Below are 144179 nucleotides of genomic sequence, written 5' to 3' on the forward strand. Positions count from 1 at the left end.
AATGAGATAAAAACAGCATCTGTGACACAAAAGATAACCTGGCATGAGTGGACTTACAGACTCACAAAGCACTGTAGGATAATCTGAGCTACATCAACCTGACTCTATCCACAGATTAAGATTAAAAGGGATTAAGATTTGGATACGTCATACAGTTATCACAATGTGGAAATTTAATCACATACAGTGATGCAGCACCCAGTGGTTTTGCGTTGGTTTTGTGTGTGTGTGTGTGTGTGTGCGCATTATATGATCTGTCCCTGGGGTCACTGAGGTCTGCTATACATGAAGCACTTCATACACCTTTGACAGATCAGCCTAATGCTAAATGTTTCTAACCTAGATTCAAGCATGGCTGGCCACACTCTAGTCTTAACATCAGTTGTGAACTAGATTAGCAATGAAAGAAAAGAAACCAGAGTGCTGCTATATATACACTGCTTATGTGCAAACCATGTGCCTGTAAGCCAAGTTATTCCTGACCCTGGAAACAACTGCTATTAAAGATTTTATTGTCCACTTACTTGATTGATTTCTTGCTTTTGACTCCATTGCTTTATCCTCCAATAACAGAGTAACGTTTCCTCCTAGAAATCAAATGCTCACTGCTACAAGCTTAGTGAAGTATGGCTGATAGCCCGTAATAGCTACTGCTGTGAGTGGGTTTATAGATTTTATTCTTCATTAAAAACTGATTCCAGTGTTTTGGGGCTGCCAGTCCTGTCACAGAGAGACGTTTGAGTGCTAGCTGGAGCTTAAGGAAGCACTCAAAGTATTTTAGGTGGAATAAAGTCATGCAAGCAAATTCTTAGAACAACAACAATCAGCATGATCACCACAAACTGTATGTAAGAGACCAGCACAAAGTCACACATTGGTTTTTGAAAGCCAGCAGTTAGTGTTTAGGCCATGTTGGGGGCGGGGGGTTTGAGTCAGAAGTGAACATATTTGTACAAGAGGGTCGAGTGCTAAGTTATCATGCTTAGAAATCAACAAGCAACAGTAAAGTTTGCAAAGCACACTAGTCACGAATACCTGCTCACTGGTGCTAAATAGCCGAGCATACATATATCAGAATTGAACTCACCAAGAGCACAGACCTCTAGGATAGGCTGTTTGTATTAGCAACAAAGCATTATTTGTTAGATAATTCCGACAAAAACACACCTAAAAAGGACCAGCACCACAAAAACAGTGACTCCACTTAGTGGAGGAGAGGTTCTGCACACAGCAAGGCCACAAGTCACCACTTTTAGGATCCATCTGTCAGTCTAAGAAGCCACACCCCTAACTTTAAGCCTTAATAGAGTATAAAGGCTGCATTATAAAATAATCCCAGGCTGCCAGACACACAGTAGTTACAAAAGGGCAAAAAGCGGTGGTGGGGGGGTTTTCTTTTTGCCAAACTCTAAAAAGGCAGCTGACACAGAGTCAGCTGTTGGACATTTAACTTGGGAGTGTTTGGGGGTTGATTAAATCCTGTTGGATTCGTTTTTTCAAACTGGGAGGTCGTCTCTTAGCAACCACAAGTAGGAGGAGGAGTGGCCCTAGTATAGAGCCTTGCTGAACTCCTGCAATTATTTTCAACTTCAGTAATCAAAAAATATATTTCACAGTTAATGACAAAGTGCCCAAAATATTTGTAAGTTTGAATTTCTGTGACAGTCAAGCAAATTACAAATTTATTAGTAAATGCCTCCCACCCGACACCCACAGAATCAGATATTTTTTTAGTATAGCAACTTTGGCGTAACCGTTGAAAGCATACAAAAATTTACCATTACATTTTTGTTTCTTAGATGCAGAACGGTCCTCAGGTCTGAGCTGGCTGTTTTTCATTTATTTACATATTTATTTTTAATTAAATTTTCATTTATTTATTTATCTGCAATCTTAAACGTTCATAACTTCTTAAATATACGGGGATTAGCATTAGCATTAGAAGAAAAAACTGAAACAGTGCTTTCTGGGTAAATGTTAAAGGATAACAGCATGTGGGACAGGTATAAGCGGCTGGTCAAACCAAGTTATAGTATATGAAAGTTCTTCTTTTAATCTACACTTTGACACCAGACTTGTCTTCTGGCTGTGACTCCTTCCATGTGTTGAATACAGTACACTCATTTTTTTCATTTTTAACACTCAATTTGGAGCCTTCAGTGCTTTCAGTGTTATCCTTTCAAATTCTACCCTGGTAGTATTATGTTCTTGATGCCCACCTCGTTTACTTCAGTGTTTCCTGTAGCCCAGACAGGTATTAAAAGAAAAATAAAAAGCTGATTCTGAGGGGTTAACAACTGGCAGACTGGATTCATTTTATATGGAATGATCCTGTTACAGTGCATCCAATTTTGCAGTCATATACAGTAATAAAATCTAAAACCAGAACCTGGACAGCAGCTGCCATCTAACCTGCAGAAAAACAAAGAAACAATACAATCGAACTTTTACACTTTCTTCATCTATGTGTTGTTCAAAAGTTTTGCCAAACAGATTTTTCTGTGTGCTGAACATGTGCAAAGTAACACATCAATTGCGTGACTGACTGCATTACGGCTACATCGCATTATAACTGGCGCTAATATAACTTCTATTTTACTTTAAATAGAAGCCAACATTGTTACAATAGAAATGTCATAATGTTGGCTTCCATTTAAAAAAATGACAAACGAGATTTCTGTTGGCATATTGCCATTATTTGTACTGAACCAATTATTTATTTGTGTACGTCTGTGATGCTGATGTTCACGTGGTCATGTGCCTTTTAAAAAAAAATACGCTTATGCTGTTGTTGCAGTCAGTCACAAACAGCATTGTGGAACTTTGCAGTAGTTAAAAGGACGGGTGGGGAAGGGGAGGTGGGGAGTTGGATGGTGGGGAGGGGGAGTGGAGAGTGGGACGAGGTAGAGGCGTAGCACCAGGGAGGGGGGGTGGGGCGGGAACTATGGAACCCGGATGCTGATGCTGACCCATGAAAAGGAGGAGGAGGAGTGTAATAGGTGGAGGAAACAAGAGGGGTAAAAAACGGGTAGCGGCAGAGTAGAGGAGGACATCCCGTCAATGATAAACACTCCCACGGATGCGGCCAACTTCGGACTACCTGAAAGACTCGAAACTAAAATGTTTTTACTTATTTAGCGTTTGTTTTTCTGCTCCTTGTGCACGAAGCAGCCGGCTAAGGGAGGAGATGCGGTGATATCATGAGCAAAACCGGCCAGCGAGAAAGAAAGGAAAGACAGAGAAGAAGAGAGAGGGAGGGGGAGAGGGAGCAGGGGAAGAGGAGAGGCGGGGAGTCGGCTACCACCAGGCCAGCTGAGGATGCTTGTTGTTTCTAGGAGCGGGATTAATCACCGGGTTGAGCGCTGATCCTTCCCCCGGCGCACCGAGCGCACCTCTCCACGCTGCAGCTGTCCCGAGCCAGCACGCCTTTCGGCCGTCTGGCCCGGTCTGCCCCCGAGGCTGTTTGCCTTTTTGATGCTCTTCCCCCTCTTCCTCTATTTCCTGATGCAGGGCCGGGGAGGGGGCGAGCCAAAGTGTGCACCGGATATTGGAAAACCCATTCTTCTTGCTGATGCTGTTTGTGATAATAGATTGTTATCTGGGCAACGCCGCATCTACACAGAAAGGCAGATTGTGACCAAATGAGGCCCGACTTGACAGGAAGAGGGGAATGTATGGGCTCAGGAGGATTATGAAAACATTTTTTTTGGACGGCAACAGAAGAACGGGGGTCCCTGATATCGATCAGGGCATTCTGGCTTCGGATATTTGAGACTGCTCTTACAGAAATCAATCTGTGGCAAATGTAGCCTTCCTGTCCAGGTCTGAATGAGATTTTTCGTTACTGCTGTACTCTTGGCCAGCTGCATAAGCTATATAGGATCAATCAGCTTTAAACTACAGTTATTTATAGCAGGGGGGTGGGTTTAATGTGACTGTTCGCACCTCTGTGGACATCTCCCATCTCTGGTACCGGCTAAACCTCACACGTCCTCATCTCTGATCTTTTCCTACCTTTCCCTTGAATGATGCCGCTTCCTGTGCTTTGGTAACACTGACTTGAAAGACTCTGGATTTACAGAGTGGAAACAGGACCGGTTCTCACTCCTGACCGCATGACAAACAATTGCATGGGAGTAGCCTGCGAGGCCCGGCTTTAGATCACGACCAGTCCGCACCTCCTCTCTTCTCCTTTCCTCCTCTCTGCACCGCCGTATAGCCGCCTGTAATGTGCGTTACGGCATTACGCACGGAGCAGGAGCGAGCGCTATCTTGATTTGCCTTATATCTGGAATAGAATTTCATCTCGGGAAGGATGAGCAGCAAAGAGCTGACGGTGGGCCAGTCCAGTCAGTTTGTGGGGCCTTACCGGCTGGAGAAGACCCTCGGGAAGGGACAGACAGGTAGGCACCCTGCAGAGTAACGCAAAAAACAGGGCGTCTGCAAGGTGCGCCGGGGTGTAACACCCCACTGCAAAGCCACTTTAACATTTCTGTAATATCGAAGCTCATGGTTTAATCCGTATTTATTCTGTACACTAAGTATTCTCATCTCCTGTAGTTTTATCCCTCCACGGCCTTCTTAAAGGGTCTCCCAAAGGCTAAACATTTTTGAGGAGGTTTCCGAGAATGGAGATAACTCTAAATCATTTTTTGAAGCTGAGTTGGAAGAATAAAGCTTTTTGAATTAATCATGACATCCCTTCCTTCCTGTTATTCACACCGCATCATGATCTGCGATATTCAGATGCTCTCTTCTCCTCCCTCTGTCTTGCTTCTCAGGACTTGTGAAGTTGGGTGTCCACTGTATAACAGGGCAGAAGGTGGCCATAAAGATCGTCAACAGAGAGAAGCTCTCTGAATCGGTTCTAATGAAGGTACAGCACTCCAAATTCACCTCATCTACTTATCCGGCTGTCTTTCTAGCTGTGCCGTGCATATAGTCACTGTGGCTGTCATTATGGTGGCTGCCAAGCTCAAATCATGTTAAGCTTGCACTCTGCAGAAATAGCAGCAGAAAATGAGTCTTTATTTTTGTCAAGAAAAGCCCGGCAGTGTGTTGGAACTTGGAGCTGCCGAGTGTGTGTGGGCACTGCTTCTGTATACCGAACAATAGGGATGATTTCATTCTGCTAATTAAGCCCTCTGATGAAAGCAACTGCAGCTGAAATACACTGGACTGAACTGAAATCTAAATAGCTTGTTCATGTTGGCGTTTTTAATGTGGTTGATTGCATGGAGCTTTACAGGGTATGTCTTTTTTAGAACTGGCAGGTTGCACAAGGCACACTTTAGGCACTAGACGTGCAGCATGGTGCTAGCATATGTTTTAAGATGTGCAAAAATGCCAGCATCCTAAAAACACCGGATAGCTCAAGATTTCACAGTGAGGCAGATATATATCACACATCTGGTATGTTTGGCTTAAACATCACGAACCTGCTCCTGTCCCATTTCCATGTGTGTGTTTATTTTATCAGAACAATACAAAATAATGTTTTCTTCCTATAGTCTGATAACTGTGTTGGGAAAAAAGCAGCATTCACCAATAGCACGTGACAAATGCCCTGAATCACTCAAGCTTAAAAAGGCACAAAATCCAAGGGATGAACCAGTGCTGTGTCCACACATAACGGACAACTTAGCAAAGAGTTAGTGCTAGTGCTGCAAAAACACATAATTTGTACCAATTTCTTTAGCTGAATATGCAAAATAAAATGTCAAAGAACAGTTTGACAGACAAAAAAAATATATTTTTTGCACCAACAAAGTGATTCCAAAACATGGCAAATCTTGTCATGTGTGGTGTGTCTTTAAAAACAAGTGGTGGACAAAAGAAATGACAGGCCTAAAAGCTATCTGCAGTCGATGACCTGAAGAAGGAGAACCATCTCAGAAACGCAAAAGAAGTCCAGGTGGCTCTCTTTGAAACTTGAACAGTATCTGAAAGTTGACCTCAGTTGTATTGAAGCAGAGTGGAATCATGCTGACAGACAACAAAAGGCAGCCAGTTTCCAAAGAAAAGTTTTTGATGTCCTTCAAGAAGCCTTGAGGACTATTCCTGAAGACTAGTTTAAGAAATGACAAGAAAATGGCCTCAGAGAGTTCAGACTATGGTGAAGAATAAATGTGGTCATACTAAATACTGACTTATATTTAATATGACCAATATTTTTTTTACGTCATATACTGTATTGCTGTACATTTTTGAATGTTTCAATAAATTGCTGCTCATATTTCCCAATTTCCTACCAAAATATAAAGATATCACTGTGTGGCTCTAGACTTTTTCCTATATGTTCAGTTTTATGCTGTCTTAAAATATATTTCTTGCGTCACAGTCCTGTTGTATTCAATTAAACCAAGCAGTTTTTCATAGATGTGTTTTACAGAGACAACAAGTAGTCCTTAAATGGCCTCACAAAGGTCTTTGTTTAAACTTTTAGGGCATTTCAGAATATATTTTTCAGCTGTAAACTTTATTTAAAAGACAGTAGACATGACATGAATTTACTGTCCAGCAATCAATCTGGCAGTGTGGAAGGAAAATCAATGCTGCGCCTAGTTCTCTGCCACGTGTTCTGCTCTATAATAGGTCATGCTGTGGACAGCTACTAGAGCTGAATGAATGAATAAATATTTAAAAGGAACACTTAAAATTACATTTCTTTTAAAAAATAGGCATCCATATTTTCATGTATTGTAATAAAACATAAGCAACAAGCATAAAAAGTTTAGCAATAGTTAATATGAGGGCTGTCTGCCCTTGTCTAAGGAAGTACAAGTACTGAATTTAGTCATATAAATCTTGAGAATGGCCTTTAGACAGAAAAACTAGCTTTTGCTTTGGTTTCATCATATTTGACTGATCAAAGATTAATAAAAAAAAATGTAACTATATAAGTTTTACAGAAAACTGCTCCTGGAATCAACTGACACGGCCTGGTCTCAAGGCAAAATGTGAAACAGTCACCGAAAAGAAATATTTTGGTTCATTTAAACACAGGTAATGTGCTACAATAGGAAGTAGATTTTATGCCTTAAGCTGTGCTCTTCGGACTCTTCAAAAGGGATACGTCAGCTTGACAGAGCTTTGAAAAAGTGGCAGCCATATTTGAATCCAAACCGTGTTTTAGTTCATAAACCTAGAAAATTATTTTGGTTTTCAGATGCTAACCAAACATCATTAACATCAATTATTAATTCTGTGTGGAATTTGAACTATGGTCTCTGAGAGACAAAATGACTCAACCATAGTAGCCCTGCTAGCTAAGAAGCTGCTTGCTAAAAGAGGCTAAAATGTTAGCAGCAAAATTACGTAATTATGTATTTCTTTGGAGGTTTGTTAGCTATGAGTTGTAAATTTTATTCATCCATAAAGCAGGAGTAACAAAAAACAAAACAAAACACAGGCTCTAAAAAGGGATGCACTAATAATTTGTCAGAATAGCTCTATAAGCTAATACGGGCCTTCTTGAACAATATCTGCGTATTGTCAAAGTAAGATGATATTTACTGCAGCGGTAGACGTTTATGTACGGTGACACATCAATTTTGCACTAGTTAAAATGTTCAGAGATGGTGTGGTGAAGAGCTAAAATACTTTTAAAAGGCTTGGTTATTTTTCTATAATTAAAAGTTAAAAGACAAACAAACAAAACAAAAGAGAAACGGCTGTGCCAAACTGTTATTTTTAACTTGGATAGTGGCCCAGAAATTCACAGTCACACTCTGTACATGCCAAGTATTTATCTTCATGAAAGTTTAGATAAGACACAGGCTTTAAACTAGCATTTTGATTAGTAACTAGCATAATGGAGCTAGCTTACTACGGCTTTGACCTGCTTACTAGCTTGCGCAAAGTAAATAATGGTATTATAACAGGGCACATTTGATTCATGATTTCTTAACAATTTCAATTTAAGAACTTTTTGTTCTAAATTATAATTTGTGTATTGCATCTCTACTATTACTACTACTGTTACTATTTCTGATTATTCTGCACTAAATGTAGCAAACTATTGAAAAGAAGTTGAAAAACAAGTCTGCCTATTCTGAATTTTTACCCAACAGTTTTTTTATATGCTTGTGTCCTCCCTCTTGCTGTCTTACATCATATTTCCCTTCCTCTTCTGTCTGACATTTCCATTTCTATCATTTCTAACTTGCTCTTTTCTCTCTCCCTCTCTCTTAACCTTTCTCTACACCTCTCCCTCCCTCCGTCTGTGCAGGTGGAGAGAGAAATAGCTATTCTTAAACTAATAGAGCACCCTCATGTTCTGAAGCTGCATGATGTCTATGAAAATAACAAATACCTGTGAGTACATCTCTGTGTCTTTCTCCTTTCTGCTGACATAAAATAATCTGCTTCTGGATCTCTGCTAGAGCAGAAACAACACTGAATTAAAAAGGGAAGAATGTTCTGTAAGACAAAAGCGAGATAAATAAGCACATGGCATAGAAGATATACTGCAGAGATAAACCTTTTGTTTTTTATGTTACTTATTTCTTGTCTGTGACCCAGGTACCTTGTGTTGGAGCATGTATCTGGCGGAGAGTTATTTGATTACCTGGTGAAGAAGGGTAGGCTCACCCCCAAAGAGGCCAGGAAGTTCTTCAGACAAATCATCTCTGCCCTGGACTTCTGCCATAGTCACTCCATATGGTCAGTGAGAAGCTACAGGAAACCTTTCTCATTTGTCGTTTGCCTGTTGATGACTTTTCTTTAATGGCTTTAAGAACTAAATCATTCTCAGTTTTTCTGATCCTTTACTTAGTTAAAGTAGCAGTATGACAATTTAAAGATCTACAAGTAAAAGCAGTGCTTACAAACTCCTACTCAAGGAACAGTATGAATATTATCAGATAAACTGCAAGCAAAAATACTGATTCTGCAGATATTTGCCGCCTGGGCCTTACAGGTTGTTATGAATAATAATTAGACCTGGGTTTGTTTTATCTATTTCATATTCAAGCAGCTGGTTTAGCCCACTGGCTCCCAAGATGGAATAAATGAGAGATAATTCATTATTCATTTAGCCACATTCTAGCTTCTCATCGTCTTATTATAATAGAATTTGGAGAATTAAAATAAATATTATTGAATATTCGTATTTAAATTTATTTCACTTATTTATTTTTATTTAACAAGGAAAAAAGGTAGAGGATTAAAACTCTTTTAGATGAGTGTCCTAGCCAAGAAAGCACAAATGAGACTATGTTAGAAGTTTAAAGGGACCCTTTAAACAGTGGTAGGTGCTCATATTAGCCATTAAACCTTCAAATACTCAGGTCAGCTAATGTATCTGTGGTGCCTATGACTCAAAACACTAATAGTTTCAGATCATTTTTTCTACTCCTGTGTCTTCATGATTTCAATAAGAGGGTGAGATGCCTAATATGGTCATATCGGGCACCGCCCACTTCCTATTTTATTGTTTGAGGGTCAGAAAAATTGTCTTAAAGAGAGGCTAGCTTTAAGGAAAGGATTATTTTAAATCATCAGTTGTGGAAAGCTACTCTAGTAGAGTTCTTCAATAAAAATTAGGATTTGGAAAAGAGCATAATCAGTCCACTTGAATGAGGAATTGTCTCTGGTGGAATTATTACCAAATGCAGATTGAGCCCCAAGGTTTTCCATCTAGGGGCCAAACCTATACGCTAGCTGTATGTGATTTTTTCAAGCTCATCATATACTTCTAATGAAGAATTATTATTTGTTAATAAATTGCTGATTGTGGCTGTTAGATAACAGCGATTTTTCAAATTCCTCATTTCGTATTTAGTGGTGACTCAAACATAATTACCGTATTTCCCGGACTACAAAGCGCACCTGAATATTAGCCGCACAAGCTAAAATCAGGGGGAAAATCCTGTTTTGTACATACATTAGCCGCACCTGACTAAAAGCCGCAGGTGTTTCAATGCTGACTTATCATATGTAAGAGAATATGCACAAAGGGAATTGTCAGGAAAGAGATGGCTTTTTGGAGACACACCCCTGTTATTCATATTTTGAAAAACATGTTATGGGTACATATTTGCATAACTTTTTAGGTATATGTACAAGTAGCGGTAATTACAAGTACGAAACATGTACTGTGCTTCATAAATGAGTAACAAATGTAGTACATAACAATAACCTACAGCACACCAGAAAAATAGATTCGGCCTACCTTTTAGGCTCAGGTGCAGTGACACGGCTTTAACAAGAAGAAAAGTCAGTCATTCACCACCATCTTTCTCTTCTTCCTGCGCACTAAAACCACCAAAGTCCTCTTCTCCAGTGTCGGATACGAACAGGCTCAGGATGGCTTCGTCATCCACTCTCAGCTTCTTTCCTTCGTTGTCACTTTCAAAACCAAACAAATCCTCGTTGTCAGTGTCAGAGTCGAACACCCTCTGAAGGGCCGTGGCGGTGTCCTCCTCTCCATCATGCAGCAGTCCAGCCCTTCGAAATCCGTTGGTGATCGTGGATTTTTTCACACTTTTCCACGCTGTCAGAATCCACTGGTGGAGTTGGGCATAACTTGCTTTTCGCAAGTTTATCGCCGCTCATCATCCACGCCTCCCGCTGAACGCGTAGCGCTACTTTGAAGTTTGTTTTTCGCGCTACTTCGTACGGCACTACGTTGCCTGGCGGACGGACATGTGACCAACATACCACTCTTGAACCCCGATCCTTCTGCCAGGCAACGTAGTGCCGTACAACAGCGGAACAAACAAAACAAATCCTCTTACGATATGACAAAAATCATGGACAATCCTTAGAAAAGCCGCACCTGACTAAAAGCCGCAGGGTTCAAAGCTTGTGCAAAAAGTAGCGGCTTATAGCCCGACAATTACGGTACACTGTGGATACAAATTTTGGTGACTGTTAGTAATGTGTGGGTAACATACACTGAACGTGACACATATGCAACTTGATTGGCTTACATGTTTCACTGCTGATTGGCTCTTTGGAGGCATAGTCATGACAATCACCATCTGTGTTTGAATTCTAAGACAGGTTGATTTTTTTAGCATTATCTGAGTGTCATGTCACCTGCTTATATAATTGGTCTGATTGAAACCAGTTCCCTATTAGAACCACATGGAGGCTTTCTCTTCCAGATGCCTAACCTTTAATAAACACTGTGCTATGAATGTTCACGTCAAACAAGTCAACCAAATATACAAATAAGTACCTTTCTTCTTCTTTCTACTTACGGCTTGGAAAAAATACTTCAGTGCTTTCATTGAGTGTTTGTATGTTCAGTCACAGAGACCTTAAGCCAGAGAATCTTCTCCTGGATGAGAAGAACAACATCAGGATAGCAGACTTTGGCATGGCCTCGCTACAAGTTGGGGATAGTCTGCTGGAAACCAGCTGTGGGTGAGTATGGGCAAAGACCACAAAGAAGATTCTGTGGTTCAGTTGTCTTATCAGTTTTATTGTAATGGATAAAACAGATAGCATGTGTGCAGTATCTTAGTATTTTAATGAATTTAAGCAACCCATAAAACATCCATTGTGCTTTTTACGTAATCAATGGCAGCATTCACCAAAGCTCAAACGCTCAGCCCATTGGGAGGAGTATGGATTTAAATGATAAAATTAGCAACAGATTGTAGGTTTTACCTGGATTCACCTTTTCAGTCCGTGGATTAAAAAGCAGGTGTTCTCAGTTTTTGTACTCTCAGATCACAACACAATCAACATCCATGAAAACATTTTTGATATCTTGGTGAATAAAATAATTCTTTCCTTTCAGATCGCCCCACTATGCTTGCCCAGAGGTCATAAGGGTGAGTTACCTACTTTAAATGATGTCTTTTGTGTGTGTTTGCATGTGTAACATTAACCCACTGCGGTGTTTCAGGGTGAGAAGTACGATGGTCGTAGGGCGGATGTTTGGAGTTGTGGAGTCATTCTGTTTGCTCTCCTCGTGGTAAGAAGATTCTCTCAGCTTCTGGGGTTTTTATATCTCTTTCTTATATTGTGTACTCTTTTCTTTTTTGTATGATTGTACGACTTATGTCTATTTAGAACATTTACTCTTTGAGCTCTCAGTTATTAGCTGTAACCACGTAACCCAAAACTGAACCTTGTGGTTGAGAGATGAACAAAAAGTACTTCTTTGACGAAAAGAAAAAAAGAAAGCCGGGGACCATATGCTGTAAGGTTATTAAAGAGGTCCAGGTGGGAATCTGCCCTGAGGCCATATACTGCAGGTCTTCCCCCTGCTCTCCCTCCCAGCTTTCCTGTCTTTTTCCACAGTCCTTTCACAATAAATGCTAAACAATGGATAATATTTGATGTGGGTTAATAACAGTGATCTGATTTCCAAGATCTTGGCTGAGGTCTGCCATGTGCTTTTACCCCTCTGAGGTCACCCTGGGTGGTTTGTCCTAACTTTATATCTTGGAGAAAGGCCAAATGGATCATTCTGGAAAAAATCTGAATAGTTTTTGAAATGTGTTAGAGTTATTTTTTTTTCTTTGTTTCCTGATTACCAAGACAAGAAAGAACTACTTAACACGAAGAAGAAGTAAAAATTCTGATTGCCCTGGGATGGATTTAGAGTTAGGGTTAGGACTGGGTTCGTTACAGATGATGACTTAGAGCTTATCAGTTCGACACGGCATTCGAGGGTCCACTTGGGTCTGAGTGATGTCAATTGTCACATCATAAATGCAAGGTGCCATGCACATGTCTAAGTGCTTTCCAGTTTTTTGGGACTTGTCTGCAAGACACTATACCACATTGCACAAACTAATCCTGCTTAAGGTGGAAGCAGCCTTGGTTAAGTGGTGTCCACAGCTTTACATGTTCATGTCCTTAGTCCTCAGGATATCATAAAGGTGTAACGTGTGGAGCTGGTACTTACTCTGAATGTCACCAGCTATTATTAGATGAGATACATCTCAATTTGGATAGAAGAGTTGGACCAAAAAAGCAATTCTGATATCTGTACATAAAGACTTTAAATGGTTAGGGTTGACTGGGAAAACAATTTTGACACAAAGTTGCCAGCTGCAGACTGGTGAACAGTTCTTCTTTTTGATTAAACCACCAGTACTTCTTAATCTCATCCTTTCTCTCTCCATCGTCTGCCGTCACTTTCCAGGGTGCCTTGCCTTTTGATCATGACAACCTGCGGCAGCTTCTAGAGAAAGTGAAAAGTGGAGTATTCCACATGCCACACTTTATACCTCCTGACTGCCAAGCTTTGCTCAAAGGGATGATAGAAGTCAACTCTGACAAGAGACTAACGGTAAGAAGGGAACATGTCACTTAAAGAGATCACTATTACCAACATTAGCTGATGGTGATTTACCTAGATTTTCTGAGCCCATGTTTTAGTTTTCGTTGATTATATAATAATAATGCAGCAACGCACAATATATGTAACTACAGTGACATTGAAGAGGTTATCCAACATCATGTTGGAAGCAAAGATGAAGAGCTCTCTCTGAATTCTTTTCGTTTTCCTGTTAAAATCTATCGGAAGGAGAATAAAGGAGCTTCAACCCACAAGATTAGGCATGACTATACAAATCAAAAAGTGCACTCTAATTTGATTAATTTTGTCTACAACGAACACAACTAAACATTTTGTAATTATGGCTGACTTTAAGCTAACTTGTCAGGTTATGGATTGTTCCAGATAAAGACATTGTTGGACTTGCTCATCTGACCGACATTCATTAGCATATCTGGCTAGCTAGCTTCCTACTAACAGTATTAACTGGGCATTACTTCCTTAAGAATACCGCCTGCACAGATAGCAGGTTGGTCCTGCTTGTCGCAGTCAGAGGTCCTAGCCATTGTTACCAGCTAAGAGTCAAAGCCATAAATTATTACCCATTCTATGAGTTGTTTGCCTCATGACATTGAAATAAATTATATTTATTGAAATATGAACACATAGGCAGCATGGTGGTGTGGTGATTAGCATTGTTGCCTCACAGCAAAAGGTTCATGATTCGATTCCACCATCTGGCCGGGGTATTTCTGTGTGGAGTTTGCATGTTCTTGCTGTGTTTGTGTGGGTTCTCTACGGGTAATTTGGCTTCCACCCACAGTCCAAAGACATGCAGTTAGTTAATCGGTAATGCTAAATTGCCCATCAGTGCGATTTGTTGTCTGTCTCTATTTGTTAGCCCTCTGACAGACTAACACCATGTCCAAGGTGTACCTTGCCTCTTGCCCCATGGTAGCTAGCATAGGCTCCAGCGCAACTTAGCAAGGATAAGTGGAATGGATGGTTGGAAATATGTCTGTGAAGGTTCTCAGTCATCCAAGTCATCGTAGTCTAAGGAGCTTGGAAAGAAAAGCTTCTGGAGTTCTTGGAGTTGCTTGAAGCCGTTTCACCTCTTCACCCTTTTGGGGCGGGGGATGCTCCCACAGGGCTTAAATCTGGGACTCTCCACCACTTGACCCTAGAACTGAAGAAGCTTCTCAGATGAGAGGTGAAACATCTTCAAGCAACTTAAAGAAGTCCAGACGCTTTTCTTTCCAAGCTCCTTCATTGGTTGGAAATATGAACATGTGCAGTAGCCTAATAATTGGTAAAAATCAGTGTAATCTCAAAATGTACTTATCTATCAAAATGTACTTGGTATCTATCTTAACACTAAACTACAATTCTTTTTCTCCTACACGAGTTATGGAACAGTATTGTGTGTGTTATCAGTCCGTTCACGTTTCCCATTTTTAAAATTTCGAAAAATAAAGGTGGAGATGCTGTTTCACTGAACTGTGGAATGTAATGTTAACTGAACTAGCTAAGTACCTGCAATTTGTATGATTTGTCAGCGACATTTCAGCCAGATAAACTGTAGCACCATTAAAATGAAAGGTCTGTTTTTGTCTTCCTCTATTTAAAATCAACATCATGCTGTTTCAGAAACTAATTTTAATGTTAGATCTGCCTCCATAATCCTTGTAAATTGCATCAAATGTAAAAGCCTTTCAGGTGTCGTAAAAGTAGCAAAGGAGGGTGGGGATTATCGGGTTTTTTACAGCACGTGGCCTGGACATTTAAAAGGGTGGATGAGGGGAAAAGAAAAGACCGGCCTCTGGGTTTGCTTCAAGATGTGACAGACATTAAACCTGACATGAGACCTTACAGAGGGAGGATGAAGGAGAGAAACGAGGAGGGTAGAAGGAGTGAGCAGAGGCATGGCCGTAAGGTTTTGCTGAAAGACAGAAGTAGAGTCAGCAATGACAGAACTACCACTATTTGTTGTTTCTATTCTTAGACGCAAGTTTGTAGTTTTTAAATGAATCCAGGAACTCAAAACCTTTTCTAACGAAAGGTCAGATTCTTGAAAAAGAAAAGACTGGTAGGGTAAGTAAGTGAATGAATAAAGAAATGAGTGAATGATCTGGGCAGCTAGATGAAGTTCCATTGCACTCAGGTTATAAAATGAAGCTGAGATAAAGCAATCGTGTGGAAATTAATTCATGCTTAACAGGCAGGTAGATGGGGACAACTGTGACAATGTGTGTCACAGAGGGCTGTAAAATAAGGACAGAGAGGAGGAAAAGTCTGGTTAGTTAGTCTACAACAGCAGATTTAATCAAAGCTGTGAGTTTGTCTGATGAGCTGTTGATTAATGGAGCCTGAAACCAGGTCAGACTGTCTCTCCCTCACTCTCTCTGTCTCTATCCGCTTCCTCGTTGCCTCCATGGAAACCACCCACTGCACAAGGAGACAGATTTCACACCAGTTTAGTAGTAGTTAAGATCAAATAAAGCAACACATCTTTAGTGTTTCATCACATTTAATTTATAACAGGAGGCAGTTGGAAAGGCTCCTGTCTGCAGTCCTTTGTAAGCAAGTTCACCAATGCAAATCCCTAGCTGTGTGCAGATGCTTGCAAGTTTCCTCTCTGCAGATGTATAAATGCAGTGCTTACACAGTAGGCCCACTTTCTCCTTTTATACACTTGCAGAACTGCAGCTGCTTCATTATTCTAGCCCCAAGAGATGCTGCACAGGACTGATGCGATGGCTTCTACTTATATGCAGTCCTAATGCAGAGAATCTAATGTACGAGGGCATGTAGGACTGCTGCAGGGAAACTTTTTACCATGTTGTGAAAACTAGAATCTGTGGGCCTTTACTGGCTAAATGCTCCACCAGTTAGCTCATATAACTATATTGACCTTGCTGACATGTTGATATAATGAAGATAAAAATACTTAGCATGTTTACCATCATGTTAGCCTGTCAAATCTTAGCTAGCTAGAAAGAGTAGCTAACGCCTAATAAATAGAGCTGTGAAAAACAGAGTACATTAGCAGCGTGTGGAACCACCTTTGGTAGCAATAACCTCAAGTCAACTTCATCAATCACTCATCATCATCACTGTGGAGGAATTTTCTGTCCGCTCTCCCTTATAGTGTCGCTTCAGTGCAGTGAGGTTTGTGAGCAGTCATTTATGCATCTCAGTGAGGTTGTGGTCTGGACTATGGCTTTGTGGTTTATTCAGATATAACTTTGCAAACCAATGCTGTAGTGGCATGTTCTTTTTAAACAGTCTGAGATGTAGCTCGTGGGCCCTTCTGAGCATTGCATGGTTTGACCTGGGTTTTATGTCCACTCCTGTAGAGATTGAAATATTTCCACTAATAAGATGGGCTTCACATTGTTTCATTACCTTCCCTGTAAGAAAAATGGCTTCTTTTAGATCACCGTTGTAACATGTCTTTAAAAAGTTAGGATGGGGCAACAAAAGGCTATAAAAGTAAGTGGTACTAAAAGAAACAGCTGGAGGAACATTTTGCAACTAATAAGGTTAACCGGCAACAGGTCAGTAATACAACTGCGTGTAAAAAGAACATCTTAGAAAGACTCTCAGAAGAAAACATGGGTAGGGGTTCACGAATCAAAAAACTGCACCTGGCAAGATTTCAGAATAATGTTCCCCAAAGAAAAGACTTTGGATATGTCATTATCTACAGTACGTAATAGTATAAATGCAAAAACCTTTACAAGGTACAAGGAGCGAGGCCAAAGATCAGTATTGGATGCCGATGATCTTCAGGCCTTCAGGCAGCACTGAATTAAAAACAGACACGATTCTGTCCTGTAAATCGGTGCATGGGCTCAGGAACAATTCCAGAAATCACTGTCTGTGAACACACGACGCCACACCCAAATGCAGGTTAATGCTACTGTCTTCTCTGGGCAAAGCTCATTTAAAATGGACTGAGGCAAAGTGGAAAACTTTTCTGTGGTCGGATTAACTGAAATTTGAAAGTCCTTTTGAAAAACATGGACCTGCATCTCCTGGACTAAAAAGGTGAGGGACCAAAGATGAGAGTTTCTGAACTGACGGGGCATCAGTACATGTTTTAGAGCAACATATGCTTCCACCCAGACAATGTCTTTTTTTTCACCAATGGAAAACATCATGTAATTAAAAAATTAGGCTGCTGAGTGTTAAACAGCTCGAATGCAATAGCAAACAAGAAGCAGTGGTTTCTATTTTGTGAAAAAACTGTGAGTTTGTGAGATTTGCAAATCATTCTGTTCTGTTTTTATGTACATTTTATACAACTTCACAACTATTTTTGGACTTGGAGTTGTAAAATATGGGTTTGAGTCAGAAGTCTGGGTTCATTTTGAGATGTTTTTTGTTTTTTTAATGAAGCAAGTGGTCTGATATAACACGAAACTGGTCAAATGAGACAAATGACATAATCAAAACCATAAAAGCTACAGACGCTAAACATACTGCTTCTTAAAATAGCGCACGTATTTCAGCTGTACCAACATAATTAGAATAATGGTATTTCTATTAACAACATTTTAGCATGATAAGCTCACATCAGGTAACACAATATGACATTAGAACATGAGTGGAGTTACTGAAAATGTACATCTACTAAAATTTTTATTCAAAATTATAGGTAATTTACGATTAATCACTCAATCATTATCATAAACTTGATCATTTTATGTTATATCAAACATAAACAGATGTGCTTTCCTTAAAAACGCTGACATTTTTCCCAGAAACCAGAGTTGAGATGTGATTGTACATGTAAATAAGTCACAATAAGTCTCTTTTGATCAGTGCTTTAATATTGGCTTGTGTTTTTTCAATACAGCTTGAAGCAATACAGAAACACCCCTGGTACCTGTAAGTATATTTAACTTTTTTTTTTTCTTTTGTCCATCTGGCTTTTTTTTTGCATTTTACATTTTCCCCTCTCTATTCAATGCACCTCCACCCCTGCTGACTTTTTATACATACCAGCTTACTATGATCCTTCAAAGGAACTGTTTCAAAGGCAGCGTAAGAAATCTCTGCAGAATTTCCCCTTGTTAAATTTAACAAAGTCAAATAGCATTTTATGGAATCATAAGATGTCTTTCCTAATTCCAATTCTTAAATATAAAGCTTTTAAGTCGTGCTGGTACTGAAATACCGTGTCTCATACATAAAGTACACCACTAGTGAGCGTTAACTACAAGTAGGTGAGTGAATCCTGTGATCTATTTTGGGATTTCTCTCTCCAGTCCTGCAGTCTTGGAGACCAAGAGTAGCTCCCGGCCTGGATTTTGGAAAGCAAAATTAAGCTTTTCAGTTATTCTCACATTTTTATTTTCTGTCAGGGTGTAAGTGAAACGATACTGCCTCTACTATCTCTTTCAATAGTCATGCTTAAACCAGATCTATTTATACTTATATATGAAAGCCTGTGGCTGATGTGGCGGTGTTCACTGCACCACATGCTAAACTTTCTTCAGAGCCTAAATAGACTGACTTTTTGTTTTTGTGCCAGGGGCGGTCGGAACGAGCCCTGTCCAGAGCAGCCTCCCCCTCGCCGAGTGTGTATGAAGAGGATACTGTCCTTAACTGAGCTTGACCCTGATGTCCTGGAAAGCATGTACTCCCTAGGGTGCTTCAGAGATCGGGTTAAACTCACACAGGACCTTACAAGTGAGGAGTGAGTAAATACAACACAGAAATGTCCACTTTTACATCCGAGATATTGCCGAATCTGTGCCAATCACAAATCAGATTTACGTCCACATGCCTGTTTCTCCGTTATTCCTCCTGATTCCTGAGTTTACACCATCACAGCCGCTGGCATCTCAGCTCTTACACAGGCGCTAAGTGCAGTTTTTAAATGTAAGTGTGCTTGTATACATACTGAGAAAGTAAAAACAGAAAACACGACTCTGTGTTGCTGATTTAATTTCTCTTTTTCTCATTATCTCTTTGTCTCATTGTGGCCAGCCAGTTACTTACATCATGAACTGCCTGACATGGCAGGAACAAGAGCAACAATGCAAACAATGCCTCTCGCATTTTCCTCTCTGTCCGTCCTCTCCGTCTGCAGAATTAACGTGGATGTTCACCCACCACACGAGGCTCCAAAATAAAATTGTATTTAGTCTCTTCATGGCAGTAATAAAAACAATACATATATAAAAGAGTCATTAAAAAAGTTATTAAAAAACTTTGTTCTTCGTGAAGTGAACTCAGCCTGAGGAAAGGAGCTGGATACTACTGTCTGTACAAAACCAATCACCCTCTGAATCAGCTGAGATGTTTTTGGATGATAACTTATATATAATGTATATTTAATAAATGTAACACATGCCAGATTTGACCTTATGACTTAAACGAGTTAGCTACATGAAATTTTCAGGGATAAAAAGCTCCTTTAAGCTCTCTTAAAACCTGCAACAATTGCAACATCATGGGATATATGACAGTTTAATGTCTGTGATATAGAGTAACAGAAACAAGAATTGGTAGCCTGGACAGTTAATCTATTTCCTGAATATTCACTTAAGAAAATTCCAAAAGTACATTTTCAAATGTCCTTCAAAGGTCGCCGCTATGAGTGGAGTGGCTCTGCTCATAGTGTGAATCATTTGTTCTTTATTTTAGCCATTTAAGCTCCCTTTCTGTTGCCTTTGAGCCAACTTTCTTCTGATTGGCTGCCCCTTGGAAGGGTTTGAATAGCAGGTGGGCAGGACAGCTTTGGTTACAGTTGGAGGAGAATTAAAGGTGACGTGATTTGAAAGAGTCCTTAATCTGATCTCTAAACTTTTTTTCTGATTTAGTATATTTCAGTTGCAAGTATTAATGATTTTAGGGGAATAGCCACAAAATAACAATAAGAGTAAAAGTGAAAAGGAGCAAAGTGCAATTATTTATATAGAGAAACCATCAGAAAATCCTCTTAGACGCATATATAATTATCCAGCTGTGCAGTCCTTAGCTTTGTGAAACATGTCTGCAGTGCAAAATAATTTGTATTCTTATCCTTATTATATCCTGGCTCTTTTACTTGCCACAGCAGGAGGAGCAGTTTTTCATACTACAAGCATGCAGACAGGGTTAGCAACCACTGTAGCAGAGGCGCTAGCAGCTAGCTGATCCGTGTGGCAGCAACATAACTTCGAAAACTGCTAATGTTTGTAATAACTTGTTAATTTGTTGCCTTACCTTCAAATAATTAAAAAAGGCAGGTTTAGAGTTGACACTGAACTTTGTTAACATGAACAATGAATACTTACCTTCCCCAATCAGGAAGTGACCCAAAGCAAGCAAAAAAAGTTAGCTAGTAGTGTGTCTACTTTATTTAGACATTATGCATTTTTTTTCCACATATAGATATTAGATTAAGCAAAAGATGACCACTTTCTCTCAGTTATATAGTGTGCTACCTAGCCAGCTAGCTAGACATAGATACAGGTAGGTTAGAAAAGTCATTTCTTTTTAATGACCACTAGCACACAATCCTGCAAAAACACTTCAGGTCCTGTAGAAGTTTAACTAGCAATCCATGAAAGCAAACAAACACATCATCGTCTTGCACGTCTTGTTTAACATCTTTGTAAAGTCTTTATGATGACCAAAGACTGACCTTTCGGCTGTTACATTTTTTCCCCCAGCATTTAATTTCTTTCTTACTACGCTTGTTTCTGCAGGGAGAACCAGGAAAAGATGATCTACTACCTCCTGTTGGACAGGAAAGAGCGATACCCCAGCTGTGAGGACGAGGATCTGCCACCAAGAAATGACATAGGTGAGATCGTCCTGACCGTAAAAAAATAAGATGTAAAGCTCTAAATGCATATGTTAACCTTCGTTCATGCTACTATTTATTCTTGAAAATGTCCAGAGATGTTTTTAATTATTTCTTGCATTTCCATTTCAATTAATTCACAAATATTTTTGTCTCGCAGACCCACCCAGGAAGCGTGTTGACTCCCCCATGCTGAATCGTTATGGCCGCAGTCGTCCGGAGAGGAAGAGTTTAGAGGTCCTCAGTGTCACAGAACAGGTTTCTCCCACCCCGCCTCGCAGGGCCCTGGACACTAATGCATACAGCCAGAGGTACTAACTGTTTAAAACTACAAGTGAGAACAAAGTGTTCAGCTTTGGAAGAGATTAGAGCTACAAACTGCCAGAATATTTTTTTTTGATGATTCAGCGTATGTGTTACTTTCTGCTGTCTTTGAAAGGTCTCGTTCAGTCAGTGGGGCCTCCACAGGTCTGTCCTCCAGTCCTCTTAGCAGTCCCAGGGTAAGAACTTCACCCTATATTGTTTCTGTGTGGATCTCGGTGGCTAGGTTTAGGCAGTTTTTCTGTTTAGTTGTTTTAAATGTTTTAAACATAGTCCATATAACCAACCTATATCTATTCAGAATACATATGCTGTATTTTATATTATTTGACAACATGATTGTGTAAAAGTATAGGAGTGGCACAGACTGTTACAGTTCATTTGTAATTTGCACCCATGTGACAGAGTCTTTATACAGTTATTGTTTTTGTAAGGACACTAAGCTACAGCTCATCTTCATTACTCTCTCAGATTTGATACAGTGTAACTTTCTAACAGATGCACAGTTTCTCAGTTTTATTGTATTAGCTACATATGCTAATGTAGAGCTCCGCAGATTTGCTGTTATTGTTTATGAGCACTACAAAGAAGAGTTAACTTTTTAAATGATAAACCATTAGCATAAAGCTGGTAGAGCCAGAAAGTTAGCTTAGCTGGACACAAAGACTGTACATAATGAGCTGCTGGAAATATCAACTAGCAGATCAAGTGTGTATTCTTCCACAGCAGGAATGTTTCCATTTCCATATCTTTTGCTAAAAACTGAATTTCTAAAGTAACAGTAGTGTGAGGCTGTGTTTGGATTCAGATGGTTATTTAAAGACACACAAACACATACAAAAACATTATTCTTCGCCCAAAATACATTTAATAAAATGTAACTGCAATATACAAAATCACAGGTCCAATAATTAATCGTTTAGGAATTTATCAACGGAATGTTTATTTAATGTATAATTTCATGGAAAACTTACATGTAATGAAATTACTCAGGGATTTGGACCTTTTTTATTAGAGCACTGATTTTGGTTGTTATTAGTATTATTAATACATCATTAAATATCATTCTCACGTGCTTTTCTGCAAGGTAGTGTGTTGTAGCGTGATACCAGTAAAACACAAATAGTGTGTGTGTGTGTGTGTGTGTGTTGTCAGTTGCTTTAGTACATGCATCATCAGTTCAGGTCTTGACAAAAACAAATTTCCTGTATTGTGACTTTTTAATATATATCACAAGCTCTGGCTGTCATCGCTTCTCATGCCTCGCCATCATATCATTACATCCTGAGTCATATGCATTGTCATGTCATGCTGCCTCATGCAAAGATCTCTGTTCTCATGCTGACATGGGTAAAAAGTGTCTGAAAGACACACATTTATGATAGAAGTAGAAGTAATTAACTCCATCGTTCGTTGTTGCATCTCGATGAGGTTCGCTGATAAATCATATCCATGAATCATATTTCATGACCATTTCTTCCTCTCACATCTGTCTGTACCTGTTTCCATCTCTCTCTGTCTACCAATCAGAGTCCGGTCTTCACTTTCAGCCAATCAGAAGTCACCTCCACCTCCAAAGACCCCAAACCAGGAAGTGCCACCACCCCTCGACCTACCCGCCCGGCGCCTGACCCAAAAACCCAGACCTTGCCCTCAAAAGGCCCCGCAGAACGGCCCCAGCTTTACACCATGAAGTCCCTCCCACTCCAGACACCACGCTCCCCTTCCCCTTCGCCCTCCCCTATACTCTCCCCCATTCCACGCTTCTTCAACTTCCCGTCACCATCTGTCTTCAAGTCCAAGAACGTCCACTCGACCTCTAACTCCTCTGCCACCCCTCCCCCTGTGTCGCAGGTCACACCGCAAGGCTCGCCGCTGCCCACCCCGCTGGGCACGCCTGTGCACCAACTCCAACACCCTTCCTCCACCACCCCTCCCTCCTCTTCCTCCTCGTCTTCTTCTTCCAGAGCGGATGGAGCCGGAGGGGCCTCGCTGTCGCTGACCCCGCCCTCCAGCCCGGGGGGCAGTGGTGGGATGGCCGCCTCGGGCTCTGCTCACTGGAGATCCAGGCTCAACTCATTCAAGAACAACCTTCTGGGCTCTCCGCGCTTCCACAGGCGCAAACTACAAGGTGAATAAGGAGTTTAAAACACACAATTAAAGAAAATAGTCTTTTAGCCAAGAGCAAATGAATCTTATCGATGTTATGAAGAGATGAATCCAAGATAGAATCTATTGTTACTAAGAAAGTAGCACGTGTTCCAGCCTGATGCCTGGGGCTGTGTTAAGTAACATCTTATTTTCTAATATGTAATTACAGCAATTACATTTGAGCCTGTCATCAAGAATTACTGCCCTTTTCTTTCCCTCTCTCTGACTCCAGTTCCTACATCAGAGGATATGTCCAGCTTAACGCCAGAATCCAGCCCAGAGTAAGTACACACATTAAATCAGTTTTCTTTCCTACAACTCAAAGGGGCGCACTGTGTTTTTCACTTACATGTCTAAAGACCCACAAAGTAAGAGAAAAGCCCATCCCCCATCACCGATCAGATCATCCTCTCACTTTGTTCCTTTCCTTCTATAGATCAGTGAGCTTGTCTCTGAATCAACAATTCAAGTTTGCAGTCATTTCTGATGTCGTAACCGAATGAGCAGCAATTTTTACATGTTGATCTCTTACATTCAGAATGAATGGAGCCATTCCTGCTAACTCTAAACTGTCACAGCCAAAAAAACAAATATCAAACATTTGTTGGCTGCCAGGGTGAATACAACAATGTTTATTTATTTCTAAAGAACCGATTTGTGTTAGCACGTAGCATCTAATGCTGCTACAGTCAACATCAGCACTGACTGTCCCCCACAGCACACAGATGTGTTGAAAGTGTAATGCTGAGGCACAGCCAACAGTTTTAAGACCAATTTGAAATCAATATGCAGGAACTGTGTATTGGTTGTTGGTTGCTCTGCTTTTTTCATCTTTTCTTTTGCCTTTTGTGCTTCAGTGCAAACTACACTTAGCTGGCTTTCACCTCTTTAGCACTGTTTGCTTTTGTGCTACTATCTCTCTTCACATTTACTGTGTTTTAATACAGCCAACTTTCCATTAAAGCTCTTCTCATGTATATAATTTTTCTGTTTCTGCTGTCAGACAACAGAACAGGTATGGCACGTTAACTCCTTGTTAATTAGCCGTCACTTGCAAGCCATTTTCCGAGATAAAAGTCACGATTTTACCAAAATCACCATAGACATTGGTTTAAGACAAGTTAAAGCTGCTGTTTGCAGATAAACATTCAGAAACTGAGAGAGAGTTTGAAGCATCATGTTCACACCATGCTTCACACTGAAATAAGTCATTTAGAACAGGGCTAAAGGGCTAGTTTATTATAACACAGCAGAGAGTAAGTTTGCTCCAGTATCTTAAGTTTAAGATTCAAACACACACTCTGGGGAGGAGGTGGGCAGATCGAAAATATTAATAGCCTGAATATCAGCACTGGTATCAGTATTGGATCAATACTGGCGCGACAAGATCGATACTTTGTTTCTATCCTCTGTGTTCAGTATGTAGCCAACTGAATTCTGTTTAATAAATACTTTTTTTGAAAATGAAAAACATTGTAACCTTTGTTTGTTGATTTTATTCGTAGCCTACAGCTGACCCAAAGTCGTTTAGAGAAAGACACACTGACATTCCAGGTCTCCAACAAAGCTTGTTTCAAACTTCATGAAAGGCTGAACAGGGTTTTTTTGTTGTCTGAACTTTTTTAATGTTCAAAGTAAAAATCACAGAGATTTAGTGGTGAAGAAGATTTATCTCGTAAGTCATGACACACTGCCCTCCACTACACAAGCTGCACTTATTGGTTGAACGTATCGCTGTTGGTATCGGCATCGGTTTAGGCCATGTAAGTACTTGGTATTGGATCAATACCAGAATTTACAATATGGCACACCTCTACTGGGGGGATGTACGATGGCCCTCAAAGGTCAAACGCACTTCAAATTAAAAAACAAAACAAAACACCAACACATAGAAAAATGCTACAAAAGCACTCAAAACACAACAAACACTCGAGCGAGTGTTTTTTGGGGAGACGGTAACGTCATGGACCAGCTGCAGAAGTGACAAGCTAATGGCAAACAGCTAATAGCAAACATTTATCTACAGTATTAAATGAATCACATCTTTTTGTCCCTCACTGCACTGTCTCAGAGGACTCCTTTACATGCTCTGGTTTCAGTCACGTTATTTCCTGTCCAAAAACACCAACATTTGCTGGTGTTTTCTTAAGCTGCAGTGCATTTGACCTCTCAGGCCACTGTAGAGATGCCTGACTTACATTATCATATTAGAAAGAGAGAACATGTGGAGCTTGTTATATGGTTTTAGACACTGTTAGACTTTGATTTGCAGTTCAGCCTAAAACACTCAGCAGCAGCATATCTGAAAAAGAGTAAATGACAGTAAATCGTCATCTTTCACTAAATAACCAGGTAACTTTTTACCAGTTTTACTGTGCTTCACCCAAAAGCCAAAAAAAAACTCTGTTACTGTGGGCTGACACATCAAGAATGAAAATACATGTTGATTAGCTCTCCACTGCGATGTGTGATATTACTGTGTTATCGACTGACTTGGCTGTAGTTGTGCTTTCTTGTCCATTTTTAGTGAATTTAACCTTTAATCTCTGTGCTGTGTCAGTGCTTATGGATGAGTGAGCCATTATTTTTCTATTTGTACTGTATAAAACGTGTGACTGAAACTAATCTGATTAATTTGCAGGCTGGTGAAGCGGTCCTGGTTTGGTAACTTCATCACGCTGGAGAAAGAGGAGCAGATCTTTGTCTTGATCAGAGACAAGCCGCTCAGCTCTATCAAGGCTGACATCGTCCAAGCTTTTCTCTCCGTGAGTGCAGACAAACTTAGATAAGCTTCGACATACTTGTACGATTCCCACGGTGGTGTTAAACGCACAAATTTGAGATTCGATCGTCATAACTTGGCATCACTTTTTTCTTTGTCTTCTGCAGATCCCATCCCTCTGCCACAGTGTGGTGTCTCAGAATAGTTTCCGGGCAGAATACAAGTCCTCTGGTGGTCCTTCTGTCTTCCAGAAACCTGTCAAATTCCAAGTATTACTCCGTTCTTATTACCTCCTCAGCTCTAACAGAAGTGTTTTGCATGTTGTCAGTCAGTCTTGTAAGGAATAAGCACTTTTGATGAACGCTTTGAAATTCTAAAACCTTTTGGTGGAAGTACTCCTTCCTTAAAAGAATTGAGGGTTATAAAAGTTCTTAAAACCCCATTTGTGGATCTTTGTTTAACACTTTTTTCAAAAGAAGCTTTGAGGGATGTAAATGTACAGTGAGTGGTCTAGATGGTAGATGTAGGGGGTGTCCAAATTCATAGGCTGCATCCGTCTGAGGACCCGGCCTTTATGGTCTACGTGGACCAGGTCCTCCGAAGGCCGGGTAGGCCGTAAGTGAGCGGCTGTGAAATGGGATGGTCTAGTCTTCAGTTTTGCGTCACCGCTGTCTCGGTGGAGTTTAATAAACTCGGCTGTGTGCTCTTTGCTATCTAAAATATAAGAAACAGGACACTGGCGTAAATCCTCGACCATCTCACACTTCTGTTTAATCAGTTTTCCGTCTGACGTTTATTCAGCTGTGTGAAAACTATAACTTTAATCACAGCCAAACAGATTTACTCAGGAACAAATAAAACACTGAAAAAAGCCAAACAATGACATTTTTAAGTTATCTAAGTGACTCATATATCCTGTTTACCCAGAGTTTACCCCCGTGGGGGGTTTGAAAACGATGTGCCGGGAGTTCGCTGTACTCGCCCTGGCTAGCTATCAAGCTGGTGGGTAACAGACGTCTCCGAAACTGTCGGAGCATTATATGCAAATATGGGATGTCTTGATAAACCGAGCAGATATTTGAAGTTTACACAGCTACATTCTTGCCTGAAAATATCTTAAAAGTTTATTTTGTGACCCAGAAAGAGGAATAAGAGTAATATTAAAACTAAGTAGCTGCCGCCATTGTTGGAAACTGGAATTGGCTGCGCTATGAATTCTGGGATAGGTTGGGCCACAAAGGATACACCGACCTATCCTTCAAATCTGGGGAAATGAAGGACGCATTTGGAGGAGTCTTCGAATTTGGACAGCCTTTGTCGCGTCACTGTGATGTAATCGGCCTACAAAAGCGGCCTGATGCTATGAATTTGGACACCCCTGTAAACTAAGTAGCGCAAAAAATAAGATGTAAAACTAAAATGTAAATGTGAGCAAAGGACAAATATTTGGCTCTATGAATGAACCAAAACAGAGCAAAATTAATGTATTTTGAAGTCAAGTGGAGGCCTTATGTGACGGACGAAGTAAGATGCGATGCTGACTTGTTAAAACGAGTGAAACTAGCTAGCTAGCCAATTTATAGAACGAAGGACCCAAATGCTGGAGTCAAGGCAGAGAAAATAACAAAAAGCAAGAAACAGATATCCAAAAAATTTAAAAAAAAAAATTAAAAAATTGTCATTTACAGAGAATACACTAGGAGAGGTACACAGATGCTTCATCAAAGGAAATAGGGGAGACGGGACTATGAGTGGAGACAACTGGGGAACAAGCCACAGATGAAAACAAGTAAAGACAATCAGACCAACAAGAAGTCTAAACCAAGCACTAGAGCAGGGTTGTGGAACTCCAGGCCTCGAGAGCCGGTGTCCTGCAGGTTTTAGATATCACCCTGGGTCAACACACCTGGTAATGGTGTTCATTATTCAGGCTTTTATCAAAGAACTGGGAGCTGCAGTGTACTCGAAGAGGTCTTATAATATACTGAAGATCATATAAAGAAAAGCATCAAATGTACTACAGTACAGTAATGTCACCTTCATGTTCTAAGTAAAGGTATGTATTTGTCATGGAGTGCTAGCAGGTGATTACCCTCAGGGACCTGTGTGGCCCACAAACAGCTGATAGTGCTGAATGAAGCAGGCACTAAATTTGGTTTTATTTAACACAAACCCAGCTATGAGTTGGACCTATTATTTTGATAACACACAAATACTGCTTAAACAGTGTACAGATCAGAAATGTTATTCATATGTAAAGTGGTAAACCACTGAAAGTCTTTGTCTGCCTGTATTGTAATTGAAAATAATAATTAAAATTAATTTAAAAAAATGTTATAGTCTAATCTTCCATGGAGTACGGCTGAAGGTTGCTCGGTTTATTTTACAAACTCTTTAGCAAAGGTAATCTGGTGTCACTATGTGTAGAATTTGAAAATTTCCAATGACAAAGAAAGTGAGCGTTTTCAAAAATGCAGCAATTACGTGGGCGCTTTGATTTACAGAGTCCTTTTCCTCCCGTAGGTGGACATCGCTTTCTCTGAGGGAGAGAGGGAGCGAGAGAGGGAACGAGCAGAGAGAGAAGGGAGACGCGAGCTGGGCATTTACAGCGTGACCTTCACTTTAATATCAGGTAGGAGACCAGAGTCCTAACGCTTCCACATGTGAGGGGTTACCAGACAGATGCAAATGAATGCTGCACTGTGTCAGGGGCATACTTGTGTTTCTGCAACCTCACCCATTCAGCAGATTAAAGGTTTGGTTAAACAAGGGGAAAAGGGGGGAAATTAGCCATGTGATACGTCTAAAACAAATTTAATATTCAACCAATGGAGGAAAAATGTCTCGTTTTATAGTTTAAGATTTATAGTATTAGATGAGAAGTCACTGTCAGTGATGAACACATTGGAAAATACACTATTTTTGTTGCAGCTGCTTCACAATAAAAGCCCAGCTTGTTTTCCTAGAAGATCTACAGCGTTAGGAGCAAGAAACAGCAAGGCTGACACTAATGAAACTGTATTACTCTCTGTTATATGCATGTGTTATTTCATTCCTTCACAATCTGTTTGAATCCACTGTGAGGATGGTTGACTGCATTCCTAAAGGTGACAAATACAAGATAGAGAAAATTACTGAAACGATCACAAACACTTAAACTGGGTCTGACATCATCATGTTTGAGCCAATAACAGCACCCGATTTATCAGCTAACAGAGGAAAATACAGTGCTAACTAAAGTCTTTAGATTTTGTTGTGGAAATCAGAAAATGTGTGCAGTGATGTGCAGTTGAGCTTGACAGACGGTATTTGGTAGGACCACCTTTATTCTTCAACATACTTTGAACTCTCAGGCAAGTTTTCTCCTTATTTCTTTAAGTAGTCCTCAGGAATAGTTCTCCAAGGTTCTTGAAGGACATTCAAAGCTCTTCTTTGGATGTTGGCTGCCTTTTGTTCTGTCCTCTGTCAAGATGATCCCACACGGCTCTGGGGAGGTCAATCCATGACCGATTGTGTTCCATTGTGCGTTTTTCTAACCAGGTTATGTTTTTACTGGATTGGAAGTGTGTTTAGTATTATTGTCATGCTGAAAAATGAAGCCATTGCTAATCAGACACTTTCCAGATAGTACTGTCACTGTTGTACCTTTCTGCTAACCTTCTCAGCACATGTTGACAAAGACGTGTTAGTACTGACTTTAAGTCCAGTTCCTGTGTATCTCCAAAAGTTGATTCTGTTCATCTGGACGTAGCGTTTTGTGGGAGAAACGTTTCGTCACTCATCCAAGTGACTTCTTCAGTCTCAGCTGACTGCAGGTTTCCAATCTTATAAACAGTAGTAGTAGTCCGTAAGAGATTACAGGATGACACCAACCTCAGCAGCAGGACCACTCTCAGCATCGACCAAGTGTGTTTGAACTGTGTCTTCATTCCACCTACTTCACATACAAGGGTCAGTTCTACAGGCAGAAACATGGGTGTGCCGTGGGCTCCCCAGTTTCACCCATTGTGGCCAATTTGTACATGGAAGAAGTGGAAAAGAGGGCTTTGCTATCCTACCCTGGAACACCACCAAGCCATTGGTTCAGACATGTGGATGACACCTGGGTGAAAATCAAATCTCAGGACGTTCCACAATTCACGGATCACATTAACTCAGTGGACCGACACATCAAATTCACCAGGGAGGATATGAAAAGTGGCAGGTTAGCCTTCTTAGACTGTGAGATTTCCATCAGTAATGGGGGACATCTAAAAGCTGACGTGTACCATAAACCTACACATACGGATCAGTATTTAAGGTTTGACTCTCATCATCCACTGGAGCACAAACTGGGTGTCATCAGGACGCTACAACACAGAGCGAACACCATCCCCACTGACACAGCAGCCAGGGAGGCAGAAGAACATCAAGAAGGCCCTGAGTAAATGTGGTTATCCCAGCTGGACTTTTGTCAAAGCTGGGAAGGCGCCTAAAGAAAGCTCCAGCCGATCCAGGAGAGAAGGACAACCGCTGCCCAAGCGAAAACCTGTAGTGATCCCATATGTGTCAGGAGTATCGGAGCAGTTGAGATGCATTTTTTCTAAACACCAGGTCTCTGTGGCTTTTAAACCCCAAAACACGCTGCGCCAAAAATTGGTCCACCCCAAGGATCGGGTCCCCCGACACAAACAGAGTAACATAGTGTACGCTGTTAAGTGTCAGGAGGATTGCCAGGATTTATACATCGGGGAAACCAAACAACCTCTGGTGAAGCGGATGGCACAACACAGAAGAGCTACCTCGTCAGGCCAGGACTCTGCAGTCTATCTACACCTACAGGCCAGTGGACACTCTTTCAAGGATGAGGATGTAACATCCTGGACAGGGAGGAACGCTGGTTTGAGGGCGGAGTCAAGGAGGCCATTTACGTGGAAAGGGAAAGACCACCTCTGAATTGAGGAGGGGGCCTAAGGGTACATCTGTCACCATCTTACAATGCTGTGATTGTAGCCACTCATGGTCTTTGATCAGTGGGCTTTGATCAGTGGGTTTTGGTCAGTAGTTGTTGATCAATGGTCATGAGAATTTGCATAATTAAGATTAAGGAACTGACCTCCCAGCCCATTGTTCCTTCAGTGGGCTGGTTTCAGTCATTATGCAAATGTTCTGTTTATAAGATTGGAAACCTGCAGTCAGCTGAGACTGAAGAAGTCACTTGGATGAGTGACGAAACGTTTCTCCCACAAAACGCTACGTCCAGATGAACAGAATCAACTTTTGGAGTTTTACTTACCTGGATGACTGAGCATGCATCAAGACACTTCCTGTGTAATTTGGCCAACCTCAGCCCTGTTTCCCTTCCACTGAGATCATTTCTGATGATCAACTGAAGGGCAGTTCAGCTCTCAGGTCCTGTGCCAGGTCTTTGCTGGATTTCTTCCTGTTTCTTAAGGACATGACTTTCACATACTGTTCATCTGCTATAGATAGCTTTTAGGCCTGCTGCCTCTTCTTTTGTCCTCCACTTGTCACACACATCATGCTGAGATATGCCAAGAATTTACTTAATAGCTGAGCCCCTCTACTGGGCAATGAAGGTATTCCATGTGGGTCTGCATATTAAGAACTTATTGATACTTGGAGGATTTTTCTTTTCTTTTTTTGATTATTGTTTTGGATAAATAAAAAGGGATAAAGGTATTCTCATCTAGGTTTTGGTATTTAGCTTAGATATACTAGGAAAGCCTTACAGGAGAAACTCATCTAATAAAACAAATTCATCCATTTGGTTCTTGCTACCAACACTCCTGTTTTTGACCTGTTTTTCATCTTGGATATCTCCTCATAGGAAAGAACTGTCAAGCATGTAATGGAGCAGTTCAACGAGTAAATGATCAGAAGATAAAACTGTATTACTGAAAATACAAAGAAATACTTCATATTCTCCATGTGTGATGATCAGAGTTTTGATTAAAGGTTTGGGTGGGCCAAACATGACCCAAAATGAGTTACTGAACCCATAAACTCAGCAGGTAAGTGTTCACAAAGGTCGAGTTTTTCAATTCCTTCCAAAGGATAGGAAGTCGTTTTCCAACCAGAGATATTGCCATCTGGTGCAGGTTTAAGGTGCTTTCACATCGGCTTTATTGTTCTGACTCAGAAGCTGTTTCCACTTTTTATGCTGTCTGTGGATAAACCCAGTAGAAATTGGACTTTTAGACTGCTGTCCTTTTACCTAAAATACTAACTAGGGCTGGGTATCGTCACTGATTTCTAGAATCGATTCGATTCCAATTCACAAGGTCCTGAATCGATTCGATCCACGATTAGATTCAATTCGATTTAAATCTGGGAAATTTTGCCTCAGACAGTCAGAAATATTATAATTGAGATCAGTACATTTACATATTTTTGTATCTATAAAAAGGAAGCTGACACTTTCCAGACTTTATCAAAGGTGTGAGCATCACAGCAGAGGCCTTTGTGTCAAAGTAGCTGAAGATAAAACACAGAAAAACATGAAGGTGGTTTTCCTGTTCTGGGATTTTATAAAAATATTCTGCAGTAGATCAAAAACGAAAGAAAAACATTAATCAACTTATGAACATTACCTCTGAAGTTACAGAGGTTTTATTACAGACACAGCTGAGCGTTTTGCATTTTGTATAATTTTAAAAAGTTTAAATTTGTTCAGAAGCCTGTTGAACGAAAGAAATTAGGTTTTCTTTTCGGAAGTAAGTAAAAGGAAAAAAAAACAGCGGCCGACAGCCTGTAAACAACGGTAAACTTGTGCGTAACAAGCAAGCGAATAATGTAGAAAACAGATTTTGGGGATAGACGGGAAACTGTTCTTGAAGTACAGAGAGAGAGAGAGAGAGCTGTGCATGAAGTGTGATTTTATCCTGGTGGAAGCAAACAGCAAAAGTCAGAGTGAGTCCATGACGATGTTTATGTGAAGCTTAGTTTGGATCTTCTTTTGCTGCTGGTTGGTCAATATTGTTTGGAGAGAGATCAAACTAACAGCTTTAGAATCAGCGCAAAAAGGGCGTAAACACAAAGCGCGGACCTGCCGAAACATCAGAATCAGCGAGCTGTCGGCTTTCAGCCCCGACCCTGTCCGTGCCATCGGGTGAGAAAGGCGACATCTCACTGATTCTGATCCGTCGGCGGGTCCGCGCTTTGTGTTTACGTCTTTGTGCAGAATCCGTGTTCCTGCTCTCATTTACTGTTTTAAATGTTTGGTAGTTGTTGAAATTTTGTGACGTTTCACCTGAGATTCTGGCATTTTGGGCAAAAATACATTTATATAAAAAAATCGATTCAGGATTTTAATGAATCGATATCACGTTATCCAGGCCAGAATCGAATTTAATCGATGAATCGATTATTAAAACCCACCCTAATACTAACTCATAAGTGACATATTGATTTTTTTCCTCTATTCAGGTCCAAGCCGCAGATTCAAAAGGGTAGTGGAAACCATTCAAGCTCAGTTACTGAGTACTCATGATCAGCCTTCTGTGCAGGCATTGGTTGGTGAGTAGCACCAACACACCACCAACAGCACACGGAGTAGTAGCTTGTTAGCTTTACTTCATCTCTCCCTAACTTTACCTCTTGCCGTTTAGATGAGAAGAACGGTCAGCTTTCCCGCCAGCCCAGCACTCCTACACGTCAGAACTCCAGGAGATCTGAAAGCGGATCGGAGCGGGGAGAGGGGGAGCATGCGGCAGACGGGGGGAGCAGTAGCGGAAGCAGCAGCGGAGCCGTCTTACAAAGACGAGGGTCGGGGAAAGACAAGGCCAGACTCTCGCCGTCCAACGGGACACAGGCTCACCCTTGAAAAGAATGTTGTGGAAGAGAAGTGAGGGCCCTATGCCGGGCCCTTTTCTCTTCCTCTCTTTAGTCCTTTCCACATTCTTTCCTTTCCTATTTCCTTACTTCCTGCCTTGCTTCATACTTTTAGTCCTAAGCAATGGGATGGAAAAAGGGAGAAGATTTTCCTTGAAGCTGATCTAGGGATTTAATGAAGATTTCCCCCTGAAATGGCTCGTTTTCTCAGAAATGTATATTTTTGGAGACTACTGGAGCTGATCTCTAATTAGCCCTAAAGGATAGCTTCACCCTGGTGGGACAAGCCTAAAAACAAATGATGTCCAAAAAGCTCCACTTTACTATGAAAATAGAAGAAATTTAGTTCACCTGTTCCTATGGATCGAAAAAAAAGCACATGAAGTTCCCACTGACCAATCACATGCAACACATGGTTCAAACTCAACAATCAAGTTCCCACCCGTCAGTCAGAGTGGCTCGTGAAGATGTTGGTCAGTGACGGAGCGCGTCAAGGCATTCTCATTCCTCATTTCCTGGCTGTCTCATGAATCAGCAAGTCTTTTCAGCATCACCTGACATGACAGGAAACCATCTCTGCTCTCGTCTCATCAGTTTCTAATTGAAGGTTGCGTTAAGGAAGGAAAGTAACAAGAGCTATAGGGAGAGTCCTGTTTTAGACTCGGTTGTGAAAATGGATTTAATTCTTAAATTATTAGCCAACTTAATGCTGTGCTGACAATGGATCTGATGTAGCTATGTAACATAACCCTACAGCAAAGTGAATATCTTAATCAACAAACACAACTTGCTTGAGTGTATGAGAAGTCCCACAGTCATTTCTGAATTACACTTATTTAAAGCTATGATACCATATTGCCTTTAATGAAGGAGAAGAAAAAGTGGATATCCAGTTAGATTTAGCCCCATTTTAAGGACACTAGGACACACCACAGGCAAAATCTCACAAGTAAAAGTGGATGCTAGGGGAGAAAAAGGTGGATACATAAACACAGGATGTCGAGCAGTATCCATTCAGTAGTAGAAAAGAAGAACAAGTTGTGAAAAGCCTCCAAAGCAATCTTGGAGAAATATTTTGTTAAAAGAGGTTTGTCTCATATAACATTCACATGCCATATACACATGGTTTTATTGTTCACCGTAGTTCTGTTCTACATACTGGCTGTGACATCTTAAACTTGCGCCCTAATCGGAACCCCATTTTAACCCTACGCTGCAACCTTCTGGTTGTTTCTGGTTACTGCGTAAGTTAGGATGTAGATTTCCTGCAGAAGTCTAAATCAAGCTTTACCTTCCATAAGTGGATCTCCAACAAAGAAGTGACAAAATCTTTGTTCCCTGGCAAAGTGCACGCCAGTGTTCAGACAAAGCTAGTATGAAGCTTTAGCGTTAAAAATAACCAGTCTCCTTTTCCACAAACAGCAGTTGCACATGAAGGCCTTGCACATATGTAGACCTGTCAAATGCTGATTGTCTTATCTAAACTTCTCAGCATTTCTCTGTTTTTCCTTTTTTGTCCTTGCTCTAACACAAGTCTGTGTTAGTCCAACCAGCAACCAGCGTCAGGATACGGTCACATTGGAAACCCACAAATATTCACCTGATAGCTTGACTTAAGTTACAGTAACATTTTTTCAGAACTTACTAGGTCCTAAGAGCTTGTTTACGTTTCTACATATCCTCTCCATTTTTGTTTTTCGTGTCTTTATAAAGGCCAACTTGAATCAAACAGCTCCAGCTACCCAAAAATGTTGTGAGTAAATTTGTCTTCAATTTCTGATTGTTGGTAGCATGTCTTAATGATGACTTGGTGATGAGTGAGAACCTACACAGATCGTCATTAAAATTTTGGTGAAACTGCCAGCCTTTAAACTTTGAAACACACTATCAGCAAATCGTTTAACTTAACTTTCCTTTGGATGATTTCCTTGGATGATTGAGCATCCATCAAGACTTTACTGAAGCGCTACGCTACAATCTGTAATGTAACCTGATGTATATCTCCCTTGAAATGTGACTACACATCACCATCTGACCATCCCGCTGGCATAAATTCTGGAAATGGCTACTTACGTAGCCTCTACAGAGATCCCGCACACAATAGGAGTTTAGGCTTGACATGTCTTTTACTGCAACCAGCCACCAGATGGCAGTCAAGTAATTTGGTTTAGAAAAATGAGTAGATATCTACTGTTTTTTATTGTTTTTATTTATGAAGTTCCGAATTCTGCAAGCTGCAAATAACTCAGTTATCTTATCCATTTTGCATGAACGGTGCTGTTTTCAGACAGTGACGACACGATGGAAAAACATTATCAACCCTTATTCAGATTTTAGCATTCATGCAGTATTCTTGGATGGCTGTACACACTGCTAGCTTCATAGTTTAGCTACCTTTTCTGTGTTACCTAAATAGATTGAAACAGAATCATTGAAATTAGCAGATATGTAATTTCCTTTTTGTAGTTCTTTTTAATATGTGGTTTCTAAAATTCCTGATATTTCTTTCTTAAAAGTTACACACAAGCCAGCACATGCTGGACAAATATGACAATTTCATTTTGATAAATTTAGAATACAATGAGCTACAGCTCAATATTTGCTAAACCTTTATATGCAGGGTAGGGCGCTGATTCTACCGGGCAGTAGATATATGTGCATGTGAATATTGTACTGAGAAAAATTCAAACCTCTCCCTCAATAGAAAAGACAATTAAGAAATGACTTGCAGGAAACTTCTATGCTCATTTCCAGACCATAATATTTCTACTTTGGAACACTAGAGCATCATTGCATGATTTACAGTTTTTAAAATATAATTTCTTTAATCTTTTAAAAATCCTACCTGTCATTTTAGACCAGGGGTGGGCAATTCCAGGCCTCGAGGGCCGGTGTCCTGCAGGTTTTGGATCTCACCTTGGGTCAACACACCTGAATCACATGATTAGTTCGTTACCAGGCCTCTGGAGAACTTCAGGACATGTTGAGGAGCTAATTTAGCCATTTAAATCAGCTGTGTTGGTTCAAGGACACATCTAAAACCTGCAGGACACCGGCCCTCAAGGCCTGGAGTTGCCCACCCCTGTTTTAGACCCTCCCTACAAGCCCACTTTCTTCCAATTGTCTTGTTTCTGGAAGCCTGCAGAGGGGCAGGACCCAGAGCTTGTAAACTGTACTGACTGAATTATGACTGTAGCAGATGAAGAAAAGAAACTCATTCTGGTTGATGTCAGCTTGACTGAAATCCTTTGGCTCACTGGCATTACTTTTACATATGTTCATTGCATTAATATGTTTAATATGAGCATTCAGCATCATAACACTAGACATACAAATCATAACAGGTCCTCTTAAAGGTAAATGTGGAAGAAGTCTTTTTAAACAGGACACCCGGGTGTTTGTTTGCTTTTTTGCCCAACAGCTGGGCAACAGAAACCCATCCTCAGCTGCATTTCCTTTGATAACAATGCAAAACTGGCAGGTTACAAATAACTGCTTTGTGTCTGTAGTCATAAAGACTCTGTACACAAACTGCCTGGCAAGGAAAATGAAGCCACATGTAAGGAATGAAAGATGCTTTTTTTGGTTTCTACTTTATTTCATTTTTATACTCTGATCCAGCTTTTGCGTATGGGTATGTTTTGTTTTTTTTTAAGTTTTTTAAGTTTTAGAGTCTAACACCAAGATAGCACCAACCATGTGAATGTCAAGAAACGTTTTTGAAACTATTTAAGAGGGCAGAAATAGTTTGTTTGTCTATTTATTGAAAAATTTATTTATTTATTTATTTATTTATGTATTTGTGTATGTATTTATTTGCATTCCTGGATTATTTTCAATAATGGATATAGGTGGTTATAAAGACAGGGAAATGTTAGTTAGATGTCTGGTACTGCAGACAAAAACTAAACAATTAGTCCAAAGTTTTTTTGTTTAAAATTCTAACATTTTAATGCTGCAAAACAGCCCTTTAAGCTTTATGTTGTGATTCTGCACTTTAGATTTATTTTGTCATTATTTTTGCCATTAGAGATGTCCATTTTATAATGCGAGACCAAGATTTCACACACATAAAATACCTTCAGTGAGTCTTTGCCTCTTTTAGGTGTTTGTTCAGTTCATTTTTTTTTCTTAATTGAGACCTCAAACGAAAAGACAGCAGGATGATAATCTGCTGGAATGTTATGTAATTACTTGTTGTAACAAAGAAGTCCGTGTTTCTGTGTGTCTCTATGTACAACACACACGCTAAGGCCTTTCAAATTAAAGGTCCTTTTCAGCCCAGTTAGATATGTGTCTTTGTGGATAAAAGGAGCATTATTATCTTAATTATTGAATTGATTTGAGTGGGAAAATTCCAGTTTGTCCACTAAATTGGCTTAGTAATTTGGCACCAAATTCATGTATTCTAGGTGGTTTTCTGCACTTTGTGTTTAGAACTAACTGGTAAATGTTAGCATGCTATTAGGCCCATCTAAAAAAAAAAAAAGAACTTGGTGAGCATTATACCTGCTGAACATTTGCATATTAACAATATATACACATAGCAATTACAATCTTACTGTTTCAGAGCTACCAATGACTACTGCTGAGCTAACAGTTAGCTATCAGTTAAGAATTGGCATGTTTGGCTAGCATGGTGCATTTACAGACTGTGTGTAACTGTTGTGGGTACACTGCACACAGTTACTTCTTAATTATTACTAACAGTCTAATAAAATATAATTTCACTCTGAACAAAAGCCAAGCCATGTTATTTATCAAATAATTGCGTTAAACTGCTCTAGAATACCAGTACAGTGTCTCCAGTTAGCTGAGGTGATAGCTAGCAAAAGGCTACAGGCCTAACCCAGTCGCAAAACAGCCCTATTCATTCTTAATGTTATTATTAAGAAATTATGTAAGGGCAAGTTATATAAAGTGTCACCCCCTGGGATATTAGCTAACAAGAAAACAAATATTTATTTATTTTTGTACCACCGTGTAAATGAGTTTATTCTGCATTTGAATATGGAAATCGATGGGACTGATGTGGACATTTGAGGTACTGTAGTTTTTGGGCTTCTACTTTGGCTTCATATTTGAGCCCCAGAGGACGTTACTTGCTTGGCATGCTAACATTGACATTTAGCTCAAACACTGCCAAGTATTACAATGCTAACAGTTTACAGAGCAGTCATGTGCACTCCTTGTAAAACATTTTGTGTCGTTTCATGCAAACCAGCTTCATTCCTCACTGACCTTCAGGCGTGTTTGTCATTACATCTTTTTCTCTTTTTTTTTTTGCTATATTCCTGGTTGCTTTTACAAATTCTGCTTCAGCTGCCTATAAATAGTTTAAAAGAAGGAGCTGCAAAATGAAAGTTTTCACAGCAGAGCCCCTCATGACGTTTTGATATCTTTCCCTTTTAGTGGATACAATCACTTGTGCTGTCTTCAAAAATTTTCTTTTTTTCCATTCCCATTCTCATAATGTACACCTGTGGGAAAACCCAGCAGTGAGATCCACACACCTGACAGGTCAGAGTTTGGCGAGTGTCAAAGTTGCACACTCAAATACACAAAAGGTAGTGTTAGATCTTTTTATTAAAACAAAGGTTCATCTTTCATCCACTTAGAAGAGAAAAAGAGCTAAAGGATTGAAATAAGAAGAGGAAAGGAACCTTCTAAATTTTGCTCCACTGAGCAAACACTGCATTTTAATCCATTCAAAGACACAACAGGGCGCTTGGCTTGATTGCGCAAAACTCCCTTATTGAAAGAAATCTCCCCCTCACTCGTTTCCTCCTTTATCCTCCACCTATTCACTTAACATTTTCTACATTTCCCTCCTCCCATTCTTCCCCTTTGTATTCCTGGACTCCTGCTCCACCCATCCTATCCCTCACCACATGCACATATCTCACCTCCGTATATAACCACCCCTCTTGTATACATTTTATACCCAGTATACTTCGACAAAGATGCTGTATACATTTGTATACGCTGTGTGCCTGTCTCCATTGTATGCCATCCATATCTATGTAGCGTTCACTATGTTTTATTGACACTGTAGTCACCATACAATTCTTCCTCTCATCATTATTGCTCATTCTTCTTCTGCAGTTAAAGTTGTACGACTATAATCTCCTATCATGTCCCTCCTCCATGTCCGCCCTTGCTCCGCCACTCAAGCCCCACTCCCAACTCCCATCTTGTGACCCTCCACTCCACACAGAAGAAAAAGAAAGTTTCACTCTGGAGAAATTCATGATGTGAGAAATAAATGGAGGGCGGAGGTGGAGCGTAGGAGAGAGGGTGGGGGTCGAGAAAACAGCTCACCCAATTAATGACAAAGAGAAATGTCTGTAGTATAATTACAAAAGAGGAAAAGTGCACTATTATGACAATGATTATTATTGCCTGTGAAAAATACTGACCAATAAACAACAATGGATATATGTATGTGTTTGTCTGTGATGTGTTTCAAAGCATTCAACTCATTAAAATGCTGAGTAATTATCTTTACTTGAAATTGTATCGAAATCAGTATCATAGTTATTAGTTCCTGTCATTTCCTTCCTTTCCTCAGTTAATGCAACTCAACTGCACAAATCACGTTTATCGCAAGACGCCCTTCAATACACTCTGCACTTGATGGTGTTCCTCAGTCCATCATTTTGGTGACAAAATATCAAACATGATTGTGATGGCTGCACTTACAGCCACACAGTGGTAATACCCACCATGTTAGTGTAGAGGCTTATAAGTAACATTGCATTCACATTTGTCTTTCTTTAAATATAGGAATTAATTTACAGGACAATAAATAACTGGTTTTGGTTTAGAGTTAATTCACATATCCACATAACACTGCATTCTAAAATAAGTGCGCACATTTTAGTTTACACTGTTATGTATGATTAATCTTTTGTTTTCTGAGTTACCTTAGTTGCAGCTGTTCCAGTCCCTTGATTAAGGAGCCAAGGGGTGGAAAAGGGGCAGAGCGAGCTTTAAAGGAAGACTACAAATTGGTTCATGCCATAACTCGGGACCATGGGGGGGAATTGGAGTTCATTATGTTTGGTTTAGTTAGGTTTTGTGTGTTTTACCCCTTCTTGTGTTTTTGTGGGCTGATCAGCCACTATTTAAGTTTCCCCTTTGTCTTGTTAAGTTAGGTCAGTTTGTTTGAGTTATCAGTAGTATTGTCAACTTTGAGTAGAGGTTTGTTATTTTGACCTCTTTTATGGGCCCAAGATTTTGATTCTTTTTGCATGAGTTAACCAATTATGTTTTTTGGGTTAAATAAAAAATCCTTTTTTTGGACTTTAACCTGTGCCTAAGTTTCCTTCACTGCTCGGTCCATCACAATGATGTAAGCCCTTTTTCTCCTAGTAGAGGTTACTGTATTTGGTAACTTGGTGAAACGGGAAATCCAAAAATGGATTCCCCATGCATTTCCATGAGGTCGTCGAACCACGTAGAGTTCTCCCAGCCAATCTGCAAACTTCAAGCTTCTCACAATGAAGTCATGATAGCTGACTAATCACCAGTGGCCTCGACCATTTCAAACTACAGCCCTGTGCCCCGACCTACAGTCATAACACTGAAAGTTAGGACTTCATAGGTGTATTATAACAGTGGCAAATTATTAAAAGTCAAATATCATATGGTTGAAGGGTTGTTCTTCAACCCAAGGGACTTCCGTCAGAAGATAACACATTTATAGAAATTATGAAAACTAATAATGAAATCTGTGTGGGTTTGGTCTGTTTTAGGACCTTATTCTGTTTACCTTCACAAATAGTCAAAAAGTGGCCTTGATGTTGACTCAACTACATTATCTCTTTAGTTACATAGCTGCCTAATCAACTCTTTTACGGAATGATGGAGAATGTCGTTGTCCCATTCTGCCATCAGAGATTGTGAGGGTACGGAGGAAGAAGATGAAAATGTGAAGAGCCCAACTTTATCCCACCAACCCACGATGTCAACACTCTAGGCCCAAGTGACATGGACCACTCTGCCAAGAGGAAGCCTGTGGAGTATGCACTTGAGGTGCTTGTGGATAACAATGCAGTGACAAGGATGATAACTAGCCAGCATCACAAGCCAAGAGGCCCACCAAGAAGAAGAAGAAGCCAACGGTCAGCCAACTAAACTTGATCAGGAAAACCCAGCCCTGGCTGAGTACCAGTGCTCACCATTTAAACACGATAGCAGGTACCAGGTCAGCTTACTGAAACCTTTAAAGCAGCGGTCCCAAACATTTTTTGCGCCACGGACAATATTTTCATGGACCGGTCTTTAAGGTGTCACAGATAAATATAACAAAATAAAACCAGTACCAGTACCAAAAAAAGAAGATTATTCATAACACATGGGAAAAGCAAACCGTCAATTTCACACCCGAGTCTCAACTATTGCAGCCCGGTACCAAATGACTCACGGAGCAGTACCGATCCGTGGCCCGGGGGTTAGGCACCGCTGCTTTAAAGGACATCAAAACTACCTCTGCCACTGTTGAAGATGAGATGATGAACTTTGTGATGATCCTGATATACATGGGGATTGCTGAACTGTCCTCCATTCATCACTACTGGGCAATGGGGAGCAGGAGCCCTCATCTCAGGAACGTCATGTCAAGTCTTTGTCTACGACGTTTCAGGCTGATGAAGGAAGACAACGACAATACTCAGAACACCAGACACTGATCTATTCTTCCAGACTTTTCAGCTTAATGATTACTGCCTTCAGGAGTGAGCCACAGATCTCCAAGCAGTCAGTGGATGAGGTCAAGGTGGTATAGAAATGCAACAAAGACAAATGAGGATTCAAATTGTTTGCCAGTGCCTTTGAGGACTGCCTCGTTCACGATGTGGTTCTAAACAAGGGCACTAGAGCCCCACATTTTCCCCCTGATACCTGAACAAAAAGCCACAGGTACCAGCTGCCATCTTGTCTCCATCCTGGCCAGCACTATATCCTCAACCCCCACTGTCTGCAGGCCACCAGCTCTGCAGTGACACCAAGATGAAGAAATAGGTAAGTTACCATGTTGTTGTCAAACAGTAAAGAAAAAAGCAGCATACTGATGCTCTACTGTAACTCCAAGAAGTCCAACAGGTGGATTATACAAATGTTTGCATGCACAGTTGATGTCAGCCTCACAGATGATGCGCTCATCTACATGTGACACTGTAAAGCTGTTGTTGTGGATGCCATGTCACTAAAAATCTTCAGGAATCAGGAGTTCTTGGATTCTAACAACCAGAATCCACTTGTCTTGCTCCTGAAGGAGCTCAGCATTTTCAGGTAACTCCAACTCTTCTGCTCCTTACAATTGTACCACGACCCAACCACCTGTCTATATCATCAGCCAGACCTGCAGCTACTGCAACAGCTAGGGGAACATGTTGAGGTCAAACTCGGTCTGTAGGGTCTGCAAGTTTCACTTGTGCCTCAATACTGACCTCAGCTGTTTATGCGACCAGACTGGACTGAATGTTGATCCATGTGTTTCCTTCTGTCAAAATGGATAAGGCAGACATATGATTGTAGGTAAATAGCTGGCTCACCTTTAATTTATATGTTCATTCATGATGTACAACCAAGGATTGTAAAGGGAAAATATAACTTGTTGTTTTACAGTTCCTTCAAGTTCCTTTAAGTTTATATGTTTTTCTTAAATTTTTGGGGACATTTAGTTTTTAGAATTTCTTACAGACCAGTTAAGTGACTGGAATTAGCGTGGCTCGAGTTTAGCAGTGATTGATTCAGTGGCCTGTTTTAGCACAGCTATCAATCACAATCGCCCATGGTTGTTAAGTAAGCAGGAAATCAGATATAAGAACTTATCCAAAACACTTTTTACACCAGACGGTTTATTGATGAAATTGGGCATTTTAACATGTGAGTCTATGGAGACTGATTAACTGTTCTTTTAGATATGCAATACATTTTCTGGGGGATTATAATGAGGTGATGGCACTTACTAGACTTAGTGGCAGTGGCCAAACTCTCAGCACCTGCCTTGAGCATGTGGTCACGGCACCAATGGTACCAACCTTTCCCAAGGGCCTTTGGGTAGCGCTTAAGGTGATATTCTAAGGGTCCTCTGCCAGAGCACAGAGGACAGGAGGACGTGTAGGTTTGCTGGGCTTGAAAGCAGATCATAGACGGCTTCCACAAGGAACCCAACCCAACTGGAGCCTTCCTGAATGATGTTAGACCAGCTAATTCTTCAGCAATAAACTCTCCCACCTTCTGCTTCGGTGTCTGAGCCCCACTTTCCTGCACACCTACTCTTCTTTCACCTGCTCAGACTACTTCTTATCTTTGGATAAGATAGGTTAACCATTGCCATGGACCTTGTCAACCTGTATCTTTGAGAAGTAGGCATCAGTCGCTCTGCCAACTAGTATCCTTTCCACCAGTGGTATTTCTCCAACCCTCACTGCATTTTCTTTCCCTTCTGCTGGTCTCTCTGCAGCTGTTTAAATGTTTAGCCATACTGATGCTCATACAATAAATGCAGCCTGGTTCTTGGCCCTGTCGCTTTCTCTTCTACTACTTCGCCCTGCCCCACAGGTCAGCCAAGACAGAATTTTTCTGTCACCAATTAACCTAACGAGCTTTGGACCGTGTTATTTAAAATGTTATTTAATCAATAACACACGCACACACACATATTTTTTTTTTAATCTATTTTCTGTTTTTGGGAACAAAAAATTGGATGTAAATGGAAGCAACCAAATGTTTTGAAAAAACAAAACATAACCATCTACAGCATAGCGTTGCTGAGGCAACAAGCCACATTTTCATGCCTTACACTGGCCCTTCAAAAAAATTCAAATAATGCTACCAGACACATCTCTTTCCAATAAAATGATGAGTTGAAGGTGGTGTGACTTTCATTTGGGGGGGACACCCCTTTCTGCAAGCTGCACTGTATGAGGGACATCTCCATTAGGAGGCAAGATAAAGATCACTATTTTACATGTTTATAGTAAAATAAATGTATATTAAAAAATACTTGTATGTGCATGAATATGTTAAGAAGCATATTTGATTGTTTGTTCTACTTGTTTTTAATTTATTTATACAGTAAAACTGTCAAGGCAACACTGTGCAGTTAGCCCAGTTTTTTTCAGGCAATATAATGCATTTGCATATGTGTGTAGAGATGTGTTTGTGTGCATTTATATGATCATAGTCAATATTTTTTGCTTTACAATCTACTCATAATTACAGGACATGGATGTAAATGGGAATGTGCACTTTCTGTCCTCAGAAAGTGAGGACAGTGCGCTTTCAGGGAGTGACATTGAAGTAGAGGAGTGGATACCTGAATGAGGTTTGCGAGACACATAGCAAGCAGGTCTGGTCTGGATCTGGTATCAAGCCAGCTGACAGCAGCCGGCTGACTTCTGGCATGATAAGACGTATGTCATCCAGATATGGGCCAAGCCTGGCATAGATGGCACTGTCTATCTGATGGCATGCCATATCTGGCTTGATTGTAGCTTGGTGTATGTGGCCCAGGCCTACAGAAAACAGGTCTGGCCCAGATCTGGCATCAAGCTGGCACTTCTGACTGACTGGTGTTTTGGCAGAGTGTATGTCAACCGGATGTGTGCCAGGTCTGGCAATGACACCACTGTTTATGCGATGGCATGCCATATCTCAGGTGGTAGAGCAGGTTACAAACTGCGGAAGGTTAGTGGTTCAATCCCTGTCTCCTCCATTCTGCATGTCAAGAGTGTGAATATGTATGAATGTAGTTAGGAAGCACTCAGTTAAGCAAAAGTGGGTGAATGTGGCATGTTGTATAGAGCAGTTTGAGTAATCTGGGAGAGTAGAAAAGCGCTATATAAAAATCAGTCCATTCAAGGGTCTGAACAGAGTTTCGGCATGTTACTTTTGCACTGTGTTGCATGTTCTGGCACATGTTGTTATTACATGGCTTGATTAAGGTACACATTAGGCTGACATCTGGGGCCAGAGCTGAAACCGTTCTGGGCCAGCACAAGGCCAGCAGTGTGTCTACAACTGGTCCGTGGCTGCACACCACCTACAGATGGCCCACCACAATGAATGACGGCCCTTTGGTGGCCCAGATCAGGTTTGCCAGAGGTAATCCACACATGGGCTAGCACAGGACCACCAGTGTGTCTGAAACTGGCCTTGTGCTGGCCCATGTGTGGGCCACCTCTGGCAAACCAGGTCTGGGCCACCAAAGGGCCGTCATTCTTTGCGGTATGTGGGCCATGTGTAAGCACATTGTGTGGGCCTGATCCGGGCCATACCAATTTTGCTGTGTGTGTGTGTGTGTGTGTGTGTGTGTGTGTGGTCGTGTATTACTTATTGTTGTAGGGACACAAATTTGTTTACACACTCCCATTGTGAGGTCTCGCCTACTTTATGGGGACAAATTGCAAGGTAAATCATTTAATTTTAGGGTGAAGGCTTGAGTCAGGGTTAGGGTAAGGTTCAGGCAGGGACTTGTGATGGGTAGAGTCAGGATGAGTCTCCAGGAAATGAATGTAAGTTAATGTAATGTCCCCAAAAGTGATGGAAACACAACGTGTGTGTGTGGGTGTCTGTTTGTGTGTGTGCGCGCGCGTGCATGGGGTTAGGGTCAAATGTTGGATATTTTGGTGTTTTATTGTTCTGTGAAATGTTTACATTGTTTATTTGTTGTGTATTTATTTGTTTATCCTTGTTGTACTAATACAACTTATTATAGAATAACTTGGCATTTTAGTACCCTTGTCGCACAGTGTTGCCTTGAAGCAACAAACCAATATCTGTTTGGGGTGGGGGGGGGGGCTGGGTGTCAAATTTTATGATTGATATATTATTAGGGAACCTAAAGCTCCCCCAAAATAGGGAGAAATATTTTTTTCCCCCAAAATTAAAAAGTCATGCAGTAGAGGGATAAAATAAAATAAAAATAAAATAAAGCCAAACTAAGACTGTCTCGCACTCTTTTGTTGTTGTTTTCTAGATGTTGTTTACCAGGGTCCCGTTCATGTAATTCAGAAGCTATAATTAATGAGAAAAACGAGCGTATTATAATCACAAGTGGCGGGTTTTCCTACACTGACAGAATTAGTAGTTTTTTGTGGAGAAATTTACAGCAAAGACGTCTCACTCTGACATAAATACATTTGCCTTTGATGTATTTATGTCAAAGTGACATAACCCCCCCCCCACACACACACTTCCTTTCTATGTATTTTTATAACTTTGTGTCAATTTCATGTTATTTGCCATATGCCCATTATGCGTACACATTAAGGCCCATGAGCGTGTGAGAGTGCAGCATCTTTGTACATAGAGACGATCTGGAGGTTTTCAGTCTGTGGCGTGCACTCTGTTGCTGGAAGAGGTGCGGTTCGTATCAGCGTCTGTGTATTAAACTTCACACGGAGAAACCTCGAGAAACTGCAGAGGTACGTTTAGATTAACTTTGAAGACCACTGTTTGAACTGCGACCTTAAAAGAAAAATCTAACTTCTCAGTTTAAACTATTCTGGACATTTTCCGCGCTCTTGGCTTTTGTGAATCTCGCGGGGTGGAAGCTGGTGTCGAGCATGAATGGACCACTGTGAAGTTGAAGTGAAATGGGAGTAATGTGCACTTGCAGTATATATATGCTAACTAACACGGTGTAGTTCACACAAGTGATCTCGGTGTAGGGTTTTAGTGGCAGCTGTTTTTGTTTGGTAGCTCACGCTCCACACTTAGAAGCGATTACAAAACAAAGTGATGGTGAGTGAGCAGGATGGCTGCACTGTTGGCATTTTCTTTACCAAGAATGGAAGGAGCTTAGCCGTATCCAGGACGGGTTGGTGGTGGGAAAGTTCCCCGATACTCAAATCTGCTATCGTTATTCCCTCGTATTGATTTGGTGAGTTGGGACAAGCCCTTACACCAAACAGAACTGACTCATTGGACTTGACCTTGTGCCATGGGCGGGTGTAAATATAGAAACATACAAACAAGAATATGCAAGACATGTCAAAAGAAAGTTTGACGAAGCTAATTATGGCATCTAACTTTCAGTCTGAAAGATGGGTGGGCAAGATAATTAAGATAGTAGTTAAGTAGACTGGTACGAGTTTAAAACCACTGTTTAAAGCACCCGTGTTTGGTGTGTGCTAGTTTAACTTCCGTGTTAAAAAGCTAGAAACAGCTTTCCTACTGGCTATACGTTACATTAAGCTAGTATATGTTAATGCGTTCGTGTGCACGCGCGCCTCCTCGTGCTCGGGTGCGCTAACGGCAGGAAAAACCAGCTTGTCTACGTTGTTCAGATGCTTCATCAAGACACTCCATTTCGTAGTTTTACTAACGTTACTAGAACACAAGGGCGTAGATTTGGCATGGACGGAAGGGACGTGTCCCCACCAATATCCAGCGATTATTGAATTGTCCCCACCAATAATTTGATCTCTTCGAGTAAAGAAAAACTAACCCGATAGAAAGAAAAAAACATCTGTCGACGTCTCATTCACCCAGCGGTGCAGAAAGAGTTCAATTACGTTCTCTACTGGAGTCCTACGTCATGTGACAAATATGGCCAATGTGATTGGCTGAGCCTTTCAGGGAGCTCTGTTTAGTTTTAGCAGCGGCAAGCCTGCGCTGCCAGGGGGAGAGGAGGACGGCAGCAAAAAGGAAGAACCTGGATATAAGAAAGTATTTTTCAAAGAAACCTGTAAGTCACTTAAACTCAAGTTCACTCATAAAATGTGTCCGTCATAATAACGTTACAGGCTATGCTAGGCTTTGGCCCACATCAGTCTAAAATTGTATGTAACCATGAATAACGTGTTTTGGAAACTAACTGCACAACATGCAGCACTATTAGTTCTCTCAGTCTCAGAGCAGCATTTCTAATTTTGATTCAAACTGTCAGAGAAAACTGCAGCCTCGAGCAGCCCGGATATTAGTTTACAGAGGCTGTTAAAATTATATGTCTAACGTTAAATGTTGGAGACACAATAATTTCATCCTAATGGCACTGACATATTCATAGGGTTAATTTTTGAGACAAAATGTCATGAGGTAGTCATGATTTTGCAAATATTCCAACCAACACAAAGCTCAGAGAGTAATGGTGACACAAGATCACAGGTGAAACTGGATGATGACCTGTTGGTTCATGACTGTATTTGAAGCACATGTGTGACTGCATGTATGTGGAATGTCTCACTGTTATTCATCAGGTGACAGAGGCAGCTCTGCCATGTTGTAGCTCAGACAGAGGTGAAGAGGCGAGGTCACAGGTGACTGACTGATGATTTGGTGCTATAGATTAACTAGTATTTATTATCATGACAACTGTTAGGCTGCTGATGTAAATTGCTTCATTAGTGTATATTTGACAAAGAATCTGAATTGACACGTCTCACTTTTTATATGGCACGACTCAATGTGTTATTTTATCAGGTGGCAATATGTCCTAGTGCAGTCAGAGGGGAGGAGCCAGGGCCAAAGGTGAGGCACATCAAGCACAGAATAATAATAATTGTAATCTGAGGATAAAACGCAGGTACTGAGGCTGAAAGAAGCTTCAGTGCTCTCAGAAGACTAAAAAGATGGGTAAGGTTAACAATGACTCAAATGAGATTAAACAATGCTGCTGTATGTCCACCAGGAGAGACTGGACAGTATAGATGTAAAACCAATATGCCAGCAGTTTATCTCAGTTAACGAGAGGAGCAGGCATGTGTGTGGCCCCTTCACATAGTGGACATTGAGTTGTTGTGTGGGACATGTAGTCCATGTCTGTTGCTGTAACAGTAGTTCATGTTTAGAATAAAAACTCCCAGCTCACTGATCTGATCGGGGCAATAGTGCCTAAAATGTTGCATAATTTTGCTGAGAGATCTTTTACTTTGTGGTAATCTGAGATGAGTAGTTTTATGGACAAAACCCACCAGGTCATTCAGTCTTCCCTTAGTGCTAATGTATGAGAGATGTTGGTGTACTATAACTGAACTAATGTTGTTAAGTCCTTAAAGTCATATTCTTTTATTGTCATGACTGTATTTGAAGCTATTTTTATACCTGATTTATATGGAATATGGCTGAAGTGAACTAAACTCTAAAATACTTAGTCATTTGTTTAATAGTAATTTAACATTATATAATTCAAATGTAAAACTGTGAATTGTAATTTTAAATGGTTTAAAAGCATGTACAATAGCATATGTAGGCAAGTATATTTCTCCTTTTATCAAGAAGCAAAGACAAAAAGGGGAAAAAAAGAAACAGGACAGGGTTCGGTGGTTGAATCATCCGTCCCCACCAATGCCAAAACCAAATCTACGCCCTTGCTAGAACAATTTGTTTTGTTTTTTGGTCAAGAGCCAACATTAGTTATGTATTAAAATACTTCCTATTCAATGAAAACGTTGTTTGTTGTTTGGACCTGTGTGTTTCCTTAGTGTTATAGCCTCTATAAAAGCCTGTTGACGCTTAGTCACACAGGACTGGAATCCTATAGGAATTTACAGAGGTCATTTAGAAAAGGTGCAATGGCTTGTAGCTAGTCAAAGTGTGCAAAGCCAGTGAAAGGTCAAGTGTCCGTTTCACCTATTTCTGGTTACATAGGTGGGGGGAGAAGTGTAGTTGTTTAGTTTAAACATAAGGGGTGGAAAACATCTGTCGTGGCTTTCACTGATGACAGACTACCTCGTTTAGAGTATAGATGGCACGATACCACTTTTTTATGTCCGATACCGATATCATAAATTCGGATATCTGCCGATACCGATATGAATCCGATATAGTGTGTTTTTTAATCAATAAAGCAGTTTTTTTTTAATATCTAGCTGCTTTTTGTATAAGTTCATACTCAAGTTTAAAAAAAACCCCACTAAAGCTATTCTGTTATACCTGTATGTTTAAAAAAATTAAAAAAAAATAAATAAATACACTGCACCCAAAATATTTCATAGTTCAGCAAAACTGGTCAATCTAATAAACTTAAACCTGCTCCATCCTCCCTGTTCTGGTATTTTAAAGAGTAAGCAACCTAACTAATAGGGCTCTAAAACTCCCAGCAAAAAAAAAAACCAGCCTCCACCTCATGATGCTTAATTGACGTAATCAACTTTAATTTGATGCAGTGTGGAAAAAATGCACAGAAATAAATTATTTTCCAAGAATAATTAAATAGATTCAACATCTTTCTTCAACAGAATTGCAGACTGCACAGATGGTACCTTCCCAAAGGAAAAAGTAGTATAGCTTACTAGGGTATATTAGACTTAACAGTTACTATATACAGTAATGGACTTCTATACATTTTTCATCAGATGAAAACTTTGGGTGTAAGATTCAGATAATTATTTATTAAAAGCTCGACATTTTAAATGAGAATAAGAAAGAAAAGTATGTCTTTGTGCCCCCTTTCCCTGTTCATGCCCTATCGGCCCCCCTGGCTAAACTTTGCTAGATCCGCCCCTGCACAGTTACCAGCCGTCAGCTACGTAGAAAAAGATCCTGGTGTAGAAAGTAAATAAATTCTAACAACAGCTTATCAAGCTTAAACGTGCTGCTGTTGTTCAGCCGCTGGTTTCCTCTTTCTGGTGCAAAGTGAGCCAAAAACAAAGAAGAGAGACGGACTCGCGACAGAAAAGCCGATCAGCTGATCATTGATCAGTTTCATGATTGAAGTAGCAGCAGGAGAGGGAGGGAGAGAGAGAGGCAGTCGCTCCATATATCGGTTGTTAAGCTTAACGTGGGAATGCTTTACAAACATTCAGAGATGAACTTACACACTTGCTTTACTTCTCTCTGGGATCACTTCCTCGGAGATGAAATGCCGGATTGCTAGCAAGGCTACAAATACACACAGCCGCTCTATCATGTGAGACGAACTGCTGCGATGTGCTACGGTTATGAGCCGAGTTACGCCATGTCGCAAGTTTTTGCTTTTTTGATATTTAATGGATCGGATTACATTTTTTATTTCTCTCCGATATCCGATCCAGTGATTTACGTCAGTATCGGACCGATACCGATACGTAATATCGGATCGGTCCATCTGTAGTTTAGAGTATAAATATATTGCCACAAGTTGCCAGCAGCAGCATTATAGTGACACAGCATAAGTCAAATGTAAGCACAAAAGCATCCCAAGTGATGTTTTTCCTGGAAATTCCAAGTGAAGTGTGTAACTGCTTGACAGTAAAGCAGTTTAACAGTGTAACTACAAAAACAGTGCAAGGTTATAAAACAGTTGGTGCACTGGGTGAAATGTAAATGAAAACAGACTGCAAAGATTTGCAAATTTCATGCACCCATATTTTATTTGGAGTTGAACAGAGAAAATGCATCAAATGTTTGAACTGACAAAATGAATGCTCACAAAAAAAAAATTTGCGATTTGCAGTTTGCACATCTGCTTCCATCCAAATGACATAATTTACAGGGAAAGCCTGGCATATTTCAGCAAAACATTTCTAAACCACGCACTGCACTTATTACAACAGCGTGGCGTTTTAGTAGAAGAGTCTGGCTGCTGAATGGCGTGCAGTCCAGACTTTTCACATTTGGAGTATCATGAAAGACAAATGGTGACTAAAGAAGACCCAGAACTGCTGAGCTGCTACTAGAGCTGGGCGATATGACGATATATATCGTGTGGACGATAGAAAAGTGTCTATCGTGCCATTTGTCTTCTATCGTTTCTAACCTAATTTTATAAATGATTACATAAAATATATCATTAACCCTTTAAAACCGGTCGGAGTGGGCACGCTCCGTTTTGCCTAATTATTTTTAAATCCCTGTATAACTGGAACCATGTAAGCTAGGGCAATAATTTTTTTTGCATATGAAACCGGAGGAGTTGTACTTACATCTTGGGGCGATCGTGGAGTTCGCCTTGTAATCGGAAGGTTGCCGGTTCGAGCCCCGGCTTGGACAGTCTCGGTCGTTGTGTCCTCGGGCAAGACTCTTCACACGTTGCCTACTGGTGGTGGTCAGAGGGCCCAGTGGCGCCGGTGTCCGGCAGCCTCGCCTCTGTCAGTGCGCCCCAGGGTGGCTGTGGCTACAGTGTAGCTTGCTATCACCAGTGTGTGACTGGGTGGATGACTGAATGTGTAAAGTGCTTTGGGGTCCTTAGGGACTAGAAAAGCGCTATACAAATACAGACCATTTACATCTTATGCTACCAGCTTGTCCTCGGTCACGGTTTCCTTCCACATATAGCTTTGCAAAAATTGCATAAAAAGCACTTGCAGCAACAAAAACATAATATTCCAGAAACACGCTTTTCCGATCAGCTTTTCATAACACTTCCTATGTTGGAAGTGTTGTTGTTGGTCAGCGCGAACTATCGCATGTCCGCCATTACCTGCCCGGAACCGGAAGTGACGTCATTTTCGCGGAAAATGTAGTTGTTGTTTTTTTACCTTCAGGGCCTTATAAGCCTATACTGGTGTTTTTAAAAGTTATGTTTGACTTTATGCTTTTCTGTATCATTTCTGGGATGCTTAGAACTCAAATTACACTGTTGGAAATCGTTTATTTTGATGCACATGCTGGTTTTTTTGCAGCAAGTTGGGAAAAGAAAAACTATAGCCAGCCGAAGATACAGCAGTCTTTCACACAAGGCTCTTATGAGAAAACGTCCAAGCGCCATAAACAAACCACAGGAGCCGTCTCGCGTTACATTTGTAAATTCATGGCCCCTGTTTATGTAGTTGAGAAGGACAGCTTTCGTGACCTCGTCAAAGTCCTTGATCTGAGGTACGTTATGCCCGGTCGTAAGCACTTCAGTAAAGTCGAGTTGCCTCGCTTATATGACGCATGCCGGGCCAAAGTAGAGAAGGATGTTTGCAGTGTTGTGCATTATGCCTTGACGACTGACCTATGAACGAGCAGAGATACGCAGCCCTACATGAGCATAACCATCCATTTCATTAACAAAGACTCCACCCTCTGCGCTCGCTGTTTACAGACTGCGTACTTTCCATATGACCACAGGTCAGGTGGTATATTGTGATATATATCGTTATCGTGATATAAAATAATTCGTATCGTGATAAATATTTTTTCCATATCGCCCAGCACTAGCTGCTACAATCCGATATCGGACAAGTTATTAAGTTAGTCAGCAAATACACATACAAAATATTGTCAGTTGAAGATTAAAGCACCTACCAATTTTAATTTTTTTCTCACAAGTTATTATTTAAGCAAGACTGAACCTCTGTACTAATGAAATCCAGCACTGTGGGGCTTTTAAACAAGCCAGTTAAACCTTGTTTGGGTTCACAAGTTATGGTTATGGATGAATCCAGATCATTCATCCGTCCTCCCGAGAACACAACAGTTCTGTGTCCTCGGGCAAAGTTTCAGCAACTGTGCTCATTGTGAGACAGTGTCTGCTTGTCCACATCCACCCCTCCCACATTCACACACACCAGCAGAGAAATAGTTGTTGGAAGTTAGAAATGTGTGGCAATCAGTTGCTTGGCTGCGCAGCGAGAAGAGGAAGCAATAACACAAACACGCTCCCTGCAACATGACTTCAAAGATTGTGTGTTGCCTGCTTTCTGTGACTTTATGGGTGTTGGATCACCATCTTTTACTTGAAACTTTGTTAGTCTGCAACTATGTGGCCCCTCCAGGCTCTTCTCCTGCCCCACAACAGAACCCTTACTGCAAAAAAACATCAGAGAAACCAGTGATGTCATTCAATGTTCCGCTAACAAGGAGCAGCGGTGACTCAGATTATTTAGTCAGTCCTCCAGTGAAACTGCCTGTCAGACTCGTGTTCCTCCAGTTAAACCTTGTCTGTCTGTCTGCTGCTGAAGGCGTGATGGTATTTGCTCAGACTTGCCAAATCCTGGTCAGAAATTTAAATCTGATAGGAAAAAAGGATGAGTTATACGCAATTATACAAGCCAAAATCTAGCTTGTTCCAGAAATGCCACTGAAGTTATTAAATGTGTTGCGTGGAGCTCACTGAGGATGAGACGTGTCGGCGTGGTGGCTGCTGTTTACACAGTTCAGTGTTGAAACAGACTGTGCAACTGCAGGTTTAGTCAAACAGCAAGCAGCATGTACTCTGTGTTCATGGGGCTGCCGTGAGACAACAACATTCCAATGATTCATTAAATTAGTGTAACAATATTGCACAGAGAGCTACGTTGAGGCTTATCAAATTGGCTGTTCACTCATAAAGCAAGCCAAAAATTTACAGGTTATGAAATCTTATCTGAAATCGCTCACATTTTTCTCCACAATCACAGTCAAAGTCATGATGGTTTCCTGGCTGCAGAGATCGAGTTTAGTTTTGGATCAGATAAGAAGTAAACAAAACACCACTTCCTCTTGGTGTTCACATTTGTGCTTGTGTTTCCATAGAAATGGCAGAGGCCCACCAGGCAGTGGCATTCCAGTTCACCATAACACCAGAGGGCATCGATCTGCAGCTGTCCTACCAGGCGCTGAACCAGATCTACCTGTCTGGAGTACGATCCTGGAAGAAGCGATTCAGCCGCGTGAGGGTGAGCATCACAACCCCAGACTAATCAGGCTGTGTACGATTTATTTAAAAAAAAAAATAAAAATAAAAATAAAAAAAAGTTGTTTACTGTTCATTTAAAGCATTTATTTCATTAGAATGTTCAAAATGCAAAATTGTACTAGTTTGATAATTGTTGTTGGGGGGGGACAAAGGTATGAGAATCCCATAAATGTTTAATGCTTGGAGGAAACTCCAGGTGGAATGGTTGGCACATGCTATCACTGTGATCGTGGTTAAATCACCTAGAGATGGCACGATACCACTTTTTTATGTCCGATACCGATATCATAAATTTGGATATCGGCCGATACCGATATGAATCCAATATAGTGTGTTTTTAATCAATAAAACTGTTTTTGTTTTTTTTAACATCTCTCTGCATTTTGTATAAGTTCAAACTGAAGTTTAAAAACCCCCCACTAAAGCTATTCTGTTATACCTGTATGTTAAAAAAATAAATAAAAATACACTGCACCCAAAATATTTCATAGTTCAGCAATACTGATCAATCTAATAAACTTAAACCTGCTCCAACCTCCCTGTTCTGGTATTTTAAAGAGTAAGCAACCTAACTAATAGGGTTGCAAACTCCGAGCAAAAAAACAAACAAAAAAAACCAAACAAACAGGGAACCACCCTCCACCCTCCCCCTCATGATGCTTAATCAACGTAATCAACTTTAATTTGATGCATATAAAAAAAAAAAATGCACAAAAATAAATTATTTTTCAAGAATAATTAAATAGACGTCAGTATCGGACTGATACCGATACGTAATATCAGATCGGTCCATCTCTATTACAGATACAGACAGGTTTCACAGCAGCATCAAAGCACATCTTGCAGGTGTTTCAGGAGCATGAGTCCATAGTGACACTGCAGGTGCACTGTAGTGTTTAAAGCTGAAACCCTTTATCAAGCAGGAAGAAACATTTCGCCTGATATGAGACTTGCTTTAAAGCAGTTTGTTACCTCAGCTCCTGCACAGGTGATTTTAGAGATGGACCGATCTGATATTACGTATCGGTATCAGTCCGATACTGACGTAAATTACTGGATCGGATATCGGAGAGAAATAAAAAATGTAATCCGATCCATTAAATATCAAAAAAGCACCTCACAAAACTTGCGACACGGCGTAACTCGGCTCATAACCGTAGCACGTCGGAGCAGTGTGGTCACGTGATAGAGCGGCTGTGTGTATTTGTAGCCTCGCTACCAAACCAGCATTTCATCTCCGAGGAAGTGATCCCAGAGAGAAGTAAAGCAAGTGTGTAAGTTCATCTCTGAATGTTTGTAAAGCATTCCCACGTTAAGCTTAACAACCGATATATGGAGCGACTGCCTCTCTCTCTCCCTCCCTCTCCTGCTGCTACTTCAATCGTGAAACTGATCAGTGATCAGCTGATCGGCTTTTCTGTTGTGAGTCCGTCTCTCTTGTTTGTTTTTGGCCCACTTTGCACCAGAAAGAGGAAACCAGCAGCTGAACAACAGCAGCACGTTTAAGCTTGATAAGCTGTTGTTAGAATTTATTTACTTTCTACACCAGGATCTTTTTCTACGCAGCTGACGGCTGGTAACTGTGCAGGGGCGGACCTAGCAAAGTTTAGCCAGGGGGGCCGATAGGGCATGAACAGGGAAAGGGGGCACAAAGACACTTTTCTTTCTTATTCTCATTTAAAATATCTAGCTTTTAATAAATAATTATCTGAATCTTACACCCAAAGTTTTAATCTGATGTAAAATGTATAGAAGTCCATTACTGTATATAGTAACTGTTAAGTCTAATATACCCTAGTAAGCTGTAGTACTTTTTCCTTTGGGAGGGTACCATCTGTGCAGTCTGCAGTTCTGTTGAAGAAAGATGTTGAATCTATTTAATTATTCTTGAAAAATAATTTATTTCTGTGAATTTTTTTTCACCCTGCATCAAATTAAAGTTGATTACATTGATTAAGCATCATGAGGAAGAGGCTGGTTCCCTTTTTTCTTTTGCTGGGAGTTTGCAACCCTATTAGTTAGGTTGCTTAATATTTCTGCTAAGTACTCTTTAAAATACCAGAACAGGGAGGATGGAGCAGGTTTAACTTTATTAGATTGATCAGTGTTGCTGATCTATGAAATATTTTGGGTGCAGTGTTTTTGTTTTGTGTTTTTGTGTTTTTTTTTTTTTTTTTTTTTTACATACAGGTATAACAGAATAGCTTTAGTGTTGTTGTTGTTGTTGTTTTTTAACTTGAGTATGAACTTATACAAAAAGCAGCAAGATATTAAAAAAACAGTTTTATTGATTAAAAAACACTATATCGGATTCATATCGGTATCGGCAGATATCCAAATTTATGATATCGGTATCGGACATAAAAAAGTGGTATCGTGCCATCTATAATCTGTAAGCATTAATAAGAGAAAAATATTTTAGTTAACTGAAATGAAAATAAAACCTAGACTTTGGACTTTTTATTGTAATATCTCTACTGATTTGTGCCTGATGGATTTATCAGCTGGGCCAAAACATCTATCAATATTAGCTATTTGCAGATATATTGGTATTGGCGTTTATAGCAGCCAATAAATGAAAACTGAAAAAGGAAAGCAGAAACGGGAGAAACGCCCTTCAACCATGTTGGGTTTGATGTTGCAGAGTTTGCAGCTTCCCTGCTGGCAGCACATCTGAACACTGAATTCTTGTCAGCTGCTCTTCTGCTTTTTTTATGCAAGTTCGCAGAGAAGCTGAAGCAGAAATCCCTGCTCATGGCAGAAGCTAGATAACCACCGCTGTAATGATATCGACTGATTCGGTTTTTAGCTTTTGTTCAGCAACCAAAATCCAGAGAAGGCCTGTGTGTGTTGAGCTTCATCAGTAATGCAAACAAACAGGTTAAATGTTGTTGTCTTGTCATGATGTCTGTTTTTCAAAATTATTAATTTTCACGTACAGTTATCGTGGTATACTTGGAATACCATTAATCAGGAAGGGAATGCCTTCATTGTTACTTTTTTTTTAATATAAAATTTGTTAACATTTCAGCTGCAAGAGGATTACCATTTTTTTATTTCACATTCACTTACGTGCTTCACGTGTGGTCAGGTGGTTTTATACTGCCACACATCAGAAATCTGTATGCAGTTGAACGTTGACTAAATTTCAGTGTTTCCGCTAAATCAGCACTCTCTACTTGTTGTTACCTTTGTGAGAAGTAGGCGGGGCTCCTATGTAGGCGGGTCATTCGTGTCCAGGATGGGGCTGACTGCACATGGCAGTATTACGTGGTCTACCTGGGTAACCCTGGTATGATGTTTGCCCTTCTGGGTGACAGCTGTTAATATTTGCATCACCACTTGTGGGAAGTCATTATGTTCAGTAACAATCTCTTTGTAACCTTCAGTGTTTCTTGGTGAGTGTATGAAATCAAATGAGGCCAAACACAGTTGAAACCCATAAATGTTTCCCCACTCATGATTAGAAACACATCAGTGTCATGTTTGGCTTTAGAGCAAAGTTTATAAAAATGATCTGAAACGACACAGCTGTGAAACCAGTGCAGGTGTGCTGGATCATATTCACATCTGTAATGTGTTCCTCATTAAAGCTGCTAATGGAAGATGGTTTTTCACCTCTGAAGGTCTGACCTGCACTTTGTTTCAGAGCCACCGCTGAATAGTTTCTTTTTCTCTGCTAACAGAACAGTCTGATTAAAGGAGTGTACCCCGCCAGCCCGTCATCCTGGCTCTTCGTTGCCATAGGAATCCTGGCCACCATGTACATGCAGTCGGATCCCAGCATGGGGCTCATCACCAAGATACAGCAGCACCTGCCGCTAAGGTACACAACGGCAATGTCAGTGGCAAAGTTCTTTAAATGGGCAAAATGATTTGATAATGCAGAGTAGACAAATTAGACCATAATTTTGTTGTTGTTGGGTTTTGTTTTAATCAAAGTAACAAATCTGAAGGTGCAAAAATAGGTGAGCACATGGAATCATAATTTAGCTTTATCAGGGTAAACTCTGCTCTTATCTCGTCTGCTGTGGGTGACGACAGGGACGAAGTGTATGTCTGTGTGCGCGTGCAGCAGAGAATGATGAAGCTACCGTGATTGGTGGATACATGAAGTGGTGAAAATGTAAAATGGTTCATGGGTACTTTATCTGACTTACCAGTTGCAAATAGACTTTTACTCTCTACTCGATCACTCAAAACACTTCATACAGCATGTCTCATTCACCCATTCACACGGCACTTTTTTGTTCTTTTTCTACATCTAAGCGCTGTTCTGTCAATCATTCATTGTGAAGAACGCCTCGAGAGCAGCTCTGTATCTTCCCCAAGGAGCTTTTGGCGAGCAAGGCCCATGAATGATCAAACTTCTCTCAGAGTTCTGCAGACAAATCAAGTGTCAAGAAACTATAATGTGATGCTTATTTTAAGCCCAGCATCTTCCTTACCTTCTCAGTTCAGTTGTTGTGTCTTTGATGTCATGTTGTTCTGGAAGTTTTGCTCTTGCTCACTCATGTTTTTATGTTGCTTAGTAGCTTTTATTTCTGCACACTGTATTTGCCCACAGTTTCACTCATGTCCCTGTGCTGTCTTGCTGCTAATGGTGACAGCACTGATGCTGCTGCGAGTCAGAAACCTGAAACATTTTATTAAAAACATCTCATGGGGAACATATGACAATAACTGCTGTGATAGCTAGGACTGGAATTATGTGTCCAGTTGAAGTGTTTCCAAGTGTGTGAGTTTTTCCTCCTTAAAGGTGCAGCACCACTCTAAGGCCTTACAGTGAGGAGGGCTGGAGTTGTGTATACATATATAGCAGGTTTTTCAGCATGTTAACAAGATGAGTCAGTACAGAGGATTGTGGGTGTGGTGCTTAAACCTGAACTTTCCTCTACTTCCTACCAGCCTGACTACTAACTGTAGCTTTATATTATTGCATAAACCATCACTGATTCACTGACTGCACCTGTTGCTTCCATGATGTTCTGAGTCATTTCAGACAGCACGGTTAATAAACAGATGAATATAACTGGCAGGATAGAGGGCATGGTGAAAGTAAACAGTGACATTCATTATAATGACTGTAGCTGAACATGTGACATGAATGAACTGAAACCAACATGAGTGTAAGCGTGATCACATGTCTCGATCACCAGTGCACACATTCATCATCCACCACATTAAATCCACCTGTCTAATATTATGTAGGTCCCCTCTCATGGTGCCAACACTGCTCTGGCCCGTCGGGGCATGGACGTGGGACTCCAGGGGGAATGGAGACAGTGGGTTCCTGGGGTTGTAGGGTTGGGCCTCCGTGATTGGGCTTGTTTTTCAAACATCCTGGCTCGGATTGGGATCTGGGGAATTTGGAGACCGGGCCAACATCTCGGACCGTTTGTCATGTTCCTGACTAGTTTTGTGGTATGGTGGGGTGCACTGTCCTGCTGGGGACGACCGCTGCCGTCAGCAAGTGCCTTCGCCAACAGCTGATAGGTAGGTGGTGTGTCTCAGTTACATCCACCTGAACGCTAGGGACCGAGGTTTCCCAGGAGAGTCAAAAGTCACTTTCCTGATTACCAAGCTGTACTAGTGCAGGACTAGACTACAGAAAAAAACTGAACTGCCCATGCTTGTTGCCTTCAGTATGAGTTTATTACTTTTTAAATGCAATCTAATATCCTAACATCTTATTGTTTTTAATACTATGCACAGTTCACTTCCTCAGTGGCCCACTAGGTGTTGCTGTTGTATTTTTATGCTGTCAGAAGCCTCACGGTGAGATTAAACATGAGCTATGTGAGTGAAATGCACACTTTCTCAGTTTTGCTAAAGTAACAGATTATTCGGGGAGAACTGCATTTATCAAGAACAGATTTATTTATTTTATAATTTTGTGTTAACCTGTCAAAGGCAGCAGTTTTTGGAGCCACTGGAATCTAAAAGCTGCTGTTACAGAATGTCTTGGTCACTAACACTGAAGTCTATTTTTGCATCAGTTCTTAGCTGTAGATAAAAATACTTCCGATCGGTGTTTAGTGTAGCTGTAATCAGATAATACTGCTGATTACCTCACATTTGAAACTGATTACCAGGCAGTTGTCTGGTTATATCTGAGCCTCTCTGGGCTGGACTCTGAGTGTTGCCTATAAATATGGCTGTAAATTACCCTGGTGGTGTGTAGAGGCAAAATTACAAAAATTGTCTTTTTTATTTATTTTTTATCAGATATGGGAGATGTCCCATTGCTCTGTTAAAGTAACAAACAGAGCAATGGGACATCTCTTAAAAAGGTCACTTATCAAGACTGTTCCTCCCAGCTTCCTTCAGATTGTATTATTTATTGTCTATTGAAAAAGTTTCCTTGTAGCTGCTCGCATCATTAAAGCGATCTCACTCCCTCTGTGCAGTCTCCACATGTCCCTCAGTGCCCAGGGTCAGACTATGGTGTCAGCGCTGGTCTTCAGCACTCTGCTGTGGCTCTCCCTCATCCTCGCCCTCAGGTTCTGCCTCAAACTGCTGCTGTCCTACCACCAGTGGATGTTTGAAAAGCACGGCCGGATGTCTAACACCACCAAAGTCTGGGTGGTAAGCCATGTTCCCGCTCAGTCCCACAGCTTCCTCCAGAGGCTGCTGTGTGCGTGTGTTGGACTCGAGTTATTGCATTAATTTTTTCCTGGACTGAGTGTAATATTTATGTTGGATAACATGAACCAAAAGTTGCACGTTGATTATTTTTAGGCTGAATGGTTCCATGTTATAGTGTTGTGTGGTTTTGTTTTTTTCTTTTCTTTTCAAGCACATAACACGTCCAAAAATGCTGCAAACATGAAATGATGTAAAGCTGTTTTAAACATGTTTCTCTGATTTGAAAGAGTAACAGTCTCACTGGATTGTTTGCTTTGCCTCATTCTTGTAGTTTAATTCCTTTTAAGTGGGGCTTGTTCGAGCTTCTGAGCTCGTCTGTTATCTACAGTAGATGGCAGCACACACTGTCAAGCCTGCAGAAGCCCTGACTGGGAGAAAAAATTCAACTACTGCTGGTGATGATTTACAGCAACACTTAATACTCGCTTAAGCGTGAGTTTTGCTTGGAAGTAGGAATGTTCATCTGATCTTGGAGGATTGGTCCATGGAGTCTGGTTTTGAAAATAATGATGATTAAATAAACAATTTGCAGCTCCAGTTTTTCAGTCTTGGACCGGAGCAGTGTCTGCCTCCTAGCTGGAAGAGAACTTTGAAAGGGAGCTTTACTTTAAAGAAACTTTATTTTCATTGTCATTAAACCTCCTCCTGGGATAAAGATCGCACCCAGCCCTCTCTAATAGTCAAAGACTGAGGGTTTTTGTTGTAAAAGATAGAAAATCTCTTTTAGGGATAAGATTACATTTTCTTATTGAAAACACGCTGTCTGTAATGACCGTCTAAAACTGTCTCCCCTCTTTGACCTCTGTTTCTTTCAGCCTCTGGTGAGGTTGCTGTCAAGCAGGAAGCCTTTGCTGTACAGCTATCAGTCGTCTCTACCTCACCTCCCCGTTCCAGCCATCCAAGACACAGTGATCAGGGTGAGTGTGAACATACACCTGAACACATGGTGGCGCATTTAAGTTTGTTTTCTCTCCCCATCCTTATCCTTATCATCTTGTGTTCAAGAATCAGATTAACGCTGTCTGAATGTTTGCTGTTGTCAGTACTTGGAGTCGGTGCGCCCTCTGCTGACGGACCCGGAGTTTAAACGCATGTCAGACCTGGCCAATGAGTTTGAGTCGAATCTGGGGAACCGCCTCCAACGCTACCTGAAACTTAAAGCTCTGTGGGCCACCAACTATGTAGGTATTCAGCAGGAAGTACACACAGTGCAGCTGACAGCGAGGGGTACAGGAGGGTGTATGGGTCATTGACTAACCCAGAGTTACTCATGCTCAAGGGCAACACACGCTGACCTTTGTCCAAACTAAATGAATTGACACTGTATACAAACAAAAAACAATCTTCTTCAGTGCATAATATCATTTTTATAATTAAATAAATTACTAAACTTTACACTTTCCCCAATAATTTCATGAAAATGAATTTGTGCATGGCTGCTTTTTTTTTTTTTTTTACCTTGCCAGAGCAGGTGCAGCAGGTTTATATAACAACACAAATGTTGGTTATTTTCATCATTTTTCCAGCTTGTTAACAACTTCATCAGGTCACAGGACATGGCCTCTTTCCATCATTTAACTGCTTTGATCCTGAAGCTTCTGGCTCTGAGCTTTGAATGAGTTAAATGTGTTTGTGGTGGCTCTGCTGCAGTTTTGACAAACACTTTGTGAGTCGCTTCACAGCCTTCATATTAGTGTGACGGTGCCACAAATGTTTCCTGTGCTCGCCTGTTAGTGCAGAAAAGTATAGCATCTTCTTAATGATTATTTAAAGCATATACAGCGGTCCCTCATTTATCACCGGGGTTATGTTTTAAAAATAACCCGCGATAGGTGAAATCTGCGAAGTAGCCAACTTTATTTTTTACAACTATTATAGATGTTTTAAGGCTGTAAAACCCCTCACTACACACTTTATACACTTTTCTCAGACAGGCACGAACATTTCCACACTTTTCTCTCTTGTTTAAACTCTCAAAGTTCAAACCACGCAGGTGACAACGTTTCATCAACATTGTTGTGTTTGTTGGGGAGAAAGCTTATAAACATACAGTACTGCACTGACTCAGAGTCACACTGCTGGCGATCCAAGATTTATGTAAATTTGACAAGCTGAATGCATTCTTTACTGTACAGGAAACATGGCACGAGATTGTTTGACAATGATCTACAGCCAATCAGGACGCAGAACACAATGTGCTGTATTTAAAATAAATAAATAAATAAAATCTGCGAAAGGTGAACCGCGATATAGCGAGGGAGAACTGTAATGCATAAGTTCAGTATTTGCATTTTTATTAATGAAAGTACCTCAGACAAACGCTTGGGCACAGCAAACTTTTACTTGAGTAAACGTTCTTTTGCCAGCTCTGTAATCTGTGAGTGACAACTGACAGAAGTGACGCAGTACTTATTTAAAAAGCGAATTGTTAGCGTTGTCCTCCTTGTAAATCGTCACGACCTCTGTTATCACTACAATACGTCCTCACGTCCTGGTGTTTGAACTTTTTAAATTTGAGGAGCTGCGTCTTGTTCAGGTGCTGAGTTTGACTGTTACAGGTTTGAGTCACTGCTCTGTGGTGCACGGTCAGTGTGCCCTTACTGACACAGCTGATGCATAATGTAATTTATCCCTTTTTATTTGCATGTTTTCTTATAAAGTTGCAACTGTAAAGAAATACATTTTGCAATTTTTAATCCTCATGCTTTGTGCTCCTGGTTTGGAAATAAAGACTTTAGATTCCTGTTTTGGCTCTAGGTGAGTGACTGGTGGGAGGAATACGTCTATTTAAGGAGCCGAGGTCCCATAATGGTCAACAGTAACTACTATGGAATGGTAACCACTGCTTCTTTATATAATTACATGTTTACATTCTGAGCTAAGGTTAGGAGTTATATTAAAGTCAGAATGTTTTATTTTCTTTACCCGTCTTTACTTGCTTAAATCTACACCTCATATCCTGTTGTCATTTTTAAACCTGAGCTTCCTGTCAGTCCAGCTCAACCTTTTAGCCTTATCTTGTTGGCTATGTTTTTAGAGAGACGAGGGAATCATCCAACATTTCATTCTCCTTCCTTTGGTTCTTAATCAAAAATCTTCTGATGGTTGTCTTTTTTTAAATCTATCCCTTGTGTGGTCCTTCCAGGATTTTCTGTACGTGACACCAACCTCAGTGCAGGCGGCCAGGGCAGGGAACACGATCACTGCCCTGCTGCTCTACCGCCGCAAGGTGAACCGGGAGGAACTGAAGCCGGTGAGGCTGCACACATTTCTGCAGATGGGAAAAACAATGCAATGCAGTGGGTTTGCGTCTGTTGCGCTGTTTGTTTTTAAAATAAAAAAAAATAAAAATTTCTGATGATACCCATCACTGTCAGATTCTTAAAAATCTTCCAAGTTTGCATCAGTAATCTTAAAAAGGTCAGTGTCTGTCAGGCTGAAATGATGAGCTCCTGTTTTATTATGTTGACCAGAATGTATTCAAAGTTCAGATTCAGTTTTAATACAGAGGGATTCAATGGAAATATTGCATTAATATTGTGGCATTGCTTTTAAACACATGGTCTCAGATGTAATTGGACTGATCAGAATAAAAGACAATAGTTTTTTTTCTCAAAGATATTTTTATTAAATTGAAGTAACAAAGAAAAACAGATACACACAGAATTGTTAAACAACAAACAAGTAGGTTTCACAATGACTGTTTGAACTGAATCAGAATCAGAAATACTTTATTAATCCCGAAGGAAATTATGGGTTACAGCAGGCAGCATGCTAAATGGCACATGCGCACTTACAAAGGAACCCTATGACCAAACATACTTTACACAAACATTACATTAGGGAGACATGTCAGAGAGACTGATGGGAAAAAAACAACGAAAATACACAACATGAGGTGAGAGGAGGGGAAAAAACCTCCACTCAGACTGAGCTCCTGATGGGAGAACAGTTTGAGAACAGAAAAAAACACCCCAGCACAAAAAGCACATGACTGTCAGTACACAGTCTGGAGCGTCTGCAGATTGTCCAAAATGCTGCAGCAAGGCTTCTGACAAAAACATCGAAATACTCTCATGTAACACCGTTGCTTATACAGCTGCACTGGCTCCCCGTTCAATTCAGTCCATTTTAAGATTCTGGTTCTGACATTTAAGGCTCTTCAAGAACAAGCACCAGCGTACATCATCATCAGACTGTGGAACTCTCTTCCTCAGAACTTAAGATCTGCAGACTCAGTGATTACTTTTAAAAAACAGCTAAAAACACATCTTTTTAAAATTGCGTTTTGTTAACTTTTGACTGTTTTTGTTTTATACCTTGTGAAGCACTTTGTGATCTTTTATCTAGAAATGTGCTATATAAATAAAATGTTACTTACTTACACCACAGACACACAAGATAAGCAACAGGGGTGGGTAAAGGGTGAGGGAGAGCCGGTGTATACAGCGCATGCTTGTGTGTATCCTGAGTTTAGCTGAGAGAGTGTCCTTGGCCCAGCCAGGCTAAGTAAACAGTCTTCCAGCCGACCCAGGTGGCTTTGCGTAGGATAGGAAGGAACAGAAATAATAGAATGCAGATTAATGACACACTCACATATCTTGTAATTGCGTTAAGCAGTTTACCCCCCTACCCATACCACATAGTAGCCCTATCCCTCAGGACAAGTACAAAAACAAGAAACAGAAACAAAAACAAACAAACAAAAAACGCCATCGCAAGTACAACAGGACAAAGCAGAACAAAATAAAACAAACACACAAAAAACATAAAGGCCCCTTCACAGCGGAAACAGCATGTGCTGCTAATGCTAACTGCTAACTAAAAGCCAAGGATCCAGAATTTGTTGCGCTGGCTGCTGAGCTCTGTGGGGTTTTGCGGCACCTCTACGTGTACTAGATGCGCCTGCTCCCTGTCGTTTCTATCTCTGTTGAAAAGGCTCTGGAGTAGCCCATGCTGGGGGTCTCTGTATAAGCAGGTTAACCTGTGACACAAAAAATAACCGAACTCGGACACACACAGACTGTTTTCCTTCGTGGTGATGAAGGAAATCGCTGGGCTGGCATGTAAAAAGGCATTTATTCTTTTAGGACCTGCAGCTCAGTAAAGCACCCCTCCAACAGCCAAACCCATCTGTTCTCTGATTGAATTGTTAATAAAATTGAATTGAATTTCACCAATTTGGTCAGTTTTCAGGATACAAGCTCAACCTATATAAAAGTGAGTTGTTTCCTGTGGATGGAAGGGCACCAGTGTATGACTATACTAACCTCCACTTTAAAATAGCAGGAGATCAGTTTACATGTAAAAATATAACGACATGCTCTGGCAGACTTGGTTCTATGGTGGGTCTTAAAGGCTTAAAAAGTTATCCATTAAGGTGCTTTCCTGCGGGAAGGTGTAATGTTGAGAGTAAAAAGTCCTAAACTTATCATTAATTTTGGAAGGTAGTCCACAGCCCATTGTGTAATATGGGTGCACATGCCTTTGATAGTCAGTTTATTCTGGCAGTGACTCTTGTTTCCTGAGGTACTGCAGAACCTTTGATGTGCTCCAAAATCGTCTGTCTACTACCCACCTTGCTTTTTTACAGCTCCCCTTCAAAGAGAGAGCAACGGAAGGGTGCAGCCATCTGTGTAGGCTGTATTTAGTGGTCAGTGGCTGTTGCGTGGCTGCTGCTTTCCATTGATTCAAATAAGAATGGGTTGTGTTATCTAAGGGTCACATGGTTTAATGTCCATCTAAAACAAATGGAAAATAGCCAGTGTGTTTGTGTCTTTGTGCTGCAGAGCCGCGTTCCGGGTACCGTCATCCCCCTGTGTGCTGCTCAGTGTGAGAGGATGTTCAACACAACACGCACACCAGGAGTCGAGACTGGTAACAAACACACACATACTCAGAGTAGATGCAGCACATAAACATGCACTTTGATTGTTGCAGTTGTATTTCTCTCGCTCAAGTGTCTTTAATAAGGGAAGCTGTTTCTCTGCTAAATTCTATTAATTGCTATTCTTCTATTATATGCCCATTCTATTTCTATTACCTGAAGCAGGATATTCAGGATATGAGGATATTGGAGTAGCATTATTGAAGTATGGTATTGAAGTTCATTATCGGGTACTAAATTATCATCGGAGGCTGAAGCGCTCTTACACTCAGACATGCCCGGGCTTGTCCTTTTACACACGTTAGGCAATGTAAACACATCTCATGGTTATATCTTATTGTTGTTGCAGACTGTATAATATGGCACGGCCCTACTCTTTTTCACAGATGTGCTCCAGCACTGGCTAGACAGCGAGTTTGTAGCAGTGTACCACAGGGGGCGCTATTTTCGCCTGTGGGTATACCGGGCAGGCCGCCTGCTGTCCCCCAGGGAGATTGAATACCAGATCCAGAGAATCCTGGATGACGCTTCACCCCCGCTTCCTGGAGAGGAGAAGCTGGGAGCTCTCACTGCTGGAGACAGGTGCGTACAAAGTGGCAGCCCCCTATCGTCCTGATATGCTTACTACTGGCTCCAAAAATTTGACATGGCAGCAGCAAGCGTGCTGCTGTTTGAATTTTCTAAATGTCGGGGGAAAGCGGGTGACGTCACATGCCTGTTTATCCCTTTTTATACACAGGCTATAGTAGGCAATTTTGATACATTTTCTAACTGTGAAATATTTGGGAGAAATATGAAAAGTTAATCACAGGTTCTAGTCTGTATTTAAGGTTTATTGATAAGAGGTTCTTTAAAACTGAATAAACCTTTTAAGGTTAAAATCAACATTTTTCTTTCATTAAAATAAAATAATTCAATTTTTTTTATTTCTTTACTGAAACACAGCCAGTTTGTATGAAGCTGTCTGAACCTGCTGTCTTTATATTTAGCAGGTTGCTCAGAGGCAGCTCACAGAGACGAGCTACAGTGCGACCACTGGATGGCACCATAATATACTAATCAGAGCTCTTTACTGACACATATGATTAGGTATACAATGGACTTAATGTGTAGACTCAACTTTCATTTGAGAGTACCCAGTTTTAAGTTTGGTTTTGAGTTTCAGCTCCTTAACATGTGCCACCCTCTTTTTTTTTTTTTTTTTTTTAAAGGGACAAAAGTAACAGGACAATTGACTCTAAGGCTGTTTCATATGAAAGTTCATTATGTCATAAGCAGATAAAAGGCTTGGATTTCAGTTAGATCTTCCAAATGCAAGCAACATTCTGTGAACTAACAACGTGCGGACAAAAGAGCTCTCCATGCACGGGAAACATGCCATCCTTAAGCTGCTAAAACAGAAAAAACTATGCAAGAATTTGCTATAATATTAGAAGTGGCAAAATCTGCAGTTTGCTACTTCCTGAGAGGGGAAAAAAAAGCACGGGTAAATTCAGCAACGCAAAAAGACCCGGACGCCCACGGAAGACGACAATGGTTGATCCAAGAGTCATTTCCATGGTTATGAGAAACCGCTTCACAAAAGCCAACCAAGTGAACAACACTTTCCTGGAGGTACACGTATCGATATCCCAGTCCACCATAAAGAGAAGACTGCATGAAAGTAAAGCCTCAAGAATAGATTGGAAAACTCCAAAGCACACCACATCATCTATAAAACTGCGTGATGGTTTGGGTTTGCATGGCTGCCACTGGCACTCATGAATTTTGAGGTGTTCGGAGACTCTCTGCTCGAATCCAGTTAAAAGCAGTCAAATTGATTAGATGGTGTTTCATCATACAGATGGACAGTGAGCCAAAGCATACAGCCAAAGCAAGCCAGGAGTTTATTAAAGCAAAGAAGTGGGATATTCAGCCACCTGCTCGTTTTCCTGGCTGTGGGCATCTTTAGTTGAGTGTGAAGGTTTCTAACTCTGCTCTCTTAATTCCTCAAAACCTAGGGGGAAAGTTTGGGTTGGCTTCACTGAAATGATTGAAAGCAAAACAGTAGAAATTAATCATGTGAACAGTAAGTGTAAATAAATTTTGGCTAGAAGAACTGATGAAGAAAAAAAATGTAGGGATCAGCTCTTCAAGTTTATGCATGTTAGTATTTGTAGAAGCATAACAAACTAAGATGTAGAAGCATAACAAAAGCAAACCCAAGAAGGAGAGAGTGCAAAAGCTAACGTGTATCAGCAAATGGATTGTTAGCAGGATCCTACGAGACATGGTGTTGTGATAGGATGCTGAATTTTGGCAAACCCAACTCATGATTGTGAAGGAAATGAGGACATGTGCCTTTGTTCAGTCATAGCCTATGTGTGTTTGTGCTGGCATCATGAGAAATAAGTGTGCTGGTGAACTGTTTGCCTTTGACATGTGAAAAAAACACACGAAACACCCACATGTCAGTGTGTTGTTTCTTAATGCCCTCACTCACTCATAGAAATCTATGCATACTGATTTTCTTCTTTGATAAGCTCACATGATTTAACTTTCAATTGCACTTTTCTCCAAAGGCCATTAAGAGTTGGCATATATGCACGTCTCCCTCTCTTCAGGATTCCCTGTTGTGATTAAAGCTAAATATTGTTGTGTATGTTAAATCTGTTTTAGACTGGGTGTCTTTAGCAGGCGCTCCCATCCTGTTACTAGTCTCGTGCTGGTTTGTTTTCTGGTATGATCAGTATTGTGCATAATTAACAAAAAGATGGAAATGACATCAGAACTACAATCTGGATATTGTGCTGCCTACACATTATGCATGGCTTAAAGCAAACAAAGTGTGAAAAGTGCCACCAACGTGCTTAGCAGGAACAGTCCAATGAGCCTTTGCATTAATGGCCCGTCCGTCAAGCTGTGTGTATTACTAAAGTAATGAGCCGACCAGCAAATCGGACACAGTACGAGATTTTAGAAAACATCACTGGGCTTTTGTCCAAGAACTGTCATCTGATTTTGACATTTGCATCACATGCTGATGTCTTTGACTGTGTGGAAACTTTGTTGGAAGCTTCAGTCTGCTTGATGGAAACAATAGTTTGATGTTTTGTGAGTTTTCAGATTGTCTTGAGAAGGATGCAGTGTTTAGTGAAGTACGTTTTCTCATAATTGTTATGGAGCGTCTGCAGTTTCCGCTGAGTTGAGCCTTCTGTGAACTTTCTCCACTTCTGAGGCTCTTTTAGTACTTTGTTTTAGGACAATTGTGCAAAAAGACTTGCTGACTGTGAGTACAGACCCGTGAGCAAAACAATGATTTATAATATATAGATGTCATCTCCTCCCAGAATCCCTTGGGCTCAGATGAGGAAGCAGTACTTCAGCTCTGGGGTCAACAAGAGATCGCTGGATACCATTGAGAGGGCGGCCTTCTTTGTAACCTTGGATGACGAGGAGCAAGGCATGAGGGGAGATGACCCAGAGGGGAACTTGGACAGCTACGCCAAGTCTCTGCTTCATGGGAAATGTTATGACAGGTGAGGAGGTTTTATGGATCTGGTATATTTAAAACGGTGTTTAGTGCCTTCAAGAGCCTAACTGCAGTAAGCATTGTATAAAAATTGGAAAGTGAAGTTAGATTTGTAGCATTATTTGGTTCATCATGGAGACAAAAGATACTTCATCACATCACCACTTCGAGTAGAATACATACCCAAGGGAATGCTCTGGGAATACTGTGGCAACTGATCGCTTCATAGTCCGTCCATGTAAGAATGATGTAATGTGATGCTGATGTTTTCCACATAGGAAAAATGATCTTTATCTCCATGCATATAAGATCTTGGCTAATCGTGGTCCATCTTATTGTAAAGACCTGAAAGTACCATGTTACTCCAAACAAGTACTTCACTCAGTGCCTCCGAGGATATTGAAAAGTAGGATGAGGTAGCACCTTCAGCCTTTAGGCCCCTCTTCAGCTCCAAGTTTGCATTAGTGAGACGGACACTTTCTCTGCATTTAAGATTAGGTTTAAACTTTCCATTTTTATAAAGCATATAGTTAGGGCTGAGTCACATGACCCTTAACACCCCATGCCTTAGTTGCAGGGGGAGAGTGTTCCCACTGTTGCCAAGTGCTAGCTCATAAGCTCATATCATTGGACTTTCTTGTAGGGGCTTTCCCTCGCAGTATAAAGTGCCATGAGGTGACTGTTGTTTTGATTTGGACACTTAACAGGGACAAATTTGATAAATACTGCAAAAAATGGACTGAATTTACTAAACTATTGAGCTCAGATTGTAAGAGTGGAAGAGTACTCCACACGCATGCCTGCACACACACACCAAACATCTCCACCTCTGCTAGACACTTTTTTATGCTTTGTTTTGGTGTCTTTTGTCAGTTCATTCAATCATGTGTCAGAAACATACTGGTTAGCGTGGCAAGATTTGTACATAATAATGGCTGGTTTCACCTGAAATACCAACAGAGTAGTACACAGGACGGCAGGAGATTAGTGAAGTGAAACAAAAATATAGTAATCAGTAGAGCAGGGCGATATGACCAAAAATATTTATCACGATATACATTTGAAAATTTGTGATAACGATATAACTGACGATATAATTGACACGAGACAAAATACTTTACAACTCCACAACTTTATTAGTGCAAAAAACACATCAATGTATTTTCACTTAAACAAGCAGCTGTTTTTTATGTGCATTAAAGTTATAGAAAAATGTAACAGTGGAAATGCAAATTCCTTGCTGACAGTTTAACCAAAAGGCATTTCCAGTGGAAATTGGCCGACACATCCTCAGCATAACCATGTATAATATCCACAAAACTTAAATGGCCTGCATTTGTATAGCGCTTTTCTAGTCCATAGGACCCCAAAGCGCTTTACACTACATTCAGTCATTCACCCAGTCACACACACATTCACACACACATTCACACACTGGCGATAGCAAGCTACATTGTAGCCACAGCTGCCCTGGGGCGCACTGACAGAGGCGAGGCTGCCGGACACAGGCACCACCGGGCCCTCTGACCACCACCAGTAGGCAAACATGGGGTTAGTATCTTGCCCAAGGATATTTGGCATGCAGCCAGGAGGCAGCCTGGGATCGAACCACCGACCTTCTGATTAGTGGCTGACCTGCTCTACCACCTGAGCTACAACCACCCAAAAAGAGCAAAAAGAGCTTATACACACACAATACGGTAATATTATGTTGAAGCACAGTACGTATCACTCCGCGAGGCTCCTGCCTACGACAGCCGTAATGCTCCGACAATCCATCAAGCGGTGCGGCTTCGTAGCTTAGCAAAGTCGTACTAAAACATTTGACAGATTTTCGAGCGCCGTGTACATAAAATCGTTTCGAGGTCAGTAAACACAACCAGAATTCATACATAAGGCTCACGGGATTATAAGGGGCTCTGTCGACTTTCAGAAAAATCTAAGGATTGATTTTAAGTGTGCCGTATTTTCCAAACAACACAGTAATAACGACGGCCCGCTAGCATGCGCTACCAAAAATAGTGCTTTGTTGTGTATCTGACGGACGAAAGCTAAACCAGTTCCACACCAGTGAAGTTGCAGCATTTTTACAAACCAATTCTGGTCCATCCGTTTCATTCAACAATCCACTTTCGCTCTTCTCGTTCTGCGTCGCCACCATGTGCGTATGTAAACAAAGGCACTGCGCATGCGCGTTTTACTCATATTCTATCGCGATATTTCATTTTCCTATCGTTGCCCAACATTACACCGGTATTACCGTGAACGGTATGATATAGCCCAGCCCTAGTAATCAGTTTCTAATCTTTAGCTTTTGTTATCTTATGACAGATGCTGTCAGCTGCTATGTGTATCTAGTCATCTTTCTTACAAAACAGTGTAACGTGATTGAAGCTGCTCAGTGAGTCACACCTGGCAAAAAACTGAACATGGAACATGGCTTTCCCTAAAATACAACCAGAGGGGTTTAGACGCAAAAATGTTTTTTCTTTCGTTTTGATCCTCAGACTGCTGCATGTTTTCCATGTGGCACATGCACACACAAGCAGCCACACGCACTGTGGAGATGGTGCTCTAAACTTACTGCCATCTTCAAAAAAAGAGTTCGATACAAATGAGCTTTCATGTGGCCTGTTCTGCTGAAAGTAGCCGATAGAAGATAAGAGCACTGGTGATAAATACTTTGTGTGTACTAAGGAGCACAAAGTGCCCCACAAAGAAATCTGCATGATGCATTTGGAACATTCTTTTGGATCTTGAATTACTTCATGTTCTGCACTTCCTGTTGATCGTGGCTGTAATCAGCGATTGCTATCATTGTGAATTTGTTACTTATATACAACCAAGATAATGACGACTTTATTTGTCCCAGAAGTTGCAAAGTCATTGCGTCACAGCAGTTAAAATGGAGATGATGCCAACAGTAATAATTACATCTCTGGAGAATAAATGTGCATTACTAGGAGTTCAGGACTGAGGTCACAGAAACATTCCTCCGCAGCAACATGTCTGTGATTACTCCACTTCTCACAGGCCTCAGGCTGCCAACGATTCTCCTTTGGTATAGTATGATATAATGGTGACAAAAACCACTATCAGACATGTAAAAATAAAGGATTGTGATGAATCCTTTATTTAATCCTTTACTTTCTTCACTGAAATTCAGCTACAGACACCAAACAGACACCTGAGGCTGATCTGGACTCCACACAGGAAACCTTGACAGAAAGGATTGACAGATTTAAAGCTCTTTCTGTGCGGGGGATGGTGCGTGGAGCAGTTTGTCTCGCAGGGTAGTCGTCTAAACTAAATGCGTTTTAAGAATACAATACAAGGAAAAATAAGATGCATGGATATCTGCATGGCATCGGTATCATTGTTGTTGTGACACTGGTTATAGACCTGGCCCTGTTCCAATCTGTTTTGTCTGGTCTAAAGCCAGGATTCTTATTTCTGCATCTGCGACTCGACTCGGGTGTCAACCTTTACACAAGCTGTGGCAACACGCATCTCCTTTTATGCTTTATCTTCTCTCCTCTCCAGGTGGTTTGATAAATCCTTCTCCGTTGTGATCTACAAGAATGGGAAGAGCGGGCTGAATGCAGAGCACTCCTGGGCTGATGCACCAACTGTAGCGCACCTTTGGGAGGTGATCCTTGGTCTTATTTCTGAATTTGTGCTGACATGCATTTATCACACAGGGATGGCACAGCTGCAAGTTGAAAGTTCCGGATGGAGCCAGTTCCAGGAACTGGCTGTGTTAAAAGAATCTGATTGTGTTACAGTATTATCTTAGAAAGCACAGCAAAGAGGAAGTGACACTTACAGGGACACAATCAGACTTGAACTAATGGCCTTCAACACCCACCATTTTTACCACAGTGAGATAAAAGCAAGACTAAAACATGCTATCTGATAATATTAGCAGCGTTTATTAATTTTACTTGATATAAGAAGCAAAACTACTAAGACTGCAGAAATCTGTGTTTCAGTTACATGATGATGTTTAAGAATGAATATTTCTAACCCTGAGTTAAGAAGAGAGGAGAGCAGAGATTATCTTTAGGCAGCAGTATGGTTTCACGCTGAGAAAGAGCACCTTAAACTGCATGTTTGATGGTGGATGGTGGAGAATGTCAGAAGGAGCTGCACTGGGTTTGTGGATCTAGAGAAAGCGTATGATGGGGTACCAAAAGAGGAATTTTCATTGGCAGTGAGAAGAATGGACAGACTTAGAAATGAGTACATCAGAGGAACCGCTTGGGTCGAGCATTTTGGAGGAAAGGCTGAGACGCTTTGGACATGTGCAGGGGAGGGATGGTGGATATATCGGATATAAGCAATGTTCCCTCTAAGCTACCCTCTAATTGCGCACTGCTGGCACGTCTCTGCACACAGAAAATCTGCGTTGCGCACAAAAAAAAAAATCTAACCTGAACTGAAATTAAAATTAATACTTTAACAATTCTGTTTTGCAGTGTTAGTCAGTAAGTGACTGGCTGCTCCCGTATGGGATTAGAACGATGCCACCTTATCCCATAGTCCAGCCAATGATGCGATTCACATTCGTATCTACGCAGCTAATCGGCGTCGTTGACAGGCTATGGCAGCGTCCTTATGTGCCGACGCCGGTGTTTTAGCTGGCAAAGCAGCTGATGTGGAATGAAGCCACGTTAATGACAACGTGTACAACCATTGGAGATGTGAGCAGGACAGACGGAACAACTGACGGGAAAAGTGTGGACTTTACACCAGTTTTTAAATTGTGTTGATCGGCCACGTAAAACCAGAGTTATGATAAAAATATCTGCAATGTTTGGTTTTCTTCCTGAATACTGTCGTAGTTTATATTTACTGCGGGAAGAAACGGTAAAAACGGCATTTTATAAGAAAAACGCTCGAAAGCCTGTGAGCAAAAACAAAAACAAAAACAAAAAAACCCGCCCTTTCCTATTGGTGGAAAAATGCACCATCTCGACAAATCAAAAAATGATATGGCAACATGGCATTTAGTTGTTTAGGGAGGGGGAAGTTTTAGGAGTGACAGCGTTTAGCGCAAATCTTGTGTAGTCAGTGTGTAGTCAGTGTGTAGTGTAGTCAATAGTTTTGTTGTGTGTGTCAGAACAATGAGGCGACTGCTGAATGTTACAGGTGTTACAGCAGTGATACATCTCCTGTTGTCAGGCCTGCAGGTATCAGGCTGTTGTTCTCCTTCATCTCATAGTGGACAGAAATTATTTTTTGGAGTGGCACAAATGATTTGTGTGGCATCAGATTTGATGCAGAACAGCTGATTGTTCTGTAAATAGTTTGAAATGTTTATTTAAAAAAATGCCTTGGCTGCATTTTTAGGTAATGTTTTCAAAATTGGAGTTCAAGTAATTTTTACTTCCTATAGTGTTAACATGCTACACAGGTCATGAACAAGATTTTTTTTACATTTTCATTGTAAGTGGGCTAAAGCAGTTAATTAAAAGTCGTCTAACATAAATGTAAATGCTGTAATTTGATTATTTTAATAAACCATGTAACTTGGATGGATTCGATGCCGGCGTGACCACAGTGCACACGTCTGCTGTTGCTCACAGTGGTCCAAGGGACCGCTCAGGGAGTTTGTGTGTTCGCTCAGACACATGAAACATTAGAGGGAACATTGAATATAGGATGTTAAATATGGAGCTGCCAGTCAGGAGGAGAAGAGGAGGACCTCAGAGGAGCTTCATGGATGTAGTGAAAGGAGGACATGCAGACGGTTGGTGTGCTGGAATAGAGAGGGTTAGCTGCAGGCAATGATCCGGGCAGCTGAAAAGAATAGAGTGCATTCATGTGTATATCACATACATATGAATGCATCATGTTTGTCTGAGCTAATTTTAAATATTCTACTTAAGTAGCTTCTTCTTTTGGCCAGTGATAAAGAAATATTTGATCCTTGAGTTCATTTGTTAAGCTTTTATGTTGCCAGCTAGCCTTAATTATGCACAAGGGTCTTACCATTGTTATCTGGTTTAGTCTGAAAATCCAAGAAATCTAGACTTTCTGTAGTTTCCTGTCTATAAAAGGTTTCCAAATGTTGCGCTGTTGACTCTGGCTTAATAAGTCCAGTTTGTCACAGATTTTGTGGTTTGTTTGATGCAGTGTTGCAAACCTAACTCTGCTTTTTAGAGAGAACAGACTTCCTCTTGGCAACTTTTCCAAAAAAGCCACATTAGTTCCGTCTTTTTGTAATTGGGCTCTCTTGTATTTTTGTGTCGTCCATTTAAAAAAAAAAAAAAAAAGCTTTTCTCCCCTTTTATAATGGGGTACATTTTTGCAAGTATGGCTGTGCTAACTCTCATACTAAATCTCAGTAATCTTTTCCTTCACTATTATTTTTTTCCTCCAGTACACGCTGGCCACAGATGCCTTTCAGCTAGGCTACACCGAGGACGGCCACTGTAAAGGCGATGTGGAGCCTTCTCTACCCCAACCTCAGAGACTTGTCTGGAACATCCCGGCAGAGGTAGGAATGCTGGGCAAGATGTGTGTGTCTGATTAGTGTGAAACTGCCCTCACTTGTCTCAAGATATGGCAAAGTAACTCGCTGGAATCTCGTGTGCAGGTTGTGTGTGTATAATAATAATAATAATGGATTGGATTTATATAGCGCTTTTCAAGGCACCCAAAGCGCTTTACAATGTCACTATTCATTCACTCTCACATTCACACACTGGTGGACGCAGCTACGGTTGTAGCCACAGCTGCCCTGGGGCAGACTGACAGAAGCGAGGCTGCCATATCGCGCCATCGGCCCCTCTGGCCAACACCAGTAGGCGGTAGATGAAGTGTCTTGCCCAAGGACACAACGACCAGGGATCGAACCTTCCGGTTACAGATACGCTTCCCAACCCCCTGAGCCACGGTCGCCCTATATATGATGTATGCATGTAGGTGCATGTCTTGACACCATGTTAGACCATCTTGCCCTTACAGACTCTAGTCTGATGTACATCAGATGTGATTTAAGTCTCACTGTTTAGTCTGTGAAGGTTCTCAGTCATGCAGGTGATCGTAGTCTAAGGAGCTTGGAAAAAAAGGCATCTGAACTTCTTGAAGTTACTTGAAGACGTTTCACCTCTTATCTGAGAAGCTTTCAGTTTTAGGGTCAAATGGTGGAGTGTCTCCCCAAGAGGGTCATAAACCCCTGTTGATCCTCTACCTTATTGCACAAGTCAAGGTGTGAAAATAGGTGTAGGTCACAGTCAGCCAGGGTTTCGGGTGAGCTCACTGTGAAACCTAGCCGCACCCTATCATATGATTTCCTGAAGTCAAAAGGCCCAGGGTGTGAGTGGGCATTAAGGCATCTGGGAAATGATCTCAAAACTGGATTATAGATGGCAGACAGTTGGTGTCGTAAGCCAGCGCCTCTGTTCAAAGATGGTCGTTCACAGTGGACATAGATGGTTTCTATGAAATTGGTTGACTGGCTGCTGGAATGTCTTTCCATTTGGAACAGTCCTGGGTTGGCTTTGGCATTTCTTGATCATGTTCCGTTCTTCTCTGCATGATGCAGAATATTATTCTGAAATCTGTAAGGGATTTTTTTTGCATTTTTTTCACTTGCAGTCAGATTACCAGGTGGTGGTTAACCAGTCTCTAGGCCTGCGTGACTGAGACCTTGGCTGACAGCGAGAGCACTGTCAGAGTATAAGACCAGCTCAGCAGTTTGAGGGGTGAATTTTAATTTTATCCCACAACATTAACTGATGGTGCAATTAATAACCCCATCTTCCTCATCAGGATTTGAGTGAAACTATTCTAAACTATAACTTTCACTGTCACTGAAGCAAATTATAATTGAACTGGGAGATTTCCTACTGCTTTCCAGTCAGGTCATCAGGGAGAACAGGCAAACTTCACACAGGAACAGTTTGAGGTTTCAACCACAAACCTAACTACTCTATTATACTGATATGCTAATAATTGTGTTAGCATGGGTTCGTTTCCAGTTCAACTGTCACTTTGCATTTTGAGAAAGAGTTCCGGTCTCACTCCCAAACCGTCTAAGCTGTGAGGTTACGTCCGCAGCAGCAGCTTTTTAGCTCAAAATGATACTTGTCATGGTGCTAAATGCTGTCAGCAGGGTGGGAGGAAGGCAGGTGCAATTCAGCAGTGAGGGATCAAGGGTCGCGAAGTATTGAACAACTCTGCTGCCCTCTTTCCTTGAGCTGTTTTCACTCTGGTTTTCTTTTTTGTTTTTATGAACTTTGTTCAAGTTTCTCCATGCTAGCATTAAAACAGTGTTTCTGTACTGCTCCCTCTGCCTTTGCAAGTGTTTGAATAAAGTAAAAGATATTGTGGGCCGTGGCAACGCTCACAGCTATGAAAATGTCAATTGGTGTCAGTGGAAGCGGAAACAATTGAAGGATTTCAGACGCCATTAAGCCTTCTTCTGTAAGACCTGTGGCTCCACTTTGGGACTGCAGCAGTGACTACGTTCATGAGCAACACATAAATCTTCTGTTGGAGAAAAGCTGACGTACATTTTATTCCACAATGTCTCCCCCACCCACTGACATCCTGACAGAGCAAGCCCAGCGCATTATTCAGTAGCAGGAGGTGCATGAAACTGCATCCTATTATTTATTTTTAGTGTACAAAGTGCTGCCATGGATGGAAATTAGGATGCACAAAATAATTAGTCCTCAAAACTACTGCAGGTTAAAAGGAACTGAAAACATCACAGTAAAATGAAAGCATGATGTAACAGGTCTTATCCTTTACCAGCAACCAATTTGATGTTTAAACAGTAGTAATTCCATTTTATACTCATTGAGATAATAGTTACTGTGTTATCTGCATGTCTTAAAAATCACACACACAGACATGGATAAGAACCTCTTCCTGAAGACTTCTGTAAACTCTAAGTAGGTCTTGCTTAACTTAACTTTCAACTAAGTCAGATTGTCTTCTTATAGAAAAATCTACAGTATAAGGAGAGACTGTTTTACTGCGCTGTAGTGTATCGTCCACCTGGCCTAAACAGCATGTTTTTAAAGGAGTTCAGTGACTTTTTATCCTCGACTTTGAAGCTGTCCAGACTGGTTATAGTCGGGGATTTTAATATACGCGTTGATGATGACTCTGACCTCTTTGCCAGAGGTTTCCTTAGCGTCATGGGTTCTTTTCATTTTACTCAGCACACCAAAGGACACACACTGGACCTTGTTTTTACTTTAGGTTTAAACATTGATTTTATTTGTACTGAGGACATTTTTATTTCGGACCATCGTTGTTTTCTTTTTAACCTGTCTTTTCATCTGTCCCTCTCTCCTATTCGACATGTGGTTAGCTCTCGCATCTTAAATTCCTCTACTGCTGTTAAATTTTCCGATGCCTTTAATTTAGTTTTATCTCCTTATAACGATGTTCATTTTTTAACAAATCTTTTTAATAATCATTGTGTTTCTATTTTAGACAATGTTTGTCCTGTCAAAACTAGACTAGCTCCGGTTTCAAAGTCGTCTCCCTGGATAAATGACAGCATTCGCTTCTTAAAGCGTTGCTGCCGTAAGGTTGAGCGTTTATGGAGGAAAACGCGTTTGCATGTCCATCTCCTTCATTTAAAGGACCTTTTAGTCTCTTTTAACATTTCAGTTCGAGATGCGAGGGCGGCCTATTTCTCAGACTTAGTGTCTAAGAGCAGAGGTAACCCCAAGGTACTATTGTTGCTCCTGCTCCACATGCTGTCCCAATTTCATCAAATGAAGATTGTGAAAAATTTCTTTCTTTCTTCGTTGAAAAAGTCAGTAACGTGAGGAACAATATCTCTCCTTCTGTGTCTCTCTTGTCTGCTCCAACTCAAGCTAGGCCTGTAATTTTAGAAAGATTTTTACCTGTGTCCTTACCAGAGCTGGTCAAGTTAGTTAATTCGATGAAAGCATCCTCCTGCTCTCTTGATATTTTACCTGGATCTTTGTTTAAAAATGTCTTTCAGTCTATTGGTCCCTGTGTGCTCACAATTATCAATACCTCACTGGTTTCTGGTCAGGTCCCTGTTTATTGTAAGAATGCTGTTATTCACCCACTGTTAAAAAAACTAAGCTTGATGCTTCTCTTCTTAGTAGCTACAGACCGATTTCAAAATTACCGTTCATTGCTAAGATTTTAGAAAAGGTTGTGGCTAAGCAGCTTAGAGCTGTTCTAGATGAATACAGCATTCTGGATAAATTCCAATCTGGCTTTCGTAGAGCTCACTCTACTGAAACTACACTTCTTAGAGTCTCCAACGACATTTTGATGAGATGTGATGCAGGAGAATGCTCCGTTCTGTTGATGTTGGACCTGACCTCCGCCTTTGATACTGTGGACCATCATATTCTGCTAGATAGGCTGAGACACTGGGTGGGTATATCAGGGGCTGCTTTGGACTGGTTTGAATCTTATTTGCATGAACGATCCTTTTCTGTGGCTACCTCTAAGTACAGTTCCTCTTCTACTTTTCTTGCCTATGGTGTGCCACAAGGTTCAGTTTTGGGGCCTTTATTGTTCTTGCTGTATTTACTTCCTCTTCAACACTTATTGAGCACTTTTAAGGACATTTTGTATCACTGCTATGCAGATGATATTCAGTTATATATCTCCTTTAAGCCCCATGATGTTTCCAAGCTACAGATTTTGCATAAGTGCATAGACTCCATTAGAGGTTGGATGGCTGGAAACTAGGGCTGCACGATTTTGCATAAAATGAGAATCACGATTTTTTTGCTTAGAATTGAGATCACGATTCTCTCACGATTTTCTTTTCCAATATAAATATTTATTGCACTTATTAACTGCACATCAACTTCGTAACAGTTGAGACTGAACATAAAAACAATAAATAAACATAAAAACAACAAATGTCTCACATTTTGTCGTTGCCGCAAAATGTTGTACTGCTTGTAGTTCCGTCTCCACCGTTGCTCGACACTGCGTGTATAGAGCAGGTAGTGCAACATTTTTTAAATGGTTGCGGGACGGCACTGTGTAGCGTTTGTCTAGGATGTTGATCATTTTCCTAAATCCCTCGTTTTGCACAGTGTTGGTGGAGCCATATCTTTGGTCAGGTGATAAGTGATGGCCTCCGTAATTTCTTTGTGCCTGCGGGAGTTCGACGGGTATGGGGAAGCGCTGTATAAGGTTCCCGTTATTGATGTTTGGGTGGTTGACCGGGACGGATTTTCTCCTGTCACTTTCTTGGCCTTTACAGCTTCGTCATCTCTCAGGTGCTCTCCGTTGTTTTTCCCTGCCAGCTAACTTCTGTATCACGTGGTATAACCCTCCGCCCTTGTCATTTGTTGAGCAGGAAGAGTGAGCGCTAGTTTTCATGCAGCTTATGTCCCGGATCAAGATGCGGTACAATTGTCATCCTTTTTTTTTTTTTTTTTTTTTAAATCGTTGTCATTTCGAAATGAGATCGCACATAAGTATGAATTGAGATCGCGATTTTCTAACGATTAATTGTGCAGCCCTACTGGAAACTTTCTTCAACTAAATGAGGAGAAGACTGAAGTCCTTGTTTGTGCTCCTAAAAAATGTTGTACCTAGTGTTATGGAAAACTTGGGCCCACTTGCTACATTTGCCAAACCGTCTATCAGGAACCTTGGTGTTAGTATTGACTCAGCTCTGACTTTGGATGCTCATGTAAAATCTCTGGTTCGCTCCTGTTTTTAGTTGTTCAGAGAGTTGTTCAGAACGCTGCTGCAAAGCTTCTGACCACGTCCTCCAAGTACTCCCATGTCACACCCCTGCTGATTCAGCTGCACTGGCTCCCCGTTAAATTCAGAATCCAGTTTAAGGTTTTGACCTTGACTTTCAGGGCTCTGCATAGACAAGCACCAACATATATAAGTGAACTTTTACATCCATACATTCCCAGCAGGTCCCTGAGGTCATGTGACCAGGGCTTGCTGGTTGTCCAACACACGAGGCTGAAAACAAAAGGCGACAAAGCTTTTGTAACTGTGGCCCCCAGATTGTGGAGCTCTCTCCCTTTGAGCCTGAGATCTGTGGACTCCGTGGTCGCTTTTAAAAAAACAGCTAAAAACTCATTTTAAACTTGCTTTTGGTTGATTTTTAGTTTTAGGTTTTAGCTTCTGTGAAGCACTTTATGATTTTTATCTTGAAAGGTGCTATATAAATAAAATTTTACTTACTTTTTACTGTACTTACTCCCATTCAAACTGTCATTCAAGCCAGCTGAGCCTACTGAGATAATACAGGGATAAGTTGACCTACTCTTGACTCTGGTTTTTGTCCTTTAACCACATCTTCTTGGACTGGATATGGATATCAATGATTTACTAGTCAACTGCTCTAAAAGAAAGCGTCACAAGAAAATCCCACCCCATATTAATGTATAACGGCATATTCACTTATGGTTTTGAACGTATTCGAGTGCAGACAGGCTGGAGAGTGAGTCAGTCTCAACCACATGGAAAGTGTGTGCAGATGTGTCAGCGACGTTATTGTTGCTGTGCTGTTTGGAGCACATCACTTCAGTCAGCCAGAAAGTACGGAAATAAGCTCACACTGTGGTAAAGTGCCTCAGTTTATGAGTGAAAGAAGGAGTACAAGGACTTTTGGGAACCAAAGTGACTGGCACTGAATTTTGCTTACAATGTGACAGTAATCATAGATATTTAGATCTGATTAGCTTGCACAGAAATGCCATTTATTTATTCCAATAAATGGTGTTTATATTCTATTAGATTTGCATGTCTTGATGTTCCTTTATTTTTTTCAAAATGAAATTGCAGTGGAGGGGGAGGAGGTATGAGGCTCCATGTACCGTATTTTCCGCACTATAAAGCGTACTAAAAATCCTTTAATTTTCTTAAAAATTGACAGTGCACCATATAATCCAGTGCGCCTTGTGTATGAATTCTGGTTGTGCTTACTGACCTCGAACTGATTTCATGTGGTACATGGTGCTCAAAAATCTGTCCAAAAAGTGTTTCAGTACGACTTTGGTAAGCTACGAAGCCACACCGCTTGATGGATTGTCGGAGCATTATGGGTACCGTAGTCAGGAGCCTCACGGAGTAATCTGGGTCCTAAACTCCGTCTTCTTCAGGTCTCAAAGTGCAACAAACACTGCGGCATCACTGAGAGTTAAAAACTGTCTAAATTCTTTCATCTTTGATAAAATGATCAGCGTTGCTGCTTTACCAGGTGTAACTATGAAGTTTAACATCCAGGCATCCATGAAAACAGGATTTATTACATTTAACGGAGTTAGAAGTTAGCTAGTTTCCACCTAAACATGATATAGCATGTTCTGACTGAGATATTTCTGCGAAAATTCAAACGTACAGCTCTGCTATCACTTCCAACATAAACGAAGACAGAAAACTAAACAGCAGTGACGTTTGTAGGGTTACTGAAGTTGGGCTAGCTGGTATATAATCATGTGCTACGCGATCGCTAGCGACACAGCTATGTTAGCATAACATAAACACAGTGAAGCTGGAGGATGAACGCTAACACTTTTGCACTCGATAAAAGTTAACATGAGGGTTCCTGATGGTTAGAGACAAATGCAATCGCATAGCAGGATGCTGTAAACGGACCAAACTTCAGTCAGGAGAACAACTGAGATAATCCTTCCACAATACGAGGTTAGTCATTAATATACTGCAACAACATGGGAATAGAGCAGCTGTGATAGAATACAGCATTAATGAATCAATGCAAGAAGAATGAGTTGAGTAAAGTTTGACTTATCTGTTTTGTTTCTGTCACGGTGTACAAGGTGGACTCACGCGCTGCACTCCGGGGATTGATGCACACAAGAGAATTTATTAATGAACAATGTCCAATGAGTGTATATACAAAAGGTGCGGGGCAGTGCTATCTACAAAAGGTGAGAGGGGCAGGGCTCCGGGGGAAATCCAGGTGAACACTCTCTTCTCTCTACAAACAATCCAAACACGAATCCACTCGAACACTCGTCACTCAGGGAACACCAGGAAAACAGTCCAGAGGGTCTGCACACCAAGAAACGCTCGTTAGATTCCAAACACACAACTACATGGAAAAACACTTGCTAGACGCTCAACTTTCACTGACGCGATTCTCACAACGAGAGCGAAGAACAGCTGTTGCTTCCTGGCTTAAACGCCATCCACACTGATGAGGCACAGGTGTTTCCTCCTCCGTGGGCCAAGGGCGTGAACCCATAATAATAATTCATAACTTGGTGCAGTCTGCAGTGTCAGTTTTAGTGAAAGCTTTGGGAGTAGGTAGAAATTCAACACTTCCCAAGACTCTCATTCGCTATAAAACATCTGCTCATAAAATGTTGGGAAATCAGTTTTACCCCGGTTCTTTTTTTTATTCCTCGGGCCTCCAGAGATGCACCGGACTCAGTAGTCATTTTCACAAAAACTTTATTCATCTTTATTCATCTTCATTTAAGCATGCATGTTGGGTCTGTGTTTCCACAAGCCCCGCTAATTCTAGAGACTTATTCATCATGAAGAAAACAAGACAGTCGATCGATCGATTATTTGCGCAAGGGAGGCCTCGTCTGTGTCCACCACGAAAATGACCTCCAGATCTGACCTCCTCCTGCTGCCTTTTATTGAGAGACAGTTCACACAAAACAGGTCAGAACAAAGCCACGCCCCCTTGGTTCTAAGACAAAGCATTGTATGTATATGTGTGAACTTCTGTAAGAATATGTGTGTGTGTGTGTTGCTGATCAAAGGGTCATGTAACATAAAAGCAGGAGGAACATCCTTGGTCATAAAGGGGGTAGTCTCCCCCACACCCTAGATGGTTCACCCTAGATAACACAGTGAAGCCATACAAAGGGGAGGAAGTTTACCAACATCAAACAGACCTTCACAAGGATGTTCCTGTGATTGAAAAACACTACCACCCCCCTCCCAGAATCTTAAGAATCTGGGGAGGGGAGGACAGAAAGAATTCCTTAAAACAATGTACAAATGGTAAACATAAAAATGACAAACATTTAACAATTCACTCTAACAATGCATCTTCTAGAAGGGAAGACTTGCCAGGCCGGTGTCCCTCTGCAAAATCTTCACTCCTTTGTCTGTGAAACACAGTTTTGTAGGAGCAACCCCATCATAAAACCCCCACGGTGTGCTGCAAACTCTGTGTCTGTGTGCACGAGCACGTGAGTGCCTGTGTGTGCGCGTACCTGTGTGTATGTGAGTGCACGTGAGTGAGTGTGCGTGTGGATGTGTGTGCGTAACAGTTTGTGAAATGCACTACACACAGGTACACACACACGCAGGTCTTTATCACCAGATTCCACATTTATTTATAGTTTTCCCTGGGTTATGACTGAACACAGTCTGACAGCTGTCGGTCCCAGCTGATTTCCCTCTCCCTCCTCTCCTCTCACTATAAAAAGGGAAGGAAAAAACCATCAGTCCAAATCGCCATCAGCTGTTCTCACCGGCATCTCCAGCACCGCCCCGTTGAGCTCACTGCACCACTCCTCCCCTGCAGCCGCGCCCGGGACCACACCTCCGCCACACAGTTAAAGCACTATGTGCGTATATCTCTATGTACGCGCCTTCCTGAGGGTCATAAAAGTCCATCTCCCTTCCAAACCAAAGTTATTTAGTTACAAACTTTGAGACTCCCACCCAGGCATGCCCTGAGGAATTTCCACTCAACATTAACCTCTCTTTGTCTCACTTTCACAGTTCAACTGGGGGAGGGTCTCCTAGAAATCTACTCCTAAGCTTATGACACACTCAGGCCTTTATTTACATCCAGGGCAGTGTCAGTGTCTTTACACTAATTCTATATCCTTCTTACACTTTCCTAAACTCTAAAATAAGATAAACATTACTACAATATCCAAGTCAGTAGGGTGAGAACTCAACTGAACACAGCAGATTACTTAATTACAGGGTATACCATAAGTCCAAAGTTTTGTCTCTGGTGGGGCATTTCATGTACAGGGTGAAAGTACAGAGGACAGGGAGCATGCTTTCTTGATAACGCAATCTTTCCATGAAACAATGAAAATCCCAAGTTTTCTCGATCCAACAAATGATGACAGAATTCAGTGTTTTCATGTTGTTATTTTCTGGAATATTCCCTGCTCTTTCAGTTTCGATCTGATTCGGTTTGTGTTATCACTGACTCAGTGGGCGGGCATCTGTAAGGAGTGTAGGAGTGTTTTTAATCTCCTTTCGTCTCCTTTTTTTCCTTCTCTCTCTCTTCTCCAAATCATTCAACCTCAGTCGTGTCAAATCTCTCTTTTTGCATGAGTGTGTACATATGTTTGTGCTTTGGGTCTTGGCTAACTCTGCATCTCACTGTGGCTTGGAAGGTCCAAGCCACTGTGCTTTGAATGTATTTCATTCAGACAGTTTAAATAGTCCACAACTGTGTCATTAAATTGTTGTTGGTGCAGGCAACAGGACTCTGTACTTACGCTCACATTTTTATTTTATTTATTTAATTTTTGTTTTTAGTTTCAGCTAATGTTGGTTTGTTGGACTGTTTCCACTAGAAATGAGCAGAACTGGAGCTCAAACAACAGCACTGTGGTGAGGCTGTCATCCAAACTGGTAGCCTGTCTCATCAATCCTGAAATGTATTCAGTGATAAAATGAAATCCCGTGTGTGTGTGTGCGTGTGTGCATCCTGCTTGTCCTGGTTATATCCTGGTTATTGATTCTTAGAGAAATAAGTATTACAAGTAATACAAATGAGTATTCAGTCTTAACTGTCAATTAGAGTATACACCAGCTGTTTGTTTTCCATGTTTGAATTGCACATTGGAAATAGATTTTCTGTGATCTTGCCTGTGTGGATGTGAGGTTGATTACCCACTCAAGCGTACTCTTTCCATGTACAGACATATCTGCGTAGTTGTGAGTAGAGCAGGGCGATATGACCAAAAATGTTTATCACGATATATATTTGAAAATTTGCGATAACCATATAACTGATGACATAATTGATACTAGACAAAATTCTTTACAACTCCACAACTTTATTAGTGCAAAAAAAACCCATCAATGTATTTTTACTTAAACAAGCAGCTGTTTTTTTTTTTTTTTTTTTTTTTTTTGAGGATTAAAGTTATATAAAAATTTAACAGTGCAAATGTGAATTCCTTGCTGACAGTTTAAGGCATTTCCAGTGGAAACTGGCCGACATATCCTCAGCATAACCATGTATAATATCCACAAAACTTAAAAAGAGGTGATACACACACACACACAATATGGTAATATTATGTTGAAGCACAGTACATATCACTGTAATGCTCCGACAATCCATCAAGCGGTGCGGCTTCGTAGCTTAGCAAAGTTCTACTAAAACATTTGACAGATTTTCGAGCGCCGTGTACATAAAATCGTTTCGAGGTCAGTAAGCACAACCAGAATTCAAACATAAGGCTCACGGGATTATAAGGGGCTCTGTCGATTTTCAGAAAACTCAAAGGATTGATTTTAAGTGTGCCGTATTTTCCAAACAACACGGTAATAACGACGGCCCGCTAGCATGCGCTACCAAAAATAGTGCTTCGTTGTGTATCTGACGGACGAAAGCCAAACCAGTTCCACATCACTGAAGTTGCAGCATTTTTACAAACCAGTTCTGGTTTCACTCAATGATCCACTTTCGCCCTTCTCATTCTCCGTCGCCAAAACGCTTTTTCCGCCATGTGTGTATGACAACAAAGGCACTGCGCATGCGTGTTTTACCCATATTCTATCGCGATGTTTCATTTTCTCATCATTGCCCAACATTACACCGGTATTACCGTGAACGGTATGATATGGCAAAGCCCTAGCTGTGAGCTGAGTCTTGTAACCTTGTAAACCAAAATATCGGAAACGTTTATGTCTGTGCGTCCACAGATGAGTGTGTGTCGTGTGTTTGTTAATGAACCTTTTAATGTGAAGCACTCTGAAAAGCTCTAAGTGGCCTGTGTACTTAGCCATGTTTTTTCTTTGTTTTTTTTTTTTTACAAATTGCTTCTATATAAAAGTGACCTTGTCTTAACACATACAGTCAGTAAAAAGAGGAAAGACTTGGTTTCTGATGAAGCGTAAAGGCTGCTGCTTATTTTTTCCAACATTCACTTGGTCCTCCAACTTCTGGCCTCAACATCATTAAAATCAACAAGAAGCACTTGGAACATAAACTTCTGCCAGAGTGACTCTCTCTCCTGGCAGTATTTACTTTTAAGAGGACAGTGCTGTATTCTGTTGAGTCATTTTGTTTTCTTTTTAAATACTGTACAGTGCCATTAAAAAGTCAGATTCAAGTTTCAAGTTTTCTTGTCATGTTCAGATAAACAGTGTAGCCACATTTATCCATGATGAAATTCTTTGGCTTGTGCTCCTCAGCTTTACATAAGCATATAGAGAGTGTGCAGTTATATTGAGAACAAAATAACAGAAATTAGCAGTGGTAGCAACAACAACAGCAACAACAACGTATTAAATATTAGAGAATTTAGTTGGTATTTAAATTTCAGACAACTTGGTATTTACAAGTTTGTGCAAGAGTATTTGCAGGTTGTACAAAGTTGTGCAACAAGCATTTAAGTAGCATTTGTTGAAGTGACAGTGTGTAATTGTAGTGGTGTGTATGGAATGTCTGCAGTTCAAAAGTCTGATGGCTTGTGGGTAAAAACTGTCCCTGTGTCTGGTACTGTGGGTCTGGATGCTCCTGAACCGCCTGCCGAATGGCAGGAGTGTGAAAGGTCTGTGGCTGGGGTGGCTGGGATCAGAGAGGATCTGTGTCTTCCTCATGCAGCGATGTCTGTAGAGATCAGTTCAGTCCTGGTGATGCGCTGTGCTGATCTCACCACCCTCTGCAGAGCTTTGTGGTCCAGAGCATTACAGCTGCCGTAGCAGGTGATGATGCAGCCAGTCAGAATACTTTCAATGGTGCATCGGTAGAAGTTTGTAAGTATTCTGGGGTTCATGCCGAATCTTCTCAGGGGCTGCAGGAAGTAGAGCAGAAGAGCAGATAAGGGCATGACAGATGTTTACATGGATTACACAAACATGTAGGAGTATGTCATAGATAATGGGTATTGATATTGTTTTAAATAGATTGTCAGTGGTCTTGTTTTTATTCCATTTTCTAATAATTGCTCCAGCAGTCGATCTCTTCTCACCAAACTACTGCCTGTTTGAGATAGGCTTGTGCAGGTGTACAATCTTGTCCCTGGTGTCCTTAGACAGCTCTCTGGTCTTGGCCATGGTGGAGGTTGGAGTCTGACTGTTTGTAGGTGTGGGCAGTAGGGCTGCCACAAACGATTATTTTGATAGTCGACTAGTCACCGATTATTTTTGCGATTAGTCGACTAATCAGATCATCCATTGGACGTAAAACGTACAGCTTATTGCACCAGCAGCATCTGCTCTTATATAACTATCATTAGCTTACAGCTTTAAGTGTTTAAGGTATGTGCTAACTAAAAATAATGAAGTTTGCAGATTGTTTCGGTGAAGTTTAATAAACTCCTTGCTACCTAAAATATAACGGGACACTGGAGTAAATTCTCGAGCATCTCACACTTCTGATAATCAGCTGTCTGCTTGACATTTATTCAGCTGTGTAAAAACTATAACTTTAATCTCAGCCAAACCGATTTACTCAGGAACAAATAAAACACAAAAAAAAAGCCAAACAATAACATTTTTAAGTTATCTAAGTGACTTGTATATCATGTTTAACCTGAGTAGCGAAAGACGGCGGTGGGTTTGAAAACGATTTGCCGGGAATCCGGTGTTCTCACGGCTCTAGTGAGCCGTGCCCCCGGCTAACTATCGAGCTAGTGGGTAACAGACGTCTCCGAAAACGTCGGAGCGCTTTTGAAAGTATGTGGTGTCTTGATAAACTGAGCAGATATTTGAGGTTTACACAGCTACATTCCCGCCTGAAAATATGTTAAACGTTTATTTTGTGACCCAGAAAGAATAATAACAGTAATATTAAAACTAACTAGCTGCCGCCATTGTTGGAAACTGAGCAGGGCTGCGCTATGAATTCTGGGACACAGCTTCTTCTTCTTCTTCGGGGTTTAACGGCAGCTGGCATCCTTGTACATGCAGTGCTGCCATCTTCTGTTTCAGTCCGTTATTACACTCTTAAATCCTACTACTTATTCCTGCGTCTTTTGGGATCTTACAAAGCCTCAAACGACGCGTCGACTATTAAATCAGTCGTCGACGATTTTAATAGTCGACGTAATCGTGACTAGTCGACTAATCGTGGCAGCCCTAGTGGGCAGGTGTCTTTTTATACAGATAACGAGTTCAAACAGATGCCATTATTACAGGTAACGACTGGAGGATAGAAGAGCTTCTTGAAGAAGAAATAACAGATCTGTGAGGGCAGAATTCTTCCTTGTTTGAAGGTGTTAAATACTTATTTTCTGCACCATTATACACAAATTCTTTAAAAATCTTACATTGTGATATCTTGGGTCTGTCTCTCACAATTTTAAGTGAACTTATGCTTAAAATTACAGGCTTGTCTCATCTTTTTTTAGTTGGACAACTTGTACAATTGTTGGCTGCCAAATACTTTTTTTGCCCCACTGTATTTATAATTAGGCAGCTCATTTTTGAAAATAGATGTTAAAGATGTAGCACATCAACTTTCTACCTTGTGTAATGAAGTTGCAGATGGAGCATGGGTAAAAATTAAAAATATAATCTGTTCATTTAAAAACAGATCTGAGTCAATAATAAATAGAGTATCAAAAATGGCACATACGATGATGATGATGATATGGACACTGTAACTGAGTTTAGAGTGCTTAACTCTACATATAATATAGTATAGACCAGCGGTCCCCAACCCCCGGGCCTCGGACCGGTACCGGTCCGTGAGTCGTTTGGTACCGGGCCGCGAGAGTTGAGGCTCAGGTGTGAAATGTTTGGTTTTCAGGGTTTTTATCGGTTTTCAGCGTTATTTTGTTATCATTTTTATCGTTAACTCGGTTTTCCTGGGTCTTTTCACGTGTGTTATGAATAAATCTTCTTTTTTTCGGTACCGGTACTAGTTTTATTTTGTTGTATTTATCCGCGACACCTTAAAGGCCGGTCCGTGAAAATATTGTCGGGCATAAACCGGTCCGTGGCGCAAAAAACGTTGGAGACCGCTGGTATAGATGACGGTGATTTAAATTTGGACTCATAAATAAGAATTGATGTCGACTGGATTTCAGAAAATCATAAAAGTATTCTAGTCATTAAAAGAGACCAACTTCACAATTGAGAGGTCTCTGAATTCCAAACACTGATGAGCGGAAATGGAACATTCCACACATCAGTCTGCTCGGCGGGAATCTTAGATGTCTATTATTAAACGATCCACCGCTGCAGTGCAACCAGATCAGAGATTTCCCACTCATGTTTCCAGAAAAGACTACGCTTTTGCACGCACTGCCTTAATGAACCGACATGTTCCTTAGAGGTAAAAACTTTCATGCAGTTCAAACCACCAGGCAAAGCCGAGTGGGAACATTGTGCAGTTTATTTTTGTAACGCAACCCCGAGACTAGGACTGGGCGATATGACCCAAAATTCATATCTTGATATTTTTTAGCTGGATGGCGATATATGATATATATCTCGATAATTTTTTTTAAGCCATAAGGTAAGAACAAAAAGAGAGTTCTTAGTCAAAGCTGTGTCCTGAATCTCACACAGGCACTTTTATTAACATACAGCGTAGATGTACAAGAAAAAATTACTCAGAAATAAATTATCAGCATTTATTAAATAATAATGCTCCATAAATAAAAGAAAACAATGTTGTTTTTGTGCATAACAAAAAGCTCACAATTGTGCAGTCAAAATGTGAACTAACAGACGCTGAGCATAATAACAAGCAGCTGCTCTGTTCCCAGGTTCTACTGCGTGACCGACAGCCTGGAGTTTGAAATCCGCTTCGTAACCATGTTTCTTAACAGGTGCCATTTATGGTCCTTATACACACACAATACGGTAATATTACGTTGAAGCACAGTACGTATCACTACGCGAGGCTCCGGACTACGGTAGCCGTAATGCTCCGACAATCCATCAAGCGGTGCAGCTCCGTAGCTTATCAAAGTCGAACTAAAACATTTTTTGACAGATTGCTGAGCGCCGTGCTCCACATAAATCTGTTCGCGGTCAGTAAGCACAACCAGGATTCATACACAACAGGGGCGATTTTAGCCCATTTTTGGGGTGCTTCAGACGTAACATTTTAACAACAAAAGTATAGATACTTTTCATACATTGCACCATAGGCAAAGCTACCTCCATTTTAATATTTTTTTATCAATATTTTGTACATTTGTACATTTCAGGGACTCTATTTTTGGAGTGTATTTTATGTATCTGTATTGTATTATATTATACATATTAAAAGTGAATCTCTGTCAAAAAAAAATGCACTCAGTTTACTTTTTACTCACTATGAGCATCATTCATTATTCTCCCGCAGTAATTAAGGTTAGGATATTTTTTTTATTCCAATCCATTCTTCGTTTGCAGCATTTAAATAACCTTTATCTGATTTGATGGTTTTGTTACAGACTGTTACAGTGTTTTTCTTTTCTTTCACAAATGTGGGATTAAATGTACAAAACAGTGATGTCATGTTTTGTGACGAGGACCCAGGCACAGAGAGACTTGATGAATTTAAGAATCTTATGATTTAATAAAGAAATTTGCAGACTTGCACAGAGAGGGTAAAATTATGATGACTGATAATGGAGACGAGGACAACAGACGATGAGGACAGGGAGGAACAGGGGTTTAAATGCACCAAGGAGACAGTCAGAGGGAACTCGGGACAACTGGAGACATTTGAGGATGCAGAGACTGACAGAGACGGGGAAGAAGTCTCATCGTGACGAGTAACGTTTATCTTGCCTGGCTGGGCAGTTCTCTGGGTGCTCAGCACCCCAAAGCTCTGATCCTAGAATCGCCCCTGATACACAAGTCGATTTTTGAGAAAATGAAAGGATGCTAGGCTGCGCAGCCCCTGTGGGCTGCATGTTGTTAGCGCGGTTAGCTCGCTAACACGTCGACGCCGTCCAGCCCCACGCACGGGGCAATCCGCGGTAACTCGTTAACGGAGATTTGCCGTGTCCATCTTGTCGTTGCCTGCAGGTGTAGCGATGGGGGAGGAGGGGAGTTGTGTTCAGTGAAGGAGAGGCGAGGCCCAGTAACGTTGCATAGAGACAAAAGTGGACGAAAGAGAGGCAAACCTGCGGCTCCACAAGTATAATTATAACGTAACACATACTATATCAATAAAAACGATATTGTCACATCTTATATCTCGTATAAAAATATATTGATATTTTTAAAAAAAACTCGATATATCACCCAGCCCTACCCGAGACCCATAGTCTGAAATCAGACTCTACATTCTGACTGGTATCTAATCTAAAAATAAAGCTGTATATTTAGAGAAGTATTTTTAATGAGCACATTGGTCCAATATAATTAGAATGCAGTCAACTAACATTTGTTTTCTCCTCTCTCACTTTTTACCATTAAACTCAAAGTATTTCATTCATTTAAGACTGAATTTTAAAAAATCAGGTTGATTCTCTAACATAAATCTGTTATCTAATTAATTCATTGTGTTCAGGGCAGTAAGATTTTCACCTGAAACAGCAACTTGATTTCTTAATCCCAGTTTCTCAAATCTGTTGCTACACAATGCCTTCGAATGATTTTAATTTCGTGAGATTACAATTATTACTTCTGTATTACACTTGCAAATATTTGTTGCACCGTAAGCTACTTAAGTCGACCATAAATATTTTGTACACTGCTCTACTTTAACTAATACTGCCTACAATCACTTTAAAAAGTAGCAAGAATATTTAAAAATATTTAAAAACACTTTATTAGAAAAGTATCTGTATTTTTCTCAGTATTACAAAATTACAAAACTGGACTTCCAGTCAACACAATAAGTTTGTAACATGCACACAGAACAAAGTAATAAAAAGTTCTAAACACGATGCCTTTCATTGTGCTTGGTGATAAAAGGCTTTGATGCATCAGCTGATGGAAACCCCGAGCACTGTTCTTCAGCTGATCTGAAGGCCATGTGAGGTGTGGAACAAGTGAGATGCTGGATTAAAACTAGATGAGCTTGAATGTATGAGTCTAGGGACGCCGGTGTGCCACGTTCCACCTGAATAGGAATATAAATTCATCCGGTGAGGACAGGAATAGGACTGTAGCTACAGTGGAGTGACCTCGGCACACTGTGGAGTCAAGTAGGCGTTGCTTTGTCTTGTAATTCATCCACAGAAGAAAATGTACAAAGATGGAAGTTAGCATTGGACCAACTGATGTCAAAGACTCTGCAGATATCACTGTACATCTCAATCTGTCATACTAATCTTAAACAAGGGTGAAACTGACAAAGTACTGTTATTTTTCTTTCTGTGACTGTATTGTATAAATTTTTGGTAAACCACTGAAAAAAAATCAGCACTGATTTCAACAGGCCCACGTTTTGGAATAACAGATTTGTTATATGTGGCCTCATAAAAGGAAGTCCAGGTTTGTGCACATTGGCAGAAGTGGAGGAAAGAGAATAAGTGCCTCTTTCAAACAGAAGTCTACGATGACCGGGATGACTGAGAACTTTCAGACATATCGCATAATATCTTAACAATTTTGGAATTGTTCATTTTGTACAGTTATGGATACAGGCTCTGTTTGACCTCTGCTCACTCCTTCAGTCTTTAGCTTTCACTAGAAATGGACAAAACACAAAACTGCTTCCACCTTTATCTGCTGTTGTCTTTTCACCACTGTAATCTAGAGAAAATATTTTCTATACAGAATTGGTAAGAAACCAGACTGTACTGGGTTTTTGCTCAAATGTGTGCGTTCTTTTAAAGGGTGTTGCCTTGTATGGCAGCTGTAAACTGATTTGCATGACAACATCTGGGGCTTTTGGACTTTCACTCAAAATCTTGTCACGCAATGCTAATTTTGCAGTGTGATTCTCTGTGTTTCAGGTTCAGGCTCAGGTCAGCAGTTCTCTAGCTGTTGCACAGGCGCTGGCAGATGATGTTGACTGTCACGTATTTCCATTCAGAGAGTTTGGCAAAGGACAAATCAAGAAATGCCGGATCAGCCCAGACGCCTTCATCCAGATCAGCTTACAACTGGCATACTACAGGGTACCACACAGTGAAAGACTTCTCAGTTTCCAAACAGAGTCTGCAGCTGAATCTTAACAGTCATACTGGATTAGAGTCAAGTTAAATAAAGAAGTGGCGAGCACACACAGACATTTTGTTCCTTTAAATATTATTGCAGGACAACTGATGTATTCATTCAGTCCCGATAGCAGTACTGGAGTACAACATTAAACAAAAACATCAACCAAAAATAAATAAGGACGGTGGGCATCCTGCTCACTGTTTGGATTTAGAAACTCCACAAATAGACAGTTGTTTATCAGTAATATACCATTATTTAATTTACAATTATTATGTACAATAGTCAAAGAACGCAACAACATCACAGCTTGTACAAATAACATACTGAGCAGACAGCTCCCTACAAAACATATTTTAAAATATCTTGCCTTCTGAAATCAGATTATTCTTTTCGATACACCCTGTATATGAATTATTTTGTTCATCTCTGGCTTTACAAGCCAAGAAAACACAACTGCAGGCCTGTATTCAGTCTTTGCAACTTTTCAATCTTCCTGTGTTCCCATGAGGCGACCTATGTCATTAAGGATGGATATTTGTGTTGATGGTGTTAGTGAATCTGCTTATCAGGTGGAGATTTTATTCATTCCTTAAGTCCTGTGTAACTCCTTAATAACCATTTTCTTTATAATAGTAGGCTTTTATCAAAATTGACTTTCCTGATCCCTGGAGTAGTTATCTCCCAGCCTTCAAAGGAACCTTTGCCCCCTTTTTTCCCTCTTCAATTGAAACACAATATTCTTTTTGTATTATCAAAGTGGAAAAATCCTCCATTCAGAACAGATCTGTAGCGCACACACATATCAGCTAGCGTGTCCAGTTTTGCTTTTAGTGCTTCAAACCACTTCTCCCCACCTGCTTTCACTTTCCCGCTTCCAGGATCGCGGTGGCTTTTGTCTGACTTACGAGGCATCGATGACCCGTCTGTTCAGGGAGGGCCGGACAGAGACTGTGCGCTCCTGCTCCAACGAGAGCTGTGCTTTCATCAAAGCTCTGGAGAGTGGAGAGGTACTGAAGTACTAAAATACTTGTTATTCATTTTTTAAGCTTAAAGTTGAAAAAGAAAAAATGAATGCAGAGTGCCAGTGGTCAAGGTGCCTGTCCAAACTTAGCTGAGTGAACCAGTGAGAACGACATTGGAATATTGCTCAAGTTCCTCAGCCGTAGGCCTAAGGTCAACAAGTTGGGTAATGGCAGAAAGGATACCGTTCATAGCGCCTCTCTGCATGCAGCAGTGAACATGAAAGTTAATGTGTCCTGCAGTGTATGTAGAACACACACTGCAGGGCACTACACTGTATTCACCAGCAATTACACACACACACACCTTTTAACACTTGGAGTGGGTCTACAGAAATCCAACTGGTAAGCCGTGTGGATCAAACTGTTGGTAATTATGTGTTAAATCGTCCAGCAGGAGCAACATGTGTACACATTCACCCACATAGCACAGCAGCAGTAAGTTCATAAGTGCTACTAAGTACGGACAGGACTGGTCGTGACAGAAGTTTGTTTGCTTTGACAGACAGAGGAGGAATGCAGACGCCTTTTCCAACTGGCTTCTGAGAGGCACCAGAACCTTTATCGGATGGCTATGACTGGGGCAGGAATCGACAGACATCTCTTCTGCCTTTACGTAGTCTCCAAATACTTGGGAGTGGAGTCGCCTTTCCTCAAAGAAGTAAGCCTGGGCTCGTTTCCAGAGGATGGCTACATTTAGATGTACTGATATTCATAGACTGTTTGGTTTAAAAGTCCAAACAGATTAAACGGGACCAACGCGAATGAGTTTCAGCTCTTTCAAAAGTCGTGACTGTCTTCATATGTAAACAGATTGCATTGATTTAAATGGACGTGCACTTCTTTAGCAGCATTCTTGTTGGACAAAACAAACGTGCAACAAGACACAAACACCAAAGACTCTGATGTCAGGTGGACAGAAGAAAGTGAAAGCAAGTGAACGCTCCCATATATGCCCAAGTGTGGACGTAGCTTTCAGATCAGAACAGTATCCTGATGACATTATGTCCTCAGGCTCTAGTTTCCAGTTATACTGCACACAACATGCTTTGTGAGTAAAGAGAAAAAGGATTTCCGGTGGCCCTACAGTCTTATTGATGGATTGGAGAGCTCATATCATAAATGTAGAAATTTAACACTGTCTCAGTTTTATTCATACAAACCATAAAACAATTAAGAGCGCAACAACAAAATGGACCGTGTCATTGATCAGCTGCTTTAAAGATGCATATCTAACACATTATGAATACATGACTATTGGCTCCCTTTGTGCAATCCATATTGATCCAATTAAGAGTCGATGTATATAATCAGTCAAGAATGCAAAGCTGTCCTTCCATCCAGGCTGCAGCCTATTCCAGCTACCACAGGGTGAGGGGCAGGGTGCACCCTGGACATTTTGCAGGGCTAACACATAGCGACAGACAACCCTTCACCCCGGTTCTTTTATTCCTCGGGCATCCAGAGACGGCACCGGACTCAGTAGTCATTTTCACAAAAACTTTATTCATCTTTATTCATCTTCATTTAAGCATGCATTCTTCTAGAAGGGAAGACTTGCCAGGCCGTCCCTCTGCAAAATCTTCACTCCTTTGTCTGTGAAACACAGTTTTGTAGGAGCGACCCTATCATAAAACCCCCACGGTGTGCTGCAAACTCTGTGTCTGTTGTTACGTCCCTCTGCAGCCTCTAATCTGCTCAGTGTGTTCAGCTGGTGCTAATTGTCCACACCTGTCCACACATCAGGTGTGGATAAAAGCATACCTGAGGCAAGCTTCCCAGAGAGCTCACTAGTCTCTGCCTTGGTGGTACCAGCCATTTGAGCCAACCTGCTATGCCATTTTAAGATCAAGCCTCTTCTCACTAACACTCTGGTATTCATCTCCTTTTTTATGTTGCGGCTTTTGAGCCGGGTCGTAACACTGTGTCTGTGTGCACGAGCACGTGAGTGCCTGTGTGTGCGCGTACCCGTATGTCTATGTGAGTGCACGTGAGTGAATGTATGCGCGTACCTGTGTGTATGTGTGTGCACACGTGAGTGAGTGTGCGTGTGGATGTGTGTGTGTCTGTGACTTCCTGGGGGTCATAAAAGTAATCTCCTCACCCAAGCTACACCAAATTCCTTTAAAGCACATACAAAACAGAGTTAACAAACTGCAAACACCGAGACTCCCACCCAGGTATCCCCTGGGGAATTTCCACTCAACATTAACTTCTCTTTGTCTCACTTTCAGTTCAAACTGGGGGAGGGCCTCCTCGAAATCTACTCCTAAATTCCTGACACACTCAGGCCTTTATTACATCGAGGGCAGTGTCAGTGTCTCTACAATAATTCTACCTTCCAACACATTTCTAAACTCTCAAATAGGCTACGCATATCTTCAGCACTCACACAGAAAGGCCCCGGCCTGATGGTGGAACTGAACTCAGGACCTTCGTGCTCTGCAGCGACAGTGCTAACCACAGCGACACTCAAAACATCATAATTAGGTTTTGTGTAATTTGGTGTCTTCTAGCTGGTCACATCTGCTTCTGCATGTTCACCCCATGTTTTTCTCACTCAATCCCTCATTAAAGGTTCTGTCTGAGCCTTGGCGTCTCTCCACCAGTCAGACTCCAGTTCAGCAGATGAATCTGTTCGACCTGAAGAACCACCCAGATTTCATCTCGCTTGGTGGGGGCTTTGGACCTGTGAGTGGGCACATTTACATCTTTTAAGACAAGGAGACTAGATAATGTATTTGTGGTGGGTGGGATGTGAGGCGTTAACACAAAACCTCGTGTCTTCACTGTCATGTCAGGTCGCTGACGATGGTTATGGAGTTTCATACATCATCGTGGGTGAAGATATGGTCAACTTCCACGTGTCTTCCAAATACTCCTGCAGTCAGACTGTAAGTAACGTCTCCGTGTCTTGGAGTTCAGAGACATCACACACTGTTGTAGGAAATCACATTTACACCAGACAATATTCTCAAGCCTTTTAAACTTGGCACAGTCTTGGAAAGAGAAGATCGCAAAGCCCAGAATTGTAGTACTGGTATTCCAGTGTCCAATACCAGTAGAATTCTTGATAACCAACATGTTTAAACTTTAAGTTTAAGTCGTTTTAAAACATGGACATGGTGTCTGCTCATTTATTTAAAATGTTGACAACATGCTTTGATGACAAGAGACAAGCTGAAATGTTAAGATGGTTGCCATGGTATCCTGTTGGTGTTATAGTGCTTTTATGGTAGCATAGCATTAGCATTTGGTGTTAGCCGTTGCAGAAATTTTTGTTGACTTCTCAATGGCAGTGTCAGCTTTCTCAAACCCAATGGAGATGTGCATTTCTACTACTACATACTACATACTCTGAACTGAAACATGCTTAACTTGAATTTTTTGAACAGCTGGGTGTTGGCCTGTTAGGTACTTCACTAAATTGGAAGTATTTGCTCCCTTGGATCGAACCACCAACCTTCCAGTCGGTAGATGAGCTGCTCTACCTCCTGAGCTGTAGCCCCACCCCATGTAACACATTTGTAAACAAGATGTTTTACTGTGTGAACCCAGCAAACCAAATACAGACCCAAAAAGCCAGGATGGTTATCTTGGCTCTGTCAATCCTAAAGTGTTGGTTTTATGCTGACTAGTTTTTAGGAGTTTTCCTTGGCTCAGATTGACCTTTGGATAAGTCCCTACAGCACAAGTTAGAAGTTGGTTCTCACAAAGTCAGCGGTGCCCAACCTTTTTTGCACCACGGACCGGTTTAATGTCAGACAATATTTTCATGGCCTGGCCTTTAAGGTGTCGCAGATACAACAAAATAAAATTATATGACCAAGACCAAAACTGGTATTTTGTAAATATAATAATAAATGCAAATTCACTGTGTGATTGAGTAACTTTATTAGCACCGTCCTCCTGAAATGCGCCAACAACAGTGAGAGTAACGTCCTCCTGTCTGCCCCTTGATGCTCTTCTGGTCACCATGGTAACGCATAAATATTTCTTTCAAAATAAAAACTACAACACAGGAAAAGACCCAGGGAAACTGAGTTAATGATGAAAACCATAAATTTCACACCCGAGCCTCAACTCTAGCGGCCCGGTACCAAACAACTCACGGACCGGTCCGTGGCCCGGGGGTTGGGGACCGCTGCTCTAAATGGTGCCAAAACCGAATCCAACTTTTAAAAACATGGCCTCCTTCAGACTTCCAATCCTTTAAATAGTTGAAATGTCATGCTTGAAGCCAGCTTGACACTTGTGCACCTCTCATCCATGTATTTACACAGTAAACAAACACTTCGAGTACTATTTGGTAAGGTTAACATCACACATCAGCATGACCACAAACGGTGGAGGATTTTTCAATGTTTGGGATGGGTTTGTGGTTTTAAATGACACACAGTTGTCACTGAATTTTCACAGAATCATTTCATAAGACAGGCTATGATGTCATGTATACAGGGTATGGCCATTGTTCCACGAAAGGAAAGAATGTACGCTTTCACTCATTTTCACTTCCTTTTTAATCATCAGCTCTTCATAGTCAACACACATTCATCTAAAATCTTTTTTTTTTTTAAATTTCAGAAGAAATGCCAAAAACAGACATTTGATTTTTACCTGGTGATCCTCGTAATTCTGAGCCTCAATACCAAATCTTTCCGCACTTAATGTGACTGTGGGTTGATTCCAAGTGTGCAGCAAGCTTTGATGGCGTCGTCAGCAACAACAAAAAGTCTAGAAGATGAAAGGCTTTTTCAGAGGAAAACCGCATCGGATTTCCAGTGAAGTATGCGTCTGATGATGAGAAAAGGGGAACAGTCTGCAAACTGAGGACATCAATTTAGCTCCATTATGAAGTTCCTGTATTTTTTTTTAAATTTATCATCAGTGTAGACATCTTAGTTCCTTTGCACAGCACAGGCACAACTTGTATCAGACCTAAATGTTAGTTCTGGCTCAAAATGGGTTAAATGGGTTACCTGAAATTAAGAAACCTTCAAATTTTGGGGGTTTTGGGAACAGAAAAAATGTATCTTAGGCTTGTATCTAAGCTTAAATGAAACCCAACTCACAAAAGAATAAAACCCTGGGAAGTTTCCTTTGAAAAGTCAAAAAGATATCGACTTTTTCCACTTAACAATATTTCTGTTTTGCTGGTAATAAAAAAAAATGCATCAACATTTTTCGAATGGGGCAAAAACACGACGATGAACCGAGCCTCACAGTGGTAACTTATTGCGGGAGTTTTCACAATAAGCGCACAATCTTAATAAAACAGAATTAAATATCATTAAATATTAAATGTTTGGATCCCTAAAATACTCAGTTTACATGAAGCAACCGTGACGGTAGGGGCGGTTGAGGATACAGTGAGAAACCTTGATTTCCCTGGGCTTATCGGGAAATCAGTCTTTTTGATTAAAGGACATTTTAATGTTTGGACTGAGTCTTCTCAGACACAAAGACAAGACAACCTGAAAACACAACCTCTGACAGGAAAAAGCAATGACAACATTTGTTCCTGTTTTTTCTGAGAATGTTGAGATTCGTATGATTCACTTTATGCAAGAAAAATTTAAGCATTTTCTGACAGTACTTGGATTTTGGAACGAGAACTCGGTCCTGTTTTAAAGCAGTCTGTTATGCCCTCCAGTTCATGGAGTTGAGACTAATGTGCACTGTTTAAGGCCTATTCAGTTTTTCATCATGTGGCCTTGACATGACATACTTCTTGTTACTCAGTCCGGTCCCTGGCTAAAATGTTCCTCAGATGAGCTTCTGGTTTTGCAGAATGCACTCATTGTGCAGTCAGACGGGAATTCGGGACATTCAGATGCCTCACACGTTGTGTCCTTTTCCCCGAGCTTTTAATGTGTGTTTTGGTGGCAAGACTGTATAGATGGGTTTAATGATTTTTAAGAAGGGGCCACATGAATGCTGGGACCCAAGGACCCTTGAAATGAAATTGAAATTAATGTATGAGATCAGTGTCTATAAATATTTTGTTCTTTTTATTTTGAAACTTGCTAAATATCCCTTCTTCATTCTAAAGAGGGGTTGACTTCTCACTTCTCTGTCCATGTTCTCTTTCTTCCTTCTCTGTGGTTTTATTTATGTACCCAGTAACACGTTTGTCTGCTTTCTACACTTCCCTTTCACTTCTCAATACTTACTTTTTCTTTTTTTTTCCTTCCCAGGACTCTCACAGGTTTGGAGTTCAGATAAGTAAGGCTATGCAGGACATCATGGCTCTTCTCTCAGCTGATCCCAAAACCTCTTCGTCATCCAAAGGCACAGGCCATCCACAGTCCAAGAAGCTCCAGTAAAAACAAAAGCGAACGAAAGTCGGAGCCAAACAACAGAGAGCTTGTTTCAGAGATACAGATCTTTTGTCTTCTGCGGTCTTTAGACACAACAAACATTTACAGCAGCCTTTTACAGGCCAACAGATTAACATAACTACTGTTGTTGTTCTTTTTTTAAAACCTCCTACTCAGTGACAAAAGATAAGCCACGACGCTCCCGTACCTCATCCATTCGGAAGCCTCTTGTGCATCAGCACTAAACACACAAACCTTCTTGTATTCTGAACTTTAAAAATTCAACTTTTTAAAGTTACATTTCTCACAGTTTTCTGTCAGAATATGAAAATCTGTGATCAGCAAAATATATATTTATATGTTGGAAAAAATGGGGGCAGATGTCATCACTTGAGGAGGAAATGTGAGACAAATGTCCCTGATAATCGGCGGAAAGCATTAAGACGCCCTTAATCTCACTAAAAGTGAAGAGCGCACTGACACCATTCATTACAACATTATGTTGGAGGTTACTGTGCATGTTGGGCTTTGTTAAAGTCAGTGGACACAGCAAAGGTTGGTTTATCAGCTGGGAGTGATGGTTTCCAGTGAAAGTCTAGTCTCTGTAAACCTGGTGTAATCGTTTGCTCACTCGATCTCCAGATAAAAGCAGTACATAAGCCTGAATCAATAATTAACAATTTAGTTTCATTTTTAAAACCAGAGAGAGAACCGACTGTTCAGCCACAAAGCACATCGCTTTATATGTGGGCGAGTTTTAGGGAAGCTTTGGGCATCAAAGCTGCATTTTAAAATGCTGTTTTTAGTTTGTTTGCTAGCGTGTGGGCTTTTTCTTCACTTATCTTGCTGGTGCTTAGCCACTGTCCAAAACACAGCTTAAGAAGACACTAACTGGCATTGAGTAAACAACGTGAGACAAGTTATTTACCAGAGGCTTTGAACTTTTGGATCAAATGCGATGTAACTAGAACAAACGTTAAATGAGAAGTCTTTGGCCCAGCTGGAAGATTTCGCATCTGTTCTTCTTTGTTTATCGGGGAAGTGCTGAGAGCACCAGAAACCGAATGCAAAGCAAGACACAGTGATGAGAAAAAGCTGTGAAATGACCGAATGGGCGTTCTCTGATGGCTCACAACATCAAGTTAGAGCTTTCAGGCTGTGTTCTGTCTGGGATCCAGGGATGATTATTAAAAGTGCAGCATTTTAAGAAGGGAACAGAACAATGATGTTCTTTTGTGTCGTGTGCTTAGCGTAGTGATTAAAAAGGTGAATCTCGTTTTTGATAAATTTGTGGCTATACTTCTGTATTTTAGTAACAGTTGTTACAGGGGTTATGGGAAGAGCAAAATGACAGCATGTGATCTACAGATGTTGACAGCTGGGAATACAGCTGTGTTTCTGTGTCTCGCTGCATTCATATCACTATACAAAGTTATATTTGTTGTCTGTTTGTGCCAGACATGATTTGTTCCTGCCAGCTGCTTGCCAGTTAAGGGCAGAGTGACAGAAGTACTAACAGCCCACTTGTTATTTTACAATTTTCCACGGGGCATAAAGTGGATCGTTCCCACAGAGCCTCTTCTCTGTATTCAGGTTTAAGAAACATGTTCACAAAGTGAAACTGTTTCAGTGCATTTTTTCTCCAATTAGTACACTTCCTGCAGCAAACCTTGTAACGTGCCTTTTTATTATTATTAACTGTTTCCTTTCTTGGTTTTAAATGCTTTGATGAGGTGTTTGTGTGTGTGTGTGACCTGGTAACACTTTTGTAACTGCTCGAGTTGTTTCATGATTTTCTTTGGTTGCTGGGTTTTGGGTTTTTTCCCCTTAGTACATCGTTTTCTTTCTAAAATGCATATAAATCTGCATTATATGCATTTGTGGACTCTGATCACCTTCCACAGATGGATCTGATGCGTTGTGTAAAATAAAATATTTACTGTCCGCACCAGCGTGTCTGTAGCTGATGTCGTATTGTTATCATAATTATGTGTTGAATTTATCAAATTGCTTAGTCCCAGCTCTGCTTTGGACAAGAAGCCCAGAAGTGCTCCAGTTTTCCGACTGGGTCAGATTCTATAATTAGAGCCGAGTCTTTATGTGTCTGTGTCTCAAAGTCACATGCCAGCTGAATGAAGATTTAAATATTTGCTACAGATGATCTGAAGTTAAGAACGGAAGCGAATTCACTGTTGTGAAAGAAGTATTTGCCTTCTTTGTGATTCTTATTTGCATTGCATCATTGCATGTTTGTCACACGAATACTTCAGATTGTCAAAATTTTAATATTCAAGGATGATTCAAGAAAATGCAAAGTGCAGATTTTAAAATGATTAATTGGTTTGTAAAAGTTGACAAATTTTATCCAAACATACCTGGCCATACATGGGGAAAAATGCTTACCCTTTTAGATAAAGAAATGCTTTTTGGTTTTTTAAATAATAAATCACGAATTAACTGATTAAATGCACTTATTTATTTAATTGACTGATTTAACTGAAAGCTCAGTTCAGTTTTGCCAAACCAAGGCCTGATTATCGCCAGGTATGTTGCATCAAGAAATCACTGCCAAAGTGAAGTAGGCTAAAAAAAAGCAACACATCTAAAGAAAAGGATGAGAAGCAATCAGTCATCAAAGGGCTACAAAGCCATTTCTGACGCTTTGGGAAGTACGGTGATGGCGATGATGGTGAGGCCAGAGCCTCATAGTTACGTCAGCAGGGTTCAGAATTCGGGTTCTAACGCAATACGTGACTTTTCAGATGGTTCCAGTGTTGTGGTAAAAAGTGATTGCGGGAATTTAAGCTGTTATAAATGACTTCACCCTAAAGTCTGTCAAAAATGTGTCAATCATATCTCTCACAAAGAACATTCCTATCACTGCAATCAGTTTTTGGCAAAGCGTCTTTTGTATTTCATTTAGGTAAAAAACATTATTGACATTAAAAATGTGTTTTCCTCGAAGTTTAGCCAAGAGGGCAGCAAAAATTGCAACAGCATCACAGTTTTCTAAACTTACTTGACTTACTTAACAGATCAACAAGAACTGGATTGATGACAATATGGGTACAAATAGGCAGAGTGATAAAGATACTTCAAAAACAGGTCATTTCTGTATTTTATATATGCCCCCTTCATGAATCCTGTTCCCTACAGTCAATTTACTAATATAAGTAAAGATACTGGACGTAAAAACATCAGAAACCACTTTTTGGCAGATGATCGGGAGGTTATATCTGGCATAGCTAGCATTTAATGAAAAGAACATAATGCCAAACAGTCTGGGGCGACTTTGGAGGTGGGACAGTCTGGGGACATGTGTCCAAACTGTCACAGAGCTCACATTCTAAAACGAGTTAACATGAAAATAATGACTTTGTGGTTTTGGAATGTGGGAGGAAGTAGCAGCACCCGGAGGTGCACTTTTCCATATTGGAGACAGTGAGCCTGCTTCACAAAATCTGTATATGTGCAGTATCAATATGGATTAATCAGAAATCTGACATATGATTTTGTTCATACTCCAGCAAACATCACAAATGGCCTCATGCATAGGAAACCAGGCACAGCAATAGTTTTTTCATTCATTACGAATAGCTTCCATGCTGGATGTCACCGCATACAGTCTTGGTACTTGGGACTATTCCTGGGATGGACAGATGGAGAATATGGAGGATTTTCAATGGTTGCAGTCAGTTTATTTTCTCGTTCTGTTACTTTTGTTTCCATATGTTTCATGTCAAACCCTTAGAGGTGGATAGTAGGTTGTCTTAAGGCGAACCACGGAAACAAACTATCTATCTTCATTACTGATCCAGTTTTTGGCTGCAGAGATGCCTCATTGCATCCTGCTGATGTGTCTAAATTAACCCAGTCTATTATTTCACAATCATAGAGCAGTAGCGAGTCTGCAAGGCTCCATAAAAAGTCAGAGCTCTGTTGAGCTAACCATTCCTTCAACATTAACTAGTAATGACTTCATTAATTTCTTTACAAATAAAACTTTAGCCATTAGAGAAAAATTACATCTCACAGATGTAATATTATCTACAGCTACTTTTAGTACCATTGATATTCATCTAGAGTCTTTTTCTCCAATTGATCTTTCTGAGTTAATTTCAATAATTACTTCCTCCAAACCATCAACGTGTCTTTTAGACCCCATTCCTACAAAACTGCTCAAAGAAGTCCTGCCATTAATTAATTCTTCAATCTTAAATATGATCAACCTATCTCTAATAATCAGCTATGTACCACAGGCCTTCAAGCTGGCTGTAGTTAAACCTTTACTCAAAAAGCATCTCTAGACCCAGCAGTCTTAGCTAATTATAGGCCAATCTCCAACCTTCCTTTCATTTCAAAAATCCTTGAAAGAGTAGTTGTCAAACAGCTAACAGATCATCTGCAGAGGAATGGCTTATTTGAAGAGTTTCAGTCAGGTTTCAGAGCTCATCACAGCACAGAAACAGCTTTAGTGAAGGTTACAAATGATCTTCTTATGGCCTCTGACAGTGGACTCATCTCTGTGCTTGTCCTGCTAGACCTCAGTGCAGCGTTCGATACTGTCGACCATAATATCCTATTAGAGCGATTAGAACATGCTGTAGGTATTACAGGTACTGCACTGCAGTGGTTTGTATCATATCTATCTAATAGACTCCAGTTTGTTCATGTAAATGGAGAGTCCTCTTCACACACTGAGGTTAATTATGGAGTTCCACAGGGTTTAATTCTGACCAATTCTGGTCCTAGCACTAGTGAAATGAAGCTTATGCATAAGTTTGACAAGGAACTTCTGCAGTCACACTTCTGTCTGCTTCCCAGGTGTTTGGTGGCTAATCTAAGCCTTGCATCACTTCTATTTTCCCCTGCTGCCAAGCTCATTGTGACATCACTGGTCGAGTCCAAACATCTTTCTGCCTGCCTTCTTCAGGTCAATCAGCCTTCACTCCATGTACTTTAAACCTCACTGCGCATCTCTCACACCTTTGTGCAACCCACCTCCACCCCATCTCTCCCATATTACTCAGGCTCCATTCAACTTCCTTCTTCATCTTTACCACCAGCATCTAGACTCTGTGGGGTACTCCCTTAATCCCTGTCACCGCTGGGATTCCATTCTGTTCTGATGGGCCATTGGAGTCTGACCACCAACAGAGGTGGGAAGTAGCGAAGTTATGTGAAAGTGGATCCAAGTGCAGATACAGGCAAAGGCACAGTACTAGGTTGTCTAACAAGGCTTTATTTACAACAAATGAATTAACTTTGGGAGCTATGAACATGAAGCTTGAGACAGAATGAGAGTTGGGGGTGAGTCATGGGTTGTGGAGTGAGAATCTGAGTCCCTGCAACAGAAGGAGAGAGATGTCAGAACAGCACTGGGCAAAGTGATGGGAAAGAAAGAGAATGAGGGATATTTCCGAGGCTTACTATCCTGATGGCGAGAGCAGTGACCCCAGCCTGGGTGATCCAGTGAGATCCGGAATGATGGAGGCAGGAGGGCGGGCATGTGAACTGTGAAGGAAAACAGAGCATGAATGGTGGCTATGATTCACAGGAATGACCAGCTTCCAGGTAAGCAAAAGTATTTCCAAGTTAAAGGTCCGTGGAAGAACTTGAATTCACTGCGGAGCAAGATGGCCAAGCACTAAGGTGGGTTAGCAGCCAAACTGGCCAAGACTAGTTGTGTGCGGTGGTCTTAAATGCAGTCGGCTGGAGTTTCTTTTTCTGACAACTTTTTACTTTTACTTGCTACATTTTTAAACAAATATCTGTACTTTAAACTTATTATATTTTTAAAAGAGACTCATTACTTTTGGTTTGAGCTATTTGAGGCAAGTAATTATTACACGTCACTGCAAGCCTCCAAACATCAAACTGATTTGAGCCTAAATAGCAACACATGAAAGGCAGGCCTGTTTGTGTAATGGGCAAAACCGTGTGTCAAAGTCAGGGGTTAAAGTTGGTTTTGTTAAGTCAACATACTGGCATAGGTGTGGCTACCCTAACCCTAAACATATATGAGTAAAGAGCAAAAATTTGCTTACATTAAAATAAGCATAATTTACTTACCGTTTGTCATGTGTATGCTGAACTAACAGCTCCTATCTGGTCTTTAACATGATGAACTCTGCTTCCGGGTTCAAACTACTCTGAGTTTATTGAGGCTGTTGTGTTTTTAACATGTTTTAATGCTTTGTATCTTGTTCTATTTATTCTGACAAGCCCCTAAAAACAGTCAGTGATCACTGTCGGCCTCTCTGTTTTTATTACCGATATTCATTTTAAAGCTTAGTTTATAAAACCTTACGATATAACTACAGCCCACCCCATGCAGCAGTATATTAATGACTAACCTCATATTGTGGATGGATTATCTCAGTTGCTCTCCAGACTGAAGTTTGGTCCATTTACAGGTTAGCATTCATCCTCCAGTTTCTCTTTGCTAATGTGTTTATATTATGCTAACCATAGCTGTGTAACTAGCCACCAAGTAGCACATCAATATATAAGAGCTAGCCCACCTTTTGTAACCCTACAAACGTCCCTGCTGTTTAGTTTTGTTGGAAGCAACCCATATGGAAAAGATATATATAAATCTTATAAAGTTTGTATCTGTCTTGTGTGAAACTTGTATGAAAAGCATATAAGAGTGAAAACAGATATAAGATCCCTTGAAAGATTATATAATGAAACTTGTATGTTTTGGATACTTACTAAAACAATATATGAAAGTAATGAGAAAGTGGCCACTTTCATGAGTAAATCATATAAGTTTTTACTATTTCTTTTCCATATGGGAATAGCAGAGCTATACATTTGAATTTTATCAGAAATCCCTCAGTCAGAACACGGTATATTATGTTAGGGTGGAAACTAGTGAGCTGTTCATTTGACTTTGGGACCTGAAGCGGGGTTTGGACCCGGAAACGGCTACGACGTCAGACTTTAAGACCGGATTGTTAAGGATGGCTTTGATGTAATTGGGCCCAGTATCCTATTTTTAATGAATTCATAATTGTCTTCTGGCTATGTTCCCTCTGTTTTTAAACATGCTGTAGTGCAACCTGTTCTTAAAAAAAGGTGTCTTGACTGTAACGACCTCGTTAATTATAGGCCGATCTCCAAACTTCCGTTCCTCTCCAAAATCTTAGAGAAGATAGTTCTCTCGCAACTCCAGGCTTACCTGGATGCGCATGACATCTGTGATAAATTTCAGTCTGGTTTTAAAACACGCCACAGGACCGAAACAGCTTTGCTGAGAGTCCTTAATGATCTTTACTTAATTACTGATTCAGGGCATTCTGCTGTATTAGTCTTATTGGATCTGTCCTCAGCCTTTTATATGGTCGACCATAATATTTTATTAACGAGGTTAGAGCGCACTGTGGGCATTTGGGGTGAAGCCCTTAACTGGTTCAAACCATACCTTTTGAACAGGTCTTTCTCCGTTACCTTGGGTACTTCTTCTTCCTCAACTGCATCCTTATGCTGTGGTGTGCCCCAAGGCTCTGTGCTTGGCCCAATGTTATTCTCATTATACATGCTCCCCCTAGGCTTAATCTTTGAAAAATATAACATTTCTTATCACTGCTATGCTGGCGATATACAAATATATTTTCAATTAAATGATGATGACATTGCTCTCTCATTAAACTGCTTCCTGGAGTACATGAGAGAAGTCAAAGAACGGCTTTTGGGCAACTCCTTTATCCTGAATGATAAGAAAATGGAAATTGTGGTGTTTGACAACCATATCCCCCGGGGCCTATTAGCTGATACCATTGGTTCCTTTGCCACTTCCCTCTCTGACTCAGTTACTGACCTGGGTGTCCTGCTGGATAGCTCTTTTAAATTTAAGAAACAAGTGTCCTCTGTAATCAAATCTAGCTTTTACCAACTGCGCGTTATTTCTAAGCCTAAGCACTATGTTCCTCATGAAGATTTTGAAAAGCTCATTCATGCTTTTGTGACTTCTGGATTGGATTACTGTAATTCTCTCTACTTTGGTCTTCACTCTGCTCTCCTTCATAGACTTCAGCTTGTCCAGAATGCTGCGGCTCGCCTCCTGACTGGTACTAGAAAGATTGCCTCTATCACCCCCGTTCTTGCTGATTTGCATTGGTTACCCATAAAATATCGTATGAATTTGAATTTAAAATATTATTGCTCACCTTTAAAATTTTAAATAATTTAGCCCCTAGCTATTTTGTCGATCTGTCCATATGTCCCTGGGCGAGCCCTCAGGTCTTCAGCCCAATTTCTTTTGGTTCAGCCTAGATCTAGACTTAGTTTTCACAGAGTCGTGCGTCCACACTGAAACGGATGAAAACGCATGTGCAAAGCGAGTGAGAGTTAAAGAATTTGAAGAAAAGCTATCTGGAGCATGTACGAACTGATATTCATCTTTTTTAGGGCAGTCAAAATTGAGAGCAATCAAAACAACCGCTGTATAATGCCCTCCGCTATCTTTATTTGGTCACATGACTGCATCACATGACTAAAATACGTCGTCGTTTTAGAAAGTCTACGTTTTCGTGTGTCCACACTGCAACGGGACAGCTCCGTTTTGAAATGTGTGCGTTTTTGAGAGCGTTTTCAAAACGCTGCGTTTTTCCTTGAGGAAAGCGCCGTCTCAGTGTGGACGGGAGGCCAAACGAAAACGCATTAGTGTGGACGTAGCCTTAAATGTAGGGGTGACCGTGCTTTTGCCTGGTTGCACCTAACCTGTGGAACAACCTTCCCATCGCTATCGGTGCGTCAGACTCCATTTTATCTTTTAAATCTCGTTTAAAAACTCACTTATTTAACCTAGCTTTTCCATCTACTTAGTGTCCCTATTTTATATTTGGCTCAATTTTTATCTATGTATTTTATCTTTTAGTTATATCTGTTCTTAGTAACTTTGTTCTTATATTCCCTTTTATTCCTGTATAATTAGTGCCTTCAACCTGCTGACATATGTGGTACTTTGTTAATGGTCTTTTATTTAATCATGTCTTAATTTCCCTGTTTCTATTGTAAAGCACTTTGGTGTACCGCTGGTTTTTAAATGTGCTATATAAATAAAGTTGTATTGTATTAAAGACCAGATTGACGTATGCTTGCTACTCTGATTTGTATGCTGAGATGACTGAACACTGCTGTTTTTACTTAACAACCGTATGTGTCCACGAGTTGCAGTACTAGCTCGACAGAAGAGGAGCAAACATGAAGGGAGTAATATTTTAAGTGTCAGGTAATTTCAAATGCAACGCTTCTTTTTAGCTCAACAAACATCAGCAAGCACACAAACTGTTTGTGTGCAGTTTGTCTCACAGTGTTGTGGGCTAAACGTCCCGCTGCTGTATTTCACAGAGAGAGAAAAGAGTAGGAGCTAACTTCACTAACTTCAGGTTACTGAATTTTCCAAAGTATAAGGCGCACTTAAAAAATGTTCTCAAAAATCGACAGTGTGCCTTATAATCCGGTGCGCCTTATATATGAATTCTGGTTGTGCTCACTGACCTTGAACAGATTTTATGTGGTACATGGCGCTCAGAAATCTGTCAAAAAAATGTTTTAGTAAGAGTTTGCTAAGCTACGAAGCCGCACCGCTTGATGGATTGTCGGAGCATTATGGGTACCGTAGTCAGGAGCCTCGCAGAGTAATCTGGGTCCTAAACTCCGTCTGCTTCTGGTCCCAAAGTCAAACAAACACTGAGAGTTAAAAACTGTCTAAATTCTTTCATCTTTTCTTTCATCCTTTCATAAATTTAACGGAGTTAGAAGTTAGCAGCAGTGTGCAGCTGGGTCCTTAAAGTAGTGGAGGTCCCTCCCTCATGGAAAGAAGCGATCATTTCTGTTGTTCCTAAGAAAGGAAAAGATGAACTGAACTGTAGCCACTAATCAACCAATATCAGTATTAAACCTGGATTATAAAATATACACATGCATAATAGCCAAACGACTACATGACATCATACCTAAACTTATTAATCCTCTGTGGATCTTTTGGGTTGGTAGGCGATCTGGAGCGGATCTGTGGTGTCTGGGAAGGAGGAGGAGATGATGTTCTTCAGCAACCTCTCAAACACCTTCATTACTACCGAGGTGCAAATGCAAATGCTATTTATGGTGTCCTCACAACAATGATAAGAAAAAATAACTGGGCCAATATGATATTTGTTAATACAGGGAAATACATGTTAATGTGATCTCTGGTCCTGCTTTGTATTTGTCAGCTGTGTTATCTGGGGATCACATTTTGTAACTTTAAGGAGCACACAGGTCTCTGAGTGTCCAGCAGTCAGACGGCTACAGGAGACGCTGATAACACTCTTCACGAAAGCTTCCCACATGCCGAGCATATCTGATACAATTTGTCCTGCTCCCTGCAGTTTAAGATTAAGCTCGTTATATCAGCGAGAAACAAAAGTTTTACAACCCACTTCCCACTGCGTTACTAAACCGTGATTTTGTTTGAGAGTGTCTCATGACAACAACATACAAGCGTGCGACGTGTGTGGCAGAAACAGATGTGTGCAGATCAACAATGGATAGTATGGAGTGCGGGAGAGTGTACGACCATGCACTCACATTACTTTGAGTTTGATTCTGTACAAAGTGGCAAAAACATTGTCCTCTGTACACTGTGTATTTCACATGCCGCGGGAACGTGTAATGCACAGAGAAACCGCTGACCGCTGCGGCACCGGGCAAACCTCCACCCGCCCCACTCCTGCTAAACAGGTGAAAATAGATTTAAGAGCAACAGGACTCAGTGCTGCTGAATCTTTGATTTTATTTATTTTCTGATGTGTTTTACTTCTAACACTCTATTTGAAAGAGTGTGTGAAAACAGAAAGAATTATTTTATTTTATATGCAGGAATATGCAGAAAATAGGTTTAAATATTAAACAATTTCTTCAAGTCAAAGACTGTTGCATTTAATTTAATTTTTGCTTGATGCAATGAGCATAAAGTTAAAAGATTAAAACTAATAAAACAATTTTTAAAAGACTTTTCATTGGATCCAATTTTATATTATGGATTATGCAGAAAAAATAGAATTGGGCTGAAAGGTCTGTATGTTTTATTACATATTCAGGTTGCGTATCATGTTTTTAAAAAGTAACTAAGTAATTAATTACTTTTGAAAATATGTAACAGTACTGTACAAGTAGTACAGTATATATCACAGAATTCAGGGCCTTTATAAACACAGACATACAGAGAAAAGTGCTGAACTGAAACAATCTATTTTATTAATAATTACATTTCATTATCTGTATCTTTACCACACATTAGCCACACAGGTGTAGATACTGTATGTGCAGTAAATGCTTAAATTGTACTGATTAGAATATACTGGACATTCAATGCTGCGATCAATAATGGGAATAACGGCGTTACTTTTTTCAGTAACGAGTAATCTAACTAATTACTATACCTATCGTTACAACACCATTACAGTTACTAACAAGAAAATGCGGTCAGGGGGGAAACAATCGCATGAGTACGGAGCCCCGCAGGGGACATGGGAGAAAAAAAAATTAAGACGGACTTTTGCGAGATCTCGCAAAAGTTTTGTGAGATCTCGCAAAACAAACTCGGGATCTCGCAAAAGTTGAATTCCAACAATGGCGGCAGATGCTTAATTGTAATATTACTCTTTCTGGGTCACAAAATACACTTTTAAGATATTTTGAGGCGTGAATGTAGTTGTGTAAACATCAGATACCTGCTCGGTTTACAAGACATCACATATTTGCAAAAGTGCTCCGACGTTTTCGGAGATCTGACACCCACCATCTCGAAGCTAACGGGAGGTCGAGACCTACTACAGCCGGGAGGAACACCGCTTTCCCGGCACATCGTGCCTGAACCTCCCGGTCGGCTTCGAGCTGGCGGCCTCCGAAGAATGCGGCTAAAACTTTTGCAAGATCCCGAGTTTGTTTTGCGAGATCTTGCAAAAGTCCGTCTTAATTTTTTTTTCTCCCATGTCCCCTGCGGGGCTCCGTACATGAGTGCTGCTGTTTGACTGAGGAAGAATAAAGTAGTCGTGGTAAGCCAATCACATGACCACTTAAAGACAAAGCAACAAGGTGATTTATACCAGTTTATAAATTGTGTTGATAGGCCACGTAAAACCAGAGTCATGATAAACAATATATACGCGGCGTTTTTTCGTCAATAGTTTCGTTACGTTTACTGTCTAAGGACAGCGCAGCGAGCACTCTCTGCTTATGAGCAAAAAAACAAAACAAACAGGGGAAGTTTTAGGATTGACGGCGAGAGAGAGAGAGAGAGCAGAAAAGAAGAGAGAGCGAGTTTTGAGATGTGAGAGATTTGTGACGTTTAGCGTGTTTGAAGTGTGTAGTTAATTTGTTGTCTTGTGTAGTTAGTGTGTAGTGTTGTGGATAGTTTTGTGTTGTGTGTCAGAACAATGAGGTGACTGCTGTCTCCAGGTAGAAACAGGAGTGATACACCTGCTGCTGACAGACCTGCAGGTATCAGGCTGTGATGTTCTCCTTTATAGTGGACAGAAATTATGTTGTTGGAGTTGCACAAATAATTTGTGTGGCATCTTATTGAATGCAGAACAGCTGATTGTTCTGTAAATAGTTTGAAATGGTTATTTAAAAAATCAAGATAAAAGGTAAATGGCTGCAAATAACTTTATTTGTTTGTAAACTTTGTTTGCAAAACTTGTGCATAGGATTTTAAAATTGACAATTTATATTTGCATTTAAAGTTATGAAATATGATTCATTAAACATGTTTGTGGTTGTTACAGTAAAACATGTAACCTTTTCTACTCTGATTTTATGTTTTTTGTCTGATTTTAGATCAACTGTGTTAATACAGTATGTCAAAACGTAAGTGTAAATTCAGACACGTGAGGTTGTGCTGAAAAGGATGATACCAAACAAGGCAAAGTAAATAGTTTTTAAAGGTGAAATGTGGAGGGAAAATCAAAAGTAGTTAAAAATGGCCAATTATACCCTGGACCCCAGAGGGTTAAACGTGTTTTTTTTATTTTAAGTAACGCAATAGTTACTTTTCAAGTAATTAATTACTTTTAGAATATTGTAACTCAGTTACTAACTCAGTTACTTTTTTGAAGAAGTAACTAGTAACTATAATTAATTACTTTTTCAAAGTAACTTGCCCAACACTGGCTGCGATTCAGCATACTGTGTTAGAGGCTGTGATTTCACGAAATCATAATATATATACTTATATATACATACTTACATAACTTTTGAGTATTAATTTTCAAATTGCATTAATAAACACAGCCATTGTGTAAAAAGCAAAACTGCACATGGTCTTTGATCATCATCCATGTCCAGTTGAGAATGAATGTGTGCACTCACATATTAAATTTAATGAACTGAAATCAATCATCTCCAGTCTTAGCAGAGAGCAGTGATATAAGGAATGAGAGAATTGACAGCTGTGATTTTTAATCACCCTGTCTCAGTTCTTTTAACTCTAAGTATCAGAAAGTAATATGCTGACATCTGGACTGAGTGTTTACAGACATCGGGATTTCAGAAATGAGATAGTTATTCCAATAGCTAATAGGAAAGGGAAATGGATTTTCAAATGAGGAATTGAATTGCCATTTTAAATATCAGAAATAAATCTTTCATTTTTGAATCCATTTACTTATTTCTCTTTTTTTAAATTCTGTTTGAAAAACGTTTTAGAAAAACAGTTTTTTAAATTTGGAAATTTAAAAACTCATTTCAAAATGTTTTTTGAAATGAAGTCTTTACTGAGAGTTTAATTCTTTTTTTTTTTTTTTGTGAAATTCATTGTCGATTTGAAGTATTTATTGATGGATTAATAATTCATTTTGAATAATAGATTTAAAAATAGTGTTTTTGTTTAAAATTAAATTATTATAAAATAAATGACTTTAGTAATGTTTGAATAAATGAAATAATTTAAAAAATGAATTCATTAATGAAAGTTTTCATCTTTGATTTGTGTTGTCAGCTTTGTGTTTACACCAAAATGCTAAGGGAAAGATGTGTGTGCTCATTTGGATAGGGTTTTGTGTTGGTGTGTGGGGCCGTAGCCTATAGGTTCACATGGTTAACTGATCATTTTACAGAGTAACGTGAAAGTAACGTAACATACGGTTACTGTGTAACCTGGGTTCTGTTAGTGAGAGACTATCTCTCCACACCGTTACATATTCCATATGAACGGGGTACGACCCCCCCAGCTGTGCAGACATGACACCGGTGATAGTTTGATTGGAACGTGTCTCCAAGCGGCCTGACGGTGGAGAGATAATCTCTTACTGTAGATCATTGGTTAAATGATCACCATGCAATATTTGTTTGTGCAGACCTGCCATAACTGTGGGGGACTAGTCCAACCGGAATAGTATGGTGGGGGGAGTTTTGTTCTTCCGGTGCGGTCAGTGTGTTTTGTCGTGTGCTGGAGTATGCATTAAAGTTTTACAGCGGACTAACATCGAGAGAGATTATTGGCTCGGCGCATCACACGAGAGTGCTACACTTACTAAGAGAACCCAGGTTACACAGTAACCGTACGTTCTCTAGCATATCGAGACTATCTGTTACATATTCCATATGTACGGGGTAACTCTGTAAGACACCCCGTGAGGGGACAGTGCAACCGAATCGCAGAGAGTGAAGGTGCCAACGAACCACTGACAAAGTACACATTAGCAGGCCACCCCCGGTCAGGGCTTCGCCAGATGCGAAGGCCAAGCTGGGGGGTGGAGGCAGCAGTCTGCAGATGCCAGACTGGCCTGTACCGGTCGTGCAGGACGCAGGACCGCAAGTGATCAGCCGCTCAAGGTCAGCCCGGGAACCGCGAGGCAGACCGCCAGGGAGCGCAGCACCCCGACCTGCCAAGTAGGATCCCGCTGGTAGCATAAGCCTACAACATGTGGGCAATGCCAGACACAGGGTCGGTGCTACAAGCTGGAGAACTCTCACTCACCACAGTGAGGTCCGATTGCGTGTAAGCCGGCGAAGCGGGCAACACGCCAGGGAAGCACAGCCTACACTAACAGGTCAAGCTAGGCATGAGACCTGCCCATCCACAGAGCCGAAGCCGCCCCGTGCTGTCGACAGACAGACAGGGAGGGGGGATGGCAGCCTAGCCTGCTGAAGTGGAGGGTTGAGCAAGGTGACGACCCGAAGGTCCAACCCCAGCACCGTCACTATGTGCTGTCCGCAGACAGATGAGCCTCCAACGAGACACTCGAGGTCAGTCATAAAGTCCCAACTCACTGAGCGGGCCTTTACTGGCCATGTAAGCCCGTGACACCAAAGGCAATGCACCAGACAGGGAGTCGGTGTTGCAGGCTGGAGAGCTCTCACTCACTGGCTGAAGTGTCAGACACTAGAGATGGACTGATCCAATATTACGTATCAGTCCGATACTGACCTAAATTACTGGCTCGGATATCGGAGAGACATAAAAAATGTAATCCGATCCATTAAATATCAAAAAAAAACCACCTCACAAAACTTGCAACACGGCGTAACTCTGCTCATAACCGTAGCATGTCGGAGCAGTGTGCGTCACGTGATAGAGCGGCTGTGTGTATTTGTAGCCTCGCTACCAATCCGGCATTTCATCTCCGAGGAAGTGATGTCAGAGAGATGTAAAGCAAGTGTGTAAGTTCATCTCTGAATGTTTGTAAAGCATTCCCACGTTAAGCTTTACAACCGATATATGGAGCGACTGCCTCTCTCTCTCTCTCCCTCCCATGAACAGGGAAAGGGGGCACAAAGACACTTTTCTTTCTAATTCTCATGTCTAGCTTTTAATAAATAATTATCTGAATCTTACAACCAAAGTTTTCATCTGATGTAAAATTTATAGAATCCATTATTGTATATAGTAAATATTAAGTCTAATATACCCTAGTAAGCTATAGTACTTTTTCCTTTGGGGTGTTACCATCTGTGCAGTCTGCAGTTCTGTTGAAGAAAGATGTTGAATCTATTTAAATAGTGTAAAAAAAAGAAGAAGAAGAAGATCGATTTCTCTGCATTTATTTTACACGTGCATTAAATTAAAGTCGATTATGTTCATTAAGCATTATGAGGTGGAGGGTGGGGCCAACCGATTCTTATTCTTCACCGTCAGGTTACCAAACCAGGCAGCGATACAAAAGGACATCACAGATTCGATAAAACTTCTATAAAACAAAGACAACATCTCAGATGAGACATTATTAGTCAGAAAGTCTGTCACCAGCCGATCAGACTAGTGTCAAGCTTAAAATGATTGTAAAGCCTGTCAGCAAGTAAGAAGGGTTGAATTGTATTGAATGCCGATGAAAAGTCAGCAAATAATAATCTTACATGGGTGTGAGGGGCCTCAAGATGCTTATACAAGAGATGCAGGAGCTCAGCCCTTCCCAGTAGGGTGGCACAATGCCCCTCCGGTGGTCCTCCTTGGGCTCTCGCACTCTGGGGCCTCTGGATGTCTGGGGCCTGGATCTCCTCCATGCCTGCTTCATGCCCTGGGGGCGGGGCTATGGCTCTCTACATCCTCGAGCAGACCATTACATGGGGAAACCTTTTGAATACAAGCGCGCTGATCCACACAGGTGTGCACACGGGTGTTCACTGTTCATAGACATAAACTACACCTTTATTGGCTGCTATTTCCAAGCACATTGTGCGCTGTCGGTCCTGCTTGCTACACAACAACATTCAGTATTTAGTATTTACTGCTGTTTACACTTAGCTAGATTAACGTGATGGTGTTGTGTTTAATATGTTGCTCTGTTTTTTTTGCTTGTTTTCTTTTCTTTTTCTCTCAACAGGTGATCCAGGAGATTTTTGTCTCTTCTTTCTCTTTTTAAGTGCCCTTTCTCACTGTCCCTCTCCCCTTCTGTTTTTCTTTTCCTTCATCGTTCTTTCTCCCTTTCCTGTCCCTCAGTCATGTCTGTCCCGTCTGTAACAACTGAAAATAAAATAAAATAAATAATAACAACAAAGGTCAATCAAATGGACCAATACGGCAAGGCCGTGATGATCCACTTGGCAAAGTAAATCCATTGGGTTGTTGGTCTTCAGACAGCAATTCTGACGGCTAAAGAACCAAATGGGACAAGCAAAAAAAAAAGAAAGAAAAAACAAAAAAGAGATGCAGGAGTGTGACAACAGCATCCTCCACACCTCTTCCTGCTCTATAGGCGAACTGGAAGGGGTCAAGATGGTGTTCAACATGCATTAAAATCTTCTTCTTAATAACTCATCATTCATTCCACAGAATCAAATAACAATATAATAAAATAGCAAATATAAAAGTATAAACACACATAAATAACATTTTGCTAATAAGGATGGAAGGATATTGCATTAATTATTATAGATCATTTCGAGATTGAAGCCATAAATCTATTTCGAGAAAAAACCCCGAACGATTACAGTTGTTGTTTCAAGACAAACTGCCACGGGTGATATAACCTCTGAGTTAGTGAAATCATACTTCAGAATCAGTTTTGGTGACAAGGACATTTCTCTTTCAGCACATAAGCACATTGTGGTGATCAATATGGTGCAGAGAGCTGCGTCTGGTCAGAAGGGAAAACAGCAAACTTAGAAGAGTGGATTTGTATGAAATGCCATGTTCAGGTCGTGATCCTATAGCAGGGGTGGGCAATTCCAGGCCTCGAGGGCTGGTGTCCTGCAGGTTTTAAATCTCACCTTGGGTCAACACACCTGAATTAAATAATTCATTCGTTACCAGGCCTCTGGAGAACTTCAGGACATGTTGAGGAGCTAATTTAGCCATTTAAATCAGCTGTGTTGGATCAAGGACACATCTAAAACCTGCAGGCCCTCGAGGCCTGGAGTTGCCCACCCCTGTCCTATAGGAACAGTGACCGGATTAAAAAGCGATGAAATGCAGCCAAGTAAACATTCCGATCGTCCACAACTTCCGCATTACTTTTGTGACAAAAATAATTCATAATTCAATTTAAATAGGCCCCGGGCAGTAGTCTAGAAACTCCGGGCGATGACGACATGCAACACTACAAAAGCTGAAAGTGAAAGTAAAGATGCCAGAAGGAATCAGCATCTCTCCCAGGTAGGCAGCAAAGAGCATTCTGCATTCTAACGGTGTGTTCAGTGTGTGTCGCTGAAATTGGGTCATCTTTAACTTTTCTGCGAAATCGGTGTTGCGTGTGTTCAGTTAACTGGACATAGAAATGTGGCTGAGCAGTAGCGCTGTGACGCCTGTCAAGGTATCTTGTGCGCAGTGTGACGAGCGAAAATAATGTGAAATTTGTGCAAAGTTGGTTCAGACATATAATGTGTGCGCCGTGAGCAGAGCACGTTTTCAGAATAAAGACCATGTTTGAGTTCTAGGTCAGCTGTTATCGATCTGTCGATACACGCACACATCCGAGGAGGAGGGGGTAAATCAGAAACAATCATCCGACTTCAGAGTGTTTTAATCCCGTCACCGTTAACGATCGAAACACGTACAAAGAGCGGATTCGTGGGTATCATGCCTGCATGACCAGTAGCGGTTTTTGACACGGGCGGTGGCCCAGGGCGGCATCGTGGTGGAGGGCCAGCGCATTTTAGGAATGGTACAGGCACCGATCGGTTTTCTATCGCCCATTCGCTGGGAGTAAGGGCGCTCTCCGTTTGCGAGGTGCGCCTGCTGCTTGCGGCACAGGGAGGAGAGGGCGGGTCGGCGGGGGAGTCTCTGGCTGGCTGGAGCAGCATCTAATAACCAACTCGCAAAATAAAAACAAACCAACAAACACGAAAACACCAGACATCATGATACAGACTTATAATTTGCACTGATGTTTTTTTCGAAATTCTGTATGCGAAAAGTGAGCGCGAGAGCCCTCGGTGCGCCTGCTCGCTGCTGAAGTCAAAGTAAACTTTATTGTCATCTCCGCTACATACAGTCCAGTATATAGAGAGACGAGACGACGAGGCTCCAGTTACAGCAGTGCAAGTAAACAAACATTAAATATAAGAGGAGTAAGAAAATAAATATACACTTTAGGACTCGGGGTAAAGGATCAATAACAATTTAAAATTTATGATTTACAGTTTGATGATTTAAAGTCTCACACACAACCCGTCGAAAGGGGAGGGGCCGGCTGCTTCTAAATAGAGCACATTTCATTCATAATATTGTCAATCCAAGCCCATTATGTATTCATGATTTGAATCCTGGGTTGAGCAAAATCCCAGAAATAAAGACAAAGTGAATCTGTGAACTAAGGTGCAGGTCTATTAGGTTATGTTGTGGTGATCCTCGGGTTGGGAGATTTGTGTTCATACTGGAGTGCAAAATTAAAACCAATGGAAGATGGACAAGAAAAGTTCAAAGCCATCAGGTCCTCAGTTTAGAAAAAAGAGAAAAGAAGAGGAGGAGAAATGAGAAAAAGATGCAGGTAAGCAGATGTGTGATTGGATAATGGCAGGTCATCCTGAAACAATCAGAATACTTTATTAATCCCTAAGGAAATTATGTGGGTTACAGTTGCTCCAAGAAGAAATGGTAAAGATAGTAACAGTAACAGACTAAACTCCAAACAATACATTATGATACACAGTTTAATATTAATTAGTCATTGTCAGTTGTTGATTTGTCCTGTTCTCATTGTATGACGAATTATGATGGTTGTTTGGTAGCTGTTTGCATACAATGCATACTCTCTCTCTCTCCATATGTGTGTGTGCTTCTCTGGTGAAATTCAGTATGGTTCCGACAACAGTTTTATGTTAATGTACAACCCTTAATATGTTTTATGTATGTTGGTGTGTGTGTGGGGGGGGGGGGGGGGGGATGTCAGATGGAGTGTTCGCCCAGGGCGCCAAACAGGCTAGGACCGCCACTATGCATGACTATCGCCTTTGACGTGACCTACATACGTGACGAACTTGATCACCAGCATTCATGCTTCTTTTGCATGTTTCTCGCGTTAGACCAATCAGCTTGGGGTCATGTCCACGCTTGTAAAGCAGTAAAATCCTGGGAACTCACCCATGTTTGTCCCGCGACTTTCCCCACGTCCTTCTGCCTTCTGATCGTTTCAGCTGTCTTCCTCGAGGAATTTGCTGACTAGGTTAGACTACACGCCTTTGGAGCAGAGGATCGCAAGTTCGATTCCTGCCTGGGGCATCTGTATCCAGTAAGGGTCCTAAGGCTAGACCCCCTATGCTAAGCGAGCCTACCGCAGACATGAGCGAGACAGATAAATACGAAGGCATGCCGGCTCGGACGTCGCCCGGATCAACAAGGTCCGCGTCAGGTGTTGAGGAACCAGGGCACCCTGACGACAAGTGGGCAACTGGAACAAGAAGGCATCGGTGGGCAAGAGACGAAAACAGGGCGTTGTTGGAATGCTACTACACAAGTAACCCTGGCGGAAGGGGCTACATGAATAGGATGAGGGACCTATGGATTCTTCGATACCCAACATCCACAATGACGGCGAAACAACTAGTAGCTCAGTGTTCCAACATTCGAAAGAAGGGACTGCTATCACAGCTAGAGATTGACGAGGTACAACATAAATGCTACGGCAAGGAGGAGTAGGACGCCAGGTCAGGGGGGCGATATCATCACCCCCACCCGAGATTGGGTACATAGCCCCAAGTGCGATAGGAGAAGGATCGTTGAGTGCGAGAGGAACTGACCTAAGAAATAGGATCATGGCCAAGCTTGAAACCTGGATCCCCCGTAGCCGGTTACCAAGATTACATGAAGTACCCTCAGAAGGTCTGCTAGATGATGTTAATGCAGCACTACGGACGATACCTACAACCACGATTACCGACACTAACAAACTGATCTACAATACGGCAGCAGTGATCAGTGAGATGCTTGGCTACAAGCTGAACAGCCACAAGGGGCAGTACCCTCCATGGAGAAGGAGGCTAGAGAGCAAGATCAAAGCAGCACGGAGGGAGGTTAGCCAACTAACGGAGTTGCAGAAAGGTGCAGCAAAGAAGGTGCATAAGAAATACAGCAAACTGTCCATACCTGAGGCCTTGGAAACTGCCAAGCAAAGACTCACAGCCTTGGCCAGCCGCTTGAGGAGGTACACCAGAGAGATAGAAGGCAGGAGAATAAACCAGCTGTTCTCCACAGAACCAGCAAAGGTGTACTCTCAGTGGCAAGGGAACAATAAGAGAACAGCACCACCAAGGCTGGAGACGGAGCAATACTGGAAGAGCATATGGGAGAAGGACGCAACCCATAACGGCAATGCTCAGTGGCTAGTGGATCTGAGGGCAGACCATAGCGACCTCCCTGAACAGGGACCAGTAACCATCACAGTGGCAGATATCCAAGAAAGGGTCTCCAGTATGAAGAGTTGGACAGCACCAGGGCCCGACATGGTTCACGCCTACTGGCTGAAGAAGCTGACTGCACTCCACGAGCGTCTGGCAGCACAAATGAACCAGCTGCTAGTTAACGAGAGACACCCGGAATGGCTAACCGAAGGTCGAACGGTCCTGATCCCCAAGGACCCCAAGAAGGGACCGGTCCCATCCAACTACCGACCAATAACCTGCCTCAGTACTACATGGAAGCTCCTGTCAGGCATCATATCGGCTAAGATGAACAGGCACATGGGTCAATACATGAGTGGGGCACAGAAAGGGATTGGCAAGAATACCAGAGGCGCAAAACACCAGCTACTGGTAGACAGAACAGTCAGCCGAGACTGCAAGACCAGACTGACCAACCTGTGCACTGCCTGGATTGATTACAAGAAGGCCTATGACTCAATGCCCCACAGCTGGATCCTGGAATGCTTAGAATTGTACAAGATCAACAGGACCCTAAGAGCCTTCATCAGGAACTCAATGGGGATGTGGCGTACAACACTAGAGGCCAACTCCAAGCCCATAGCACAAGTCACCATCAAGTGCGGGATCTACCAAGGAGATGCTCTGTCCCCACTGCTGTTCTGCATAGGCCTGAACCCCCTCAGTGAGATCATTAACAAGACTGGCTACGGATACCGACTACGGAACGGAGCAGTTGTCAGCCACCTCCTGTACATGGATGACATCAAGCTGTATGCCAAGAGTGAACGAGACATCGATTCACTGATCCACACTACCAGGCTATACAGCAATGACATTGGAATGTCGTTCGGACTGGAGAAGTGTAGTTGAATGGTAACTAAGAGAGGGAAGGTAGTCAGAACTGAGGGGATTGAACTACCAGAAGGCAACATTGCAGACATAGAGGACAGTTACAAGTACCTGGGGATCCCGCAGGCGAATGGGAACCATGAAGAGGCCGCTAGAAAGGCTGCAACCACCAAGTACCTGCAGAGGGTCCGGCAAGTCCTGAGGAGTCAGCTAAACGGTAAGAACAAGATCCGGGCCATCAACACCTACGCCCTGCCCGTGATCAGGTACCCTGCTGGGGTAATAGGCTGGCAAAGGAGGAGATAGAAGCCACTGACATAAAGACAAGAAAGCTCCTTACCATGCATGGAGGGTTTCACCCCAAGTCCAGCACCCTGAGGCTGTACGCTAAGCGGAAGGAAGGGGGCCGGGGACTGGTGAGTGTCAGCACCACAGTCCAGGATGAGACAACGAACATCCAAGAATACATTGGGAAGATGGCCCCAACTGACCGAGTGCTCAGTGAATACCTCAGGCAGCAGAAACCCAAGAAAGAGGAGGGAGACGAGGAACCATCATGGAAGGACAGGCCCCTGCACGGTATGTACCACCGGCAGATAGAGGAGGTGGCTGACATCCAGAAATCCTACCAGTGGCTGGACAAAGCTGGACTGAAAGACAGCACAGAGGCACTAATCATGGCAGCACAAGAACAAGCTCTGAGTACAAGATCCATAGAGGCTGGGGTCTATCACACCAGGCAAGACCCCAGGTGCAGGCTGTGTAAAGATGCTCCAGAGACAATCCAGCACATAACAGCAGGGTGCAAGATGCTAGCAGGCAAGGCATACATGGAACGCCATAACCAAGTGGCCGGCATAGTGTACAGGAACATCTGTGCCGAGTATAACCTGGAAGTCCCGAGGTCAAAATGGGAGATGCCCCCAAGGGTGGTGAAGAATGACCGAGCTAAGATCCTGTGGGACTTTCAGATACAGACGGACAAAATGGTGGTGGCTAACCAACCGGACATAGTGGTGGTAGACAAACAGAAGAAGACGGCCGTAATGATCGATGTAGCGGTTCCGAATGACAGCAATATCAGGAAGAAGGAACACGAGAAGCTGGAGAAATACCAAGGGCTCAGAGAAGAGCTCGAGAGGATGTGGAGGGTGAAGGTGACGGTGGTCCCCGTGGTAATCGGAGCACTAGGTGCGGTGACTCCCAAGCTAGGCGAGTGGCTCCAGCAGATCCCGGGAACAACAGCGGAGATCTCTGTCCAGAAGAGCGCAGTCCTAGGAACAGCTAAGATACTGCGCAGGACCCTCAAGCTCCCAGGCCTCTGGTAGAGGACCCGAGCTTGAAGGATAAACCTTCAAGTTTTTTTTCAAGAGATGGGTGTTTTTTTTAATTTTTATATATATATATATATATATATATATATATATATATATAATTTTTTTTTTTTTTTTTTTTTTTTTTTGTTTCCCCCTTTTTGAATGGAAATTGTCTTTAGAGAGACATCTTGCATGTCCAGTGTAACACCAGCCCCGCATTTCGTTGTGGTGCGGTCTGTGTCATTCACAAACAGCACACACACACAGCTTTTCTTCCTGTTAATTTAAAGCCTTGTGGGAAGTAACTCCTGCTGTTTACAGAGAGCTCTGTTGTATAACGTGCTAAGCGCAAGATTCCATGACTACTCGGTGTGGATTTATTCGATTATCTGTTTTCATTTCAGCTATGCAGTGACCCCATGACTACAAACATCGCCACACAACACTTCAATTCAATTCAATTTTATTTATATAGCGCCAAATCACAACAAAAGTCGCCTCAAGGCGCTTCATAGATACAGAGAAAAACCCAACAATCATATGACCCCCTATGAGCAAGCACTTTGGCGACAGTGGGAAGGAAAAACTCCCTTTTAACAGGAAGAAACCTCCGGCAGAACCAGGCTCAGGGAGGGGCGGCCATCTGCTGCGACCGGTTTGGGTGAGAGAAGGAAGACAGGATAAAAGACATGCGGAAGAGAGACAGAGGTTAATAACAGATATGATTCAATGCAGAGAGGTCTATTAATACATAGTGAGTGAGAAAGGTGACTGGAAAGGAAAAACTCAATGCATCATGGGAATCCCCCGGCAGCCTACGTCTATTGCAGCATAACTAAGGGAGGATTCAGGGTCACCTGGTCCAGCCCTAACTATATGCTTTAGCAAAAAGGAAAGTTTTAAGCCTAATCTTAAAAGTAGAGATAGTTTCTGTCTCCCGAATCCAAACTGGAAGCTGGTTCCACAGAAGAGGGGCCTGAAAACTGAAGGCTCTGCCTCCCATTCTACTTTTAAATACTCTAGGAACAACAAGTAGGCCTGCAGAGCGAGAGCGAAGTGCTCTAATAGGGTGATATGATACTACAAGGTCATTAAGATAAGATGGGGCCTGATTATTTAAGACCTTGTATGTGAGGAGCAGGATTTTGAATTCAATTCTGGATTTAACAGGAAGCCAATGAAGGGAAGCCAAAACAGGAGAAATATGCTCTCTCCTTCTAGTCCCTGTCAGTACTCTTGCTGCAGCATTTTGGATTAGCTGAAGGCTTTTCAGGGAGTTTTTTGGACATCCTGATAATAATGAATTACAGTAGTCCAGCCTGGAAGTAATAAATGCATGAACTAGTTTTTCAGCGTCACTCTGAGACAGGATATTTCTAATTTTAGAGATGTTGCGCAAATGGAAGAAAGCAGTCTTACATATTTGTTTAATATGTGCGTTGAAGGACATGTCCTGGTCAAAAATGACTCCAAGGTTCCTCACAGCGTTACTGGAGGCCAAGGTAATGCCATCCAGAGTATGAATCTGGTTAGATACCATATTTCTAAGATTTTCAGGGCCGAGTACACTAACCTCAGTTTTATCTGAATTAAGAAGCAGAAAGTTAGCGGCCATCCAGGTCTTTATGTCTTTAAGACATTCCTGCAGTTTAACTAATTGGTGTGTGTTATCTGGCTTCATGGACAGATAGAGCTGGGTGTCATCTGCATAGCAGTGAAAATGTATGCTATGTCTTCTAATGATGCTGCCTAAGGGAAGCATGTATAATGTAAACAGAATTGGTCCTAGCACTGAACCCTGTGGAACTCCATAATTAACCTCAGTGTATGAAGAGGACTCTCCATTTACATGCACAAATTGGAGTCTATTAGATAGATATGATACAAACCACTGCAGTGCAGTACCTGTAATACCTACAGCATGTTCTAATCGCTCTAATAGGATATTATGGTCGACAGTATCGAACGCTGCACTGAGGTCTAGCAGGACAAGCACAGAGATGAGTCCACTGTCAGAGGCCATAAGAAGATCATTTGTAACCTTCACTAAAGCTGTTTCTGTGCTGTGGTGAGCTCTGAAACCTGACTGAAACTCTTCAAATAAACCATTCCTCTGCAGATGATCTGTTAGCTGTTTGACAACTACTCTTTCAAGGATTTTTGATATGAAAGGGAGGTTGGAGATTGGCCTATAATTAGCTAAGACTGCTGGGTCTAGAGATGGCTTTTTGAGTAAAGGTTTAACTACAGCCAGCTTGAAGGCCTGTGGTACATAGCCGATTATTAGAGATAGGTTGATCATATTTAAGATCGAAGAATTAATTAATGGCAGGACTTCTTTGAGCAGTTTTGTAGGAATGGGGTCTAAAAGACACGTTGATGGTTTGGAGGAAGTAATTATTGAAGTTAACTCAGAAAGATCAATTGGAGAAAAAGAGTCTAACTTAACATCAATGGTACTAAGAGTAGCTGTAGATAATATTACATCTGTGGGATGATTACTGGTAATTTTTTCTCTAATGATAAAAATTTTATTTGTGAAAAAGTTCATGAAGTCATTACTAGTTAACGTTAAAGGGATGGTTGGCTCAACAGAGCTCTGACTGTTTGTCAGCCTGGCTACAGTGCTGAAGAGAAACCTGGGGTTGTTCTTATTTTCTTCAATCAGTGATGAATAGTAAGATGTTCTGGCTTTGCGGAGGGCTTTCTTATAAAGCAGCAAACTATTTCTCCAGGCTAAATGATGATCCTCTAAATTTGTGACACGCCATTTCCTCTCCAGATTACGAGTCATCTGCTTTAGGGTACGTGTTTGAGAATTATACCACGGAGTCAGGTACTTCTGATTAGAGACCTTAGTTTTCACTGGAGCTACAGTATCCAGAGTCGTACGTAGTGAGGAGGTGAAATTATTAACAAGATAATCGACCTCTGTTGGGGTAGCGTTCAGATAGCTGCTCTGCTCTGTGTTGGTACAGGGCATTGAAGATGATAACAGTGGGTGGATTATATTCTTAAACTTAGTTACAGCGCTTTCAGAAAGACATCTACTTTGATAAAATCTACTCTCCACCGCTGTGTAATCAATTATTGTAAATGTTATCAGGAAATGATCAGACAGGAGAGGGTTTTCAGGAAACACTGTTAAATGTTCAGTTTCTATGCCATATGTTAACACAAGATCTAGAGTGTGATTAAAGTGGTGGGTGGGTTCTTTTACATTTTGAGAGAAGCCAATTGAGTCTAATAACAGACTAAATGCCATGTTGAGGCTGTCATTTTTAGCATCTACATGGATGTTAAAATCACCCACAATAATTATTTTATTTGAGCTCAGAACTAAATTAGATATAAAGTCTGAGAAATCAGACAGAAACTCTGTGTAAGGCGCAGGTGGACGATAGATGATAACAAGTAAGACTGGTTTCTGAGTTTCACAGCTGGGGTGGACAATGTTAAGCATCAGGCTTTCAAATGAATTAAAAGTCTGTCTTGGTCTTTCATTAATTAATAGGCTGGTGTGAAAAATTGCTGCCACACCGCCCCCTCGGCCTGTGCTTCGAGGTTTCTGGTAGTTAGAATGACTCGGGGGTGTTGATTCATTTAAACTAACATAATCATCCTGCTGCAACCAGGTTTCTGTAAGGCAGAGTAAATCAATTTGTTGATCAATTATTAAGTCATGTACTAACAGAGACTTGGAGGAGAGAGACCTAATATTTAATAATCCACATTTCACTGTTTTACTCTTTGGTTCAGATGTGGATACTGTACTGTTCTTTCTTTGTAATTGTTTATGTTTAAGTTGTTTGTTGCTGGTTTTTAGTTTGTTTTTAGTCTTTTTGGAAGCTGACACAGTCTCTATGGAGATGGGTTTTTGGGGGGGTAGCAGGAGGAGAGAAGCTGCAGAGAGGCGTGTAAGACTGCAACTCTGCTTCCTGGTCCCAACTCTGGATAGTCATATTTTGGGGGGTTTAATAAATTTGTCCATATTTCTAGAAATGAGAGCTGCTCCATCCAAAGTGGGATGGATGCCGTCTCTCCTAACAAGACCAGGTTTCCTCCAGAAGGTTTGCCAATTATCTATGAAGCCCACATCGTTTCTGGGACACCACTCAGACAGCCAGCAATTTAAGGAGAACATGCGGCTAAACATGTCACTCCTGGTCTAACACTAAGCCGGAGCTGTAAAAGAAGCTGCTGTTTTCTGTTTGTCCTTCGTTTGGTTCTTTATATTCCCCAACGTTGCTTTTTTCTAACTCTCAAGTAAACAATTCCACAGAGAGAAGGATTGCAAACTGTGAAACAGCAGTTAGAGAATAAAATGTGATGCAACCCAACAAAGGACATGGAAAAGATGATCTGATGTTCACTCTGAAAAGTGAAACGCATTAAAAGTGCTTACTTTTTAAAATTTTGATCATTTCTTCCTATAGACATAGTGAGCATCTCAGTTACATTTAAACATTTTAACCTTTTACCAAGTAAGATTTCAAAATAAAGCGCAACAATTGTGAAACAAAAGTTTGATTTAAAAATTCTGTCCCAGGTACATGTCTAGGTGACAATAAGGATTCTTCAGCTGACCTGTTGCTTGTTTAGGAACAAAAGTTTATGTGATGATCGAAACCAAAATTGGGACTAATCTTTGCCTGTTACTGATCTGATTTACACAAGACATGTTGTTGTTTAATAATAATGTTGATAACTACAGCCTGTCTCAAAACCATCTGGATAGTGTCAAGTTTATCACACTATAACATCAGCTCTTCCTGTAACTACAGTCTGGGAACATAGCAGGCAGATGCTGGAGAGGAATGCTACCCTGGAGGACTCTATCTTCTCAGCAGTCCAGGTCTGCTTTTTCCTTTTTTTTTTTTTTTTTTGTTTCATCACACCTTAAATGTGTGACTCGTTAAAAGGTGTGCATGGCAGGCAGGCTTTTCTTCTACCGTTTTCTTCTACTTCTACTGTAATAGATGCAGTGTGTGTGTTTTAGCATCGTCTTGCTATTTTTGTGCTATATTCAAGAGGCGTCATCTGGATGGGAGCAGATGTTGCTTTAAAACAGGGTTGGGAAGCTCCAGGCCTCATGGCTGGGGTCCTGCAGGGTTTTAGATATATCTTGAACACAGCTGATTTAAATGGCTAAATTACATCATCAACATGTCTTGAAGTTGAAAGAAATTTAAAATTTAGATTTTTTATTTTAAATGAGCTTTGGCTCAGAGAAAATGACAGTGTTTCAAACATCCTCAATGCAGATGCGGATCACACAGTGAACAGAGTTCACAGATAGTGATCTCTCGAAGTGTGGTGCTGAGCCCATGCACTGATATCCATTACAGGATCAACTAATTTTCAGACTTTTGGCTGAGTGTTTCGATTAGATGTACTGCAGATGATGAGATTCTGCCAGTCTTTACGTCTGAGAAGCTGTGCATTGCTCTGTGTTTTGAAGGAAGGCTCAGAGTAGGTTGGAGATTGTTACCATCATTAGGGATGGGTATCGTTTAGGTTTTATCCGATACTGGTACTTTTGAAACGGTGCTGGTGCTTAAACGGTGCTCGAATCGGTGCTTAAAGAATCAAGAACACAAACTTTGTCCTAAAACCTCTCATGTTTAGCTGTTGTTGTTGTTTTTTTTTTTTGTTTTTTTTTTGTAAGAAGATAACAATGTTAGCCTTTTCTGCAGCTATAGGGCATATATGGTATCACTCTTGGCTGGAAGCAGTGCTTAATCAATGGAAAAAAAAAACACCAACTTTATCCAAAAACCTCTCATGTTTAGCTGTTTCCCACTTTTTCTTTGGTCATTTTAGCCTTTTTGGCCAGGGTGAAGGGAGCATCTGCCATCAAACAAGAAGACAGCCGCATGTAACTACGACGGTGGAGTATCTGCCATCAAACAAGAAGACAGCCGCATGTAACTACGACGGTGTTTGCTAGTTCACCTTACATGCATTAATTTAATAACGTGGTTAGCCTACTCAATGTAAACTACTTGGTCTCTTCCTGTGACCTCAGATTAACCCAGAAGCTATAAAGCAGGAAGTAAAACAACATTTCCTCCTTTTGTTTCTGTAAGACAGGTAGGTAAGGTAAGTTTAAACAATACAAATTAACAGTTGAAATAAAGAACATGTTAACTTAACAAACTCGTAGGAATTGATTTAAACCAAGATGTTATATTATATAATCTGTAAAAGTGCAAAACATAAAGAAACCTGGGATAGTAGATGTTTGCCTATTGCAGACTACATGTAGGAGCCATATGAGTTGTTCCTTTTTGACTAAGTGGGTTGGTTTAAATGGACTCACTGTATTGGTGCACGGGTGTGGGGCGTGTCTCATGGGTGTGGTAGATGATAAATGTGGTTGCACTCACCTGTTCACCGCACCTGATGTTGATGAGCAGAAAGGTAGGGTTAGCATGAGGCAAAACTTTCTGTTGACTGCAGCTTGAGCGCAGCTCGAATGATTTTGATGTATTTTGACTGGAACTTGATGGTTTATGTATATTTGTGCACTAATTGATGCCATAGGCCAAATTGTAAGTTGGCATTGTAATTAGTGCAGTTATTGGTGAGTTGCAGTTATTTGTTTGTGCAATCTGTGCATTTGTTTAATAGTTAATCCCATATGCTGATTTATATATTGGACAGTTGCATGTGGAATAAAAGGAGCAAATGGTACAGAAGTGTATTTTATGCGTTTATTGTTGTGCGTCATCTGTGTCCTCATGTTTAGCCTGCCGCGGCCATAGGTTGGAGGAGCCGCAACACTACATATGAAATATGGTTAATTCAAAACAAGAACGTTAACTAAGAAAATGGACAAATGGTGTTCTCACCCACTTTGTCACAATGAGATTTGAAAATCATTGTATTTTGCCTTTAGATTTATTAACAACATTGGATTTGGGTTTGTATCTATAATCGTTATTAATAATAATTTAAATGATAAAATAATGGAGGAAACAAACTGTATGGAGTGCAGAAACAATAAAGATAGACTTTAGTCAAAACCCTGACAGTGAGGAAATTTGCAGCACAGACTGATCAGTGATACTAAATAAAACAAACACATTAACATGTGGTGCTGTGGATCACTGTAATGAATGCCTTTGATCTGTCATTACTTTGTAAGCAGTGATTTATCAGCACAGAGACAGATGTCAGAGCTAATTAACACTTTTGAAGTGGGAGCAATGGATCACTTTATTATACTGAGAAAACTACAAGTAACCAGTATTTTCACAACAGCAGCATGATGAAGTCCAGGTGCTGGTTTTCCAGTGTGTGCGTCTGATGGCCCAAAGCTGACTCAGAGCTGTAACACCATCCATGGCTGCAGTATGGAACAGATGAGGGTGTGTCATCTCCCAGAGGAGTCCAAATCGTCATCAAACAGCCCTACAGACACACAAACGTGAAAATATAAACAACCAGACTATCAGCAGAGATTTAACTACTTTAAGACCTCTGTGAAAATCATTTACAGTATATATCACAGAATTTAAGGCCTTTATAATCGCAGAGCATACAGAGAAAAGTACTAAACTGAATCAATTTCAGCTTTCGTTTTTCATGATGTATATTGTATTAATAATTAAATTTCATTATCTGTGTCTTTACCACACATTTGCCACACAGGTGTAGATACTGTAGGTTCAGTGAATGCTTACATTGCACTGATTAGAATATACTGGACATTCAAAGCTAAGATTCAGCGCACTGTGTTATATATATACAACCTTTGATCATCATTTATGTCCAGTTGAGAATGAATCTGTGCACTCACATATTAAATGAACTGAAATCAGTAGTGTGATCTCCAGTCTTGATATAAGGAATGAGAGAACTGACAGCTGTTATTTTAATCAGCCTGTCTCAGTTGTTTTAACTCTTAAGTATCACAAAGTAATGTGGTAACATCTGGACTGACGAGTTTACTGTCAGCATTTTAATCGCTAGTTTAAAGGCTGTAGGCTGCAGCTGTTGCTCTAACACTGTATAAATGTAACAGGCCTCAGTGCTGGTTCTAACAGTCTGAGCTGCTTCCAGCTTTATTTGTGAAGAGCACAGCAGCTTACACAACATGTAGCTAGCTCGTACAGCTGCGACGCAAAATTTTCATAAGCTAAGATGACCTTAAAATAACGGGGCTACGTGCGGTGATGCTAGCGTTAGCCATGTTAGCACGTTACCTTCACAGGTGGTCAGACTGCATAAACAGGCACTCAGAGGTTGAGCTCTCCGTTTCGCTGCAGGGTCCCTTCATTCTTCACATATCCGTGTCGAGCCGAGTGTAAATCCCGAGGCTGAACGGCCTTTGTACAAGCACACACGCTTCTTATCAGGGCGAAGCTATGAGCTAGAAAAATCCAGGCTGGCAGACAGCCTGTGTCTGACCAACCAATCAGACATCCCACGGTGTGGCTAATTTGAATAGCAGCAAGATTTTTAAAATGAAGTTGTTAATCCAACTGCTAATCCACATGTTAATCCCTGAGCGAACAGGAAAGAGAAATGGATTTTGAAATGCCGTTTATTAAAGTGCAATTCGAAAAAGGTTTTTGAAATGAAGACTTAAAAAGCATTTTAAAAATCAGTTTATTAAATTGGAATTCAAAAATGAATTTACAAATGCAGATTTTATTCTACAATTCATTATTTAAGCGCAGAATTTTTTATTTCGATGCGCGTGGCTCTTGTGGTCTTCCATACCAGCTCAATAGCTGACCCGGGGTTTAAGGCTCATTAGAGCCACCGAGAACACCGGACTCCCGGCACATTGTTTTCAGACCGCCGTGGTCTTTCACTACTCGGGTTAAGCACAATATATAAGTCACAAAAATGTTATTGTTTGGCTTTTTTCAGTGTTTTATTTGTCCTTGATTAAATCGGTTTTGCTGAAATTAAAGTTCCAGTTTTCACACAGCTGAATAAACGTCAAACAGAAAACTGATTGAACTGAAGTGTGAGATGGACTCCAATGTCCTGTTATATTTTAGGGAGCAAGGAGCAGATGGCTGCGTTTAATAAACTCCTAAAGGCTGAACGGTCCCATTTCATAGCCTCGCACTTCCGGTCCTCTTGGTCTTCGGACAGCCCGGATGCTGCGGCCCCTGAATTGGGACACAGCCTATGGGAATTCATAGTCAGTGTTATTGTATCTAGATCTGCCCTGAGATGGTATGCTGGGAGGGTAACAAGGCCTCAGATATTGTTGACTGTGTCATCTTAGCTTGTTTTTAATCTCTCGTGTTTATTAACTGCTGACATTAAAGTCAGTGGCGGTCCTTGCCTGTTTGGCACCCTGGGTAAACACTCCCTCCCTCCTTTTCTACTCTTTAATATTCTTGTCAATATTCTTGATAATTATTTATAATCACCTCTGTTAATCCTTGATATTCATAACTGAGATATCTGTATATATTAATGCTATTTCTTAAATGTCTAAAATCTGTAACATAATATAATGTTTGGACTTTAGTCTGTTACTGTTACTATTTTTACAATTCCTTCTTGGACCAAGTGTAACCCATATAATTTCTTTAGGGATTAATAAAATGTTCTGATTATGATTCTGATTGTTTCAGGGTGACCTGCCATTATCCAATCACACATCTGCTTACCTGTATCTTTTGCTTGTTTCTCCTCTTCTTTTCTCTTTTTTCTAAACTGAGCACCTGATGGCTTTGAACTTTTCTTGTCCATCTTCCATTGATTTTAATTTTGCACTCCAGTATGAACACAAATCCCCCAACCCGAGGATCACCACAACCAATGTTCCCTCTAAGCTGCGCGCGTGCGCAATTGCGCACTGACGGTCTCTGCGCACAGAAATTCTGCGTTGCGCACAAAAAAAAATCTAACCTGAATTGAAATTAAAATTAATACTTTAACGATTCTGTTTTGCTGTGTTACTCAGTAAGTGACTGGCTGCTCCCATTTGGGAACGATGCCACCTTATCCCATAGTCCAGCCAATAATGCGATTCACATTAGTATATACGCAGCCAATCAACGTCATTGACAGGCTATGACAGCATCCTTATGTGCTGACACCGGTGTTTTAGCTAGCAAAGCGGCTGATGTGGAGTGAAACCACGTTAATGAAAACGTGTACAACCATTGGAGATGTGAGCAGGACAGACGGAACAACTGACGGGAAAAAGTGTGGACTTTATACCAGTTTTTAAATTGTTGATCGGCCACGTAAAACCAGAGTTGTGATTAAAAAAAATATGCAATGTTTGGTTTTTCTTCCTGAATACTATCATTGTTTATATTTACTGCGGGAAGAAACGGTTAAACCTGCGTTTTAAAAGAGAAAAGGCTCGAAAGCACTCTCCGCCTGTGAGCAAAAACAAACCCCACCCCCCTCTGCCTTTCCTATTCGTCCAAAAAAGTACCATGTCGACCAATCAAAAAATTATATGGCAACGTGGCATTTAGTTGTTTAGGGAGGGGGAAGTTTTAGGAGTGACGGCGGTGTTTTGAGATGTGAGAGATTTGCGACGTTTAGCACAAATCTTGTGTAGTTAGTGTGTAGTGTAGTCAATAGTTTTGTTGTGTGTCAGAACAATGAGGCGACTGCTGAATGTTACAGGTGTTACAGCAGTGATACATCTCCTGTTGTCAGGCCTGCAGGTATCAGGCTGTCGTTCTCCTTTATCTCATAGTGGACAGAAATAAATTTTTGGAGTGACACAAATCCCCAAGATGCGCTGGCATGATGTCAGGGCAGCATGAGTATGAGCAACTTTTTTTGGGGTTTTTTTTGCCGATGACCGTGATGCCGCCCCCCACCATGATGCCGCCCTGGGCAACCGCCCAATGTCGCCCATATCAAAACCCGCTACTGATTAGGGTTAACTTTCATGAAATCAGCATCCTCAAAGGCAGTTGGTTTGCATAATGGATTTTGTATGGCGCATCAAATCCTACTCATTCTCTAAACGACTTTCTAAATGGAAGTCGTCTAAAATGTGAACTCACGGGGCGTGCATTTGCAAACCACTGGCCAGGGAAACAAGTTTTATGATTAAACAAAACCAGTGGGTCTCATTTACTAATGGTTGTAGAAAGGGAATGGTTTGATGATTATCTCAGTTATTCTTATTGCCGTCTGTCTAACTCCCAATGAGGCAGCAACTTTTCCAGTAATGAAATCCACTGAGTCGATTCCTGCAGACATTCCCTTCTTAATGTTACTCTTATGTGGGTGTACACAAAGATCTCTGTTACTACAGCCATATGGTGTTTGTAATCAGGTTTTGTTTTATTATTTTTTAAATCTTCTGTGTGTCTATGTGTCCATAATATACCTTTCTCCTGCAAAGATCACAGAGGGCATCATGATGTCACACGGCTGTTATCTCTGCCTGTTGCTTTTAAGTGTGAGTGTTCTCTTTGCAGTTTTACTCTATTTGCTTTTATATAAGTGCTGTAAAATGTGCTCGTGGTGATCCGACCTTAATAGTTTCAAGAGGAGCTCGAATGTTTTTAGTTTTAATGTTTTGTTGATTACTGTAACTTCTGGTTTTATTAAAAAGCTATGAGACCTAAAGTACTCATTTGTAATTTTTTGGTAGCCTGTCCTTCTTAAATTTAGATCTGCATTAGTGTAGTTTATATAGTGTTATACATGTTATGTTCATCATATGGTGGCAATTCTGTCCGTCTAATTAAACAACCTTTTGTCTACCAGGTAATCCCGATCGAGCCATCAGAAGCAGACTGTCAGAACTACTTCACAAAAAAAGGATTGGTAAGAAAAAATATGTTCTTTTCCCTTATTATTAAATTTCTTAATAGGCTGATCTCTAATGCTGGATGACAAGGCTGCTAAGATAAAAGGTAATATGAGGATGATGTAAATCAGGCCCCAAAACAACAAATATTCAATGACTGTAATGAGTGTTTACTTCTGTTTAACTGCATTATGCTGTTGTCTACATCTTAGAAGCTAATAAGCTACTTTAAAAGTGGCCCCATATTTAAATGGTCTGTAAAGAAAGTGTGGAAGTCCGCATCTGTTTCAGTGTGAAACACACACTGAGCTCCAAGTTAACAGTTTTTACTTGTTGTCAGTGATGGAAAAAATACATTTTTAAGGACTTGTGGTGAGCACAAGGTCAGAGATTGTAAGCTTTGTATGCAATCTGTTGAGAATATAAAACAACAAGGGTTTAGTGTCATTATAGCTTGTACATTACTTTCCCAAAAAAGTTTAGTTAAAGATATATGATACAAAAACTTCCTGGTGCCTTTGGTGACATTTTTTTGTTTCCATTTTCTTGTAATTCTGAATGATTACATTTCAATTTTTTATTTAAAACAATGAAATGACAGACAAAGCCAACAATCAGATTTGGGTGTTGGGATCAGGTTTTAGACAACCAGCAGCCCTCTGGGGGCCTCCAACCCCAGCAGATTTGTGTTTTAGCAGCCAATATATTTCACTCTCTTTGGACATGTTGCAGTTTCAGTTGTGATGATCACTCACTAAAAATAAACATAACTATTGATGTATTTTGCTTCTTTACCATTCTCTATGTTTAGACTACAACAATACACAAGCTCCCAGAGAATATTCCTGTCAAAATAATGAACAAGTCTGAGGTAACTTTGTGAAACATCGTTTAAAAACTAGAAAATGTCCAAATGTATTTAAGTTTGTTGGAGTGACTTATATTTGGTTAATGATAAATGTGCCCTTCTTTCATTGCAGGACATCGTTGTATGTAGTTTAATGGAAGCCAAAGACTGTGATAACAAAAAAGAAGAAACCTGCTTTCTACGGGACTGTTTTAAGGAAGAGAATGACACGGCAAGGAAACAAAAATCTCTTCTTCTTCAAGTTTTGTTTATTTTTTCTACTCCTGCTCAGGTTAAACAAGGATTATATCTGATAAACATGTTGTTTGTCCTGCAGGACTATAAACCGCCATGTAACGAGACGGATGAGAACATCAGTGTCCCTTTCTACCACTTCATGTGCTTGACAAATATAGCCAAGGGTCTACGAGGTATCACCTCATTTTGATACTTGTCTAACATTCAGCTGTGGTTAGTTTAAAGATTTGCTGCTTGAATGTCTTTGTGAGAAGCAACACTGTGACACCGACTGTTGTAACGAGCTTAGACGTTTTAGAAATTCAGAGAAAGAAAAGGAGCAGGTCTTTCTCAAACCGTAAAATGTGGATCTCCTACAATAAACCTAAAATGAACTTCTGGTTCTTACCGCTAACATTTTTCTTCTTTTTCACCAAAGACAAAACAAATGAAACAAATGGAGGATCACAAAAACCCACTGCAGAAGACGTCTGTAAAGTGTACGGTAAGTACACACACACAGGTCTGGGTATGGTCACTGATTTCTATGACCGATTCGATTCCCATTCATAAGGTTTCGATTCGATTTCAATCGGGGAAATTTTGCCTCAGACAGTCAGAAATATTATAATTCTGATCACGTATCAGTACTGACACTTGTGAGACTTTATCAAAGGTGTAACCATCACAGCAGATGCCTTTGTAGTAACTGAGGATAAAACAGAAAAAACATGAAGGTGATTTTCCTGGCCTGGTTTTTTATAGCAGAAAACCCTAAAAATATTCTGCAGTTGAAACTGAACTCAGCATATGAACATTACCTGATGCTGCTGAGCAAAGTTAGAGGTTTTATCAGAGACATAGCTAAGAGATTTGCAATTTGGTATGATTTTAAAAAGTTTACATTTCTTTAAACTTTCTTGTCACAGGTAATTTTTGAACAAACAAAACAAAACAGCAGTGCAGTGCTGTACACAACAGTAGACTAGTGCATAATAAGCAAGCAAATAATGCAGAAAACAGAAATTTGAGATGGGAAACTGTCCTCGAAGCGTAGTTTTGATCTTCTTTTGCTGCTGGTTCAGTGAATTTTGGTTGGAGAGTGATGAAACCTGCAGCATCAGAATCTGTGACATGTCGGGTTTCAGCCCCGACAGCGTGTCTGCGTTTGTGCCGTCGGATGAGAAAGCCGACATCTCACAGATTCTGATGCGTCGGGTCGGCGCTTTGTATTTACGTCATTGTAAGCATGTGTGTCCATGCTGCTACTGTGTCTGCCAGTGTGGAGATGTGTGTACAGGTACTGAAACCTACATCCACATTTTCTGTTGTTTTGTTTCGGTTTTAAACAATGTGTGATTGGGATGTTTTACAGTGTGTTGACTTTAAAATTCACAACCTTGCTTGTCTCCATATTTTTCTCTTTTTTTTCTTTTTTGTTTAGAAAAAGTGTGTAAGCGAGATTCTCCCAACCCAGGTAGGAAACACATTTTATTTATTAATGCTGAAACGGTGCATGTGTGTGTTTTGCTTCTAGCTGATGTCAGATCCTAGAAATCACACTGACTGCTGCACTGCTGCTGTTCACCATCTTAAAAGCTACTCCAGCTCTTTTCATTTAATTACTATTTTTATTAATATTTATTTCCCCACTTGCTTGAATCAGGCTTTCACTGAACATTTTTGTTACTTCATGCATTATGGACAGACTGCTGTTCTTTTTGCAGCTTTTCAGGTAAATATCACTTTAAAGGTACAGGGAAGAAGATTTAGAACAGTTATGCAGACATGCAGAGAGATGTTTTCTGAAGGGAGCCAGGGCAATTTACTTTAAAAGAAATCCTAAAAAAAACCCAGTTGACCATCATACAGCCATAAACTTTATATTTGATCAAGATTAGCCATTAAAAGCAGAAAAACAACGACAACAAAGTGGGTTCTCCGTGTTTGACTGAACAAGAAATTTCTTTTCACTTCTAAAAGAGGATGCACACACATACAGTGCGACTTATATTTTCCATTTTATTGCAAAAGATGAATATTTGTTTTTCTCTTTGGAAACTGCTGTTTAGCAGATGGAAAAAAAATGACATTTTTTCCAGTGCTTGGCAGCTGCTGCTGTCTTTCTATTCTTTGCCCAAAAATGAGATTAAAAGCAGTCAGACTCCATCCAATGGAGGTTGTTGGGTCTAAACTCAGACCCCGCTGTATCCAGGACTTATTCCCGTGAAAAAAAAAACAAGGCAAAAGCGATCGATCGTTTCACTTGCACTTTCTGATTAGGTGCCCCAAATCTGGCCTCCTCTCGCTGCCTTTTATTGAGAAACAGTTCACACAAAACACATCACAGCAAAGCAACGCCCACATGGTTCTAAGACAAGGCATTGTATGTATATGTGTGAACTTCTGTAAGAATGTGTGTGTGTGTGTGTGTGAGGGGGACAGTGGAATTCTTTCATCAGAGTTGGCAAGCATAAAAATGACAACATTTAACAATTCACTCTAACAGAGGTATATTCAAGAAAAATGTTTAAAGAAACCTCTACGTTTTTTTTGTTTGTTTTTTATTTTGTTTTATGTAAATATCCTGACTTTAAAGAAACTTTGAGTTTCACACATGGACGAAATACATATTTGATCATATTTCCTAAGCTTTATCTGTTAAGATTAACATTTTCAAAACATTTCAATATTTTGCAAGTAAGCTTTTCTGTGTTTTGAGCTAGAGAACACCAAACTGTTGTAAAGCAGCTAAATAAACATTTTGTAATAGAAAATTCACAAATTTACAAATAGTCATTTGTAAAACAGTGTCGTGTTTTAAATGTACTGGTCAGTGTGCAGCCCTTCACAGAAAGGTCCTCTGTGTGGTCCCTACAGACGGGTATACAGGAAAATCTCAAGCAGTTTCTGAAGTTCTCACACCAACCTGTTATATCACCCAGTGAATTAGAATTTTAATAATTAATTTGGAAACTGTCTGAAATGTCCCCCAAAATGTATTTTTATGACCACTAACATAATTAATGTATGAAAAACTCTAAATACTTAAGTTTTCTGTACCTTTAAAATCCCTGTAATTATATTTATTAAACCACCTTTATGTTTACTCAATCCACCACCAACATCAGCAGCAAAAACGACAACACCAACAGCCTGTACTACTACAACACCAACCACAGAAGCAACAACAAATAAGACAACAGCGACACCTTCTGCAACAACAACAACCACAGAAGCAACAACAAATAAGACAACAGCGACACCTTCTGCAACAACACCAACCACAGAAGCAACAACAAATAAGACAACAGCGACACCTTCTGCAACAACAACAACCACAGAAGCAACAACAAATAAGACAACAGCGACACCTTCTGCAACAACAACAACCACAGAAGCAACAACAAATAAGACAACAGCGACACCTTCTGCAACAACACCAACCACAGAAGCAACAACAAATAAGACAACAGTGACACCTTCTGCAACAACAACAACTACAGAAGCAACAACAAATAAGACAACAGTGACACCTTCTGCAACAACAACAACACCAACCACAGAAGCAACAACAAATAAGACAACAGTGACACCTTCTGCAACAACAACAACACCAACCACAGAAGCAACAACAAATAAGACAAC

The 144179-nt window shown here is 40.9% G+C and overlaps 3 protein-coding genes and 1 pseudogene across 8 annotated transcripts in view; all 4 read left to right on the forward strand.

Annotated features, from left to right (window-relative positions):
• The first annotated feature begins 2969 nt into the window (after positions 1 to 2969).
• On the forward strand, positions 2970 to 40511 carry LOC146389248 (serine/threonine-protein kinase BRSK1-like). Of its 2 annotated transcripts, none has more exons than XM_084926984.1 (20): positions 2970 to 4403; positions 4782 to 4876; positions 8231 to 8316; positions 8524 to 8664; positions 11257 to 11373; positions 11753 to 11786; positions 11861 to 11929; positions 13109 to 13255; positions 18105 to 18136; positions 18783 to 18947; positions 20947 to 21044; positions 21205 to 21355; positions 21484 to 21544; positions 22896 to 23496; positions 23749 to 23797; positions 26158 to 26281; positions 26406 to 26507; positions 28762 to 28870; positions 33667 to 33756; positions 33849 to 40511. In XM_084926984.1, the coding sequence occupies exons 1-20, from the start codon at positions 4316 to 4318 to the stop codon at positions 34061 to 34063; spliced, it is 2574 nt and encodes an 857-aa protein (XP_084783110.1). In that variant the 5' UTR covers positions 2970 to 4315; the 3' UTR covers positions 34064 to 40511. The 2 variants fall into 2 exon arrangements, with proteins under 2 accessions (XP_084783110.1, XP_084783111.1); XM_084926985.1 differs by having other exon boundaries at positions 2973 to 4403; positions 23220 to 23496.
• A 1552-nt stretch (positions 40512 to 42063) lies between these two features.
• Positions 42064 to 43076, forward strand: LOC146389249 (uncharacterized; annotated as a pseudogene).
• A 4322-nt stretch (positions 43077 to 47398) lies between these two features.
• Positions 47399 to 107063, forward strand: LOC146389250 (carnitine O-palmitoyltransferase 1, liver isoform-like). Its single transcript, XM_084926986.1, has 19 exons — positions 47399 to 47507; positions 55444 to 55586; positions 59293 to 59432; positions 62017 to 62194; positions 63070 to 63171; positions 63298 to 63435; positions 65012 to 65089; positions 65400 to 65507; positions 68044 to 68131; positions 68528 to 68723; positions 71471 to 71659; positions 75196 to 75301; positions 78038 to 78154; positions 96687 to 96851; positions 97773 to 97901; positions 98419 to 98574; positions 100491 to 100604; positions 100715 to 100807; positions 104111 to 107063. Exons 2-19 carry the CDS (start codon positions 55446 to 55448, stop codon positions 104237 to 104239), a joined length of 2367 nt encoding a protein of 788 aa, XP_084783112.1. The 5' UTR covers positions 47399 to 47507; positions 55444 to 55445; the 3' UTR covers positions 104240 to 107063.
• Positions 107064 to 127947: 20884 nt separating this feature from the next.
• LOC146389251 (uncharacterized) overlaps positions 127948 to 144179 on the forward strand; it is a 23098-nt gene continuing 6866 nt past the window's right edge. Inside the window, exons 1-11 of one of the 5 annotated variants that reach the window (XM_084926989.1) lie at positions 127948 to 132541; positions 133510 to 133613; positions 133715 to 133779; positions 139037 to 139093; positions 139405 to 139464; positions 140259 to 140318; positions 140428 to 140526; positions 140632 to 140725; positions 140971 to 141036; positions 141976 to 142008; positions 143663 to 144179. The exon at positions 143663 to 144179 is cut by the window's right edge and continues 131 nt beyond it. In XM_084926989.1, coding sequence (XP_084783115.1) covers positions 139052 to 139093; positions 139405 to 139464; positions 140259 to 140318; positions 140428 to 140526; positions 140632 to 140725; positions 140971 to 141036; positions 141976 to 142008; positions 143663 to 144179 — 971 coding nt within the window. In that variant the 5' untranslated portion in view covers positions 127948 to 132541; positions 133510 to 133613; positions 133715 to 133779; positions 139037 to 139051. Of the gene's footprint in view, positions 132542 to 133406; positions 133614 to 133714; positions 133780 to 137668; positions 139094 to 139404; positions 139465 to 140258; positions 140319 to 140427; positions 140527 to 140631; positions 140726 to 140970; positions 141037 to 141975; positions 142009 to 143662 lie in introns of those variants that run through there. The other 4 variants (XM_084926990.1, XM_084926987.1, XM_084926988.1 and 1 more) reach the window with 4 other exon arrangements.

The sequence above is a fragment of the Perissodus microlepis genome, chromosome 4 (assembly GCF_051167445.1).
Source record: "Perissodus microlepis isolate ML-2025 ecotype Zambia chromosome 4, ASM5116744v1, whole genome shotgun sequence".
Lineage (NCBI taxonomy): Eukaryota > Metazoa > Chordata > Actinopteri > Cichliformes > Cichlidae > Perissodus > Perissodus microlepis.

Bases quoted from the DNA above. Each gene is read 5' to 3' on its own strand.
- LOC146389248 (XM_084926984.1), top strand. From the start codon at position 4,316: ATGAGCAGCAAAGAGCTGACGGTGGGCCAGTCCAGTCAGTTTGTGGGG. The intron at 11,374-11,752 runs GTGAGTATGGGC...CTTTCCTTTCAG, and splicing joins CTGCTGGAAACCAGCTGTGG to ATCGCCCCACTATGCTTGCC. The intron at 33,757-33,848 runs GTGAGTAGCACC...CTTGCCGTTTAG, and splicing joins TTCTGTGCAGGCATTGGTTG to ATGAGAAGAACGGTCAGCTT.
- LOC146389250 (XM_084926986.1), top strand. From the start codon at position 55,446: ATGGCAGAGGCCCACCAGGCAGTGGCATTCCAGTTCACCATAACACCA. The intron at 65,090-65,399 runs GTAACCACTGCT...TGGTCCTTCCAG, and splicing joins ACAGTAACTACTATGGAATG to GATTTTCTGTACGTGACACC. The intron at 71,660-75,195 runs GTGAGGAGGTTT...TCTCCTCTCCAG, and splicing joins CATGGGAAATGTTATGACAG to GTGGTTTGATAAATCCTTCT.